This window comes from Gorilla gorilla, chromosome 6, assembly GCF_029281585.2.
Source record: "Gorilla gorilla gorilla isolate KB3781 chromosome 6, NHGRI_mGorGor1-v2.1_pri, whole genome shotgun sequence".
In the NCBI taxonomy this organism is placed as follows: domain Eukaryota; kingdom Metazoa; phylum Chordata; class Mammalia; order Primates; family Hominidae; genus Gorilla; species Gorilla gorilla.
In genome coordinates, this window is record NC_073230.2 from 37,461,366 (window position 1) to 37,573,084 (window position 111,719).

Here is a 111,719-nt window from a genome sequence, read left to right on the forward strand (position 1 = left end):
TTAGAAGACGTGGCACATTTACCACCAACTATTTTCTCAAGGGTCACGAACCTACCTTTAAAGAGTTAAGCCCAAATGCGGGCCTGACTGGCTCTTATAACGCGGCCGCCTGGGAATAGCAGCCTCCCATTGGCTATTGGTGCTGTCCTTCAAGCAGCTCTCAAGCCAATGACGCTGCAACGATGGAATTTGCAGCCCGGTAGAGCCGGGCAGCTGCCAAGCGGTGGATCATCCCTTGTGGTCCTAGAGCCCGGCGGATTTCAGCATTCAACCAGCGTGGATTTTGGGAGAGGGGCGGGGCGCAGAGCCAACCGGAAACTCCTCCGGCTGATTTATCTCTGTGAAGAACCCTGCTGAGAGACGTAGGAAGAGTCCCGGGGCCCTATGAAATCTACGGGGTTCCAGGAAAGACTCGTTTACTCTCGACGTTGGAGAGCGGCCCCCCAAGATGCCACAATCCTAGGATTTTGCTATTGCTCATAAACTGTAAAGACTGACATACTGCTTGAGGGTTCACAAAGCGCGTTCCCGTTGCATGAACCTCACTACACCCAGTAAGGCAGGTTCTTTTTTCCCATTTAAAAGAGAAGTAAATTTACACCAGGAGATATTAACTGTCCTGCTTAAGGTTGTTTGGCCCCGAAGCAAATGAGCTCTGCCTTCAAACCAGGTCTGATTCATTCCACAGCACCACGTCATGTTATGGCTGCTAATAATTTATCCCTTAAGTTACCTTACAGGGTAAATAATGAGTTACGACTTGCAGACTTCCGCTTTAAAGAAGAAATGGTAATCATGGTTACGAATTACACAGCCTCATCGTAGTTTACATTTTCTAGTTTTACATTTTTTGCCTAAGTTCAAAAGCAATGCATGTTCATTGAAGTCAATTTGGAAGAAGTTGGAAAGCACTAAAGTAAGATTTCCAGATAATATTGGGTAGTCGAATTAAGTTGGAATTTCAGATACATAACGAATAATGGTTTTGCATTTTTATTTACTAAATCAGGCAACTTTAAAGAAAAAGAAAGCTCGCCGATACCACCACCAGCCGCAAACAATCCTCTTAATATTTTGGTGCATGCTTCTGTGACATATACCTAAAGCGATTTAAATCGTATTGTACTCTTTTCTCACCTCCTCTTTCCACTTAATCTGTAGTTAACATTTTTTCTGGTCTAATATCCTTAGCACAGTGCATATCCGCACTCTATGTGCATAGGAATCCCCCTGAAGATCTTGTTTAAAATGCAGATTTTGATTCTGGAGGTCTGGGGTGGGTGCAAGATTCTGCATTTCTAACAAGCTCTTAGGTGATGTCAGTGCTCCGGGTCAGTGGAACAACACTTCCATAGCGAGACCTTAGAGTCTGGACAACACCTGTTTACACTGGCCTCATAGTATTCCACCCTGAAATTCCAATAATCTCTTTACGCCCTGTTATTGGTTACCTCAAGTGTGTGAGATCAATTAGGCAGCTTTGGAACAAGAATAGGGACTAGAACTCAGGAGGTATCGTGAGAGGTCACGTAGACCCCCAAACGGCGGGCACCATTTACAGTCAGAACTGCGCCTCCACACTTGTCTCAGGGGCCTCCCTCCTCCCGTCGCCTAGTCCGCAGTCCGCGTCTCAGGACTCAATTTCCCTGCGGGCCGTTCCCACAAACTCCGCCCCGCCGCCGCCGCCGCGAAATCCCGGAGTGGATTTTGGGAAGGGGCGCGCGAGCGGCGCACTGGGCATGCGCGAGCGCGTCCCGGGCCCGGCGAGTCGAGGGTTCAGGTAGTGCGCCGTGGCGCTGCCTGCGACCGGCAGCTCGTTCGCCGCTCTTTGGAGGCTTCGGCTGCCCCTCCGACCCACGTAGGGCCCGGACCCGGGCCTCCTTGTGAATAGCGTGCCGGCTTCGCCCCACGGGTTCACCGGCTGGCTGGGCTTCAAGCGCTGAGGCCGCCGCAGTGACCCCGCCCCCGGGCCGAGGATGTGAGGCGGGCCGGGCGTCCCCACACCGGGCCCGGGCGCCGGGAGTGGGCGTCTGGGCAGGGCCGGGCGATGGCCCTGCTGCTGGTGCTCCTCGCCTCTTGGGGCCTGGGGCAGTGAGGGGGCCGGCGGGCGTGGGCCGAGTGGCCGCGGGCGCCATGGAGGGGGTGCTGTACAAGTGGACCAACTATCTGAGCGGTGAGTGGCCGTGCCGGGCCGGGGGCGCGCCGGGGGTCGGTCCTTTGTCTGCGCGGCTGGAGGGCGGTGTCTGGACCCGTTTTAGGGAGGGGGTCACGGCCCTTTCCTGAGGCCAGCGCGGAGCGGGAGTATTTCCCAAAGCAGTTCTCTCACGGGACCGTGTCGCCGTGCAGGACGACACGGCCCTCTCTTGGGGTTGGGTAAGAGCTGTGGCTGCCCTTTCGCTTCAAGGAAGGCTACAAAGACTGAGATTTTGGGTGACTTGAAAGGCACGGTGCTCTCGATGTCAGCGGGAGGAAGGCGCAGACGCCCCGCCGTGGGGTCCTCTGGGAATCTCTTGAATTTTGGCGAAGGAACCGTACTCCCTTGGCTCGCAGCTAGGTTGGAAGGTTTCAAAAGAATGCCAGCAGTAACCTGGAATTCCACAGCGGAAAGATCCTTTATCAAAGTCCTCATTGCAAACACTTTCCTTTTGTCACCTTCAGAGTCATCTGCGTGCACACCAGGGTGTCAAGAGTCCCAACTCCACAGTTTCAAAGCTCTGCACAAGGTTTTTTATTTTCCCGTTGAGCATTTCCTTTTGTTTTACAGACTCAGAAATTACCGTTAAATGAATGCAAATATTTGCAACTTTCTTGCCGTGCCTTACAGATTGGCTTTAAAATAGTCCCCGCCCTTTTTTTCTAGTTTGTGGAGGTAAAAGCTTCATATCTTGAGAAGGTTGTAACTGTTCTACAGCTGTGAAAATTATTCAGAACGATCATTTTTGTCATGTGTGCAACTAGTATTTAATACAAGCCTACTATATACTGGAAACTGTGCTAGCCACTTTTTTGGAAGTAAACTTTTTATCACAGAAAATGAATTAGGTCTTTAAAATTTTAAAGGTAGTGTGTTTGAAAGCAGAAATGTTGCCAGTATCCCTTAGAGTGGGTGAGAGACGTTTTCTTTCTTTTGTGGGATAGTTTTTAAAAGGTTGTAGTATGGTAATGCGCCGGGTGTTTTAAGAATGGGTGTGTGTGGGAGGATCAGTTGGCATAGTAACTTCGAGGAGGTCACACAGCACAGCCAAAGGTGCCCCTATTGGGCGTACCCAGAATCTCTTCCCTTTGCTTAGTGTAATTAGCAGTGAGTTCGCCTGTTTATTTTTTTCTGTAATCATTAATAGAGACTAAATGAGAAGAGGATTTTCTTGTTTGCGTCAAGGACCTTCAGTGATGTCTGCAATTAGATTAGATGAGAATAACTCAAAGCTAGGCTTTGGTTTGGTGGATGACAGAGGCTGATCAACACTGCTAACCTAAGGGGAGGAGGCTGGACCTGGCAGTTTTCCTTCTGAGGTCTCTCTAAGCTCTCAGATGCATATACTTGAGTAAAATTTAGTTCCTGGTCCTTCACTCCTTTCCATTACACACACTTTTTTTCATTCATCTTCAACACTCTTCTTTTTTTCCCATTCTTCCCCATCCCCAACTTTTCTTGTTGTTTTGTGGGGTTTTTCCGCCTCTTTTCCTTCTCCTTTCTATATAGAAAGTTTAGTCTCTTGATACAGTAACTATTTCCTGGTAGTGAAATGCTTTTGCTGTTGTTGTTGCTGACTGTCCTTGTGTATCCTTCAATAAAGCAGAACTCTCTAGAAGGATCTTTTGGAATCTTTGTCATTTGATTCCTGTCTGTTCTGTTGGAAAAGAGTCTACTTTTTTCTTCCCAAAGTAAGAGAAGTTAATGCTGTGAGTGGTGCTAGGGTGGAAACCCTGAAGAAGAGGGCACTGGAGCCATTGCGAGAGACAGCTGTCTCTACGTGATACTGCTTATTCCCTTAGCCCACATGCCCCGTCCTTGTAGGCATACTGTTCATAGAAGCCCATCACACCACTGGGTATTTTCCAGATATACATAGAATGATGGTTCGGCATATTCTCTCCTTTTAGGAGATAGGTTTACTTGGGAAAGAAATGGTAATAGCCTAGGAGGATCACATGCATTCTTGTTTCCTCCACCCTCCACTTTTCTGCTTGGTCTTCGGAAGTGAGCATGTTGTGTTAGTGACAAGTTACTTTTTCTTTTTCTGAAGCTTGTTTTAAAAAGTAACTTTTTTTCTTGTAGGTTTGCACATAGTAACTTTAAAATACATACAATCCCAATCCAAGTTTTTGTTCATTCTGAATTTTTCTCCAAAGGTAGTACGTAACCCATGCCTCTGTTTGTATGGTTTGTGTATTTGTCATGCTGACAGCTTGATATGGGATGTCTTGTGTCAAATTTGAGTGAAGTTAGGAAATCAGTTTATCACTTGGTCTTTTGAATCCTTAGGGGATGTTGTTAATTTCATTCACCATCTACTGTGCTAGGCACAGGGGAAGCAATGTTGAACAAAGCCCATGCCCTTCTTGAGCCTACAGTCTGGTGGGGGAAGAAAGATATTTATTGGTTAAATGGTTAAAACCATGTTTCATTGTGTGTGATTGATTGGGGAGGAGGGAGGGCAGAGAGGCTAGTACGGGTTGTTAGAGAAAGCTTCTTTGAGGAAAAATTTAAGCAGAGTCTGAAGGATAAATCAAGCTGTTAATAGTTCGGTGGAGAGGCCAAGGCAGAGGTGTAGTTAGAGGAAATAAAGAAGAACTTTTCAGGCACAGGGAATGCCAGTGTCAAGGCCCCAAAGCAGAATGGAGACTTGCGAGTTTGAGGAAAGGAAAGAGGACCCATCTGGCTGAGAGCTGAGGAGAGTGAGGCTCCAACAAAGGTGCAGGGGTGTGCGGGAGGCTAGATATTTCAGGGCCTCATAGGCTGGTTTAAACACTGTGATGTGATTGTGTGTGTGCATGTGGGTACATGCATGCATGCGTCTGTGAGAGAAAGAGAAATGATGAGATTGTTTAAAACCTTACTCTGGCTTTAGCGTAGCATAGAACATTTTCTGGTTACATCTTTATATCTCTCCTGCTGCATTTATTGTACTTCACTAAATACTACGTATTATTATTTTGTGAGCTTCTTTTGCCTCTTGAATTTTAAATCGATAGGTATTAATTACTGAAAGTTAGAATTCATCAAGCCCTGATAATAGCATCTGAGGTTTATGTGAGTGTATTTCTAGAAGAGAAAAGAAGTCTCTTCCCTTAAATGCTAAGCGTATTCAGGTACTCTATCCTCCTTCAATGAAAAATACAAAAAAAAAAAAAAAAGTTTATGTGTATTTTCTTTTACAGTCTGGTTTCATCCTGCCTTTTGGACATTCCGGGATTTAGTGCCAGTACCTTTCTTTAGATGTTAGAAGATTAAACTTGGGATGAAAAGAGAGTAAATTAAAAACATGTTACAGATTCCCACATTGTGTGAGACATACTTCTAAAGACGCACTGTGTTTGTTATTTGTGTCTTTCAAGACCTAAAATTTAGTCAAGGAGTATTATACATGTAGGGCTACACATTAATACTCTAGAACGCTGGTTCAGGAGTCAGAGAGACCTGAAGCCTGGCAGACAGCCCTATTACTGCCAACTGCAGGGTCACTTTAGCATCCTGAGCCTTAGTGTCTTCCTCCATTTAAAATAATGGGATTTACTAGTTTATAATTGTAAGAACAGTTAAAAAGTTATTAGTACTTACAAGGTACCAAGCACTTTTCTAAACATTTTACATGGATTAACTCAGTCTTTGCAGCAATTTCAAAAAACAGTTGCCTTTATTATGCCCATTTTCCAGATGAAGACACTGAGGTATAGAGACGTGGGTTTGCTGAAGGTCACACAGCCACTTATTAAGTGGCTTCAGAGTCAGTGCTCCATTAGACAATACTTTTAAAGGTCCTTCTTGCTTGATCATTATGTAATTCTAGCTGATTCATAATGTACCTATATTTAAAGTATGTTTGACCTAGAATAGCAGACTATTTCGGGGGTGGGAAGTGGGGAGGAATTCAGAAGTGAAGAAAGCTTTGACTGCCCAATGTTGTGCATATGTTTTGCCACGAGGAAATTTTCTAACCTGTGCTTTCTACTTTGTAGTTTTAGGTCCTTTTCCTGCCCACTCAGCTGATAGGAGGGCTGCTGTTGTGAACTCCAGCCAGCCGCAGGCTGCTTGTGCCTCTCCAGCAGGTTAAAGCTCAAGCACATTGCATTACTGCATTCTGAAAATAACAAAAGCCTGCATCATACTGGCCAGATGGTTTTCATTAAGGATGTGCTATAATTTTGTTTCCCCTCAGGTGGAGGAAGGTGACTCTTGCTCTATATACTAGTGCTGTATAAACAGTACCAGGAAGACATCTGGAGTATGAGGATTCTTGGTTTCACAACCACTGGTCAACCCTTTTTGTTGTTGTTAACATTTTAACATCTTTATGGAGATAATTAATAAACCATAAAATTCATCCATTTAAAATGTACAAGTCAGTGATTTTAGTATATATAAAAAGTGTAACTATTACCATGATCATTTTAGAACATTTTCATTATCCCAGAAAGAAACCCAGTACCCATTAGCAGTCACTCCTACACCTGCCCTTCACTGTTGGCAACCACTAATCTGTCTGCACAGATTTGCCTCTTCTAGGCATTTTATATAAATGGAATTATATAATAGGTGGTCTTTTGTGGCTGGCTGCTTTCCCGTAGCATAATGTTTTTTTTTGAATAGCATGTATCAGAACTTCATTCCTTTTTATTACCAAATAATATTTCATTGTATGTGTATACCATGTTTAGTTTATCCATTTTCAGTTGAAGAACATTTGGATTGGGCTGTTCTTTTTGTTTTTGTTTTTCTTGGTTATGAAATAACACTGCTGTGAACACTCATGTACAAGTTTTTATATAGACATGATTTCATTTCTCTTGGATATCTATAATACCTAGGAGTGGAATTGCTGGAGTCTTATGATAACTCTTTATTTAATAATTTGAGAGACTACCAAATAGTTTTCCAAAGTGACTGCACCATTTTACATTCTCATCAGTAATCAAAGAAGTTTCCGTCTTCACATTCTCATCAACCTCATTATTGTCTTAGTATAGCTATCCTAGTAGTGGATGTGAAATGGTATCTCATGGTTTTGATTTATATTTCTCTGACTTAATGATGTTGATTATCTTTTTATATGCTGATTATCCATTTGTATATCTAATTTGGAAAAATGTCTGCATTTTTTGCCCATTTGTTTGGGTTATTTTTTCATTACAGAGTTGTAAGAGGTTTCTTTTTTTTTTTTTTTGAGACAGAGTCTTACTCTGTCACCCAGGCTGGAGTGCAGTGGTGCGATCTCCGCCTCCCGAGTTCAAGCGATTCTCCTGCCTCAACCTCCTGAGTACCTAGGACTACAGGTGTGTGCCACCATGCCTGGCTAATTTTTTGTGTTTTTAGTAGAGACGGGGTTTCACCATGTTGGCCAGGCTGGTCCAAACTCCTGACCTCAGGTGATCCGCCTGCCTCGGCCTCCCAAAGTGCTAGGATTACAGGTGTGAGCCACTGTGCCCGGCCAAGAGTTCTTTATTCTGGATATAAGTTCCTTGTTAGATAGATGATTTGCAAATACAGTTGACCCATGAATAATGCAGGAGCCTGGGGCACCAATCCCCACAGTCAAAAGTCTGCATGTAACTTTCGATTCCCCCAAAATCTTAACCAGTAGCCTGCGAATAACCAAAAGCCTTATGACCAAAAGCCTTATGAATAACTTTAACAATTAACACATGTTATGTCATATGTGTCGTATACTGCATTCCTACAATAAAGTAAGCTAAAGAAAGGGTTATGAAGAAAATTATAAGGAAGAGAAAATACATTTACTGTTCATTAAGTGGAAGTGGATCATTGTAAAGGTCTTCATCCTTGCTGTCTTCACACAGAGGAGGCAGAGGAAGAGGAGGGGTTGGTTTTGCTATCTCAGGGTAGCGGAAGTGGAAGAAAATCTGCATGTGCACTGTTGAAATTCAAACCCATGGTATGCAAGGATCAACTGTATTTTCTGTAGGTTGTCTTTTTCATTTTCTTCCTGGTATCATTTGCAACACAAAAGTTTTAAATTTTGATGTAGTCTAATTTATCAATTTTTTCTTTTATTGTTTGTTTTTGGTGTTACATTATCTTAGGAAACCATTGCCAAACCCAAGGTCATGAAGATTTACTCTTAAGGCTTTAAAAATAGTTTTTAGCGCTTACATTTAATTCTCATCCATTTTGAATTAATTTTTGTGTACTATATGAGGTAAGAGTACAGCTTTTTTTTTTTTTCACATAGATATTCAATACTCAACTCTTTACCATGTAATCTGTGATTTCAGTGATAAAGTCACAAGCCAGCATTGCACCAATTCTTAAGTGTAAAAGGTTGGAGTCAGCCCTGAGTTTGAACTTTTGCCCCACTACTTAGTAGTGCTAATACCTTGAGCAAGTTACTTAATCTTCCTGAGTCTCAGTTTTAAAATGACAGCAATAATAATAGCTGTACCTAGGTTTGTTAAGAATATGTAATGGATATTGAGCTTACTGTTAGCAGTTTCTGGGTCGTGCCCATTAGTGTCAGACACTCTGCAGACATGCTCCACTGTGTACCAGGCAGGTTCATAGTTCACTTTAAGGGTAGGTTAATTAGATCACTGTTTTGATTAATGATGCCCAGAAAATTTAGTCTCTGTGTATTCAGCTTTCTATTTGCAAACTGTGGTTCCTCATGGATTCTTTTTCCTATAATTATTGGCCGTTGCTGTCTCTTCCATTGTGAAGTGTCTGTTCAAATCTTTAACCTATTTTTAAAAGTTAATTGTTCTTTTTATTATTGAGTTATGAGAGCTCTTTATGTATTGTTATTTACTTATTTATTTATTTATTTATTTTGAGATGGAGTGTTGCTCTGTTGCCCAGGCTGGAGTGCAGTGGCGCAATCTCGGCTCACTGCAACCTTCGCCTCCCGGGTTTAAACAATTCTCTACCTCAGCATCCCAAGTAGCTGGGATTACAGGCGACTGCCACCAAGCCCGGCTAATTTTTTTTTGTATTTTTAGTAGAGATGAGGTTTCACCATGTTGGCTAGGCTGGTCTTGAACTCCTGACCTCGTGATCCACCCTTCTTGGCCTCCCAAAGTGCTGGGATTACAGGCATGAGCCACCTCGCCCGGCCATATATTCTTAATTAAAATTCCATTGTACACCAGGCATGGTGGCTCACACCTGTAATGCCAACACTTTGGGAGGCCGACGTGGGCAGATCGCTTGAGGCCAGGAGTTTGATACCAGCCTGGCCAACATGGTGAAGCCCCTTCTCTACTAAAAATACAAAAATTAGCTGGGCGTGATGGCACACGCCTGTAATCCCAGCTACTTGGGAGGCTGAGGCACCAGAATCGTTTGAACCCAGAAGGTGGAGGTTGCAGTGAGCTAAGGGGTTGCAGTGAGCCAAGATCACACCTGTGTTCCAGCCTGGGCAACAGAACGAGACTCTGTTGCAAATAAATAGATAGATAGATAGATAGATAGATAGATAGAGTGAGACTGTGTCTCAGATAGATAGATGGTTAGATGGGTGACAGAGCAAGACTGTCACAGATAGTGTAAGATTCTGTCTCAGGTAGATAGGATAGAATAGATAGATAGATATAGATAGATAGATAGATAGATAGATAGATAGATAGATAGATAGATTAGTTAGAGAAATAATGCCCAGAGGAATTAAGTAGTGTCCTTAAGATGACATACCTGGATGTTACGAGTCTGAACTTAAACCATGGTTTCCTCACTCCGTTGTCTTAAGGTGCTGGTAGGACATATGAGAAGCACTGTGCAGAACAAATAAATATTTAGTTTGGTAGCTCAAAGCGCACAGGAGAGGTGACCTACATCTTCTAGCAGAAGGTTTTAAAGAGAATTTGATATAATCTATTGTAATTATAGTCTTGTTACCATCTACATGGTAGACTCTTCAGTAGTCTGTCACTCCTTGAGGCTGGGATCTTTTCTCTAAATCTCCAAACCTGGCAAATTACAACTGCTCAGAAAATGCTTTGTGAATTAATTAATGGTAAATTAAGAAGCCTATAATTTAGCTAATGCTTGGGTAACTGTTACAATGAGGAGTGTTTCTTCATTCTTCCCTCCTCCCTAGCTACAACAGAACTCTTAACTGACTGACCTGGCAGAGGAACCCAAGGCTTTGCTGTCCGCATCCCTGTCTGGAACTCTCCTAGAGAAGCTGAGTGGGGGAGGGCTCTAATGGGATGAGGTGTGGCTGAGCGCTCAGGTTGGATATTGGAAAACACCAAGGCTATGGAGGTCAGGGGTAGTAAATTAATTGCTCTGCTTTGCTTCAATTTAAAATGGTAGATTATTTCACTATTAACATATCTATATAGCATACATAATATATGATATGATAATATATATGGGTTATGAACGTAGAAACCATAATTTATAATGAATAAATTGTCTTGACTCAACATTTCAGATTGTCAGTCCTATCAAGACATTTAATTTCACTTTTATTTTCTTGGCATTAGTTACTTTCTCTGTTTTTATTTAAAAAAATTTGTTTGGAAACAGGGTCTTGCTATGTTGCCCAAGCTGGTCTTGAACTCCTGGCCTCAACTGATCCTTCTGCCTCATGAGCCACTGTACCTGGCAGTTACTATCTCTTGAATCAGATTCTGGGAAAGATGGGAGTTTTCTGTTATTTTGTATTAGGATAGGTTTTAAAAGCTGAGAGAGACTTCTAGGCGTCATCTAAACTCCAGCTGAAATTTTGTAGAAAAGGAAACTAAAGCTGAAAGAAGTTAAGGGACTTAACCTTTTCTTTCTCCTATTCTGTTCCCCCTTTATTATGGTCACTAATTTTTCCTCTTATTATTAATGAAAAAGCACCTTTCCTTCACTTTTTTTCTTTACTTTTGGCTAACTTTTCTAGAAAGAGTTTAAATAGTCCCTTTTCATTTTTTTTTTCTGCATTTCTACACAGCAGTACTTATTATGGATTTTTTTTTTTTAATCTTCAACTTTAAGTTCAGGGGTACATGTGCAGGTTTGTTACATAGATAAATGTGTGCCATGGTCGTTTGCTGTACAGATCATCCCATTACCTAGGTATTAAGCCCAGCATTCATTAATTTTTCCTGATCCTCTTCCTCCCCCAACCCCCTCTTAAGGATTTTAAAAATTCACAATATGTTACATTTTTAATTGTTTTTCCTGTTAAACAGTAAGATTATGAACTTCTGCTTTCCTAGAACACCTTAATTTTTAAGGCAAAAGTTCTGAAGGAACTGTGGCGGACTTAAAGGCAGAATGATATACTCTAGCATGAGGCTAACTAGTAGGCATTCTACTAGTTGTTTATTTAAGAGTCATTATTGGACCAAGATGTAATAAGCCCATTGTAATGATTACAATAAAAAACTGAACAAAATACAACAGTAGAATATTGCATTTTTTTCAAATGCATATGGAACATTCACCAAGATAGACCATATTCTGAGCTATAATAGAAACCTTGCCAAAACTTGTTAAAAGAATGTTCTGTGTCTTTAATAGAAGTAAACTACAGATTAGTAACAGATGTAGAGAATCCCCTGAAATATTAGGAAATTAAACAGTACACTTCAAAGTAGCTCGTGGGTCAAAGAGAAGGTCTCCAAGAAAATTGGGAAATATTTTGAACTTAAAATGAAAGCACAACAGTGGTTGGCCAAGGGTAAAGGGAGAGGGGAAGGCTTGATCAGAAAGGAGTAATACAAGGGAATTTTGGGGACAATTTTGGTAGAATGGAATTTTCTGTATCTTGATTATTGCGGTGGTTATTAAAGGACTATGCATTTATCAGAACTCAGAATTGTTCGCCAAATAATGAATTTTATTTTATGTAATTTTTAAAACTTTTAAGTGTCTGTTTAATGGAGTACAGTTTTTCATAGTGATGTGTTTGGATGAGCCACTTGTCACAAGGCTGCTGAAAGAAAAATGAAGGGAAGCTACAGTACTTTCTAGTCAGAAGTGGGTATGACTCACAAGTAATTACTTTTGGTTTGGATCTTTAAGGGAACAGGAACATCTCCATTTAGAAATTTTGACTTAAAAATGGTGGTTGCTGTTGGGAAATTAAAAAAAAATAAATTTTAGTGTAAAATTAACATGACGTATGCCAGTTTAGATCCAAATATAAGTGCATTTCTTGAAAATTATGCTCATTGAAAATGTGTTGTTCAACATTAATTGAACTGAAAAGCCTTTTGGCTAAGGTTTTTTAAAAGTAAATTTTACACAGTTGTTTGTCCATTAAGTGTAGAAAGGCGTTTGTACTATGTGAGAAAAGAATAAGCTGGTAGCAGTTTTGGAATAGTGGTTTTTAAATCTTTAATTTCTTTGAACAATGATTTGTAGTTTTCAGTGTTTTACACTTATTTTTAAAAATGTATTCTTGGCCGGGTGCAGTGGCTTAACGCCTGTAATCCTAGCACTTTGGAAGGCCGAGGTGGGTGGATCACCTGAGGTCAGGAGTTCGAGAACAGCCTGGCCTACAAGATGAAAGCCCGTCTCTACTAAAAATACAAAAATTAGCCGAGTGTGCTGGCGGGCGCCTGTAATCCCCACTACTCAGGAGGCTAAGGCAGGAGAATCGCTTGAATTCGGGAGGCGGAGATGGCAGTGAGCTGAGGTCACGCCGTTGCGCTCCAGCCTGGGCAACAAGAGTGAAACTCTGTCTCAAAGTAAACTAAAATGAAATAAAATAAGATTTATTCTTAAGTAGTTTATTCTTTTTGATGTTATCGTAAATGGATTTGTTTTCTAACTTTCATTTTCAGATTGTTCATTGCAACTGTACGGAAATAAATTTTAATTGTATGTTAGTCTTGTATCCTATCACCTTGCTGAACTCATTTATTCTAATAGGTTTTTTTTAGTGGCTTCCTTGCATTTTGTTTTTGTTTAAATATATAAGAGCATGTCTGTGAGTAGAGCTAGATTTGCTTCTTTCTTTCCAATCTAGATGTCTTTTATTTCACTTATTGACTAAGAGCTAGGTTTGCTTCTTTCTTTCCAATCTAGATGTCTTTTATTTCACTTATTGACTAATTGCCTTGGCTAGAACCGTTAGTACAATGTTGACTAGAAGTGGTAAAAGCAAACATCTTGTCTTGTTTCCAATCTTTGAGGGGAAGCATCCTGTTTTTCACCTTATACACATTAACTATGGGTTCTTTGTAGATGCCTTTATCAGGTTGAAGAAGTTCTCTTCTAAGTTTGTTAGGTGTTTTTATTATGAAAGAGTGTTAGATTTTTGTCAAGTGCTTTTTGTACGTTTAGTGAGATGATCATGTGATAGTTTAGAGCTTTTGTGTTTGCAGAAAGACCCAGTTCACACAGGCTTAAAGTAAAAAGGGATATTTATTGGTTCATTTAATGGAAAAATCTAGGGGGTGTCTTACCTTCAGGAATGATGTGGGCTGATCAGGGGGTTCAAACAATGTCATCCAGATTTTCTTCCTTCTCCTTCTGTCCCTCAAATCCTTCCAGTTCCATTTCCCTTTGTGTGTGAATCATGTTTAGGTCCCATGTGATGGCAAACTGCTGCAGGCAGCTGCAGGCTAACATTCTTAAGACCAAAGGAAAAAGAAACAGTCCCCATTTCTTTATGCCTTTCCCCAGTCCCAGCAAAAGTCCCAGAATTGTCTCCGGTTGGGCCACTTGCCCATTCTGGAACTATCATTGAGGATAGGGGATGTGAAGCTTCATTTAGGCCTAAATCACATACCCACCCTGGAGCTGGTCACCCCCACCGAAACCTCATGGTTGGAGTGTGAAGAAGGGAGTTTTCATCAATGGAAAAGTACTAGGTAAATGCTGGATTGCCAAAAATAAATGTCAAGTATGCTTACTGTAGTGAAACAATCCAGGATAATACAAAGCGTATGAAATTGGTATTTAAATACTCTTTTGTTTACCCCCATCCCGTCCCTGGCAATGATAGCTAATACGAGCTAAAACTCTCCCCTGCTCATTGAAGTTTTATGTCTAATCCTTCCCAGCAGGGAATTTGGGTGATACCACATTGCATCTGTAATAGAGGATGGCATAAAAGAGGGTGGAGATTGGATAGGAAGATAGTCTAGTGGTCATCTAAGGGAGCAGGGAGTAGTACAGACCAACAGTTTTCATCTGCCCTTTAGTTACCTTGACTGATCATTTCTGAGATAACTGCAGATTAATTTAAAATAGAAACTGGATTAATGGTCTGTTTTTCATCCATGCCCCTTTTCTCTACAATTCATCATTCCTGAGCTGTATCCCAGTTTCCCAGCACTGGACATTATGAAAGACCAGTGTGTCCTAATACTAATCTGAACTCTCTCCATCACTCTGCATTTAAATTTTGTCTAATAGGAATGAGATTTCTCTGGTCTCTTACTGTGCCTTTTGAAACTGCAAGAATTTTGTGCTTATAAGAAAAGTTTTTCTTGGTCACAGTTTGTGTAGTTACAAAGGACAGAATAAAATTGCCATATATTGAACATCCCTTGTATAATTATAACCTACCCTAGATAAATACAGAACCTGTTATAAGGAAGGTAATATTTCAGTTGCTATTATAATTTACCAGCTGGTTTTTTTTTTTTTTTTTTTTTTTGAGACAAGGTCTCACTCTCACCCAGGCTGGAGTGCAGTGGCGTGATCATAGCTCACTGTAGTCTCGAACTCCTAGGCTCAAGCAGTCCTCCTGCCTCAGGTGCATCACCTTGCCCAGCTAGTTTTTAAAATTTTTTGTTGAGAAAGGGTCTCACTATGTTGACTAGGCTGGTTTTGAACTCCCAGCCTCAAGCAGTGGTCCTGCCTCAGTCTTCTAAAGTGCTGGGATTACAGGAGTGAACCACGGAGCCCAGCCTTCAAACTGCTTTCAAAATTTACTGCAGCTGTGCTTTGGGTGGGGTTGAGAGCTGCTCTTCAACATTTTTCAGATTCTTGTAAGATAAAACTAGTTTAGAACATTTTTTTCAATTTTAGGACACTTTTTTTTCACATTTCAACAACTCTGAAATCAAGAAGCATCTTAGAACCTGTGCTATGTCATTGTTTAATTGGTACAGTTTTTTTCTTTCTTGTGTCATGTAAAATAATGGTGTGTCTTAAAATTGATGATGTGATGGTTTATTCTGGTTGGATCTGTAAGGATGTTTTGGAGGCGATTAACATTTGAATCAATAGACCTTATAAAGTAGATTGCCCTTCCTAATGTGGATGAGCCTTATCCAATCAGTTAAAGACTTGAAGAGAACAAAAAGACTGAGTAACAGAATTCCTCCTGCGACTGCCTTGAGCTGAGACATTGGCCTTTTCTAGCTTTCATTGGTTCTTCTTGGGTCTTGAGCCTGCTAGCATGGAACTTAACCATGAGCTCTTCTGGCTTGCTGATTACAGATCTTGGGACTTCTCAGTCTCTAGTCACATGAGCCAGTTACTTACAATTTCATTACATGCACACATACCCACCCACACACCCTTATAATATCTTTACACACACACCCTGACACTCTACTGGTTCTTTTTCTCTGGATAACACTCACAAATACAGATGGGTCCTAAATTTGATAAAATACAGTAATTGAGGCTGTTCTAAATGCCTTCTACACAAAAGTCATGGTGGATTTGGGGAGTGTTCACACCAACCAGCATCATGGGAGTTGAGCTGTTCACACCAGCCAGCGTCATGGGAGTGAAAAGATGCTGTTGTTCTATACCAGGACAGGTTTCTGGGACTGGGGAGCCAAGGTTTGGGAGCTTTTGTGCCTCAAGGGGCAGTATAGAAAGATAGAGTTTTCTTCCCAGCTCTGTTGTGTACTTCCTTTGTGACCCTAATTAGGTCACTTAATTTACCTGGGATTGGTTTCCTTATCTATAAAATGTGCTGGTTGGACTGTGTGATTTCAAAGGCCTCTTCCTTTTCTCAGGTTCTCAGAAACTGACTCTTCTGTTTCAGTGAGGGGAGGTGGCCTAAGATATAAATAAACACTTTTGCAAAGGGCTGAAACATCACCAATAATGTCTGACTCCTGGAGCACTGATTCTGTGCCCAACAAGATACAGTCTGAGGATTGATTTGGTTTTCCAGGTTGTAATGTTTGTGCAGGAGTGGTGGCCTTCACAGTTGAGTTTTTGTAGAACTTGAAGCCAAGGTCTAGAAGCATCACCTTTTTTGTTTGTTTGTTTGTTTGTTTGTTTGTTTGTGACAAGGTCTCACTCTCACTCAGGTTGAAGTGCAGTGGCACAGTCATGGCTCACTGCAGCCTCGACCTTCCAGGCTCAAGCAGTCCTCCCACCTCAACCTCCTGCTGGGACCACAGGTGTATGCCACCACTGTCGGCTAATTTTTGTATTTTTATTAGAGATGGGTTTCGCCATTGTTGCCCAGGCTGGTCTGGAACTCCTGGCCTCAAGTGATCCACCCACCTTGGCCTCCCAAAGTAGTTAATATTATAGCTGTGAGCCACCGTGCCCTGTCAGCATCACCTTCTGAAATAAAAATTTACAAGTTCATCCCAAGAAGTTTGCCAGCCAGGAACTGATTTGTGCTAGTGTAGAGATAAGGCCTAAGGGTTCCTGACCTGCAATAAAGGGTCTAGGTCTCTGGGAAGGAAGTCCTCCATATAAAATATAATAAGAGCAAAAGCCATAGTTTAAGAAAAGATTACTTATCTTTGGTGAGAAGATAAGTTCAGATATTATGGGAGAGTGGATGCTGGGAATTAGTGTTTATTTAGTTTTATTTAAAGAAGTAAGAGACATGGTACCTGGCAGTCCTGAGTATTGCGCTTTCTGGAAAAGCAGACCCTGATTGAGTAAATGATGAGCAAAATATGTTGCCTACCTACCCAACTCCTTCACATAGATTTAGTGCTGACTATTCAGGCTTCTGATTACGGTGTAGTTCCTTGTTCCATAATCTTGGGCTGCGGGTGCTCCAGGAAGTTCAGTAGCCTCCTATTAAAACGTAATAAAGTGATACCATTGGTGTCCGGCCCACTTGGTTTGTGTGAGTCAAACCCCAAGGGCCCATCAGATGTCTGTAGCTGAGCAGCCCTTGGGGCTCTGCCTTCTGTCTGGCTTCCTTAGCCATGGCAGTCCTATGAGAGAAATGTATCCCTAAAGGGCTGTGGCATTTCAGAGAAAGAAAAGAACTGCATCTGACTGAGGACTGAGAGAACAAGGTTTACACAGAGATAGGGATGTTTTTTTTATTTTTATTTTTGAGACGGAGTCTCAAAAAAGATCTCAGCTCACTGCAACCTTCGCCTCCCGGGTTCAAGCGATTCTCCTGCCTCAGCCTCCTGAATAGCTGGGATTACAGGCACTTGCCGCCACGCCCAGCTAATTTTTGTATTTTTAGTAGAGATGGAGTTTAACCATGTTGGCCAGGTTGGTCTCCATCTCCTGACCTCATGATCCACCCACCTCGACCTCCCAAAGTGCTGGGATTACAGGCGTGAGCCGCCGCGCCTGGCCAGGATGACATTTTATGAAGAGGTCCAGTTGGAGCAAAAGTTCAGAGACAGAAATACAGCAAATGAGTGGTTCGACTAGAATATAGGGTGTATGAGAGGACTAGATAAGATGCGTATTTCTACTACACATGGTTTGTCCCCTGAAATTCTCCAATATTGAAGTGAATGTAGTTAAGCCTTGAATGTTTTAAGATAACTCATTTCAATGGATCAATACTAAAGAATAAGTCAAACAACGTTACCTTTTCCTAAGGGTCATAGGATTCTAGGCAGGCTTCTTAGTTGGCACTCTGTATGACATTTGTTGAAAGGACCTTGTCATCTTTGTTGCCTTATTTCTAAGTTTTGGATAATTTTTCTTAGAAGAGAGGAAGGCAAGCATGTGATAACAGTAATGTTCAGGACATCCTAATTATTCGTCTTAGAAAAAGTAAAAATCACAGACTACTGGTACTGTATTAGGAAAGAAATAGAATACACATCTCATTTATTTCTGTAAATCCTATTACCTAGAGAGTCATTAGTGTACTTGTTGCTTATCCTTCCAGACTTCTGTAATCCTGTGACTAAAAAATATATACTTCTTTGGGCATTTTTAATTTTACAAAAATGGGATAAAACATACAGGTCTTTCTAACTTAATTCTTTCTCTTAGAATATCCCTGGCAATGTAAAGCTCCTTGGAGCTAACCCAGTATCCTATGTTAGGCTCTATTTCTGTGTCTTGGGAGGTAGTTCATACACAGGCAGTAATTGCAATGATGCTCTTGCTTTTGTTTTCAGGTTGGCAGCCTCGATGGTTCCTTCTCTGTGGGGGAATATTGTCCTATTATGATTCTCCTGAAGATGCCTGGAAAGGTTGCAAAGGGAGCATACAAATGGCAGTCTGTGAAATTCAAGGTGAGAAATCAAGCAACTTGCAAGTTTTATTTTTCTTTCTGTTTTCCCTCAAAAACAAAAAAGCCCCTGGCCCCTGCATACCTTTCTCTGCTGCTCCCATAATACAGACCAAGGGACATAGTGTTATGTGTCAAAAGAAAGCCTTGCAAATACAACCCAAAACTGTAGCCAGCTTTTATAAGGAGATTGGCTAAGAGGTGGTCAAAATAAATGAGAGCAACGTGTTTCACTACTCGACTAGCACTCATTCCTTAGTGACCTGCTCACTTGGGACCAGTGGCTGTTAGCAAAACTTAAAGTCTTTACTGCAGCATCAAACACTTTTGTGTTTAAATCAGGATGGACACACACACACACCCTCCACCAAAACAAAACAAGCAAAAACTTAACAGACTTTCAAATAGTCTTTACTTCTTGTTTTTGTCTTGAGACATGCTGAGAAGGTGTGGCTCAGAAGAAAAACAGATTAAATGGGAATTTAGGTCGTGGATGTGGGTGAAAGACTTTGGTTTGCTTGTTTCTTCTCCTAAAGGCCTCTGAGAAAATTCTCACACTTTTGGTCTGACTTTTCAAGGGAAGTAGAAGATGGAAAAGATTGTATTTTTGATGGTTTCCCAATAAATCGAAGGAGATAAAAAACATACCCTTGTTTCTTGGCCTCAGAGCAGCCTACTTAACACACACACCCACTGAAAGAGAGATTCCTTCTCTATTCTGATAAGAGATCAGTTTAACTGAAAAGTTAAATTGGTGATTCTTGTTTGGGCTGAAGTTTTTGTGATGCCTTGGAGGCAGTTGCAAGGTTTTCCCTCTTGATTAACAGAGACGTCTAAGGTGAGATAAGTAAACAGAACTTTGTGTGAATTAGGAGAGGTAATGACTGGCATCCTCTTTGGGAAGAAGCCTTCAATGACTGCCATCAGTTAAGCTCAAGAAGTTGGGTGGGGTGGAGGCTACCCAGACAGGGCTCTTGTGAGTCTCTGATCTCCCTCTGTCTTGCTCCCAGTTCATTCTGTAGATAATACACGCATGGACCTGATAATCCCTGGGGAACAGTATTTCTACCTGAAGGCCAGAAGTGTGGCTGAAAGACAGCGGTGGCTGGTGGCCCTGGGATCAGCCAAGGCTTGCCTGACTGACAGTAGGACACAGAAGGAGAAAGGCAAGTACTGATTGTCCTTTGCTGTGGAAACCTTGGGAATCACCCACCGGCATCTCTGATTTCCCTTATTTGTTATCTTGCTTCTGACCACCTAGCCAGCTTTTTGTGTTATGCAAATGCTATGTATCTTAGTATAATTTAAACCAGGGTCCATGTCTAACTCTTCTTTCTTGGCATAGCATAGTGCAAAGAATGCAGGCTTTGGAGCCAAACACAGCTGGGTACACATGATGGCTTTGCAGTTTATTGACTGTATAACCTTGGCATCGGTCACTTAACCTTTCTTACTCTTAGTTTCTTCATCTTTTAAAAAGAGGTAATAGATCCTACCTTAGGAGGATTACCATGAGAGTTAGTGATGATAAAATGGTGGAGTATCCAGTCTGTGGCCAAACTTGACCTTTGGTGAAGAGTAGTTGAGCCAGATAAGCCTTGGATCAGGGTGTTTTCTGTAGCAACACCCTGCTCCTCCCTTTTTTCCTGGGGTGGGATGGATGCTTAATTGTCAGGTTCCTGTTGCTTAATGCTCATTCACTGGACATTGTTAAGTTCTCCAGAGAACTGTGGCCCAGCTTTCTCTTTGGACTGGGGCAAGAATACCAGGGCTTACTGCCTGGGTCCTAGTTGCTACCTTCCCTGCCCCATGGCCTTAAATGTACCCTGAAGAGATGAGCTAGGGTGGGGTGAAATGGGAAAAAGTGTTCCAGGGAACATCTCTCATGACAGGTGTGGCAGTTGTGCTTAACTCTTCACGTAGATTCATAAATTGGCCTCTTCTTTTAATGCTAAATTGGTAATAAATTCTAGAAGCTATTGGCTTTGACTCAGAGCAGATGGTAATGTGCAGTTTTTTTTTCTTGAAGAAGGAAACAGAAAAGTGATAATAATTGTAGCTGAGCCCTCGATGCCAGGGTGACTGGAGAACATTGCTAATAATAATGGCTGGGTGCCATTAGCCTTGACAAGGCAGCATACCAAACCAGTCCTCAGCTGAAAATTATGAACGGTGTTCTTAGTGGTAATTGGACACTACAGAATGTTTTTCCCAGGTAAGAGTAGAGCACTGCATTAGTAAGTAAACAGCTATGACCCCATTTTATAGATAAGAAAAACTCTCTGGCAGAACTGAGGCCGAAACTCTGAACCCCTTAGCTCTGCTCCCAGTTCTGACAGGAGTGGGTCAGACTATATTGTCTCCTTCTTTGTATACTGTTGATTATTCAGTATATTGGCTTAATAAATAATGTATACTACTTTGAAAGACTGGAGATCTAGTTTTTCTGGTTTTTCTTGTTATTATGTCTTCACCTGTCACATTTGCAACCCATACTTTAAAGATTGGACTTTGGGCATATGTTCTGTGTGGTATCCTAACTAGTAAGGATTCCTCTTCTGCTTAGTATCCTAACTAGTAAATCAGTTGTTTGTTCTGGTTACTGCATTATCATCATTTTGTCATTTAGAGTTTGCTGAAAACACTGAAAACTTGAAAACCAAAATGTCAGAACTAAGACTCTACTGTGACCTCCTTGTTCAGCAAGTAGATAAAACAAAAGAAGTGACCACAACTGGTGTGTCCAATTCTGAGGTAAAATATTATTTATTAATATTATTATTATACATGAATAATATAAAAGAAGTGACTACCAGTATATCCAATTCTGAGGTAAAATATTATTTTATTAACATTACTAATACACCTAAAAAGCACCAGACGCTGCTTACAGGTGGTGTTTACTCTCACCTAATTTTTTGACTATCTTGGAATTTACTATTTTATAGAGGAAAAAAGTAACAAAATTAAAGAGAAGCAATAGTACATTTCATCATATGCGTGTGTATAGCTTTCCTTCCTGGAATAAATTAGGGATTAATTAATTGATAATATTTGGAACCTTTAACTTTAGTACTGTCATACTAAAATATGTTTCTCTCCAGTTTATATTGTTTTGTTAATTACAGTCTTGCAGAGCCATTTCTATAGCTATGGCTATTAAGATGCCAACTTATTGTCTTTCATTGATGTGCATCTATGAGACTAACAGTATTTTGTTTTACCATCGTATCTGTGCTTTGGAATAGACTAGTGCTTTCAAAGATGGAGACACAGCTTTTTTTCTCTTCATTGTCAGCAAGGATTGTGATTTTTAGCATTTATTAATACAGTCATTATTCATTTATTTTAAAACATATATTAAAAGATTTCTCTGGTGTTAAGCTATGTATAGAATGGCTCACATTAACCAGAGTCTCTGCTCTGCTTTCAAAGAAGTTTCGATCTGACAGTGCAACTGCAGATTATAATGAAAGATTTTCATTTATTTTCTTAGGTAGTAGAAAAACACTATGCTACTGGTAGTACATGTGTTTCGAGTTTTTCTAAAAAAGATGATTTAACCCACTTGCATTCACTTCCTTTTGGGTGCTCTTACTCATTCAGCAGCTGCCTAATATGTATGAGATAGACTGTGAGGGGAGGGGGAGGGAAGATGAAGGATACCAAAAAAGCATTTCAATCCTGCTCTTAGGAAGTTTATAGTCTAGAGCAGTGATTCTCAAGGAGAGATACTTTTGGTTGTCATGACTGAGGGAGTTACAACTAATACAATGTAAATTGAACCACTTTACTACCTAAGGCTTTCAGCAGCTCCCTCATTGCTTGTAGGTGAAAGTCAAATAGTGCTGATAGTTACTTGATTAATAGATAAATTGGGCTTTTCTTTTATAACTGATGTACATATTTCAGCAGGTGGATACATTATTATTATTTTGTGGACAACCTCTAAGGACATTCCACAATTGGGCTTTTTCTTTTTTGGCAAGGTAAAGGAGTCTTCCACTCTGGTTGTTTCGTAGGAGGGAATTGATGTGGGAACTTTGCTGAAATCAACCTGTAATACTTTTCTGAAGACCTTGGAAGAATGCATGCAGATCGCAAATGCAGCCTTCACCTCTGAGCTGCTCTACCGCACTCCACCAGGATCACCTCAGCTGGCCATGCTCAAGTCCAGCAAGGTAAAAGTCCAGCTCAGTTTGGCTGCAACAAGGAGTCATGAAAAGTTTCAAAGTTTATAGTGAGTTATGTTCTCTATTACCCTTTAGTGACTTATAAAGACAGTTTTTTAATGGACTTTGCTCTATGTCCTTTTCTTATATCTGTCCTCAGCACCCCATATCCAGTCAGTTATTTGTGGCAATTTTACCACCTAAACATGTTTCTAATGTAGCCTCTTTCCAACCCCTTGTCAGTGAGTCTTGCCTAAAGTTGTGATAGTCTTCTAACTGTTAATAGTTGCTTTCAGCCTGACCCTTCCAGTCAACCATATTTCTATTAATGCAGTATAAATTGAACCACTAAGCGTTTCCAGTGGCTCCCTCATTGCCTGTAGGTTAAAGTCAAAACTTCTTAACCCCTTTCCACATTACCAGCTCTTTCCCTGTCATTACCTAGCTTGAACATATTCATTGCTTGTGTTAATAATTCCTTCCACACCTTTGTGCCGTTTTCCAGTGCCAGGAATGCTCTTCACCTCTCTTTCCTGGATTAGCTCATACACATCCTCAAAGACTTAGTCTCTTCTTCCCTGAATCACTAGATTGGTCTAAAAGCCTCTCTTATACATATTCCTATTTTATTTATATTCCTTGTTTTGTACTGAAATGATTTTTAGGGCAGGAACCCCATAGTGTCTACCTTTATACCTCTAGTATTTGATATAATACTTGTGTCATAGTTTGCTGCTTATTAATGTTTAATGAGCATAACTGAAATTACAAAGAAATCTAATCACTGAGTTTGACTGTGATAATTAGGTCTGTCAAAAGATCATCTTCCTTTTCCTTAGAAATGTATTCGTAAGGAATATATTTGTATAAATAAGAAGGACTAGTTGGAATCCATGACTCTCTTTTGGGAAGACCTAAAATTGTTTTTGTTTAGTGGGGCTAGTGTATTTTATGGTCATATGGTCATATTTACCATTTTGTATGTAATAAGATCATAAATATGCTCTGTTCAAAGTTTAACATGTGAACTTTCCTTTCTTTGCTTCTTTTAAAGATGAAACATCCTATTATACCAATTCATAATTCATTGGAAAGGTACAGTAGCTTTTTTCTTCTTGCTAAAAATTAAAAAAAAATAAGGATATTCTTATTCCTTGTTTAAAAAAAGATACTTTGATCTTGTAATGGTTTTTCTCAGGATTTGAAATAATATGGAAGTAAACAATATCTGACTTTCCTCTTTTGAGTGAGCCTGAATCAACCCAGAGCAGACCTTGTATTTAGCACTAATAGGGAAGATGTTGGCATTTTCCCTAAGATGGATCTCACCCATCACATCTAGTAACTTTTAATCTCTCTAGGGTGTACTGAAGGTAGAAACTTCTCTTGTAGAGGAAGCTTCTCTCTGAGCATTGTTTTAAGTGTGCTTTTATCTAGAAATGATAGTAGTGCTATTTTGTTGTGTTTAAAAATAAAAATCTTAGGTAGCGTTGCAGGTTGAAAAATAACCTATCAAAATCTAAACTATTTATATTCCCTAAATGCTCCTTCAATTTTAAGATGATTTAACCCATGAAAGTGGGCTAAATTACTGTAGCCTCAACATCGTGGGCCCAAGCATTCCTCCTACCTCAGCGTCCCAAGTAGCTGGGACTATAGGTGCATGCCACCATGCCTGGCTAATTTTTGTATTTTTTGTAGAGATAGGGTTTCACCATGTTGCCCAGGCTGGTCTTGAACTCCTGAGCTCAAGCAATTCACCCGCCTTGGTCTCCCCAAGTATTGGTATTACAGGCCTGAGCCACTGTGCCCGGCCTCAAATTATTTAATAGTTCATCTCTTTATATACTATTGCTTACTTCTTTATTACAAGGATTGTTCCCAATTTAGTATTTCCAGTTTTCTCCTGTTCTAAATATTCTTACTAGGAGCATATTTGTAGGTTTTTTGTTGTTGTTGAGGTCTTTGCCTCTATATGCTCCTACATTTTGAATTACTAGGTTGAAATATGGTTTTTTTTTTTTAAGAAAATAGCAAATACTTTTCCTGTAGTTACCATGTAGCTTGGACCCTTCCTTCGTATTTTTATTAGAAGAAAATATTTTTGTTCTAATTAGGCTAGGTGTAATCACCTAATCATAATGATAAGATATTATGATTGTTCCTTTAACCAATAGAATTACCTGTTCTACTTGCATGTTAATTGGCTTTTTCTGTTACCCTAATGTGCTGACATTTCCCTCAGGATGTGATGTGGTCCTCCTGGGTTTTTTCTCTCAGACATACTTTATAAGGAGTACTCTCCCTGGCTGGGCATGGTGGCTCACGCCTATAATCCCAGCACTTTGGGAGGCCGAGACGGGTGGATCACCTGAGGTCAGGCGTTCAAGACCAGCCTGGCCAACCTGGTGAAACCTGTCTCTACTAAAAATGCAAAAATTAACTGGGCGTGGTTGCGGGTGCCTGTAATCCCAGCTACTCAGGAGGCTGAGGCAGGAGGATCACTTGAACCCGGAAGGCAGAGGTTGCAGTGAGCCAAGATCACACCATTGCACTCCAGCCTGGGCGACAGAGCGAGACTCCATCTCAAAATAAATAAATAAATAAATAAATAAATAAATAAATAAATAAATAAATAAATAGACAGTTACTGGTCGGGCAAACACAGAGAAATGGCCAGTGGTGTAGAGAGAGAGAAGAAGCCCCCCAGGGAGAAGTTGAGGAAAGTAAAGTGTGCAAAGTGGCACCCGGAGAAAACTGACTGAAAACCAAAGAGCTGTCAATGACTATTTCCTGATGCTGCTGGGGAGCAGGAAGATTGGGACTGCTGAGGTGCTGGGAAAGCCATTAATGGCTCTTTGATTTCTAAATTGCAGCCTTGAGGCTGGACTGCTCCCATCACAGGCCTTGGAGGCAGAAGACTGGGAAGACTGGGAGGTTTGGCTTGATTTAACAATTCTTTCAGTGGATGTTGAAAGGATAACATTTACCTGGGCAGTCAATTTATGACCAAGCTTGGCGAGGTGGCTCATGCCTGTAATCCCAGCACTTTAGAACGCTGAGGTGGGAGGATTGCCTGAGGCCAGGTGGTCAAGACCAACCTGGGCAACATAGTGACACCCCATCTCTACAAAAAATTAGAAATTAGCCGGGCATGGTGGCAGGCACCTGTAGTCCGAGCTACTCAGGGTGGAGTGCTGGGCTCAAGTAGGAGGATTGATTGAGCCCAGAAGATTTGCAGTGAGCTGCGATTGTGCCACTGTACTGCAGCCTAGGTGACAGAGTGGAGACCCTGTTTCAAAAAAAAAAAAAAAGACCAAATAACGACCTTCTGGCTTTTTTTCCTTTTAAAAAATTTGCAGGCAAATGGAGTTGAGCACTTGTGAAAATGGATCTTTAAATATGGAAATAAATGGTGAGGAAGAAATCCTAATGAAAAATAAGAATTCCTTATATTTGAAATCTGCAGAGATAGACTGCAGCATATCAAGTGAGGAAAATACAGTTGATAATATAACAGGTAAAAACAAAAGTAAAGTCTGAAACAAACCAATTTTAGATGATAGAAAATTTGGGAATTTGATGAATATCCATGATAGGGATTAACCTCAAGACCGTGTAGTAGTGTCTGCTAAGGAGGATATTGGCTGGGTAAGATAAGTCATATGACTGAACAACTTTCTTTCATCCAATCTGACCTGGTGTTGAGAAGGCAGAGTGAAGAGGAAGATTCCTGCTCAGTGTTCTTGGCTGTGTTCATGGGCTGCAGTGAGCAGAGGGCCTTCAACCCTGTATCTTAAAAGTCCTTTGAACTTAGATTATGATGTTATACTTAACAGTGTGTAAAATTACAGCAGTTCAGTTTTTCATCCTCCCGGTTTCTGTTGGGCCTGAGGATGTCAGAATTCACCAGTCACCATGAGGTTTCTACGCAGTCTTTGTTTATCAAGCCAAAGTCTCACATTTCAGGTAATAGGTCTGTAGTTCAAATATGCTAATCCCTTGGCACTAATCACTGAAATCTACTTTAGATCAAAGACAACTATATTAGAGCTTTTAATTGTGTTATAAGTACTTAATAATTTGAAAATGAAATTAAAATTTCCTTCTCATCTACCTTGAAATAAGAGACCTTATTTTTTCTCGATGAATCGGGGAGCAGTGTGGGAGTTGAGGGAAGGAGCTGTGTTTTCTTAGCTGTTAATCTGAGAGAGACAATCCACACATCATTGGAGCCTTATCTCTTGGGTAAATAATAAAGACAGAAGAAAATATCTGTCAAAACAGTGCAGTCATTTATTTGCTCCTATAATTTTGCTTCTAGGAATTGTTCTTCAGTGAATAGTTAGATTTAAGGAGAAAGACCTATTGATAGGGATGTTCTTTGTGGCATTATAGTCAGTTCTCATTATTTGCAGTAGTTAGGTGTTATTGAGTCACCATGAGCACTAAATTAGCAAATGCTAAACCCTTGCTCCTGGGGGAAATACAAGGTTAGGTTCCTGCAAGCCTTTGGTCACAAAATTTTTGTCTACTAATCAATACATAACCTTGTTTTATGTGTGTTTTCATTTAAAGACACTTTAATATGTATTGTTGATTCATTAACATTGAACTCATGGTGAACAGCACTATTACTCATGCTTGAATGAAGCTTATCTAACACACATCTTTTTTCCATAAGGCACATCACAGCCTTTTTGTAGGTAGGAACGCTAGATGGTACTATACTTGGGAGCCCTTTTAAACAGCAAAAACAACAAAATGCACAAACATGCATAAAATGTGGCACTAAGTAAGGACATTTGTCTATACTATGAGAGCTGAAACAAGAAGGCAGAACATCACATTGCTCTACCTCAGCTAGGAATATGTGTGTCCGGCAACAAAGTTTTCACCACTTTGCACATGTCCACAAATGTCTGCAAAAGTGCCGCATGTATTGATTTTGGGGTTACAAAATAAATTTTAGCAAGTAGACAAATTCACAAATACATATAGAATGTGCTAATAATGAGTAGTGATTGTATTTATAATTGTAAAATTTTGGAAGCTACCTAAGTGCCCCTCATGGGTATGATACAATATAACATGGTCATTAAAATCATGTTTTTGAAGGGTTGAATGATAATGAAAATATTCATGATACATTGTTTAGTGAAAGCAAGCAGGATTCAAATCTACACATACTTCAAGTTTTGTGTGTGTAGATGTATGTTTATGTATATGTGAACAGTGTTTCATGAATTTTTATTTCTATGTATTTTTCTGTGTTTTAGAAATTTTCAACAATCAATATGTATTTTTATAATAAATATATAATAGGTTAGTAATAGATATTTTCTACTTTGCAGTCCAAGGTGAAATAAGGAAGGAAGATGGAATGGAAAACCTGAAAAATCATGACAATAACTTGACTCAGTCTGGATCAGACTCAAGTTGCTCTCCGGAATGCCTCTGGGAGGAAGGCAAAGAAGTTATCCCAACTTTCTTTAGTACCATGAACACAAGGTATTCTAGACTCTTTAATATCACTGATGCTTGGATACTAACTTCCATTCTGGAAAATCAGTCATGGTGTTCCTTTCAGGTGATGGCATATTCTAGGAGAATAGAGAATGTGGTATACCAAGTACCTGCTTTACTGTTTACTCTTTCTTACCAATGAATAAGAAGGAATTGATTGTGAAGTGTGCTCTGTGAACAAATGTTAGCTTGCTTTGGTGGATTATCTTTGGAAATTTATTTTATGAGACCATATTAGAAAAACAGTCACTGGGGCATATCAGGTCAAACGATTTGCCCTACAGAGAGGCAGCTGTTTCTGTGACTTACCTCTGAATTGCAGAGTGCTGATACTGTATTTTCAATCTTTTCTCCTCCATATCACCAAATTATGTAGCTTTAGTGACATTGAACTTCTGGAAGACAGTGGCATTCCCACAGAAGCATTCTTGGCATCATGTTATGCTGTGGTTCCAGTATTAGGTAAGATTCTTGCAGTTGTCTTACATTTATTCATGTCTAGAATCTGCCTCACTGTAGTTATTTTGCAGGAGAAATATCCCAAACTGTGTGTACAGTGAGATGACCCTTGGCTATTTGTTCAAATCACCAGACACATACAGTTAAAACTGTGTGACCTTAAGCATTGTTGCATATTCCCATTTCATTTCTAATAATGATTAAATATTGACCTCAAAATAGTGTAATTTAAAAGGGGGATCTTTCTAGAAACCATACATAAAAGTAAAAAAAGTATTTGAGGAATAGACCTTCAAATATATTGGCACTGTGAAAAAATGTGTTTTACCAGTTAAAACTTTTTTTGAGACAGGCTCTTGCTTTGTTGCCCAGGCTGGAGTGCAGTGGCATGATCTCTGTTCACTGCAAACTTCACCTCCCAGGCTCAAGCAATCCTTCCACCTCAGCCTTCTTGGTAGCTGGACTATATGTGCATGCCTGGCTAATTTTTGTATTTTTTGTGGACATGGGTTTCGTCATGTTGCCCATACTGGTCTGGAACACCTGGGCTCGAGTGATCCTTCCCTCCCAAAATGTGAGCCACCATACCCAACCAAAACATATTTTCTTTTTTTTTTTTTTGAGACGGAGTCTTGCTTTGTCACCCAGGCTGCAGTGCAGTGGCGGGATCTCCGCTCACTGCAAGCTCCGCCCCCCAGGTTCATGCCGTTCTCCTGCCTCAGCCTCCCGAGTAGCTGGGACTACAGGTGCCTGCCACCACACCCAGCTAATTTTTTTGTATTTTTAGTAGAGACAGGGTTTCACTGTGTTTGCCAGGATAGTCTCGATCTCCTGACCTCGTGATCCGCCTGCCTTGGCCTCCAAAAGTGCTGGGATTACAGGTGTGAGCCACCACGCCCGGCCTGCAAGACATATTTTCAAAGATTTTTAAAGATATATTCTCTCTCTCTCTCTATATATATAACATATATATAATACATATAACACATATATATAACATACATATATATGTAAATAAAATGTATGTTATGGCTGGGCGCAGTGGCTCACGCCTGTAATCCCAGCACTTTGGGAGGCTGAGGCGGGCGGATCACCTGAGATGAGGAGTTTGAGACCAGCCTGGCCAACATGGTAAAACCCCGTCTCTACTAAAAATACAAAAATTAGCTGAGTGTGGTGGCACGCACCTGTAATCCCAGTTACTCAGGAGGCTGAGGCAGGAGAATCGCTTGAACCTGGGAGATGGAGGTTGCAGTGAGCCGAGATTGCACCACTGCACTCCAGCCTGGATGACAGACAGCCTGTCTCAAAAAAAAAAAAAAAAAGTGTATATATATGTATTATGTGTATATATACGTTATGTATATATGTTATATATATTTTTAATAGATAAATATATCTATGAAAATTTATATGTAACATTTAAATTATATGTAATTTATATCTATAACAAATACATAATTTTATATACTATATATAATATATATTTATATATATAAAAAAGTTTATTTAGGTCAAATTTACTTTTACTTGTATAAAGTCAGTAATACCAAGAATGGCTAATGTGTTGAAATTTGCTTTATGACCCATTTAACTATACATCTTTTGTAAAAATTGAGGTATAACTTGCGTAGGTCTTAACTGCTATGATTCAGTGAATTTTGACAAATGCATCTACCTCTCTAATCCATATCCTTATCAAGAAATAGTATATTTTCATCACCCTGGAATGTTCCCTGTGTCACTCAGCCTGAAATAACCATTTTATTGATTTCTGTCACCATAGGTTAGTTCTGCCTATTCTAAAACTTGATATAACTGGAATATTATACTTTTTTGCCTCTGGCTTTTCTCATACAGTATGTTTTTGAGATCCATCCTTGTTTTCTAGATCAGTAGTTCGTTCCTTTTTATTGCTAAGTAGTATTCCATTAAATGAATATACCACAATTATTTATTCACTCTCTTATGGATGGACTTTGGGCAGTTTGTAGTTTGGGACTCTTTTTTTTTTTTTTCTTGAGACAGAGTCTTGCTCTGTCACCTAAGCTGGTGTGCAGTGGCACAATCTCGGCTCACTGCAACCTCCACCTCCCAGGTTCAAGTGATTCTCCTGCCACAGCCTCCCAAGTAGCTGGGGTTACAGGCCTGTGCCACCATACCTGGCCAGTTTTTTTTGTATTTTTAATAGAGACAAGGTTTCACCATGTTGGCCAGGCTGGTCTCAAACTCCTGACCTCATGTGATCTGCCCACCTCGGTCTCCCAAAGTGCTGGGATTACAGGAGTGAGCCACTGCTCTTGGCCAATTTGGGACTATTATAAATGAAATTGCTCTAAACATTTTTGTGCCTATGGGCCTATGCTTTCATTTCTCTTGAGTAAATACCTAGGACTGGAATTGCTGGTTCATAGTTTAACTTTATAATAAACTGCCAGACAGTTATAATGGTTGCACGGTTGTTCATAGTGTATGAGTATTCTAGTTGTTTGACTTCTTCACCAGCATTTGGTAGTGTCAATATTTTGTTTTTGGCATTCCTGAATGTTTTAGTGGTATTTCATTGTGGCTTTAATTTGCATTTCCATGATGACTAATGATACTGAGCACTTTTTTTTTTTATAATTATTGGCCATCCCTATCTCTTCCATTGTGAAATGTCTGTTCAAATCTTTCACCCATTTTTAAAATTAATTGTTTTTCTTTTTATTACTGAGTTGGGAGAGTTCTTTTTATATTAATTAAAATTCCATTGTAGACATGTGAATATTTTCCCCCAGAGCATGGCTTTCCTCCTCCTTTTCTTAATGATGCCTTTTCAGAAGTTTTAAATTTCCATGAAGTCCAGTTTTTTCTTTTATACTTAGTGCTTTTAGTGTCTTAAGAAATCTTTACCTATCCCAAAGGTCATGAAGATATTCTGTTTTCTTCTAGACTCTTCTAACTTTTACATTTGTGCCTATGAACCACTGGAATTATTTTTTGTGTGTGGTGTGAGGTAGGGAGTTGAGGTTCATTTTTTTTTTTTTTCCTTGTGGTAACTGGTTGCTCAAGAACCATGGGGTCAAAATATGTTTTCCTTTTTACATTGCTTTGGCAGCTCTGTCAAAAACCAATTGAACTTATAATGCTTATAATATGGGACTGTTTCTGGACTCTCTTTTCTGTTCCAATGATCTTATGGTGTCTTAATTATTATAAGGCTTGAAATCAGATAATGTAAGTCTTTCAGTTTTTTCTTTTTCAAGATTGTTATGGAAATTCTAGGCCTTTTGATAAATTTTAGCTGTTCAATTCCTATTTAAAAGCCTTTTAGGATTTTGATTAAGATTACATTATATCTCTAAACCAATTAGGGGAAAGCTGACATCTTAAACAACATCGAAGGCTGGGCTCACTGGCTTATAACTGTAATCCCAGCACTTTGGGAGGCCAAGGCAGGAGGATCGCTTGAAACCGGGAGTTTGATCCTGGCCTAGGCAACAAAGTAAGACCCTGTCTCTATGAAAAAATTAGCCAGGTGTGATGGCGCAAGCCTATAGTCCCAGCTACTTGGGAGGCTGATGCAGGAGAATCACACGAGCCTGGGATATCAAGGCTACAGTGAGCCGTGGCTGCACCACTGCACTCCATCCTAGTTGACAGGGCAAGACCCTGTCTCAAAAACAAAAGCATTGAATCTTCCAATCCATGAGGATGCTGTATCTATTTACTTAAGTCATTTTAATTTTCTCTGAAGAATGTTCTATCTAGTTTTTAGTGTATAGCTATCATATTCTTTTGTTAGGAATAAGTTTTAGAATTTTTTTTATGCTGTTGTAAAAAGTGTTTTATTTCATTTTCCAATTATTAATAGCATGTACATGCAAATTATGTTTATATGCTGAGTTGTTTTTATAATCATGAGTGAGTTAACTTTATAAAAGGCTTTTTCTATATTTGCTGAAGTCATTTTTTTCCTGTAATTTGTTAATGTAATGAATTACATTGTTTGGATGAATTTCATTCATTATCTTGGTATTTGTTTCTATCATCTTGCTACTTATTTTCTGCTTTTCTCTGTATGTTCTTTGTTCCCTTTTTACTCCTTTCCTGATCTCTAGCCAGTTAATCAATTTTTTTTTAGTATTCTGTTTTATTTCCTCTTTTGGCCTCTTAGCTATCTATCTTTGTCCCTGCCTTTCTTTTAGATCAATCAAGTATTTTTTTTTTTTTAAGAATTCCTCTATCTTTTCTCTTTTGGCTTTTTAGCTATACCTCTTTGTTTTATTTTTTAGTCATTGTTCTTGCCCAACAGAAATATTCATACCACATATGTAATTTTAAGTTTTCCAGTAGGCACATTAACATAGTAAACACAAATTAATTTTAATAATGTATTTTAAAACCTAGAATATCTAAAATATCTTAACATGTAATAAATATAAAAGAATCATTGGGCGGGGTGTGGTGGCTCACGCCTGTAATCCCAGCACTTTGGGAGGCCGAGGCAAGTGGGTCACAAAGTCAGGAGATCGAGACCATCTTGGCCAACGTGGTGGCACATGCCTGTAATCCCAGCTACCTGGGAGGCTGAGGCAGGAGAATCACTTGAACCAGGGAGTCGGAGGTTGCAGTGAGCTGAGATCATGCCACTGCACTCTAGCCTGGTGACAGAGCGAGACTCCGTCCCCCCAAAAAAAAGAATCATTAATGAGTCTGAGCATGGTGGCTCACGCCTGTAATCCCAGCACTTTGGGAGGCCGAGGTGGGCAGATGACTTGAGATTAGGAGTTCAAGACCAGCCTGGCCAACATGGTGAAGCCTGTCTCTACTGAAAATACGAAAATTAGCTGGGCATGGTGGTGGGCATCTGTAATCTCAGCTACTCGGGAGGCTGAGGCAGGAGAATCGCTTGAACCTGGGAGGTGGAGGTTGCAGTGAGCCGAGATCATGCTACTTCACTCCAGCCTGGGGACAGAGCGAGAGACTCCATCTCAAAAAAACAAACAAACCAAAAGAATCATTAATGAGATATTTTGCAATCTCTTTTTCATACTCAGTCTTCCTAATCTGGTACGTATTTTACTTCCAGTACATTTTGGTTACTACTAGCCACGCTGCAAGTACTAACTAGCCACATATCTAGTGGCTACTATATTGGACAGTGCAGCCCTAAGGATTACTATATGAATCCTAAACTTATAAGATTATCTTCATCTCACCTGTCACTTAGGGCCTCATTATAACTCACCTTGGAGTAGTGTAATAGAAAAAGATGGTAATAGTATCCTGGAAGCTTTTGAAGATTATGTTTAGATAAATGATTTGGAAGCAAAAATTAAAGTTGTTGGGGATCTTCTAAATTTATTATTACTTTATTATAAAAAATATTGCCACTTAAAAATTGCTTTTTCAGAAATGTTTTTAATCTTTTCTTCTAGACAAACTTGGCCCTACAGTGTTTGCTCCTGTTAAGATGGATCTTGTTGGAAATATTAAGGTGAGCATACTGGTTTGTCTCTGTGGAAACTTTTAAATAAAGGAAAATGTTTTCAACATTTTTGTGCTTGGCCAGAATAAATCAAAAAGTGAAAAATGTGTCACTGTTCTTTAAGAGAGCAAGCATCTTTCTTCTCACATTGTGAATGCTCAGTAAGGGAATTACTAAGCCTTTATTATATGCTAGAGTTAAGCTTTATGGGGAGTAGAAGATTCATTTTTAAAATGAAACCAGGACTGCCTTTTCATGTGCACCGTGTGGATCAGTAGGGTTTCACTCTAATGTCCACACTATTCTGTGCTTTTTTAGGTTTAAATGGTGATAAGTTATATTTTTCTAAAAGATAGGTTATATAGTGAAAATAGCTGTCAGTGGTCTGGGACTCAAAAGGCCCATTTCCAGTGGTAGTTGTGGGACCATCAACAACTCACCAAATCTCTCTGAGCCTCTTTCTTCCAGGTAAAATAAGGGATGGGTCCCCTTTTAAATGCAGATTAAATGTTACCTTCTCGAGGATACAGTGCCCAGTAAAAATCTTTTTTGTCATTGGAGACTAGTCTTTGAGGAAGCACTATTAGGAATTCTTGTAGATATACCTTTCTTTATTGTATTTAGGTGGAACAGTTGCAAGTAGTCTCATTAGAACAAATGATTGTTGAGTTTTATATTCAGAGTGAAAAGTATCTGCCAAAGACAAGCATGAGAGAGGTTCTGAGGCAGAAAAAATAACTTTAAGAACAAAACTTTAAACCCTGAGAGTATTTAATTCCAGTTTAAGCTACATAGAATTCTCCAAAACAAATACTATCATGAAAACATAAGGAAGAAGGTAATAGGAGCTTAATTTATTTTCTTAGAGGCCTGCTTGCCAAACTTACAAGTCTCCAGACTATACTGAGTTGCTTGATAACTTCAGCATTTTAAACTTAGGTTGTTCCCCTGCTTTCCCTCCAGAAAGTAAATCAGAAGTATATAACCAACAAAGAAGAGTTTACCACTCTCCAGAAGATAGTGCTGCATGAAGTGGAGGCGGATGTAGCCCAGGTTAGGAACTCAGCGACTGAAGCCCTCTTGTGGCTGAAGAGGTGAGGCAGCTGGGGTGGGACAGCAGTTAAAATCTAGCTCAAAAAAAATTACCAGCAAAAAAAATTGTTACACAAAGGAGACTACTTCTGAGTGAAGGATCTAGTTGAATTGTGTAGCCTTTTCTAGAAGGCCTAATGAATAATACCACCTTATTTATTTTTTTTTTTTGCCTCTCTTTTGATGGTGATAAATATTGTTAATAAGTATATATAAGATAGGAATCTTAAAGGCATTAAAGTCAACTGGCTTCTCTTTAAATCAGTGGCTCTCCAACTTCAGTGGCATCAGAATCATCTGGAGGACTTGTTAAAAACACTAGACTCGGAACCAGTTTCTGATTCAGTAACTCGGGTGGGGCCCCAGAATTTGCATTTCTAGCAAATTCCCAGGTGATGCTAAAGCCACTAGTCCTGGGACACATTTTGAAAACCACTTCTTTAGGTATATCAGATGAGATGAAAGATGGGCTCCAGAGCAAGCTAAAGGGAAGTGAAGGGAAGAGGTTCAGGAAGGACTGCCATATGATTTGACCTATTCACTGCTGTGCCTAAGATGTTACTGAAATGGAAGCTGATGTCTGCCATTTCTTCATACCCACTCAACATAAGTGAACTTTGAAAATAATATTTCTTCCTTTATTTTGTTTTAGAGGTCTCAAATTTTTGAAGGGATTTTTGACAGAAGTGAAAAATGGGGAAAAGGATATCCAGACAGCCCTAAGTAAGTGTTCTTTATGTTTTGTTGAATGAGTCAATAGACTGTGGAATGGAGACCCCTAGAGGAGGATACAGGGTATAGGGGATATTTCTGCTTTTCAGAATTTGATTTTGTTTCTTTTCTTATTTCATTATTATTCATTGCTTCTTATATGCTTTGTTTAAAAAGTACCTATGAGAAAATGACCTGGTAATCTAGATGTAACTTACTAAAAATCAGTATATTTTAAAGACGTGCTGAATAAGTGGAAAGCCATCTCTTAAACATAATAGGAAGACCTAATATTATCAAGAAGTTAGTTTTCCTAAATCTTCAAATATATTATAGTCTTTGAAAATCAGTATACAAAGAAAAGCTTGAACACCATAACAGCGGGTTGGCGTGGGGGAATCCCAGGGATTTGTTCTGGAGTAAGAGTAAAGGTTTTCGTCATCGTGTAACTCCTCAAATATATAATGCTGTGTGCGTCCCAGTTTCTAGTCATAAAGCCAAAATGGGATGAAGGGCTTGGTCAGAGGAGATCATCTTATATCTCCAGCACCTTAAAGTAGTGACTGCAACATTGTAGGTGCTTAATAAACATTGGACAGGTAGGTAGATGGATGGATGTGTGGAAAGAGCCATTTAGACCAGTTTTGGAAAATGTTGAGATTTGGGAGCATCCTTAGAGTGCTTCTAATGGAGTGGCTGAACTCTCACCATTGATCTATAGGAAATTCTTCTAGCATGGGCCATGAGGCGTGTGTGGAGAAAAAAATGAACTGTGACATAAACTAATTAGATGCTTCTGGTTTGAGAGGGAGCTAGTGTTCTCTGTGGCTTTTTTTCAGTGTCACAGTTCGGTTCTACCTCCTTCTGTTAGTCCTCTCTCTGGGCCATGAGTCCTCAAGAATTCTGCCCCCACATGATTTCCCGAGTCTGCCCCATCTAGCAACTGCTGATCTGCCATAAAAATGAGAGCTGACATTTCTATAGCACTTTGTGAAGAATGTAGACTTCATAAACTTAATCCTCATTTCAATCCATTTTTACAGGTTAGGGAACTGTAAGATTAAAATATTGCTTAAGACCAGCATAAGGTCTGAAGCAGAGTGGCTTTGAGGCCCCTGCTTTGAAGGTCCACATTTCTCCTACAAAGGGTCTTTTCCACCGTTCCTGGGCCACCTGCATTTTTACATTCCCCATACATCCCTGAATTTCAGGATGGTCTCAGTTATATTCTCCCCTCTGTGTCCTGATTTCAAGTACTAAAAGTATATTCAGCATGTCTACTCATGCCCCCTAGCCAGTATCTGTCAAGCTTTGTGGCTTGTGGAGTGTAGGATCAGGAGCTCTGGAGTGGCTCTCTGGATTCTGCCACTTATTAGTGCTCTGCCCTTAGGCAAGTTATTTAACCTCTCTGATCCTCACTTTGTTCATCTATAAAATGGGAATGGTGATATTATTTCCCTAACAAGGTGGTTGTAAATATTAAGTAGGTGCATGTGCATGTGAAAAAATTACAGAAGTATTTGGTACACAAAACACTCAGTGTGGCCGGGTGTGGTGGCTCATGCCTGTAACCCTAGTACTTTGGGAGACTGAGGCAGGAGGATCACTTGAGTTCAGGAGTTTGAGACCAGCCTACGCAACATGGCAAAACTCCATCTCTACAAAAATAATACAAAAATTAGCTGAGTATGGTGTTGCGTGCCTGTAGTCCCAGCTACTTAGGGGGCTGAGGTGGGAAGATTGCTTGAACCCAGGAGGTCAAGGCTGCAGTGAGTTGTGGTCATGGCACTGTACTCCAGTCTGGGCAATCGAGTGAGACCAGACCCTGTCTCAAAAACAAACAAACAAACAAAAAAACAATGCTCAGTTGTCAAGATTAGCATCTATTGTTGTGATAATGATGTTTTGTCATCATTATCATAATCATGATATATGAAGTTAATAACCTGCCAGAAAATAAGACTTATTTGTCCCACATCAGTAATGGAAAGTTTACAAAGCTTAGGTGCCAAGCCAGAAACTTCACTTCAAACTAACTTATTAGTATGGAATTTTCATGCTAGCAGAGAAAGACTTCTCCACCTGTTGGAAATGCAGAAGATACAGGGTTTAGCACTGTGTGCCCAGTGGACTCCGCTTGTCTCATGCTGCTATTACTTTGTTAGGGCTGTCTATGGAAGGGGAGTAGGACAATGCTGATCCCATTTAGCCCACTGGAAGAGCTGGGGTGGAACGGAACTCAGCTGCTTATGGGCTTTGACCCCCCTAGAGATAGAAAGGAAACTGAGGATATACCATTTCTATCCAGTCCCAACCCCAATTCTGCCCACTTTTCTCTCTCCTTTTCTCCTCAAGGTTTCTCATCAAATGTTGTACTTGATTTGGAGACTGGGCCCAGGGGATGTATTGACTTTGTGAAGAAAGAGGAGACTTAGAAGGGCAAATGCTGCTTTGTGACTGCAATAATCACAGCCTGTCTCAGCTTTTTCTTCCCTCTCTTCTCCTTCGGCACAATTTTCAATGGAAAAGAGAAGGGAGGCTGTAAATTTGACATTTTCGTCCTGATGTTCAGGCTTATTTCAAAGAAGGTGTTTATGATTTAAATCCTATCTTTGATTGTGGAAATCCCTAACTTCTTGCTGCTGCTCAGTGTGAGGAGATAAAGTTCCCCGATTAAACATGCCCTCCCTCCAAAGTTCCCCTGTTAAACCCACCCTCCCCTCCCACAGACACAGACGCAACAAGCTCTGCGTAAATGGTTTTTTGAGAAATGTTTACACAATAGTTACTCAGAACCTGTAGGCTCCTTGATGCATATTTCTTCTGGGATAATGGTTTCTTTTTCTCATTTTGAAGTCCCAGCCTTTGTAAGTAGAACTGATACCTTGTTTGAAATGAGGGAGGGTGAGTGAGTCGGTAAGAGAGTGTGTGCAATTTATATGCCATATATAGGCAAGTTTGTTGGCTTTTTTAAATTCTAAAGTTGAATTTAAAAACAGCTATCACTTATAGAGCACCCAGTGTAACTACTACACTAAGTTTTTGATAAATATTTTATTTAATCTTCCAAATACTCTCCAGTGAATAAACTGAGGTTTAAAGAGGATAAATACCTTCCCTAGGGTCTCAAAATCTCCATCGGTGGTTCTCAAGCTGTTCCAAGGTCAGCAGCATCTTTATCACCTGAAAACTCATTAGAAATGCAGACCTTCTGGGGTTCCACCCCAGACCTGCTGAATCAGACACTCTGAGGCTGGGGCCTGGCAGTCCGTGTTTTAACAAGTCATTCGGATGATTCTAATCCATGCTGAAGTTTGAGACCTAGTCATCTAGACTTAGGCCTTTGAGGTTCACCTGTCACTTGTCTACATCTTGATAATTTTGTGATTTTGACTGCATCTAAGAGATTCTTAATAAGCAGGAGTAAAACTGCTGAAATTAGTTATAGCATCAGTTTATTTTGCCTCCTTTTCATCATAATTAGACAGCTTTCCAATAAAAATACTGCTTAAGTAAGGTTTGAGGTGAATCTTCATGAAACTTGTATGGTCTTAATGGCCTTGGAAATAGTACATTTATATGTAGAAGTCCTAAATAATATAGTAGAAGCCTTGTCTCCGTTACCTTTCTGGAAAATGCATCTCTAGTTATTGTATTGCTGCAGTTCTGTGACCTGGAATACTTCCAGCATCTGGAAGGAGGCCTTAGACTTTACACTGCCCCTTTTTGCACTTGAGCCATCACTTGGCTTCCCCATAATGATAATCAGAGTGGAACATTTTGGGTGGTTTCATGCTAAGAGCTCCTGTGTTCCCTTAGTGTCCTAACATTCTTTAGAGGTCATTTTCAGGAGGGAGTTGGGTTCACAAGGCAGATATGTTTAATAATCTGCTTTAGAGCTGAGTCCCCCTCTCCATTGCATATTCCACATCAAAAAGAGGTTTTGGAAAGCATCCTTGCAAGTGGAAGGAAGAAAAGTTGCTCTGGCATTTCATGCACCATTGTATTAAATGTTATATGCTCTGTGCTCAGTGGGATAACATATTGCCACATATCTCATCTCAGAATGATCCCATAAATGTCAGTAAAAGTTAACCCAACCAAGATCCTTTTCTGGCACAGAATAGAAAAAATTTTAAAAGGATGCTCAGTCATGTATTTAATATGAAAGGCTTTCACAGATAAGGAGAGATAAGTGAGAGAGATAAAGTCAGAACTCATAATCAGGTATTTGACATCAAATCATAAGTTGGCCGTTCTGAAAATACTATGGAATGTGAATTGTAATACTCTTTCCAGAACCATTTGCAGCATATGCCTCCACTGGCAGGACTGGCTGGCAGCACAAGCGTTAGTCTTAACAGTGCCTGAAATTAACAAAGGGCATCTCTGGGTGCTTGTTTGACCTCTTTCCACTGGTTATTGTCCATACAAGTCAATTTGCCTTAAGCTTAGTCACTATAAAGAATTCAGAGGTTACTCTCCTAGTAGCTCTGCTTTTAAAAATACATGCCAAAGCGCTTTGGGAGGCCAAGGCAGGCAGATCACTTGAGCTCACAAGTTCAAGACCAGCCTGGGCAACATGGCGAAGCCCCGTCTCTTCAAAACATTCAAAAATTAGCCATGTGTGGTGGTACCAGTACTAGTTCTAGTACTAGCTACTTGGGGGCCTGAGGTGGGAGGATCACTTGCGCCAGGGACGTTGAGGCTGCAGTGAGCCATGTTTGCCCCATTGCACTCCAGCCTGGGTGACAAACCAAGACTCTGTCTCAAAAAAGAAAATTATAAATAATTCAGGCATTTAACAAATATCTACCACTTGACCTAATAGAAAAAAATAGTTCAATACAGTTAAGTGCCCATGTGTCACTCCTTAATCCCGTGACTCCCATCGTTTTCCAGAGATCGTCATCCTGAATTTGCGTAGTTCATTATGTAATACATGTTTTTATACTTTTACTATATATTTATGTGTCCATAAGCAGCATCTAATATTGGACTACATGTTTTAAACTTGCATATGAGGTATCATATTGTGCACATTCTTCCTTCTTCACTCAGTATTTTCAGACTTTAGCCACTGTTGAAGTGGCTTGTAGTCCTCGCTCATTCATTTTCCTTGCTGTTTAGCATTTCATTGTATGAATAGACCATGGTTTAGAAAAACTAATATACTGTTAATGGACACAGTTGATTACAGATTTTCACCATTAAAAGCAGTTCTACAATGTACACGTTCCTTTCACACATGTTCTCTATCATATGGAAAATTATGTCCAGACAGCACACCAGAAAAAGGAGGAGGCTTCTCATAGCTAAGAGGGACTGGTCCAGGGACTCTGGCTGTCTACAGACTGGTAGTTCATGGGGCCTTACTGTTTGAGAAGCTGTGCTGCCAGAACAGTGGTTCTCAAACTCTAGCCTGTATTAGCCTCACCTGGAAGGCTCCTTGAAACACAGATTGCTCTGTAGGCCTGACGTGAGGCTGAGACTTTGCATTTCTAACAAGTTCCCAGGTGATGCTGAGGCTGCTGATTTGGAGACTACACTGGGAACTGCTGCTGTAGTACATAATACAATTGGAATGGCTGAACCACATGACTAGATATTGCCAAATTGCTCTCCAAAGTCTATAATTACCAGCAGAGTAGTGAGAGTTCCCAATACTCCACATTCTTTTTAGCACTTGTCATTGTCAGCCTTTTAAATTTGTGCCTGATGGCTGTAAAATGATAGAATATTGCCAAAGTTTTTGTTCTTAGATTACAAGTAAGGTTGAGTAGCTTTTCCTGTCTTCACTGGCAGTTTGATTTCCTTCTCTGTGAGTTGCCTGTTCATGTATTTGACCACCTTTCTCTTAGGTTTTCTTTATCAACTCCTGGGAGTTCTTTATATTTCCTGGATATTAATCTTTTTCAGTGATGGGTTAAAATGTCTAATCTTTTTCAGTTATGGGTTAAAATGTCTTCTGTCAGTGTGGCTTGCGTTTGTTCTTTATCTATGGTGTCTTTTGGTATACAGAAGTTTCAGTTTTTATGTAATCAGACGTGTCATTCTTTCTTTATGGATTGTACTTCTTAAAGAAATCCCTCTCTCCCTTGAGGTCACAAAGATGTTCTCTGACATTTTCTTCTCAAAGTTTTGTAGGTTTGCTTTCATATTTATGTCTTTAATCTTCCTGGAATTTATTTTTGTGAATGGTGTAAGGTGGGGATATAATTTTATTATTTCCAATCAGAAAGCCAGTTGTCTTAGCAGCATTTATTGGATCACCCATTCTTTTCCCCACTTGTATGTAATACCAGCTTTGAGAGAGAGAGAGAGATCTGTTCTAGACTCCATATTCTGGTCCATTGTTCTTTTGCCCACCTATGCTTTAAAAAGACATGAGTTATAGGATGAAGGTTCTTACTATTCTAAGTGAGTTACTGGACCGTTCTCTCTAGAATTCGTAGGATCTTAGGGCAAGCACACTTCCCGGTGCCTATCTGTTTCCCACCAGCCTCCTGCCAGACTTGACTACCTGCTTTCAAATCTCCTGGTTCCTAATTCTTGCCTCAGAACTGTCTAGTTGAGCACATTTGCAGAACTATGATTGTCATTTCCTCAGCCCAGTGAGTAATTCTGCCCTTTCTGGCTTTGGTTCTCTACTTCCCAGGCTTTCTCTTAAAACTTAGATTGACATTTCTCTCATCTTCTCTATAAGCCAAAATAACTTTACCAATTATAGGTTTACAGTAGAAAAACACTTTCCTGTATACAAAGTTCCTGGACAGAATGGATGTCCACCAATAGTAATGGAAGGGTTGTTCTCTCAGTTACTATAAAAGCTTTAGGCATAATCTCTAAATACCTGATAGCAAGTTTCTGAGTTACTAATAGTAAATGAATGAGAGCTGTGCTGTTTCCATAACCAGGTGCCAATTCTTTCAGAAAAGGATTGGAAAAGGCATATTTTTCATTTTTATTACATTGTTTACAGAGTAAACACCAGTTTTTTGACAGAATGGTGTGATGCAACAAGAGTGTCCCCAGGTCTCATTGCCTTTAACTTTGTGACCTTGGGAAAGTCACTACCTTTCTGGGTCTTCCATGTCTTCATTTCTAAAAGGAAAAGAATTAGGCAAGGTGATTGTCAAGGCTTCCTACTTAGAAATTTTGACTCAGTTTCTGGGGAACTGACACATCTCAAAGAACTGGGAGAAGGGTATCATTTATGTCTTTCAGAGGCCAAAAATACTCCCAGATTATAGAACATGCATGATGATAATGAATGGGTATTACAGTGAAGATTAATGTATTTCATTGTCTAATCTTCTCTAGGTAACCAAAATAGGTCAGGCTTAGACTTCATCTTATTTTAATGCCATCAGTCTCACATGGCAGGGATATTTGCAGCCTAGAAGTCAGCTAAGGACTTTGGGAAGTGGTTTTTTTTTTTTATGACTTTTATTTCATTTGTTGGTTTTAAATTGCAGCAGTGATCTCAGTCAAGACCCAGCCCAAATTCTTTTGACACACCTTCTCCCATTAGGTCATGTGGCCCACATTTTGCCAGGTGGAACTGTCCTCTGGCAAGGTATAAGCATAACAAGGAACAGCTTCTTTGTCTATTAGGGCCAAGTGGGAAGACAGATGTGCTGCTGTACAAACACTCTCCCATCCTTAAGCCAGACTCCCCTTGCTGTTTGGACTCACAGCACCTTTGTCTTCCTTGTCTTTTTGCTGTCTTTTAGAAGAGGGCATGGAAAAGAGTTTCTAGGCTTTTTTGAACGGTTAACTTGAATGGCAATGTATAGGAAAGGTATAAGGTCTCTGAGGTTGGCATAGCAGCGAATCCAGAGCTTTTTTTTTTTTTTGAGACAGAGTTTCTATGTCGCCCTGGCTGCCGGACTGCAGTGGCGCAATCTCGGCTCACTGCAACCTCCACCTCCCGGGTTCAAGCAATTCTCTGCCTCAGTCTCCCGAGTAGCTGGGATTACAGGCACCCACCACCACACCTGGCTAATTTTTATATTTTTAGTAGAGACAGGGTTTCACCATCTTGTCCAGGCTGGTCTTGAGCTCCCAACCTTGTGATCTACCCGCCTCGGCCTCCCAAAGTGCTGGGATTATAGGCGTGAGCCACCACCGTGCCTGGCCCAGAGCTCTTTTAAACAAGCAGTCTGTCTAGCCAGGTGGGCCTTGGAGCTGGAGGCTCAGGCACCAGGATAGCTGTTATTTGCTACAGACTGTAAAGAAGTGTGAATTTCAACTTGTTACTTCCCTACCACAATTCTGAATCAGAATGATCATGACTTTGCTGACAGAAGAAGGTAATGTTCTCTGTACAGGGGGAAAAAACTAAGAGAATATTTTTCCAGAATACCCACTGTGGTTATCTCTGGGAGAAAGGATTATAGGTTTCTTTAGTTCTCTCCTTTTAAAATATTTTCCTTATTTTCAACAACGGACATCAATCGTGAAACCCAAAAAAAGCGATAAATGTTATATTTTTCAAAACTTCCACTGTGCCTTAGGTGGAAGATCAGAATCTTTGACATGATGGATAAAGGTCCTCACAATTTGGCCCAACCCAGTTTGCAAGCCCTGGTGTTCTTCAGATCCAATGAATTTTGCTCACCATCGCCCAGCATGCCATGAGCTCTCACAACGCTGTGATGCTCGCTCTGTCTGCCGCACCATCTACCACTCTGCTCTCTACCCTACCCAGCCTTCGGGATTCCTTCTGAGAATTCTTTGTGTCCACACGCCTCACCCCCAACCCAGGCTGGATTAGTTTCTCCCTTCTTACTGTTCCTGTAGCACTGCATACAGATAGCTACTCTAGCAGTTATTGACTTATACAATAATGATTGTTAAATGACTGGCTCTTCTATAAACCATCAACTTCTTGAGGACAGGGAATTGACTGAATTTAAATCACCTAAAGATACTACTGTGTGGTAGACTTGCCCTGAATTCTTGTTGAATAGAGCAGGTGTTCATGGTAGATATCCACCAGCAGATTTTAATGGTATTTCTTTATTTATAATGGCATTTAATGCCCTGCATGGAATACCGACACAAGAAAGAAAGGATTCACAGTATCTTACCTTGGTAACTTACCTCAGGATGTTTTCCATGGACCTGTACACCCTCTTGCCAGCCCAGATGGCTGCTCAAATGGTTGAAAATTTGGTTGTCTTGCTGGTTTTTATCAGAGGCTGTACCTAGTATTCTCTGCCCATCTGTACTGTATGCTTTGTGAATCAGCAACCCCTTTCTTCACATTTCTCAGGATATCCTCACTAAGGTCTTGTATGCCATCTGAAATTTCCCTGATGCCATGTCTTCTTACAGAGAATCACCTACGTTTTGTTTGGTTTACATTGAAGACATGTATCTTTGATCATGCCCTAGTTTACTCAGACTGTTCTCCTAAGAAAAAAGTTTAATTTTGGGTTCTCCTTTAGGCTCTAAGAGTCTTCTTCATACTTGAATGTATTAATTATCACTTACTGCTTCTGCTTTAGCTTTAACACACTGGATACTGGCATTCCAACATTCCTAAGCTTTAGAGAGCCAAAGGAATCTGTTGTTCTATTTCACATGTACAGTCTTTTATATAAAATATATTGCAATATGTATTGAGTATATATTTTATATAACATATAATTGCATTTTGTGAAAATTTGAATATGTAAAATTGAAATAGTAGGATATACTAAAAGTATTAATAAAGCCTCACTCCAATTTTAAAATAAAGTTGACTAGAATGACACAATTTCAAAGCTGGAAGGCTTGAGTTGATTGTAAACTGGGTTGAAGCTGTAGCCACATGGCAGTGCCATTTTGGCCAGTAAAATGCAAATAAATACCTGACTTCCCTTGGCAATGTCCTGTGAACCACGTTGCTTTTCACTGCATAGGAACTTGTACTTGTGGTTTTAGTGTCTGTTTATCTGTTATTTTAACATCTTCTCTTGTTAGAATTGAAAATATTTTTGTAGCCTTAGAATGTCACACTAAGCATTCATGAAATGGTGGTAGTACTTGTGCTGGTGCTGAAACTAGCACATGAAAATAAATATGCTTGGAATAGAATTTAGATATGGAGAAACATGAAGAAGGTCAAATAGCCCCCATGGTACACTGTGCTGTTAATTTAGAAATGAGTGCTCTGTTGCTACTGGAGATGATGCTTAGGAAATAAAGTGGAACATTGAAATAAAAATGCACCATGGTGATGTAGATCTGTGCCTCCTGAGAATGCATTTAATCCTGTGGAGAAATCAGTTTTGAATTTTGCATATATTGAATTATTCAAATTTCAGGAATGCATCCTTTGCATAAAATGCATCCATCTGGTTCTTGGGATTTTTTTCATAATTAAAATTATGATATGCCAGTTTCAAAATCTCCTTTTAAAATACATTGGGACAAAAATTATAGATTAAAGTATGAAACATGAATGGCTTTTATTAATATAGTTCTCACCAATTACTTTAGCTTAATAACTTCAAGCCATTCTTTCCATAAATATTTTTGAAGGTTTCTAGCTTAAATACTGTATATCCAGGGTCATAGGGTTATTTAGGACAAACATTTGGCATCCCAGAATAGAATGTTAAAATTGGAAAGAATCTTAGAGATCATTTTACAAAGGAGGAAACAGATGAGAGGGCAGCTGAGGGACTGGCTCACGGTCACAAAACATTTCAAAGTATTTCTAATTGTATTGTCTCAATTTTTCAATACCCTTTCTTCCCTCTTTGTTTCTTTATATATATTGACCTTTTCCCACCATGATAATAAGCTGAAGTTCAGATATATTGATTGACCCAGAGTAACAGTGGAAGTATTTGTGTTTCTTTAAAAAAAAAAAAAAAATTCAATGTAAGCTTTTTTACTGCTTTAGATTTTTTGGGTCCAAAATCTTGTAATTAGATTTTTTCATAATTTCCAAATACCAATAGTATCGTGCTACTATGCATTATACAAATATGGCCAAGAACGGTGGTGCACACCTGTAGTCCCAATGCTTTAGGAGGGCAAGGTGGGAGGATCACCTGAACCCAGGAGTTCCAGAACAGCCTGGGCAACATAGCGAGACCTCATCTCTACAAAAAATTAAAAATAATTAGCTGGCCATGGTCATCCACACCTGTAGTCCTAGCTACTCGTGGAGCTGAGGCAGGAGGATCACTTGAGCGCAGGAGTTCAAGGCTGCAACTATTATCACACCACTGTACTCTAGCCTAGGTGACAGAGCAAGATCCTGTCTCTTTAAAAACAACAAAAAAAGTACATTATACAAATAGCACATCAAATTCTGATGAAAGTGTTCCTCATGGAGTTTTTCTTCTTTTCAAGATAACGCATATGGTAAAACGTTGCGGCAACACCATGGCTGGGTAGTTCGAGGGGTTTTTGCGGTAAGTGATCCTTCTTGTCTCCTATTATTAACTATATTGGGTGTGCCAGTGGCTAGGGCTAGAAATCTCTTCTTACCCAGTTATTTATCTAGTCATGATTGTCAGAAACAAAGTTGTGTGTGTGTGTGTGTGTGTGTACGTGTGGTGTTTTTGTTTGCTTTGTTTTTGAGGATAAGAACAAAATTATTTATTTCATTTACGTTTATAGGCCTTTGGTGTGTGGAAATGTCAGCAGTAAAAAGTGTCTAGAATAGCAAAGACTGTTAAAGAAATATGAATAAAAGAGTTGATGCTTTACCCTAGCCAATTCTAATTACTCTAGCCAATTCCAATGACCTTGTGAAGATTTGCCTCATAAGTGGTTGCCTTTTTGATAAGGTAGTAAAAAGCTTAAGTATCCTAGCAGAAGTACGTAGGAAGCAGTGATCCTAAATACTTATCATTGAAGGGAAATGATGCATTCAGGTGATGAAGTCAACCTAATAGCTCCCTCTGCTGCCCATTGTATTCATTCCTTTTAATTCTTAGGTCTTAGTTGATTTTTTTTTCACTAATTGAATTTTGTCCTTGAATATTAACTGTATTGGGTGTGCCAGTGGCTAGGAGGGCTAGAAATCTCTTCTTAGCCAGTTATTTTCATTGTGAAGGTGTTTTGTATTCATGTATTTTGGCTCTGATTACCCACCACCCTCTTCTTCCCAGCATGTTTAACTAGGAAGAACACAAACCTGAGACTCTTAGTCTCCTGGGGAAGTCACTTAGCCTGCTTTATAAAATAGCAGGAGTAGATGGCTCCTTTATGTCAGCAATACACTCAGTGATTCTTCCCATCCAGGAAAAGGTCAGTCTTAGTCAAATCTAGTCATGAAAAGGCAGTCTCATGCAGTTGTATGTCAGGAAACCTCATAGAATGTACTCACATTCTTTGGAAGGTTGGGGAATAAAGTAGCCTTGCAGATGGTATCTTTTACTGATGTAAAGGATGCGTCATTTGCCTAAAGAAAGAACTGTTTGGGTCGTGCTTTATTAGGGAGGCCGGTAAAGTGGGAAGAATGTACACTACAACAAATCAGATTCTAGTGAAAATGAAATATTTTTTGAAAGCATGGAGATTAAAGCTCCATATCCCATTCACTGTTCACTGGGATAGGTGCTGGACCAAATGAAGCTACAGACTGCTCACCCTTACCTTCAATACACCTTGAATAAGCATAATTGCTGCAATGTAGCTATTGGACACTTGTTGTGTACCAGGCATTCTTAACAGGTACTTTCATATTCTTTATCTTAATTCTCAGGATTAACTCCCACTATTTTACAAATTCAGAACAATTAATTCCAGTCCCCAAGTACCAGAGTGAGGCTATGTCAGAGCCCAGGTCTAAACTCAGATCTGTTATCTCCAAGGTGCTAGTGCTTACCTCCATTAGAGCTCTCTGCAGTGAAGACACAATCACTGAGAGGCCTCTACTGAGTTCTTAGGCAATGGATGCTCACTGTGGTCATTGATCTCCCTGAATGAATATTGTGATTATTGTGATTGCTAGCTTGTGCCTGACACTTGAGTTGCCCCAAAACAAGTGTGGGGGGAAGGGTTCAGTATAGAATGCAAAATTTAATCCTGAAATATTGATGATGCCAGAGATATTGTCAATAAGAATGCAGCTATAGTAGAAAACTTATCAGCATAAATCTTTTTTTCCTTTACCCTGTACTTTAATGGATGCAAAGCATAAGTCTTTAAGAGGGCTTTTTAACTTTATTATACTAATTTAGACTCATAAAAAATTTTAGAAATCATGGTAGAAAGGGAAGAAATTAAAACTCCATATTTTCCTTTTTTAACATTTTTGTATTTTACCATCTTAGCTTTTTAATTTACATATTCTTTTAGATATTGATCTATTTTATATACTTAAATATAATATAGATGTTTATACATGCATATAGTATATGTGTATAATTATCTTTATTTTGTATACTTACTCTGTATATGTATATACATTTTTTCTACCTTTAGCTTGTATAATTTTATATCCCCCCAACTGAATAGAATCTATCATTATCATTTTTAAATGCCATAAAATAGTCTTTGAAAAAAACACTATTTTTAGTGACTGTATAATATTTTCCTAGTATGGAGATATCATAATTTATTTGCTCAGTCCTCTGTGTGAGAGACTTAAGCTGCTTCTAAGTTTAGAATAAAACAGGTTAGAAATAAAACAGCATGTTTATATGCATTTTTGAATAAAATTCTTATTTCTTCAAAATAAATTCCTAGTAGAACTGCTATGTCGAATACTAAGAACTACAACCACAGTTTACAGTTTTGAGCACTTAACATGCACTAGATGTTTTAAGTGCTTGACATACATAAATTTCTAAGTCTCATAATCCTGAGATAGATTCCATTATTTTCCCTGCTTATAGACAGAGAAACCTGAGACACAAAGTGATGAGGTAATATACCCAAGGTTGTAGAGTAAAAACATCTTGAAGGCTTTAAATATTATTGCCAATAAAGGTGCTGGTTTTTAAGAAAATAGATTATGTAATGCATTTGGCAACAGCCTTATCAATAGAGGAGTTAATTCTGTAGCTAGATTGGCCTTTTCACCCTATTACTCTCCAAGTCATGCCTACTTTGGAAGGTTTATAAGTTTTCTAACATGCTAACTTGCAGAGCCAAATTCATGTTAACTAATCTCAGTTGCTGAGGGAAACATTGTTTACATCCAAGGAATTTGACTTATTTATCAGCCAAATAGTGACCTTTTAATCTTTCAGCAGTTATACTCTACTGAGCTGATAGCCATTTCAGGCAAGGTGGCTGCCTCCATCTTGGTCACTAACTAGCCTTCATTTGACCTTTTTGGTTTCCTCTTCAATCAGACTAGACAGTTGAACTCTATTACTGGTTCTCCCCTTTTTTTTCTAGAGTGCTGATGGCTGAGTGTAGAATTCTAGGTTAATAAACATTTTCCCTCCAAATTTTGAAGGCATTCCTCTATTGTCCTCCAGCTTCTACTGTTACTATTGTGAAATCCTATTCTATTATATATAATCTGTTCCTTGTCCCTTTCGAGATGTTTTAGATTGTTTTTCCCCACATTCTGAAATTTCATGATGTGCCCTTTTGGTCTTTATCATTCATTATGCTGAGCACTTGATTAGGTCTTTAAATCTGGAGACTCCTATCCTCCAGTTCTGGGAGATTTTCTTTTGTTATGTTTTTGGATAACTGCCTTCTCTTCATTTTCAGTTTTCCCACTCCCTTGTACTTTGACCATTATCTAAGTATTTATCATGTGCCAGGCAGTGGGCTAAACATTTCCTACAGATCCCATTAATCCTTAAAATAAGGAAAGTGGTATTAGTCTTCTTCTATAAATAAGGAAACTGAGATTCTAGGAAGTTAAGCACTTTGCATAAATTCCTCAAACTGGTATGTGAAAGATCTGAGATTCAAGTCCAGGTCTGCTTCATCTAAGTCTGTGCTTTAGCCACTGCATGATAATGCCAGTCACTCTCTTACTGCAAAAATGGGGAGGTCTGATTCTCAAAGACTTTCAAAGTATAAGGAAGATCAGGAAAGCAACTGTGGAATGATAATTCAAGATTCTTCAAAAAGCCTCTGCTGAGATCTAGTGAACGCCAGAAAACAGATTTTAGCAAGCTTAGGGAATATTGGCCCGCAAAGGAAGAGAAGGATAAGATGCCTAGGAAATCTGTTAGGGAAGTGGCATAGTATGGTGGTGTGGTTGAAAAACACAGAGATGATCCAAGTTCAGATCCTGGCCCTGGCACTCATTAGCTGTATGACGTTTATATATAAAATAGAGATATAAACTGTACAGGGTTCTTATAAAGATCAGCTAGAATAAACTATGTTAAAGCATCAGCGCACAAGCAAACAACAAATGTTAGCTCCCTTCCTTTCTAGAAAGCATTCAAGAGTGCAAAGGAAAGATTATTCTTATGGGGGAAAAATAGAAGATACGCAAAGAAATATATAGAGATGCGATACAAATAAGAGAATGAGATGCCCTGGAAGACAGGCCATGTGGGAATAAAGACCATGATGGCAACATGCATATAGATTCTGAGGATTTGAGGGGAATAGTCTGGATCACACTGTGGATCAGAAGGGAGCTTTTCTCAGACTCTCTCTCTCAGCATTCCCTGATGTGATAGCATTATTTATCCTTAAGGTGGCCCAAGTACATGCTTGTTTCTTCTAGCCTTAAAGTTATTTGAATTGGCCCTTGAAACATAATTTTAGAGAAGCCACAAATTAGAAGGGTAGTCATATTTCTTTACTCTTGCTCTTCTCAGCTGTTTGTATGTGTGAAAGTATGTGTGTGTGCATGTGCACATGCATAAAAATAAGTGTGTGAGAGACAGACTTGATGCAGATTCTTATGGGTTATTCTTTTGCAGTTAGCTTTAAGGGCAGCTCCATCCTATGAAGATTTTGTGGCCGCGTTAACCGTAAAGGAAGGTGACCACCAGAAAGAAGCTTTCAGTATTGGGATGCAGAGGGACCTCAGCCTTTACCTCCCTGCCATGGAGAAGCAGCTGGCCATACTGGACACTTTATATGAGGTCCACGGGCTGGAATCTGATGAGGTGGTATGATGGCTGCTGGGCAGCACCTCCTAACTTCAGGGAATAAGTGCTAAAGTGTTTTGTTGCCCTACTTAATTTCCAGCAACAGCCTCAACCCTCTCCAACCCCTTCACTTGGGGGGATGGACAGGAGGAGGCAAAACCCAGTGCTTTTATAATTTTTAAAATGCATATGTGTTTTGTTTAAAGATCAAGGTGCTATATATTTCAGTTCAGCAGGCCTACTGGAAACCAAATGATAAGCTGCTGTAGACTTGAACAGCAAGTTATAAGAGCAGATTTAACAAACAAATTTGCTGTTATTGTGTATTGTATTGTTTTTATATTTTAGTCTAATGGGCCACCCAAACCCAAGCTGAAAATCAGCAAATTCCATATTAAGTACCATAATTCATAGCCAGTGTTTCAGCCAACTTAGACTAGACATTTGGAGGTAGTATAAGCTGCTTTGTTGAAGCTGTGTAGAGTTTGCTGTTCCTAGATGTTCTTCAGTGGACCCTCTTCACTGCAACTCTGTCAGTGATAAGGGCCTGTGTAGTAAAGATGTTCAGGGCATTCACATGACCATGCAGTTGTGGGAGGCGAAGAAGATGTGGACAGGAGTCCCATCCTTGCTGACAGGCATGAAACCGTTGCTCTGAGAAGATTAATGGCGTGCCCTAGCCCCAAGTTGGAGGGGAGAATATGAGAGAGGTGGGACAGGTCATTTGAGATGACACCTCCCAACTGCCTACCATTTACCAGCATGTTCCCCATGCATTATCTCAATTGGACATCACAAGTAATGATATCCAAAGGGATTATTACCCCACTTCAAAAGCAAGGTTTAGAAGTTGAGGGATCTGTTCACAGTCACATAGTTTTTAAGCAGAGGAGCCAGATAATTTCGAAGTGTGACCTGGACTGCCTCTGCATCAAAGTCATATGGAGTGCTTGTTCAAACAGCAGATTCCCAGGCCTTATTTTGGCCTAAAGAACCAGAGTCTAGTTGGTGGGACATAGGAATCTGCATTTCAATAAACTTTACACGTGATTCTTCTGCACACAGTATTGAAGAGCAACTAGATTAAATTCTAGTTTACAAAATTAGCAGTTTTCTTCAAGAACTAAATGATATGTCCTTTTTTTTTTTTTTTCAAAGAGGATGAGGCTGCTATTTAAATAAAATAGCTAAATGGAGAGTGAGAAGTGGAGCAAGTTCACTCAGCAGCATTCTTAATTGAGCCAGCATTGACACCCAGCCAGCAGGCCTTTGCATTGCATTCAGGGACCATGACTCTGAATCTGCTTACCAATCAATCTCGGTTTAATCACCAAAAGTGCAGAGCAGGCAAAATGCAGCTGTTTATCAATCTCAAAAGCTTTGGGACAGTGTCATAGTTGAAAGATGAGACTTAAGAAAACAGTTTCTTTAACTTCTTAAAACTTAAGAAACGTTGTTTCATAAAATAATGCTGAGTGGGCATTCTTCTGCACAGTGTGATGCTCCAACCCTGGCCCTAGTCTCAGTAGACCATGCTGCCTCAAGTGTGCATCGGAGAGAAGCCATGGGTACCTTCCCCATTAGAGGCTACTTCCTTCTAGTAACAGGAAGGGAAGTTCCAGCATGAGGTAGTTATCCAGGGTAGAAGGTCCTTTGAGGGGCTTGGTTGAGTTGAGAGCATCATCTCTAGATGATGCTGTTCCTGCTGCAGATCTCTAGGATGGAGAGAATTCTCTCTTTAGTCAGAGAAGTTTATGTAGGGAGGGGTATTGGTTTTGCCTTTGTGTGTCTTTAAACAAATGAACATTTATTTAGCTCAGATTAATTAGGTATTTTGCCCACATAAAGACTTCTGGAAAATACTTAAACTTGAAAAATCAACATCACATGTTTTAAAGCTAGGGAGAAAGAAGGGGGGTATTAAAATGATGTTGATTATTTTGTATTTTGCCAAGGTGTGTGTGTGTTATTTCCCTCCCACTCTCATGAGCAGTGAGTATAGATCTCCTTCTCTGCTTAGTATGAATATGATGGCAGGACTCGGGGATAGTCCCTGCCCTTGACATAGCCCCCTAAAACGGAAAAAGAAAAAGCCAGTTTTTGCTTGTACTTTGAATGAAGATGTTTTAGGCATTGTACCATTTAGCGGGGATGATACCAGGTGGTTGTTAGAATTGTGCAGTGTGATCATTCTAAACAGCTGCTGGTGCTCCCTGTCACCTCAGGTGAACTCTGTGGTCTCTTGGAGAGGTAGCACTCTGAAAATACCTCAGGTTTGCCACCGCAACTCTGAATACACACAAAAGGAAAGCTGCTCAGCATGGCCATTTTGCATTGTATAGGTAGTGACTAGATGTACACAACTTAATTTGCTGGGAATGAGGGGCTTAATATTATCTGAGATCGTTGAGAACCCAGATCAGACAGAATAGCTTGAATAAGTTACATTTTCCAATTACCCTTTTTCCACATCTGTAGAAAGAGGGTAATATTTTTTAATAGGTATTTTCCCCACTGGAGCATATTACGTTTGCCTAAGATGTATAAAAGTTTGTTTAAGATGTGTAAAAGTTTGCTTAAGGAACTGAGGATCCTTAAATAAAACTATTAGAAATTAGAAATTGAACCTAATACTAAACAGTAAATTCAGCTTAACCTGAACCTTGGCATAGTCAGAGCTTCCTCCTACATCTAAAGTATTTGCTCTCTGTTTTAGTTAAAGTCATAATTTGCGCTGATGTGTAATCACTTTCCAAGAAGAGGGCAATGAGAAAAGATATTTAAAGCTTTCTCTCCATAGCCCTCCAAGACTTCTGGGACAACTAAATTTACTTTCACCATTACTGTGAGAGGAGGTGAGAAAACTCTAGTATTTTGTTGGCAGAGTAATCACTTTGTTCTCATCGCTCTAAGCATTTTTAGGATTATTTTTCTAGCATAACCTTTAGAGAGAACTGGAAGAAAAAGGAAATTGGTCTACTAGGTATTGTAGACACAAATAAGTAACATTAGGCTAACCCCTTATGAGACATTTCCACACAATTTCATCGTGCCTGTACTTTTCTCTATGGTAAAAGCCAGTGTTTACACTTTGTAGGGATCAGGGTGTATTTGTTGAATTAAACAAAATATTTTCAATGATGGCAAGTCTCTTGACTTTTGAAAGCAAGTCAGATTCCTTATAGCTAATGCTGGTGAAAAATGTTAAATTGGAGAGATCCCTTTTGGGAGTGAAACCAAATTGTAACTATGAGGAGAAGATGGTCTTCTCATTGGCTCTTGATGTAGCTCTGAAGGGAGTTCCAGAAGAGGAGCTCTCACAGAATGTTGAGCCTGTGGGCCCAAGACATTGACTTCGAAGGGTAGTTCTCATTAGGATGTATAAGTAGTGGCTTGAGGCACCTTCTTATCATTTTTTGCATGTTATTCTGATTACTAAACTTCCCCCAATGTCATATTCCATGATGAGGGATTTCTGAACTCCATAGTCCAGCATTGTTGCTTTTCTTTCTTCTTTGCTACTGAAAATTGCCAGCAGTACCGCCATCAGCACACCAAATCTACCCCCACTTATGTTTGTTCTGCCCCATTTCTCAGGAGCAGCTTCTAGCACATATGTAGAGTATCTGGCACCAACTTAGCCCAGGGCTGGGTGCCCGATCAGTGGGGATTCTGTTCCCCCACCCCCAGACTGCAAGAGCTTCTTAAGAAGGAGCCCATATTCGCATTTGTAGCTGGAAAGCGGGTGAATGACATGACATGGGGCACCTAGGAAAGATGATTATTAGAGGAGTGCAGCAGGAAAAAATTTGCACTCTTCTCCTTTTGGTTATTACTTTCCAAATATATTAACAAAAAGTTGATGCTTTTAACTTTATATTTTCAGAAAAGTGTTTTTAATTAAAAATATGTGATAGGGACCAAATAAGTAAAGTACATTTTTCTCCACTAAATTTGAAGTGAGGGAAAGAGGAGCTGAAGTAAGAGATTTTTTTTTTAAGGAAACTTAATCTGATTGTGAAAATCATACATATGGAGAAATATCAGATAAGGAAATAGAGTCAGAGGGTCATGAGCAATAGACGATGATGTGAGGCATTTGGGGAACTTCCTGGAGGAAAATTAAGTTTTTTTCCTAGCAAACTACCATGTCCTACAAGAACTTGGTTATATAATGGTGCATCTCTGAATCACTGATTAAAACCAGTTGCTTCTGATTTTAGTCACAGGTTTTACAAGTATTCAGCTCTCCCTCATGTTTCATTTCTTTTTTTAAGATAATCTATCAACCTTTTTTAAATTTTAAAATTTTTAGATGTAGAATTTATAAGTAAAATATATTTTTAGCCATTGTTCTGTTAGCTGAGCTGATGTGTTTGGTCTTAGAGGGCCTGACTTCAGATACTCTTTGTGATCTTGTAAGGTCTCTACATAAACTTCATTATGTATGGTAAATTTGTATTCTTATGGATTGTATATAGAATGCTTTCGTTAGAAGTACGTTCTACTTCTGTATGTCCCTTTGTAATCCGCAGTTGCTTACTCAGGGGTTTCATAGTCATTTCATAAAAAATAATTCACTAGCTGTCTAATGGTATTTTAAGACTGTTTATCTGTATTACAACGTCATTAGGAGTTCTTTCAACAATTACATAAATATACTGTTTACTAGACCTTCCCTGTAAATGTTCCCAATTCCCATCCTGTCTCAGACAGTCAATAGTCCTGTGTACAGTGACCATTTGCATGATTTCTCATTGCACTGCTGCATTCAGGCACTCCAGGGCATGATTAAACAGTCATTAACAGTGCCTCTCTGGTACAGTTGATGCATGCATTGATCTTTCTTCTCTGCTGTTTTTATATAGCCTTTAATTAAAAGGAAAAAAATACCACTACTCTGCAATGCAAAAGTCTTCAAAATTCTTTGTTTCCTGTATTAATCACTTCTGTTCCAGAGTGAACAAATGTTTTCAGCTAAGCTGTGTGAGAATGTAAGAATAATAACCTGCTTGTTCTAAATAGTTCATATATTTAAAGTGTGGTCAGTATTTCCTCCCTGTACCTTACAAACAGAAACCACCCTGGGATGGTTTATACCCCTTACAAAGTTGATCTTACCCACACAGACTCCTGTGTATGCGTGTCTGTTTATAGGTGTATATGGAGTCAGTGTTGATAGGAATGATGCTCTAGAAGTACTTCTGTTGTTTCCTAGAAGGCTATGAGCCAGTTCCATGGCATGTTTAATGTATAATTCCCAAGTATCATGAGAATTTCACTAGAATGTCATTAAACAGCCCAACTACCTCATGTGAAATTGGCTGTGGACAATCTGTGTCAGATGAGAAATGTGTTCAGATAAATTTAATCTGGTTAATAGATTTAACAAATTAATGTCTACATAAAGAAGAAACATGATAGACCAGATGCCAAAGGCTGAATGAAATGTACATAGATTTCCTTGGATTAATTTTTAAGTCACTGTTTAATTCCATGCCTAGTATTCTTATGAATGTTTGTGGTTTCATAGATTTATGCACTTTGAATATCTGTCACGTGCAGTGTTAATGTTACCTGTTCTTGTCTCTCAGCATTTTGAATGAGCATCATAATCAGAGTAGAAGGCAAGTTAAACTATAAAAGTGTCAAGTGGCTTGTTAACCTCTTAATTTAATGGACCTTTACTTAGAATATAATACGTTGGAGCCTCTTGGGACCAACTGATGAGCGACAGTTTCATGTTTAGATTTGTATTGTTTCTCTGTCCAAGTCCTTATTCTCTATCTTGTGGGGAGGGGTGACAGGGGAGGGTTTTACTTGTTTTGCAAAAATGTTTGAAAATATCTGTCAGATTTTATATTCGTTAGTTATAATAAACTTATTTTTAAAGTATTAAGTTCTTAAAGGTTTTTGTGTGGTTTTCTGCCTAATTGAATATGTCGATAAAAAGTCTCATTTATGGAACACACATGACTTGCTGGGCATCAACCTAAACCATTTACAAATATAAGCACATTTCATCCTCCTAATAACTCCATGGGGCAGGTACTGTTGTTATCCTCAGGTTACAGCTGGGAAAACTGAGGCATGTATTGAGGAAGCCCCTTGCCTAAGATCCCACAGCTAGGAGGAATAGAGCCAGGCTACAAACCCAGGCAACCAAACTCCAAAATCTTTTTTTTCTTTTTCTTTTTTTTTTTTTTGAGACAGTCTTGCTCTGTTGCCCAGGCTGGAATGCAGTGGCACAATCTCAGCTCACTGTGACCTCCACTTCCTGGGTTCAAGGGATTCTCATGCCTCAGCCTCCTGAGTAGCTGGGATTACAGGCGTGTGCTACCATGTCTGACTTTTAATTTTAGTAGAGATGGGGTTTCACCATGTTGCCCAGGCTGGTCTCGAACTTCTGGCCTCAAGTGATCCGCCCACCTCAGCCTCTCAAAGTGTTGGGATTACAACTTGAGCCACTGTGCCCAGCCCCAAGCTCCAAAATTTTTATGAAACTGTTTAAAACCTAAACAGAAGATCATTTTGAAGCATCAGACAGCCTCTGGAATGGCCTTGCCCTGGGTGTTTTAAGCATTCGAGAAAGGCTCGCTCCTTTCAGAGGTAGCTATGTTCTTTGGCTTTGTTTAATTCTGTTTTCAGAGACACTAGATGCAGAACAATTAGTAGATTAATTTGCTAAGCCTAATGTTTCAGTGGCTGTATGTTTAATTAGATGACATCTGTAGCAGACGCTTTTTTGCCTAAATCACTTGATGTCAAAGTAGTGTTGAACCTGTCAGGTTTTGCCTCTCACACACTTGTTTGTGCATATTAGGATACCTACGGATATGTATGACTGGCATTGGAGAGCTGTCCTGTCCACCCACTTCTCAGGGAATCTTCCCACTATTGCCCACTTGAGCCCTCTCCAGCCACCTCTTTAAACACAACAGCTAAGTCCATTAGAATTGAGAGTGGGAGGGATTGAAAGAAGAGAGAAACAGGAGTGTTGAGTGGTAGGTGCTTGAGCAAAAGGGTCAAGTAGAGTTGGGACTGGGGTGGCTATGTTGCGCCATGTGCAAGAGAAGGAAGAAGAAGAAGCTGGTGGAGAGGAAGGATGGTGTAGGCACACTGAGAAGCACTGATGCAGAATCATGTAGTAGCCAGGGACACCAGCAAAGTTTCCTTGAAGGCTGGCTTCCCTTTCCTAGTTCCAGCTGTCTGGAGGCCCTTGTTCCTTGCCCTAAAGTTCCTCTTCTTGAGAAACCTGTACCTTTACAATACACTGCCTTGACGTTTTTACTTGCACTAATTTTAATGGGCCACTATCCCTTCAAACAATCACTGTGACCAGCTTATCTGTCATTGTTCCACACTGAATATAGGCAAATCTTAAGCAAAACCCAAATGAGATATGTTGAGGAATCACCACCACCATCTGCCTCACTGGGTAAGAAAGGAAGTGCCTTTCAGACCTGAAGTCAGTCTGTATGGGCTCTCCTTATTCTAAGTTGTGAGCAGTACCCCACTGATCCCCAGGATCTTTCTCATAATGGCTTCTTATAAATCTAAAACATCAATACCGCTGGAGCAGGCTGTGTAAGGACCAGCTATCTACCTCTGGCCTCTCTGTGCCTAGGTGGAGGAGTGTGCTCAGATGGGAGGTATATGAAGGGAGTTCATTTCTGTTCTTCAGCTGTACCCTTTGGGGTGCTTGGACTGCTGTCCAGAGGGTGAACAGAGCTGGTTTCAGAAAAAGAATGTGTTTGGATGTCTGTCCCAACTTCCAGTGGGTAGAGTACAGCTGCCTTGTGGTCATGAGGGTCCAGCAAAGGAGAACAGAGTGTGGCTGTGCATGCCACTTGCTATTACTCCAGAATCTGCAGGTACTGGTGCATTTTCTGTTCTACCATCACTCTATGATAACCTGGACACACCTGGAAGATCTGTGCTCATCTGTGCTGCAGTAGAGAAACTGAAAGAGCAAGAAGGAATAGAATGATCCTAGAGTTGATATTTTTATTTTTGTCTTTCACTCTTGTTGGTAGGTTAGAAGAGCTGCTCTTTTATGATATGAGCACATGTCCTGTGTGTGTCCACATGGATTGACACACACATCCTGCCACTGTCATTATTATTGTCATCCTCTCCAGAGGCACAAAATGGAGATAACCACCTTTGGAGCAGTGTGGTTCGGGTTGATGGAGAATTGATGAACGATGATGGTCTGACATCAGCACTGAGGACACAGATCACGTTTGGGATGATTTGCTGTGTGAATGCATTGTCCTCAGAGAACAAAGTTGTCGCATCTTTGCTGACACTTTTGTATGGCCAGTTTTAGGACCTTTTGCTTTGGCTTGAGAGTCCAGCTTGTTGGAAAGGTTTTTAGATATTGTGAAGTCAAATTCTGCTTCAGAGTCTTTTATGAGATCACCTTAGACAGTGAATTCCCTCATCCTCCCCTTCCCTTGATAATTGTGCTTCAGTGACCAACCCTCTTCCCCAGAGTTCTGTGGTTACTGGGGGAGATGTGATGATTCTCCACCTTGTTCTTAATTTAGACCTGGCTCTCTGCTCTCCTCCCTGCAGATAACCCTTCAATTATACTTCAGGCACAGGTCACTCATCTAGGCTGTGGTCTCAGAGCTCCAATCCAGACCCACCTGCCTCCTGACCGTCCCTTAGAGACCCTACCTTCACCTGAAACCCCAAAGCCAAACTTGGTTGCACCTACAGCTTTTCCATCCAAGTCAGTTGAGTCACCATTGTTCTAGTCTCTCAGGCGAGAAATTCAGACACTCTGAACTCTTTTCTCACTTCCTCTCTATACCTGCTGTGTCAGCAAGGCCTGCCTCAGCCTCCATACTCCCAGTGCTGTGCACAGCTATGCTTGATCTCTGGATTCTCTGCTCTTCAACCTGTCATGGCCTTCCAAACCTGAAAATGCTCCCTGTGACTCTATGCCAGGCTTTAAGTCCCTTCACAAACTTGGTATGCCCTTTTCTCATCCTTATTCCGGGAAGCCCCTCAAAATCTTCCCAGACTCAATACATCTCTGCTATGGATTTTACCTCTAAACATTCCCTGCATTTCTAAATGATACTTTATGAATTACAACTTAGGGATGGGAAGTGTGACTCCAAGGTAACTGGACTAATTCTTTGGTGTTAGGTTCTGGTTATTGGTGTAGCCACCTCTCTCATTAAATCATGAACTTTACTTTCCTGTCAATGTGCCCCGCACCTGACAGTGCCTGCCTTGTCCGTGGTAGAATTCCAAAACTGTCTTAGGAGTTGGGCGTCACCACCAATGTGCTTTGTGATTCTTCCAGATGTGTTAGTTCTGTTAGCCAGCTAGATAAAAATATTTTTGAAGCAAAATCATACACTTCTATTCCCTCCTGCTCCCTTGGCTGCTCAGGAAATACTTTTTGAGTGCCTGACCACTCAGAGTATAAATAATTTATGTGTTTTTTTATATTTTGTCTTTGTTAATGCACATGCAAAATGTTTGTATTTTATAGGTGCTTATATATATCAAATTATGAATGATTAGAATGCAAGGTCCAGCTCATGGTTCTCACCCTGTTTGTGCATTAGAATCACGGGAAGGACTCAAAAAAAAAGCAAATAAGAAAAAATATATGTATCACTTATATCTGGGCATCTCCCAGACCACTAAAATCAGGCTTAGGAATGTGGCCTGTCACTGATGTTAAAATCTCCCCAGTGATTCTAATTTGCAGCCCAGAGTGAGAACCCCCAGAGCTGCTGGTTTAGTCCTTTAAAATTGTAATGTGGGATCTTTTAGGATGAATATGGCCAGATCACAGCCCCTTCATCCCCTAAAGCTGAACATAAAGAACAACCAGAATAAATAAAAATTCAAAAAGTAAAACTCAGTTTAAAAAAATTCACTAGCACCCAGGCAATGGAAGGAGCCCAACCTTGTTTTTGTGTCTTAAACTTCAAAAGATGATAGTCAAACAAAAAGACCAGATTTTTCTGGTAAGAAAGAAGAGCTCCTAATCCCACCCACTAGAGGGGATTGGCAAGATGCAGAACACTCATTGAAATTTAGGGTTTTGGAAAGAAGTTAATTGGTGATTAGGGGCAGGATGAGTATCTTTATCTCTTCCTTATTTTGAGTGGGGGTGTTGTAGGGTGGGGTGGGGGTGGGTTGTGGGATGGAGTTTGCTGGGGAGAGATGGGTGAAACAGAGGACTGGAACTAGCTCATCCCTGAATTAAGAGACAAACCCACATTCCAAAGGCTGTGTCCCCCATACACACAGTAGATATGTCTCCTCTCCATTCAGAATTCACTGTGGTGCAGGACTTAACGCAAGTATCAGAAGACAGAGCAGAGTCCAGTCCTCTAGTAAAAGCCTCTATACACAGCTCCTTCCTCCTCCATACAGACACAAAGACACGGACAGGCTGGGCTCATATTTGGCTGGTACACACTAATGTGGCTGTGCTGGTTATTAAAATATCAAAATACTTCCACACCACGATGGAAAGAATCACTTATCCAAGTGTGTCATGCTGTTCTGGCCACCCCAGCCCCTCTCACAGGAAGCGCCCCCCCAACTCCAGACCACCCCCACAGACCAGCAACTACAGGAGTAACATGTGGCCCAGAGCTATGACCAACCTCTGTTCTGTCTGCTCAATGTCTGTGACATGTTGATGCTTAAATATTTTCAGTGTTATCCATTGGGAAAGTACATAGAACACAACCCTATAGGGGAAGCGAAATAGATGCCAAACAAGATGGGAAATATGTCAAGGAGAATACACTGACACTGTATGAAAGCAAATACCTGGTCTGAACAGAGCTGCTCACCTTAAACATGAGCAAATGTAAGGAAGATGGCCTGGCAACTGTGTGAGTATGCTACAGCCAGAAAGGGGATGGGGGTGAAGTGGGAAACAGGTGAAACCAATATGGAAAAAAAAAGCTAGTCCAAGAAACAAAAGTTCCCACAGGTGTGTTGTGCTCTCAGAGAACTTAGAAAACATGAACTCAATAAAACAAGCACTCAGGAGCCAGTGAAACAACAGAATGAGATAAAAAGGCAGATGGCAGAGATAAGAAAACTTCCCTAAAATAATATAGAACAAATAAATATATTCGAAATAGCAAAAAACATGGTTGAAAATGGAATTGATAACAGAAGAAAAGGCTTGAAATGATGCACTGGATGAAGAATTTTAAAAACAGGGATTCGAGTAATTCCTGAAAGGATAAATGTAGGAGTATCGAGATATTCTGATGTAAGAATAATTGGTGACCAAAAATAAAAAGGAACTAAAAAAGTATCTGGAGATAAAATACAGAAGATTTTTCCTGAAATGAAGGAAGGAATCTCTAGATTAAAAGAGTGCACTATGTTGTAGGAAATCCAACAGAAAACACTTGACACCAAAACATACCCTGATGAAGATCCTCAACTTCAAGGATGAAGAAAGAATTCCTCACCATTCAGGCAGAGAAAGCAAGTCACCAAGGAACCTCAAACTTCCTTTCCACAAGATTCTGTGACGGGAAACAATGGGGGAGTATTTCCGAAGTTGTGAGTAGGAAAAAAGAATGACTCAAATGTATTATTGCCAACCAAGTCGTCAAATCTAATGTCAAGTTCTCTTAAGCAGGTAAGAACTCAGAACATAATACCCGAGTGCCCTTCTTAAGGAAACCATTTGATAGGAAAGATGAACCAAATAACTCAATGATGGATGAGCTGGTAGAAAAAAAGCTGGTGGTGAACCAAGGTCAAACTGGAAATTATAGTCACAGTATAGATATAGATTATAAATATTACAAACCCTAAGATAGCTAATAAATTGGGAATGGGAGAAGGGAGGATATAAGAGCACTAATGCCCTCTTATTTTCATAGCAGAGACTTGATACTGTCTCAACTTTTTTCAAAAACACAATTTCTTAAATTTTTTGGTAATCTTTTAAATAAACAGATTTCTAAAAAGAAATACGTATTGTTTCAGTTCACTTTAGTTTCTTGTCTTAAATACGAGCCAATTAGCTGAATGCTATTTATTTAAAAATAAATGTGATAAGAAATAAATTAAAAATAAATATGATTTTACGTTTATAAAAATTCCTCAGCCAGGCATGGTGGCTCACACCTGTAGTCCCAGTGCTTTGGGAGGCCGAGGCAGGAGGATCGCTTGAGCCAAGGAGTTTGAGACCAGCCTGGGCAACAGAGCAAGACCCCTTCTCTACAAAAAAATCTTTAAAAATTAGCCAGGCGTGATGGTGCATGCCTGTAGTTCCAGCTACTCAGGAGAGTGAGGTGGGAAGATCGCTTGAGCCCAGGAGTTCAAGGCTGCAGGCCACTGCCCTCCAGCCCGGGCAATACAGCAAGACCCTATCTCTAAATATATATTTCCTCTATCTCTCTATCTCTGTAGAGACAAATCAAGAATTATATTCACCTAAAGTGGATTACGATTATTTTTAGGTGGGTATTGATTTTGTTTTACTCTTTTTTTTTTTTTTTGTACTTTACTATATTGCTTGACTTTTGTTTGATGCCTGTGATATCTTTTTATTTTTTAATGGAGGATGGGAGGTGTTTTTCTAAAAACAAGGTTAAAAATCATTGTAGAGTGTGGTGGACCCCTGGCAGCTGCTGCTCCTTATAATGGCATTTGCTTCATAACTCCTATCAAGGTTCTTTAAAATTTCTAGCTTTATCTCACTATATTTTTTTTCGCTGCTAATTTTTCTCATAAGCTGCTATTCCTTTACCCACACGAAGCTATTGCTCATCCAAATATTCCATTTTATACAACTCATTAAGGATTGGGACATTCTTTTGGGGCTAAAGGGAAAGACTGAATGCCAGTATGATACCTAGGGACTTGCCCAGTACTCTGAAATAAATGGAAAATTAGGGAAAAAAAGCCATTTGGAGTGGTTGACAGTCATCTTACAAGAAGCCAGAAAGACTCTTAGCAACATGGGGATTTTGCACATGAATTGGCTGCAGTTCACCGAAGGAGCTGAAAGATTTCTTTCTTTGTGCTTCTGTGAGTTTGGAAATGAAATGTCAGTCCTTTCTCTGCCCAAGTGAAATTGCTGGGCCATAGAGCATTAGTTCAGCATTAGCTTATGCTGATCAAACCCAGCCATCCAGAGATGGCAGATGAGAGAATGGAGCAGTAAACTTTATTCCACACACGTTTGTTTTAAGGACCATTCAGCCTTATGTTCATAGAAGCTCGTGGAAGCCCTATATTCTCTTGTGGCATGTATGTGAGCAACTAAGGACCCTGTCTCTGTGTGTTACACAAGACTTTTATAAAATCCCAAATCCTCAACTTGATTTGTATGAAAAGATGATCACAGGATTGTGGAGCTGGAAGACTCCTTCGTTCATAGTGGGAGTCATAGTAACTATTGCAAAAGATTGTTATAAGGATCAAGTCGGGAATTGTGCACAGTGTCTAGCACCAGGCAAGATCTACAAAAACGGTGGTGGTAATAATAGTCGTTGTTATTGTTTGAAAGGGAAGTATGGCTCCATAATGCCTGGAGTTTACCTGGTGGAAGAAGCCTTTTCTTATTTGTTCCACTTGTCCCTGCCCTCACAGAAGATTCACTGCTGCCCCTAGTCTCCCCACTTAGCACTGTGTGTTACGGCACCTTCAAGTAGAAGACCCTCATCTAATCATGTCTGTATGTGAATGTGGCACTACCATTTCCTTGCCTGAGCCCCGGAGCCAGCTGCAGTGCTCCACAGCTGTATCCCAGTTGGAGGATTCCAGAAGAATGGCTAACTGAGCATTAGGATGCACCTGACACTCTCCATAGGACCCCATTCTCCATACTCCAGAGGACATCTGTTTTTCTGCCTTCATCTCCTCCCCTTATTCAGAGCACACTCTTATTCCTTTGAATGAACTGCCTTCTCCACTCTGAGCTCTGGTTGGGCTGCCAGTCACAGTCCCCAGGCCTCTGGCCACAGCGTGGGCATATGATCCAGAATAGGCCCATCATGGGACTTCCCTGGGACTATGTATTTAGAGACTGGGAGAGAGGATCCCTTTCCCCTAGGGTTAAAGTGAGATTGAGAGAAAGAGAGGATAGAGATATGACATTTAGTCCTGAATCAAATCATGCCTGGGGCCACCTCCATGCTTGCTTTTTCTGGTTATGTAAGTCAGTAAGTCCCACTTTATTTAAAGTTCATTGGAATTAGGATTCTATCACTTGAAACCAAAAGAAGCCTGATAAGTTTTCAAATAAGTCCAAGATATGCCTTTAATGAGGTTACCAGATTTTCTCTCAATGCTTTCCTCCTCTGCATAACATATGGGCACGTTATTTTACAGTGGGGTTAACAGAAGAAAATTGAGAAACATGCCTAAACTGGGGCCAACTGGGGTCCAATTTCAGTTATAACTATTTGGTCTGCTGCAGCATCAGGACACTGGGCTGTTAGCTTTTACTTCTTTCCTAAATAACAATAATAATTATGAATACTTATGAACTACCAACCACTGTGTGAAAAACTTCATATAGGTTCTCACTTAACCCTGAGAGTAGCTGTGAAGTGGACACTATTATTAACCCCATTTATAGGTGAGAAGAGGAAATGTTGCTTGTCTTGCTCAAGGTGGGTGAGAAAGCACATGAGTGGTAGGACTGTGAGCCCAGACAGGCTGCCTCTAAGCCCACAGCCTTACCACTGTGTGGCTATGTCCTGTGATGTACGACAGAGCGGAGGCTGGAATCAGACCACGGGTCAAATCCCAGCACTGCCATACCCTCACCATGGGATTTTGAGCATGTTAGTTAACATCTCTGGATTCACGTTCTCCTCTGTAAACTGAGATAAAGAGATTGCACAACCCTGCTCATAAGATTCTTGCAAGGACTAAATGAGGCAGGGGATGTAAATCACCTGGCATGTTGCCTTACTCTCCTGGACAGGCAAAAGCTTGGTGTTTTCATCATGACCCACTTCTGAGTCTCCTAAGCTCAGCTGCGTGCCGCATGCATGGGTACTCAGCTCCAAGCAGCTCCTCTGCTTCCTTCTCATCTTCCTGGGTGTGAGCATGGAAACCATGTTGGACTTGGAATGGTCAGATTGGACTCTGGTCTGCCTTTCAGTTTACAAACTGGGTCACCTTGGACAAATCCTTTAACCCCTTGATCTTTTGTTTCCTAGTCAGTGAGACTGAGATGGTGTTGTTATGAGGATTAGCTGAGATGACACATTGCTAGCATATAGCACTGTGCCTGGCACATGGCTAGTACTAGTTAAGTTATGATGGAATGGTTAGGGGACATATGTACCTGTTTCTGACAGATAGCTAATTCCTTTTCAGCTCACTCTAACTGTACCTAGACACAAAGGAAATTACATTATCCGAAGGGACATCTTTAGACTGTTCATAAATGTCATCACTCATACTTAATGTCTTTTTCTTTTAAGTTCCATTTAGTTCTTTGATTTAATCTGCTAAATATTAGGGATTGGTAGGAGAGCAAGTTTCTACTTTTATTTTTTTTTTTCCAGACGGAGTCTTGCTCTTGTTGCCCAGGCTGGAGTGCAGTGGCGCAATCTCGGCTCACTGCAACCTCCACCTCCTGGGTTCAAGCAATTCTTCTGCCTCAGCCTCCTGAGTAGCTGGGATTATAGGCGCCTGCCACCACGCCCAGCTAATTTTTTGTATTTTTAATACAGCCAGGGTTTCATTACATTGGCCAGGCTGGTCTCGAACTCCTTTTTTTTTTTTTAAATTTTATTATTATTATACTTCAAGTTTTAGGGTACATGGGCACAACGTGCAGGTTTGTTACATATGTATACATGTGCCATGTTGGTGTGCTGCACCCATTAACTCATTTAGCATTAGGTCATTTAGCATTAGCTATATCTCCTAATGCTATACCTCCCCCCTCCCCCCACCCCACAACAGTCCCCAGTGTGTGATGTTCTCCTTCCTGTGTCCATGTGTTCTCATTGTTCAATTCCCACCTATAAATGAGAACATGCGGTGTTTGGTTTTTTGTCCTTGTGATAATTTGCTGAGAATGGTGGTTTCCAGCTTCATCCATGTCCCTACAAAGTACATGAATTCATCATTTTTTATGGCTGCATAGTATTCCATGGTGTATATGTGCCACATTTTCTTAATCCAGTCTATCATTGTTGGACATTTGGGTTGGTTCCAAGTCTTTGCTATTGTGAATAGCGCTACAATAAACATACGTGTGCATGTGTCTTTATAGCAGCATGATTTATAATCCTTTGGGTATATACCCAGTAATGGGATGGCTGGGTCAAATGGTATTTCTAGTTCTAGATCCCTGAGGAATCACCACACTGACTTCCACAATGGTTGAACTAGTTTACAGTCCCACCAACAGTGTAAAAGTGTTCCATTTCTCCACATCCTCTCCAGCACCTGTTGTTTCCTGACTTTTTAAAGATCGCCATGCTAACTGGTGTGAGATGGTATCTCATTGTGGTTTTGATTTGCATTTCTCTGATGGCCAGTGATGATGAGCATTTTTTCATGTGTTTTTTGGCTGCATAAATGTCTTCTTTTGGGAAGTGTCTGTTCATATCCTTCACCCACTTTTTAATGGGGTTGTTTTTTTTTTCTTGTAAATTTGAGTTCATTGTAGATTCTGGATATTAGCCCTTTGTCAGATGAGTAGGTTGCAAAAATTTTCTCCCATTTTGTGGGTTGCCTGTTCACTCTGATGGTAGTTTCTTTGCTGCGCAGAAGCTCTTTAGTTTAATTATATCCCATTTGTCAATTTTGGCTTTTGTTGCCATTGATTTTGGTGTTTTAGACATGAAGTCATGGCCCATGCCTATGTCCTGAATGGTATTGCCTAGGTTTTCTTCTAGGGTTTTTATGGTTTTAGGTCTAACATGTAAATCTTTAATCCATCTTGAATTAATTTTTGTATAAGGTGTAAGGAAGGGATCCAGTTTCAGCTTTCTCCATATGGCTAGCCAGTTTTCCCAGCACCATTTATTAAATAGGGAATCATTTCCCCATTTCTTGTTTTTGTCAGGTTTGTCAAAGATCAGATAGTTGGAGATAAGCAGCATTATTTCTGAGGGCTCTGTTCTGTTCCATTGATCTATATCTCTGTTTTGGTACCAGTACCATGCTGTTTTGGTTACTGTAGCCTTGTAGTATAGTTTGAAGTCAGGTAGCGTGATGCCTCCAGCTTTGTTTTTTTGGCTTAGGATTGACTTGGCAATGTGGGCTCTTTTTTGGTTCCATATGAAGTTTTTTTTTTTTTTTTTTTTTTTTTTAATTAAAGAACTCTTTTTTTTTTTTTTATTATACTTTAAGTTTTAGGGTACATGTGCACATTGTGCAGGTTAGTTACATATGTATACATGTGCCATGCTGGTGGTATATCTCCCAATGCTATCCCTCCCCCCTCCCCCCACCCCACAACAGTCCCCAGAGTGTGATATTCCCCTTCCTGTGTCCATGTGATCTCATTGTTCAATTCCCACCTATGAGTGAGAATATGCGGTGTTTGGTTTTTTGTTCTTGCGATAGTTTACTGAGAATGATGGTTTCCAATTTCATCCATGTCCCTACAAAGGACATGAACTCATCATTTTTTATGGCTGCATAGTATTCCATGGTGTATATGTGCCACATTTTCTTAATCCAGTCTATCATTGTTGGACATTTGGGTTGGTTCCAAGTCTTTGCTATTGTGAATAATGCCGCAATAAACATACGTGTGCATGTGTCTTTATAGCAGCATGATTTATAATCCTTTGGGTATATACCCAGTAATGGGATGGCTGGGTCAAATGGTATTTCTAGTTCTAGATCCCTGAGGAATCGCCACACTGACTTCCACAATGGTTGAACTAGTTTACAGTCCCACCAACAGTGTAAAAGTGTTCCTATTTCTCCACATCCTCTCCAGCACCTGTTGTTTCCTGACTTTTTAATGATTGCCATTCTAACTGGTGTGAGATGATATCTCATAGTGGTTTTGATTTGCATTTCTCTGATGGCCAGTGATGATGAGCATTTTTTCATGTGTTTTTTGGCTGCATAAATGTCTTCTTTTGAGAAGTGTCTGTTCATGTCCTTCGCCCACTTTTTGATGGGGTTGTTTGTTTTTTTCTTGTAAATTTGTTTGAGTTCATTGTAGATTCTGGATATTAGCCCTTTGTCAGATGAGTAGGTTGCGAAAATTTTCTCCCATGTTGTAGGTTGCCTGTTCACTCTGATGGTAGTTTCTTTTGCTGTGCAGAAGCTCTTTAGTTTGATTAGATCCCATTTGTCAATTTTGGCTTTTGTTGCCATTGCTTTTGGTGTTTTGGACATGAAGTCCTTGCCCACGCCTATGTCCTGAATGGTAATGCCTAGGTTTTCTTCTAGGGTTTTTATGGTTTTAGGTCTAAGGTTTAAATCTTTAATCCATCTTGAATTGATTTTTGTATAAGGTGTAAGGAAGGGATCCAGTTTCAGCTTTCTACATATGGCTAGCCAGTTTTCCCAGCACCATTTATTAAATAGGGAATCCTTTCCCCATTGCTTGTTTTTCTCAGGTTTGTCAAAGATCAGATAGTTGTAGGTATGCGGCGTTATTTCTGAGGGCTCTGTTCTGTTCCATTGATCTATATCTCTGTTTTGGTACCAGTACCATGCTGTTTTTGTTACTGTAGCCTTGTAGTATAGTTTGAAGTCAGGTAGTGTGATGCCTCCAGCTTTGTTCTTTTGGCTTAGGATTGACTTGGCAATGCGGGCTCTTTTTTGGTTCCATATGAACTTTAAAGTAGTTTTTTCCAATTCTGTGAAGAAAGTCATTGGTAGCTTGATGGGGATGGCATTGAATCTGTAAATTACCTTGGGCAGTATGGCCATTTTCATGATATTGATTCTTCCTACCCATGAGCATGGAATGTTCTTCCATTTGTTTGTATCCTCTTTTATTTCCTTGAGCAGTGGTTTGTAGTTCTCCTTGAAGAGGTCCTTCACATCCCTTGTAAGTTGGATTCCTAGGTATTTTATTCTCTTTGAAGCAATTGTGAATGGGAGTTCACTCACGATTTGGCTCTCTGTTTGTCTGTTGTTGGTGTATAAGAATGCTTGTGATTTTTGTACATTGATTTTGTATCCTGAGACTTTGCTGAAGTTGCTTATCAGCTTAAGGAGATTTTGGGCTGAGACAATGGGGTTTTCTAGATAAACAATCATGTCGTCTGCAAACAGGGACAATTTGACTTCCTCTTTTCCTAATTGAATACCCTTTATTTCCTTCTCCTGCCTGATTGCCCTGGCCAGAACTTCCAACACTATGTTGAATAGGAGCGGTGAGAGAGGGCATCCCTGTCTTGTGCCAGTTTTCAAAGGGAATGCTTCCAGTTTTTGCCCATTCAGTATGATATTGGCTGTGGGTTTGTCATAGATAGCTCTTATTATTTTGAAATACGTCCCATCAATACCTAATTTATTGAGAGTTTTTAGCATGAAGGGTTGTTGAATTTTGTCAAAGGCTTTTTCTGCATCTATTGAGATAATCATGTGGTTTTTGTCTTTGGCTCTGTTTATATGCTGGATTACATTTATTGATTTGCGTATATTGAACCAGCCTTGCATCCCGGGGATGAAGCCCACTTGATCATGGTGGATAAGCTTTTTGATGTGCTGCTGGATTCGGTTTGCCAGTATTTTATTGAGGATTTTTGCATCAATGTTCATCAAGGATATTGGTCTAAAATTCTCTTTTTTGGTTGTGTCTCTGCCCGGCTTTGGTATCAGAATGATGCTGGCCTCATAAAATGAGTTAGGGAGGATTCCCTCTTTTTCTATTGATTGGAATAGTTTCAGAAGGAATGGTACCAGTTCCTCCTTGTACCTCTGGTAGAATTCGGCTGTGAATCCATCTGGTCCTGGACTCTTTTTGGTTGGTAAACTATTGATTATTGCCACAATTTCAGCTCCTGTTATTGGTCTATTCAGAGATTCAACTTCTTCCTGGTTTAGTCTTGGGAGAGTGTATGTGTCAAGGAATGTATCCATTTCTTCTAGATTTTCTAGTTTATTTGCGTAGAGGTGTTTGTAGTATTCTCTGATGGTAGTTTGTATTTCTGTGGGATCGGTGGTGATATCCCCATTATCATTTTTTATTGTGTCTATTTGATTCTTCTCTCTTTTTTTCTTTATTAGTCTTGCTAGCGGTCTATCAATTTTGTTGATCCTTTCAAAAAACCAGCTCCTGGATTCATTGATTTTTTGAAGGGTTTTTTGTGTCTCTATTTCCTTCAGTTCTGCTCTGATTTTAGTTATTTCTTGCCTTCTGCTAGCTTTTGAATGTGTTTGCTCTTGCTTTTCTAGTTCTTTTAATTGTGATGTTAGGGTGTCAATTTTGGATCTTTCCTGCTTTCTCTTGTGGGCATTTAGTGCTATAAATTTCCCTCTACACACTGCTTTGAATGCATCCCAGAGATTCTGGTATGTTGTGTCTTTGTTCTCGTTGGTTTCAAAGAACATCTTTATTTCTGCCTTCATTTCGTTATGTACCCAGTAGTCATTCAGGAGCAGGTTGTTCAGTTTCCATGTAGTTGAGCGGCTTTGAGTGAGATTTTTAATCCTGAGTTCTAGTTTGATTGCACTGTGGTCTGAGAGATAGTTTGTTATAATTTCTGTTCTTTTACATTTGCTGAGGAGAGCTTTACTTCCAACTATGTGGTCAATTTTGGAATAGGTGTGGTGTGGTGCTGAAAAAAATGTATATTCTGTTGATTTGGGGTGGAGAGTTCTGTAGATGTCTATTAGGTCCACTTGGTGCAGAGCTGAGTTCAATTCCTGGGTATCCTTGTTGACTTTCTGTCTCGTTGATCTGTCTAATGTTGACAGTGGGGTGTTAAAGTCTCCCATTATTAATGTGTGGGAGTCTAAGTCTCTTTGTAGGTCACTCAGGACTTGCTTTATGAATCTGGGTGCTCCTGTATTGGGTGCATATATATTTAGGATAGTTAACTCCTCTTGTTGAATTGATCCCTTTACCATTATGTAATGGCCTTCTTTGTCTCTTTTGATCTTTGTTGGTTTAAAGTCTGTTTTGTCAGAGACTAGGATTGCAACCCCTGCCTTTTTTTGTTTTCCATTTGCTTGGTAGATCTTCCTCCATCCTTTTATTTTGAGCCTATGTGTGTCTCTGCACGTGAGATGGGTTTCCTGAATACAGCATACTGATGGGTCTTGACTCTTTATCCAACTTGCCAGTCTGTGTCTTTTAATTGGAGAATTTAGTCCATTTACATTTAAAGTTAATATTGTTATGTGTGAATTTGATCCTGTCATTATGATGTTAGCTGGTGATTTTGCTCATTGGTTGATGCAGTTTCTTCCTAGTCTCAATGGTCTTTACATTTTGGCATGATTTTGCAGCGGCTGGTACCGGTTGTTCCTTTCCATGTTTAGCGCTTCCTTCAGGAGCTCTTTTAGGGCAGGCCTGGTGGTGACAAAATCTCTCAGCATTTGCTTGTCTGTAAAGTATTTTATTCCTCCTTCACTTATGAAGCTTAGTTTGGCTGGATATGAAATTCTGGGTTGAAAATTCTTTTCTTTAAGAATGTTGAATATTGGCCCCCACTCTCTTCTGGCTTGTAGGGTTTCTGCCGAGAAATCCGCTGTTAGTCTGATGGGCTTCCCTTTGAGGGTAACCCGACCTTTCTCTCTGGCTGCCCTTAACATTTTTTCCTTCATTTCAACTTTGGTGAATCTGACAATTATGTGTCTTGGAGTTGCTCTTCTCGAGGAGTATCTTTGTGGTGTTCTCTGTATTTCCTGAATCTGAATGTTGGCCTGCCTTGCTAGATTGGGGAAGTTCTCCTGGATAATATCCTGCAGAGTGTTTTCCAACTTGGTTCCATTCTCCGCATCACTTTCAGGTACACCAATCAGACGTAGATTTGGTCTTTTCACATAGTCCCATATTTCTTGGAGGCTTTGCTCATTTCTTTTTATTCTTTTTTCTCTAGACTTCCCTTCTCGCTTCATTTCATTCATTTCATCTTCCATTGCTGATACCCTTTCTTCCAGTTGATCGCATCGGCTCCTGAGGCTTCTGCATTCTTCACGTAGTTCTCGAGCCTTGGTTTTCAGCTCCATCAGCTCCTTTAAGCACTTCTCTGTATTGGTTATTCTAGTTATACATTCTTCTAAATTTTTTTCAAAGTTTTCAACTTCTTTGCCTTTGGTTTGAATGTCCTCCCGTAGCTCAGAGTAATTTGATCGTCTGAAGCCTTCTTCTCTCAGCTCGTCAAACTCATTCTCCATCCAGCTTTGTTCCGTTGCTGGTGAGGGACTGCGTTCCTTTGGAGGAGGAGAGGTGCTCTGCGTTTTAGAGTTTCCAGTTTTTCTGTTCTGTTTTTTCCCCATCTTTGTGGTTTTATCTACTTTTGGTCTTTGATGATGGTGATGTACAGATGGGTTTTCAGTGTGGATGTCCTTTCTGTTTGTTAGTTTTCCTTCTAACAGACAGGACCCTCAGCTGCAGGTCTGTTGGAATACCCTGCCGTGTGAGGTGTCAGTGTGCCCCTGCTGGGGGGTGCCTCCCAGTTAGGCTGCTCGGGGGTCAGGGGTCAGGGACCCACTTGAGGAGGCAGTCTGCCCGTTCTCAGATCTCCAGCTGCGTGCTGGGAGAACCACTGCTCTCTTCAAAGCTGTCAGACAGGGACATTTAAGTCTGCAGAGGTTACTGCTGTCTTATTGTTTGTCTGTGCCCTGCCCCCAGAGGTGGAGCCTACAGAGGCAGGCAAGCCTCCTTGAGCTGTGGTGGGCTCCACCCACTTCGAGCTTCCCGGCTGCTTTGTTTACCTAATCAAGCCTGGGCAATGGCGGGCGCCCCTCCCCCAGCCTCGCTGCCGCCTTGCAGTTTGATCTGAGACTGCTGTGCTAGCAATCAGCGAGATTCCGTGGGCGTAGGACCCTCCGAGTCAGGTGTGGGATATAGTCTCGTGGTGCGCCGTTTTTTAAGCCGGTCTGAAAAGCGCAATATTCGGGTGGGAGTGACCCGATTTTCCAGGTGCGTCCGTCACCCCTTTCTTTGACTCAGAAAGGGAACTCCCTGACCCCTTGCGCTTCCCAGGTGAGGCAATGCCTCGCCCTGCTTCGGCTCGTGCACGGTGCGCGCACCCACTGGGCTGCGCCCACTGTCTGGCACTCCCTAGTGAGATGAACCCAGTACCTCAGATGGAAATGCAGAAATCACCCGTCTTCTGCGTCGCTCACGCTGGGAGCTGTAGACCGGAGCTGTTCCTATTCGGCCATCTTGGCTCTCGAGTTGCCATATGAAGTTTAAAGTAGTTTTTTCCAATTCTGTGAAGAAAGTCATTGGTAGCTTGATGAGGATGGCATTGAATCTATAAATTACCTTGGGCAGTATGGCCATTTTCACGATATTGATTCTTCCTACCCATGAGCATGGAATGTTCTTCCATTTGTTTGTATCCTCTTTTATTTCCTTGAGCAGTGGTTTGCAGTTCTCCTTGAAGAGGTCCTTCACATCCCTTGTAAGTTGGATTCCTAGGTATTTTATTCTCTTTGAAGCAATTGTGAATGGGAGTTCACCATGATTTGGCTCTCTGTTTGTCTGTTATTGGTGTATAAGAATGCTTGTGATTTTTGCACATTGATTTTGTATCCTGAGACTTTGCTGAAGTTGCTTATCAGCTTAAGGAGATTTTGGGCTGAGGCAATGGGGTTTTCTAGATATACAATCATGTCATCTGCAAACAGGGACAATTTGACTTCCTCTTTTCCTAATTGAATGCCCTTTATTTCCTTCTCCTGCCTGATTGCCCTGGCCAGAACTTCCAACACTACGTTGAATAGGAGTGGTGAGAGAGGGCATCTTTGTCTCTTTTGATCTTTGTTGGTTTAAAGTCTGTTTTATCCGAGACTAGGATCGCAACCCCTGCCTTTTTTTGTTTTCCATTTGCTTGGTAGATCTTCCTCCATCCCTTTATTTTGAGCCTGTGTGTCTCTGCATGTGAGATGGGTTTCCTGAATACAGCACACTGATGGGTCTTGACTCTTTATCCAATTTGCCAGTCTGTGTCTTTTAATTGGAGCATTTAGCCCATTTACATGTAAGGTCAATATTGTTATGTGTGAATTTGATCCTGTCATTACGATGTTAGCTGGTTATTTTGCTCGTTAGTTGATGCAGTTTCTTCCTAGCCTTGATGGTCTTTACAGTTTGGCATGTTGGTACCGGTGGCTGGTACCAGTTGTTCCTTTCCATGTTTAGTGCTTCCTTCAGGAGCTCTTTTAGGGCAGGCCTGGTGGTGACAAAATCTCTCAGCATTTGCTTGTCTGTAAAGTATTTTATTTCTCCTTCACTTATGAATCTTAGTTTGGCTGGATATGAAATTCTGGGTTGAAAATTCTTTTCTTTAAGAATGTTGAATATTGGCCCCCACTCTCTTCTGGCTTGTAGAGTTTCTGCCAAGAGATCAGCTGTTAGTCTGATGAACTTCCCTTTGTGGGTATCCCGATCTTTCTCTCTGGCTGCCCTTAATATTTTTTCCTTCATTTCAGCTTTGGTGAATCTGATAATTATGTGTCTTGGAGTTGCTCTTCTCGAGGAGTCTCTTTGTGGCGTTCTCTGTATTTCCTGAATTTGAGAGTTGGCCTGCCTTGCTAGATTGGGGAAGTTCTCCTAGATAATATCCTGCAGAGTGCTTTCCAACTTGGTTCCATTCTCCCCGTCACTTTCAGGTACACCAATCAGACGTAGATTTGGTCTTTTTACATAGTCCCATATTTCTTGGAGGCTTTGTTTGTTTCTTTTTATTCTTTTTTCTCTAACCTTCTCTTCTCGCTTCATTTCATTCATTTCGTCTTCCATCACTGATACCCTTTCTTCCAGTTGATCACATCGGCTACTGAGGCTTGTGCATTCGTCACATAGTTCTCGTGCCGTGGTTTTCAGCTCCATCAGGTCCTTTAAGGACTTCTCTGCATTGGTTGTTCTAGTTAGCCGTTCGTCTAATTTTTTTGCAAGGTTTTTAACTTCTTTGCCATTGGTTCAAACTTCTTCCTTTAGCTTGGAGTAGTTTGATCTTCTGAAGCATTCTTCTCTCAACTCGTCAAAGTCTTTCTCTGTCCAGCTTTGTTCTGTTGCTGGTGAGGAGCTGCGTTCCTTTGGAGGGGAGATGCGCTCTGATTTTTAGAGTTTCCGGTTTTTCTGCTCTGTTTTTTCCCCATCTTTATGGTTTTATCTACCTTTGGTCTTTGATGATGGTGACGTACAGATGGATTTTTGGTGTGGATGTCCTTTCTGTTTGTTAGTTTTCCTTCTAACAGTCAGGACCCTCAGCTGCAGGTCTGTTGGAGTTTGCTGGAGGTCCACTCCAGACCCTGTTTTCCTGGGTATCAGCAGCGGTGGCTGCAGAACTGCAGATATTGGTGAACCGCAAACGCTGCTGCCTGATCGTTCCTCTGGAAGTTTTGTCTCAGAGGAGTACCCGGCCGTGTGAGGTGTCAGTCTGCCCCTACTGGGGAGTGCCTCCCAGTTAGGCTACTCGGGGGTCAGGGACCCACTTGAGGAGGCAGTCTGCCTGTTCTCAGATCTCCAGCTGCGTGCTGGGAGAACCACTACTCTCTTCAAAGCTGTCAGACAGGGACATTTAAGTCTGCAGAGGTTACTGCTGCCTTTTGTTTGTCTGTGCCCTGCCCCCAGAGGTGGAGCCTACAGAGGCAGGCAGGCCTCCTTGAGCTGTGGTGGGCTCCACCCAGTTCGAGCTTCCCGGCTGCTTTGTTTACCTAATCAAACAACTAACTCGGCAATGGCAGGTGCCCGTCCCCCAGCCTCGCTGCCGCCTTGCAGTTTGATCTCAGACTGCTGTGCTAGCAATGAGCGAGGCTCCGTGGGCGTAGGACCCTCCGAGCCATGTGCGGGATATAATCTCCTGGTGTGCCGTTTGTTAAACCCGTTGGAAAAGCGCAGTATTAGGGTGGGAGTGACCCGATTTTCCAGGTGCCATCTGTCACCCCTTTCTTTGACTAGGAAAGGGAATTCCCTGACCCTTGAGCTTCCTGGGTGAGGCGATGTCACGCCCTGCTTCAGCTCACGCACGGTGCGCGCACCCACTGTCCTGCACCCACTGTCTGGCACTCCCCAGTGAGATAAACCCGGTACCTCAGTTGGAAATGCAGAAATCACCTGTCTTCTGCGTCGCTCACGCTGGGAGCTGTAGACTGGAGCTGTTCCTATTCGGCCATCTTGGCTCCACCTCGACCTGGTCTCGAACTCCTGACCTCTCAGGTGATCCACCTGCCTCAGCCTCCCAAAGTTCTGGGATTACAGGTGTGAGCCACCATGCCCAGCCTTTTCTTTCTTTCTTTTTACAATTTCTTACAAGTTTTTATTTTTATAAAGTACTTAAATATCTCAAATTTCAGAAAACAAGATATTTAATCACACATCCAAACAGAGAATTCTCTAATATAGCCCCTTATCAATTCCCTGCATTGTAAGACAGTTCTTTTAGTAGAAGTATCTCCACACCAAGCAAGAAACAAAACACCACAAACAATGAATACCTGCAGTATCCAAGTCACCAATTAGATGCCTTGCAGACCCAGAAATACATCAGAAACACTCTGCTCTCCAGGAATGTGCAGTGTATTAATGGACATAAGACATATTCTTGAAAAACTATGCTGTGAAACAGAATGTAATGCAGGTTCTCTAAGAAGTATAAACAAATGCATTAGGAACCCAGAGTGCGGAGTATGTCCTTGTAGGTGAAGGCGAGGCACAAAGTCTCCCTTGAGGTGGCAGTGAAGTTCATGTATAATGAATGTTGTGTTCCTTGGCACTCTTTTGGCTGCAAATGACCAAAGACCTAAGTAATGCTATTAACCAGCTCAGCCTCATCGACTTTTGTAGAGCACTACATCCAGGGAGAATACACATTCTTTTCAAGTACACGTGGAATATACACCAAGTTATACCATATGCTGGACCATAAAACAAATTTATAATCATTGATCCAAAGAAGAATTCTGGGAAGTGGAGAGTGGCAGCAGGATAATTCTTCACTCTCTGTGAATTCCCACATGAAATAGAACAAGTAGATAACATAACAAAAAATTCATGAACAGCTTGTGTAACAAAGCTAGTTATTCATTTCCTAAGGGAATAGCAAATCACCACCAACCAGGTCGCTTAAAACAACAGAAATGTATCCTCTCATAGTTCTGGAGATTGGAAGTCCAAAACTAAGGTGTTGGCAAGTCCATCTCCCTCTGAAGGCTTTAGAGAGGGATCCTTCCTTACCTCTTCCTAGCTGCCGGTGGTTGTCGGCAATCCTAGCATTCTTTGGCTGTAGCAGCATAACTCCAATCTCTGCCTCTATCTTTATGTGTCTGTTGTCTTCATGTGTCTCCAAATCTCTCTCTCCTCATAAAGAGACCTGTCATTGGATTTAGAGCCCACTCTAATTCAGTATGACCCCATCTTGACTATATCTGTAAAGATCCTATTTCCAAATAAGGTCACATTCACAGGTACCAGAGATTAGGATTTAAATATATCTTTTGGGACTAGGCACGGTGGCTCACACCTGTAATCCCAGTACTTTGGGAGGCCAAGGAGGGTGGATCACTTGAGGCCAGGAGTTCAAGACCAGCCTGGCCAACATGGTGAAACCCTGTCTCTACTAAAATTACAAAAAATTAGCCAGGTATGGTGGTGTACACCTGTGGTCCCAGCTACTCAGGAAGCCGAGGCAAGAGAATCGCTTGAACCTAGGAGGTGGAGGTTGCAGTGAGCAGAGATCACACCACTGCACTCCAACCTGGGCAACAGAGCGAGACTGTGTCTCAAAAAAATTAATTAATTAATTAATTAAATAAATCTTATAGAGCAACAAAATTCAAATAATAACACTAGATATCATTACACCTAAGAATATGATAATATTGTCTCCCCAAGATTAAGGAACAAGGTAAGGATATCTGTTGTCACCATAACCACTTCTATTCATTATTGAAGTTGAGGTCATAGCCAGAGCAGTAACTCAAGAAAAGACAATAAAAGGTATACAGATTGAAAAGGAAGAAATAAAAACTACTTGCAAATGATGTATACAAATAAACCTAAGGATTCTGCAAAGACTATTTAAGCTAATAGCTAAATGTAGGATGTTTGCAAGATGGATCAATGTAGAAAAGTAAATTGCAGCCGGGCATGGTGGCTCATGCCTGTAATCCAAGCACTTTAGGAGGCCAGGGTGGGCAGATCACCTGAGGTCAGGAGTTCAACACCAGCCTGGCCAACATGGTGAAACCCCGTCTCTACTAAAAATACAAAAATTAGCTGGGTGTGGTGGTACACACCTGTAGTCACAGCTACTCGGGAGGCTAAGGCAGGAGAACGGCTTGAACCCGGGAGGCAGAGATTGCAGTGAGCTGAGATTGCACTCCAACCTGGGCAACAGAGTGAGACTTGGAAAAAAAAAAAAAAAAAAGAAAGAAAGAAAAGAAAAGTAAATGCATTTCTACATACCAACAAAAACAATTAGAAAATGAAATTTGAAAGACAATGCCGTTTAAGACAGAATAAAAGTCTGTTTTAGTCTGTTGAGGCTGCTGTAATAAAATACCATAGACTGGGTAGCTTATGAACAATGGGAGTTTATTTCTCACAGTTGTGGTGGCTGGGAAGTCTGAGATCGTGGTGCCAGCATGGTCGGGTTCTGGTGAGGGCTCTCTTCCAGGTTGCAGACAGCCACCTTCTTGCTGTGTCCTCACATGGAGGAAGGAGCAAACAAGCTCTCAGGGGCCTCTTTTATAAGCACAGCAGTCCCATTCATGAGAGTCCTGCCTTCATGATCTAAGCACCTCCCAAAGGCCCCACCTCCTGATACCATCACCTTAGGCACTAGGATTTCAACATATGAATTTGGGGAGAGCACAGAGATTCAGACCATAGCAAAATTTGTAATCGGGGAAAATTTAATAAAATATGTGCAAAATCTTTACACACTGAAAACTATAAAAACATTCTGCGACAAGTTAGAGAAGACCTAAAGAAAAGAGCTATACCACATTCATGGGTTAAAAGATCTGATATTGATAAGATGTCAGTTCTCAAATAGATCTCAAGGTTCAGTGCAATCCCAATCTAAATACCAGCAGGTAGATATGACACTAAAAGCATGAACAACAAAAGAAAATAAATAAATAAATTGTACTTTATCAAATTAAAAAACTTTTGTGCATCAAAGGACATTGTCAAAGAAATAAGATAACCTACAGAATGAGAGAAAGTATTTGCAAATCATACATCTGATAAGGGACTGGTATCTAGAATCTACAAAGAATTCTTATAACTCAACAACAGGAAAACAAACAACCCAATTTAAAAATAGGCAAAGGACTTGAATAGACATTTCTCTAAAGAAGACATACAGATGGCCAATAAGCACATGAAAAGATGCTCAACATAGTAGGGAAATACAAATTAGAACAACAAGGAGATACCATTTCATACCTACCAGCATGGCTATAATAGTAATTTTTAAAATGCAGAAAATGAATATTGGTGAGGATGTGGAGAAATTGAATGTCTTGTCCATTGCTGGTAGGAATGGAAAATGGTGCAACTGCTGTGGAAGCACTTTAACAGTTCCTGAAAAAGGTAAACATAGAATTACGTTATGATCCAGCAATTCCACTCCTAGGTATAGACTCGAGGAAATTAAAAGCAGAGACTTGAGGAGATACTTGTTTGCCAATATCCATTGCAGCATTATTCACAGTAGCCAGAAATGGGAAACAACCCAAGGGCCTATCAGCAGATGAGTGGGTAAACAAAATGTGGTATATACAAACAACGGGATATTATTTGGCCATAGGAAAGGAATCAGGATCTGAGACATGCTGATATGGATGAATCTTGGAAATATTATGTGAAGGGAAATAGGCCAGACACAAAAGGACAAGTATTGTATGACTCCACTTATATGAAATATCTAGAATAGGCAAATTCATACAGATAGGAAGCAAATTAGAGATTACCAGAGGGCACCCAGGTGTGGTGGCTCACACCTTAATCCCAGCACTTTGGGAGGCATAGGTGCAAGGATTGCTTGAGGCCAAGGCCTGGAGTTCCAGACCAGTCAGGGCAAACACAGGGCAAATGCAAAACAAAAGCCCTTCCCTACAAAAAGTATTTTTTAAGTTAGCTGGATGTGGCGGCTCATGCCTGTAGTCCCAGCTATTCAGGAGGCTGAGGCAGAGGATTGCCTGAGCCCAGGAGGTGGAGGCTACAGTGAGATTTGATTGGCCCTCTGCACTTCAGCCTGGGTGATAGTGCAAGACCTTGTCTTTAAAAAAAAGAGAGAGAGAGAGAGATTACCAGGTGCTGGAGGGAGGAAGAATGGGGAATTATTGCATAATGTTTACAGAATTTCTGTTTCGAATAACAAAAATGTTCCAGAACAAAAATGTTCCAGATATGGTGCATAACAAATGATGCAGAACAATGTGAATATTTTATGTTATGTATGTTTTACCATAATTAAAAAAAATTAATAATGTAATATACCAAAAGTTATTGCATGAATTGTGCACTTTGAATTGTATACTTGAATTGTACACTTTAAATGTATGAATTGTGTGGTATGTGAATTATATCTCAATAAAGTTGTTCTAAAAAATGCCAGCAATGTTTTTGTAGAAATTGGTGTGCTAATCCTAAAATTTATGTAGAAATGCAAAGGACCTAGAATAACCAGAATAATCTTGAAAATTAGCGAAGTTGGGAGACATATATTAGTGAATTGCAAGACTTTCTCTAAGGCTGTAGTAATGAAGATGGTATGTATTGGTGTAAAGGTCCATGGGATGAGAAAGAGTTCAGAAATCAGGCCCCACTTATATAGTCAGTTGATTTTTGATCAAGATGCCAAAGCAATTCAATGGTGAAAAGAAGATCACTTCAACAAATAGTGCTAGAACAACTGCTTATCTCTATGGAAAAGATAAACCTCAACCCCTACCTCACATCACACAGGTGAAATTTTTTGAGATAAATTATATAACTGAATGTAAAAGTGAAAATTTCGGATAAAGCTCCTACAAGGAAACATAGAGCATTATTTTTTAGGATACAAAAAGCACTATAAAGAAAAAAATGACAAAATGGACTTCATCAAAACTGAAAACTTTACAAAAAATACAAGCCATAGATGAGAGACAGTATTCACAATACCTGCACATATGGCTGAGAAAAGCTTGTATCCAGACTCCTACAACTCAATAATAAAAAGACCAAAACAAATTATTAAAAAATGCACAATGACTTGAACAGCTGTTTTATAAAAGACCACATACAAATGCCAGTAAAATATGAAAAAGGGTTCAATATCATTAGTCACCAGGGTAATGCAAAATAAAACTAAACTGAGATAGCACTATACATCCACTAGTTTGGTGAACATTAAAAGAACAAAAACAACAAACATTGGCAACTGGAATTACCATATGTTGCTAGTTGGAGTCTTAAATGGTATAACCACTTTGGAAATTGATCTGGTAATTTCTTTTAAACTCCATGACCCAGCAATAACGCTGCTAGGTATTTTTGCAAGATAAGGACTTTTTCCATAATAGCCCCAATGACCCATCTTCTCCTAGAAGATACATTCTGCCTATCTGTTGATAGGCAAACTGTGGTTTGTCTCTTCACTTTGCTAAGTGAACAGATAAACAAATTTTGGTGTGTGGAAACAATGGAATACCACTCAGCAATAACAAGGAGAAAACTACTGATAGACAATATCCAGCAGCTTAGATGAACCCCAGAAACATTATGATGAGCAAAAGAAGCCAGATACAAAATAGTGCATAGTGTCTTATTCCATTTATATGAAATTCCAAAACAGGCAAAAACTAATTTATGGGACAAGAAATCATAACATTTGTTGCCTGGGTTATTAGGATGGGTGTTGAGTGGTAAGGGTCACAACAGCTTTTTTTTTTTTTTTTTTTTTTCTGAGGCAGAGTCTCATTTTGTTGCCCAGGCTGGAGTGCAGTGGCATGATCTTGGCTCACTGCAATCTCCACCTCCAGGGTTCAAGTGATTCTCGTGCCTCAGCCTTCCGAGTGGTTGGGACTACAGGTACATGCCACCACACCCAGCTAATTTTTGCATTTTTAGTAGAGATGGGGTTTCACCATATTGGCAAGGCTGGTCTTGAACTCCTGAACTCAGGTGATGATCCTCCTGTCTTGGCCTCCCAGAGTGCTGGGATTACAGGCATGAGCCACCGCGCCCAGCCTCACAACAGCTCTTTCTAGGGTGATGAGAATGGTCTATATCTTGCTAGTGGTATGGGTTATATGGGTGGGCATTTGTCATAACTCATCAGACTGCCCACTTATAATCTGCTCATTTCCCAGTATGTAAATTATTTTAAAAGTTAAGAAAAACATGTTCTCAGGGGCTGGGTGTGGTGGCTCACTCCTGTAATTCTGGCACTTTGGGAAGCCTAGGTAAGTTCATCCCTTCAACCCAGTAGTTCAAGGCCAGCCTGGGCAACATGGTGAAACCCTATCTCTATTAAAAAAAAAAAAAAAAATCCATTCATGGTGGTATATGCCTATAGTTCCAGGTACTCAGGAGGCTGAAGTGGGAGGATCACTTGAGCCCAGGAGGTTGAGATTGCAGTGAGCTGTGATTGCACTACTGCATTCCTTTCTGGGAGACAGAGCGAAATCTTGTCTCAAAAAAAAAAAAAAAGTTATCAGGAATGACAGGGTTAAAACAGCAAGTTGGCATTCCAATCCAGTTCAAATAGCCAGATCAGAACAGCAAGTTCAAGACTTGGAGAATGCCCACAAATCAGAAAATTCACAAAGAAATGATAGAAAACATACAAAGGATATGACTAGGTAACTCACAAATGAGGAAATACAAATGGCTAAAAGGGTAGGCAGGGGCTGGTGAGCAGCATTTCATAAGTTTACCGGCCACTCAGAGTTTTCCTCCAGGTATTGCTTGTTCATAGTTTATATCATTTTTCTCTTGGGTTGGTTATCTTTTTCTTTTCAACTATAGATATATTGGTTATATGAGTAGCAAATAGCTTTTCTTAGATGGTGGTTTGTATTTTCACTTTGTATGTCATTCTTTTGTTGTGTTTTAAATTTTAATTTAATCAAATGGAATCCACCTTTTGGTGATTAGTGCTTGTGTTTAGTTTAGAAACAGAATTCTCTATTCAAATATCACTAAACATTATGTGATATTTTTCCTAATAATTTTATAGTTTTTTTCGCCTTTAAGTCTTTAACATCTTTTTTTTTTTTTTTCTTTTTGAGGTGGAGTCTCGCTCTGTTGCTCAGGCTGGAGTGCAGTGGCACGATCTTGGTTCACTGCAACCACTGCCTCCCAGGTTTAAGAGATTCTCCTGCCTCAGCCTCCCCAGTAGCTGGGATTACAGGTGCATGCCACCACGGCCAGCTAATTTTTTTTTGTATTTTTAGTAGAGACGGGGTTTCACCATGTTGGCCAGACTGGTCTCGAACTCCTGATCTGAAATGATCTGCCTGCCTTGGCTTTCCAAAAGTGCTGGAATTATAGACATGAGCCACCATGCCTGGCCATCTTTAAGTCTTTAAACCATCTGGAAGTTGTGTATGGGATGTAATTTGGGTTAATTTTATCTTTTTCCTTATGAATAGCCACTTGTCTTGGAATCATTCAGGCTATTCTTTTCCTGTAATTTAATAGCAGCAGCACCATCATATATAAATGATTTTAACTCTAGGTCCTCTCTTCTATTCATTTGCCTAATTGTCTCTCTGGACCAATATCACACTATTAGGAGGTCTCAGGGTCTGCTGAGATTTGCCCCCTCCCCTGCACCTACAAATAAATACAGTTGGCCCTCCATATCTGTGGGTTCCACTTAAATGGAGTCAGCCAACCCGGGATAAAAAGAATGTGGGCAAAAAAATTTCACAAAGTTCCAAAATGCAAAACTTGAATTTTTTCTGAGCCAAGTACTACGTTGAATGCACGCAAATGAAGTGATGTGTAGGTATTGTATTAGGCATTATAAGTAATTTATAAATGATTTAAAATGTACGGGAGGATGTGCATAGGTTACATGCAAATACTGGTCCATTTTATGTAAGGGACTTCTGAGCATCTTCAGATTTTGATATCTGCCAGGGTCCTGGAACTAATCCCCCACAGATACCAGGGTTTGACTATACAGTGTTTTCCTTTAAAATTGTGTTCGCTATTCTTGTTCCTTTAATCTTCTGTATGAATTTAAGGATCATCTTTTCTATTTTGAGAAATACCTTATTAGAATATTTATTGAAATTATACTGAATTTATAGACTGACTTTGGGAGAAATCGCTGTCACTACAAAATTTCATCTTCCTACCAATGAATATAGTTTATCTTTCTGCCTACTCCTATGTTCTTCAATAAAGTTTTACAATTTTATTATAAAATACAAGGTACCTAGGAATAAATTTACAATTTTATTGTAAAACTTTTGTTTTACAGTATTACTTCCACCTATTACTATGTTCTTCCATAAAGTTTTACAATAAAATTGTAAACTTATTCTTAGGTACCTTGTATTTTATTGCTGCCATTAAAGAATGTATCTTTTGGAAAATTACATTTTCTAATTTTTGTTGCTATTGAATTTGTTAATATACTTGTTTTGGATTCAACAACCTTGACAAACTCTTATTTGTAGTAGTTAATAGGTTCCTTTGTATTTCGTATTTTTTCCTTTCTAATCTTTATAAATTTTATTTCTTTTTCTTGTCTTATATAAGCAAAAAGGTTTTATACAATGCTGAATAGAAGTGGCCATAGAAGATAATCTTATTGTGTTCCTAATCTGAAATGGGAATGCTTTCAACATTTCATAATTACATACAATTTTTGCTATAGGTTCTTTGGTAGCTGCCATTTACCAGGCTAAATAAATTGCTTTCTCCATCTAGTTTACTAGTGATATTAATTATGAAGCAATGTTTAATATTACAAAAAAATTTTCTGGCTGGGTGTGGTGGCTCATGCCTGTAATCCCAGTACTTTGGGAGGCCAAGGTGGGCGGATCACTTGAGGTCAGGAGTTCAAGACCAGCCTGACCAACATGGAGAAATCCCATCTCTCCTAAAGATACAAAAATTAGCTGGGTGTGGTGATGCATGCCTGTAATCCCAGCTACTCTGTAGGCTGAGGCAGGAGAATCACTTGAACCCAGGAGGCAGAGGTTGCAGTGAGCAGAGATCGCGCTATTGCACTCCAGCCTGGGCGAAAAGCAAAACTCCATCTCAAAAAAAACAAAAAAAAACAAAAAAAACACCTACATTCATTGACATGATCATAAGGTTTCTTCCTTAAACCAACTAATATGGTAAATCTCATTAAGAGATTTTCTAACTTTAACCATCCTTGCATTCCTAGGATGAATCCAATTTGGTAATGGTGTATTTTTAATAGACATTTATGGAATCAGTTGCCTACTGTTTTATTTAGGATTTTTGCATCTATATTTAGAAATGAGATTGGGCTTTAATTTTTTCCTTCATATACCATCCTTATCTGATTTGCCATCAGAATTGTTATACTTTGTAAAATGAGGTGGACAGTGTTCCCTCATTTTATATTCACTGGAACAGTTTGTTTTAGATAATGATTATCTGTTCTTCAAAGTCTGGGTATAACTGGTAAACCTTCTGGGTTTAATGGGTTTTATTTTTATCTTAATTTAATTTTATTTTTTTAGCATGGAGGGTAGATTTTAAAACTCCCAATTCAAGTTATAAATCTAACCCAAAAAATGTATTTCTTCTTGAGTAGTTCTGTTAGGTTGTATATTTCTAAGAAACTGCAGTTTGTCTATGTTTTCAGTTTATTGATTATGGGTTTTAAGTAGAATTGTGCATAAATGACCCTGAGAACTTACTCTGTGCAGTCTGGACAAGATGCCTGCTAGGACTTGTTGCGCCTTCTCCTAGAGAGAGAGACTTCACCCAAGTTCAGCTTCCCACAGAACCAGTAGCTCCCTTCCTTTGTTCCTTTGGCAGGAGGGTCTGTGGCTTTCCACAGCACCCCAGGTGTGGGGCTTTCACAGCAACTCCAGTAAACAACAAGCAGTTAAATAGAAATAATTCATACTAAGCAGTCTGTATGCCTCCCACAAACAAAGTTAATTCTCATGCTGGCACTAGAAGAGCCTGGGGCTAGTGATACCCATGAAATGCAAACCGACTGAGGGTCTGGCTCATCACCCTGGTCCTGCCATGATCCTCTGTTCAACAGTGGGAGGACAGCGATTACATATCAAATGGTAGTTTATATACCATTAGTCATCTCTAATGGTTCACTCTCTCTCTTTCTCTCTCTCTATAAAGTGCACTAAAGGTATGTCATGGTTGTTTTCACTTTTATTTTGGAATAATTTTAGATGTATAAAAAAGTTGCAAAGTTAACACAGAATTCCCATATAACCTTCACCCAGTTTCGATAATGTTGACATTTCATATGACTATGTGCATTTGTTAAAGGAGATTAACATGGCTGGGCACGGTGGCTCACACCTGTAATCCCAGCACTTTGTGAGGCCTAGGCAGGTGGATGAGGTCAGGAGTTCGCAACTAGCCTGGCCAACATGGTGAAACCCTCTTTCTACAAAAAATACAAAAAATTAGCTGGGCGTGGTGGTGGATACCTGTAATCCCAGCTACTCGGGAGGCTTAGGCAGGAGAAATGCTTGAACCCGGGAGGTGGAGGTTGCAGTCAGCCAAGATCGGGCCATTGCACTCCAGCCTGGGCAACAAGAGTGAAACTCTGTCTCAAAAAAAAAAAAAGAGAGAGCGAGATTAACATTGTGTAACTACAGACATTATTCAGATTTTCCTTTTTCTTTTTCTTTTTCTTTTTTTTTAAAGACAGATTCTCACTTTGTCACCCAGGCTGGAGTGCAATGGTACAATCACGCCTCACTGCAACCTTCGCCTCCCAGGCTCAAGCAATCCTTTCATCTTAGCCTTCCAAGTAGCTGGGACCACAGGCATGCACCACCATGCCTGGCTAATTTTTAAATTTTATATAGAGATGGGTCTCAATCACCCAGGTTGGTCTCAAACTCCTGGGCTCAAGCAATTATTCACATTTCACCAGTTTTTTCACTAATAACTTTTTCCTGTTTTAGGATCCAATACAAGATACCACATTGCTTTTAATGTCATCCTATTTAATTTTTTAAAACTCAATTGTATTGAGAAAAATTAACATATAAAATTTACCCACTTAGCATACATAATTCAGTGCTTTTCATTATATTTACAAAATTGTGTAGTCCTTACCATAATCTAAGTTTAGAATATTTGCATTACCCCCAAGAACAACCCTGTACTTATTAAGCAGTCACCCCCCATTCCTCCCTCCTATAGCCCTAGGCAACTAATCTTTCTGTTTCTATTGATTTTCCTGTTCTGGACTTTTCATATAAATGGAATCATACAATGTGTGTGGTGTTTTATGTCTGGCTACTTTCACTTAGCACATTTTGCAGATTCATCCATAGTGTAGTATTTATTAGTACTTTGTTCCTTTATATTGCTGAATAGTATTCCATTGTATAGGTATATGGTGTTGTGTTGATCCATTCACCAGTTAATGAGCATTTGGATTGTTTCCATTTGGGGGTTATTATTAATAATGCTGCTAGAATATTTGTGTACCAGTCATCATGTGGATATATGTTTTCATTTCTCTTGGTATGTACCTAGGAGCACAATTGCTTATTGCTTGGTCATATGGTAACTGTGTTTAACATTTTGAGGAACTTCCGAAGTGTTTTCCAAAGTGGTTGCACTGTTTTACAGTCCAGCAGCAATATATAAGGGATTCAATTTCTTTACATCCCCATCAACGCTTGTTATCATCTGCTTTTGTTTTTCCTTTTGTTTTTAATATAGCCATCCTAGTGAGTGCAAGTGTGAAGCAGATATCTCATCATGGTTTTGATTTGAGTTTTTCTTTTGGTTAATGATGTTGAACATCTTTTCATGTGCTTATTAGCAATTTGTATATCTTCTTTAAAGAAATATCTATTCAAATTCTTTGCCCAACTTTAATTGTGGTGTTTTCTTATTTTGAGGTTTTTTTTTTTTTTTTTTTTTCATGGAGTCTCACTCTGTTGCCCAGACTGGAGTGCAGTGGCGCGATCTTGGCGCACTGCAACCTCTGCATCCTGGGCTCAAGCAATTCTCCTGCCTCAGCCCCCCGAGTAGCTGGGACTACAGGCACGCACCACCATGCGTGGCTAATTTTTGTATTTTTAGTAGAGACGGAGTTTCATCACATTGGCCAGGCTGGTCTCAAATTCCTAACCTCAGGTGATCCACCCACCTCAGCCTCCCAAAGCACTGGATTACACGCATGAGCCACCACACCTGGACCTTATTTTGAGTTTTAAGAGTTCTTTATATATTCTGGATGCAAGTCCCTCTTCATGTGTATGATTTTCAAATATTTTCAAATATTTGAAAATGTTTGTCAAAAATCAATTGACTATTAATATTAGCAGTTTATTATTGACACACTATCTTGATTTCTGTAACTTTGTAACAAGTTTTGAAATAAGAAAATGTAATTCTTCCAACTGTGATCTTTTTCTAGATTGTTTTGGCTATTCTGTGTCATCTTATTTTAAATTTTTTTCGTTTAATCACTTTCGGTTTTGGGATTTTATTTGTTGTTTCTTAGTTTTCTATATCATTCATTTCTGTTTTATTTTTATAATTTTCTAGCTTCTACATTCTTGGGTTTGCATATTTGTTTTATAACTGTAAAAATGAACATTTATTTTATTACCATTAGGACTTTTTTTTTTTTTTGAGACAGGGTCTCGTTCTGTCATCTAGGCTGGAATAGTGTGGCACAGTCATCACTCACTGTAACCTCCGCCTCTCAGGCTCAAGCAATCCTCCCACCTCAGCCTACCAAGTAACTGGGACTACCAGTGCATGCCACCACACCCAGCTAATTTTGTATGGAATGATACATTTCTCAGAAATACCCTTGTAGTTAAGCAACACATGACTGTGTATAAGTATATATATTTTTTAAATCCATGAGTTTAAAAATAGACTCTCAGATATAAGACATAAAAAGCCAACCATATGCTGTTCACAATAGGCGTGCTTAAAATCTAATGATCTAGAAAGACTAAAAACAATGGAATGGCAAAATAATTACCAGGCAAATATTAATTTTTAAAATTGATGGCACAGAATTTTATAGCCACAACAGAGGCCAGAACACAGTGTAATTATGTTGATATCAGACAAAAAAGACTTAAAAAGTATTTAGGGATAAAGAAAGTCACTGCAAAATGAAAACATGAACAATTCACTAGGAATATTCAACAGTTCTGATTTTCTGTGCAACAACTAACAGCATAATTGACAGAAAGAGATGGAAAAAATGAACAAATTCACAGTCAGTATGGGGTAGACAAAAATAAAATATGAAAAGTTTGAACAAGATGATTTTCACGACTCAGCATATACCAAAAAAGTCAAGATTTTCTGACCACGATGTACTACAATTTGAAATTAGTTAACAAAAAGATAACTCCTTAAAAAAAAAACCTTAAAAATACTTCTAAATGATTCACATGTCAAAAAAATCATAAATGAAATGAGTACATACTTAGCACTAAAAGAGCGTGACTACAATACATAATAAAATCTGAGGGATGTAGCTAAAGCAGAACTTGAGTCATTTGTGGGTTTAACTGCACACATTCAAAAAGAAAAAAGTGGCCAGGCACGGTGGCTCATGCCTGTAGTCCCAGCTACTTGGGAAGTTGAGGTGGGAGGATAGCTTGAGGCTGGGAGGCGGAGGTTGCAGTGAGCGATGATTGTGCCACTGCACTCCAGCCTGGGTGACAGACCCAGACCCAGTCTGAAAAAAAAAAAAAAAAAGCCCATCTCTATAAAAAATACAAAATTAGCCAGGTGTGGTGGCATGTACCTGTAGTCCCAGCTATTTGGGAGGCTGAGGAGGGAGGATCACTTGAGCCCAGGAGTTCAAGGCTACAGTGAGCAGTGATATACCACTGCACTCCAGTTGGGGCAACAGAATGAAACTGTCTCTTTAAAAAAAAAAAAAATTAACATATATGTTTGACTTAACAAGCCTAAAGTTTATCAGTATCTCTACCTTTCTCCTAAAGTATACAAATAACCTTAGAACATTTTAACACCAGTCACTTGCCTCTTGTCTGACATGTTTTTGTCTTCTGATAGTTTTGTGCCTCCTTATGTCCCTCAAATTCATCATCATCATCATTACTATTAGCAGTAGGAGTGGTGTTTTCTACAGTCAGTGGTTGCTCTGGTTTACCCACATTTGCTATTTCTTTGGAGATCATTAGTTCTTGCTTTCTGCATCTTTCTTCTGGTTTTGATTTGCTCCTTCTGGAAGTAAAATGTTCCCATAGTAACATTTTCTGGAAGGGCCTATGAATGGTAAACTCAGTCTTTGCCTAAAAATGTCTTTTTTCTGCCTGACTTTTGAATTATAGTTTAGCTAGTTATAAAATTCTAGCTTATCAGTTATTTTCCCTCTATATTTTGAAGATATTTTTCTGTTGTCTTCTGGCCTCTCACTATTGAGTACTGTGCTGTCAACTTACTTTTTGCTTCTTTATAGGTAGTCTGTCCTTTACCTCTGGTGGCATTTAGGATCTTCACTTTGTTTTGTGGTCTGCAGTTTCCCTATTATGTGTAGTGTAGATTTATTTTCATTTCTTATCTTTGGTCTCAGTGCATGCTTTTATTCTGCAGATTCTTTCCTTACAATTCTAGTAGAGTCTATGTTATTATCTCTTTGAATACTACCACCTCACTATTCTCCCTATTACTGTTTCTGGAGTTTCTATTAAATACATATTGGACTATCTCATTCCTTATGCCTCATAACCTCCTTTTAACATTTTCCATCACTTCATCATATTGCTGCACTTAGCACAATTTCCTCAGATGGGACTTCTAATTTACTAATTCTCCCTTCAACTTCTTTTCAGCTTACAAACTTTTAGTAGCTAGTTCTCATTTCTACACATTCTAATTTGTTTCTGTTCAAAATATTACTTTTTTTGTTTTGTTTTGTTTTGAGACAGAGTCTCACCGATGCCCAGGCTGGAATGCAGGGGCACAATCTCAGCTCACTGCAACCTCTGCCTCCCAGGTTCAAGTGATTCTCCTGCCTCAGCCTCCCCAGTAGCTGAGATTACAGGTGCACACCACCATGACTGGCTAATTTTTGTATTTTTAATAGAGACAGGGTTTTGCCATGTTGGCCAGGCTGGTCTTGAACTCCTGACCTCATGTTATCTGCCCACCTCAGTCCCCCAAAGTGCTGGGATTACAGGAGTGAGACACACCTGCCCTACTTTTCTATTTTTTGTTACAATAGTAGCTAAAACTTACTCTGTGCTAAGCATATGTGTACTCTTCTAAGCACTTTACATATATTAACACACTTAATCCTTACAATAACCCATTGATATAGATACCATTAGTATACCTACTTTACAGATGAGGGACTTGAGGCACAGAAATATTAAGTGACACACCCAAGGTCACCCAGGTGGTGGTAGGTGATAGTGACGAGATTTGAACCCAGCACTTTAGCTTCAGTTTCTGTGCTCTTAGCTACCGTGCAACAGTGCCTCTCATGAGGTTTGTTCCTTTCTTGGTGTTTTAATTACATCTTTTAGGGCTTTAATAATTTTAAACATGTTTATTTTACATTCCCTTTCCAATTGTTATTCTATTATATGAAGTTTTAGGGTATCTTTTAGTGCTATTTATTGTGTCTGCTGACTCTTAAGTCAGCAGGATTTTGTCCTCCTGCATTTCATTATTTGTGTTTGTGAGCTTATCTTTAAAGAAGGCTGTTTTTCTGTGAGAATCCCCGTGGCCTGGGTTGTACATGTGTCCCTCAAGAGCAGTTTTGCATTTGCCACAGAAAGATCACCAGATGTGGAACTCTTTTTTGGCTGTTTATCATTTTGGGAGTCATTTATCATCATGGTTCCTGGACCATCTGCAAATTTGAACCTCCAAATTTGAGGTAGAAAAAGACCCTGAGAATTCATTTCTCAGAGGACATTTTTCCCCATCCAGACAGAGGCATATAAATTCTTTTTTGTCTCTCCGTGCCAGTGCATCGATGGTTTTCCTAATCTACTCTTTTCAGTGTGGGTGTAGCCTTTTAAAAACTGCTGCAGTTTTTTAACTAAGCCCAGCTGTGGCAGCATCCCACATCCTTACCACTCACTTCTCTCTTTGTTACTGACACACCTGGAGACTTCCTTTCTCTCTTGCCAGTTCATTCATGCATTTAAAATAATTTTTGCTGTATTTTGTCAAGCATTTTAAGGCAGTATGGCAGGAGAGTTTTCGGACTGTTTCCTCACATCTTCTTTTAAGAAAGTTAGGAGTCTCATTCCACCCTTTAAAAAGAAGTATGATGTTAATTATTTTCTCTTGGTAAGCCTGATTTAAAAATTGGGGACATCCATAGAAGTGTTAGGAGGAAAATGCAAACTACTCATTGTACCACTACCTAAAAATGGCCATGTTTTAAATGTTTTCTCCTTTTTGTATTATATGTGTTTAGATATACATATATACATATATGTATACATGTATATATACATGCATGTATACATATATGTATACACGTATATACACGCATATATACATATATGTATACATGTATATACACGCATCTATACATATATGTATACATGTATATACACGCATCTATACATATATGTATACATGTGTATACATGCATATATACATGTGTATGCGTGCATATAGGTATGCATACATGTGTATGCGTGCATATAGGTATGCATACATGTGTATGCGTGCATATAGGTATGCATACATGTGTATGCGTGCATATAGGTATGCATACATGTGTATGCGTGCATATAGGTATGCATACATGTGTATGCGTGCATATAGGTATGCATACATGTGTATGCGTGCATATAGGTATGCATACATGTGTATGCGTGCATATAGGTATGCATACATGTGTATGCGTGCATATAGGTATGCATACATGTGTATGCGTGCATATAGGTATGCATGCATATATACGTGTATGCGTGTATGTACGTATGCATGCATATATACGTGTATGCGTGTATGTACGTATGCATGCATATATACGTGTATGCGTGTATGTACGTATGCATGCATATATACGTGTATGCGTGTATGTACGTATGCATGCATATATACGTGTATGCGTGTATGTACGTATGCATGCATATATACGTGTATGCGTGTATGTACGTATGCATGCATATATACATATACACGTATACATGTATGTATACATACATATATACATATATACATACACATATATGTGTGTATGTATATATGTACTATATAACTTGATTCATGTGTGAATATCTGTTTACGTGTGCGATTTTTCACCTAATAGTGTATTGTATTTTTCTTACATCATTAAAATTCATTAAAGAACAAACAACTGAAGAAAAACTTCTGCCTTAGAAGCTTAAGGATAAATGAGGGGCATCTTCCTGCATATATTTGATTAGCTGTTCTGCAAATCTACTCTTCTGCACCTAGCAACCTAGAAATAAAAAAAGGAATAGCTGCACTAAGAGCCCTAGAATCCTAATTAACATTGTGCCGCTGATAGATGCCTTACATGTAAAGCAAGATCATGTTGTTTCTCTCCCATATAAATGATTTTCATTGACTGTTCTGAATAACTTTATATTTCCGGTCTCCAATTTGCTGCAACTAAATCTTAGCTACTCCCCCATTCTGGCTTTCTTGTTGAAAATTGCTCTCTGAGCAAAACCTGGAATGTCTGAAGTCATTCCCCAACACAGTTGCTAGAGATGGGCTGTGAAATAACAGAATTTAGCAGCAAGTCTCTCCACAGGCCAGTGTATAAAAAGGATCTGAAACCTAGGCTGGGAATGACAAGTATGCTAGAGGGAATGGCACTCCCCTGCCCGCCTTCCAAAAGCAGTTTGGCTTCAGGAGAGTGGGTGTGTGTTTCACTTGGTCTTGCAAATGTAGGTCTAACTTTGTCACCGCCTTTCCGTCTGCCTTCCAGCATCTGTGCCCAGTTGACGTAATGACTGTGGAAGGCAGATTGAATGTTATTAAGGAGACGGTCTGGAAATTGTGAGAGGCAGGCAGGGTCAAGGATAGAAAGCATTCTTGGGAGACTGGGGTTCTCAGCTCACAGTAATTGAGAAATCGATTCAAACTCATGGCATACAATGAAATTACATGTGTGTGTGCATTTCCTAGAAGTTACCCCATGGCCCTTGCCACTTAAGTTAGCACTATACAATGTTTTGGCCAAATGAATTTGAGTTCCAAGTTAGGTTCTTGAGACTTAAATTAGTTCCAAGTTAGTTTCTTAAAATTTGTAGTAGAAATAATAGCCTTAAAATGTAATTTATTAAAAATTAAATTTACGGCCAGGCATGATGGTTCCTGCCTGTAAGCCTAGCACTTGGGGAGGCTGAGGTGGGAGGATTGTTTTAGCTCAGGAATTTGAGACCAGCCTGGGCAACATAGTGAGACCTCATCTCCACTAAAATAAAAAAATTAGCCAGGCATGTTGGCACACACCTGTAGTCCCAGGTACTCAGGAGGCTGAGGCAAGAGGGTCACTTGAGCCCAGGAGTTCAAGGCTGCAGTGAGCCATGATCATGCCACTGCACTCCAGCCTGTGTGACAGAGCAAGATCCCCCTCCAGAAAAAAATTAAAATCTTTAAAAAACAACAGTTTTGATTTACAACTGCCAGAATTTATGAGAAAAAGAATTTTAAGTTTCAAAAGTTTAGTGTGCACACTAAAAAAATGAAGGCACAAACCTTATGTTGCCAACAAGATATTAGAAACAGATTAGAAGTATAACTACACAACTCTACTTCCTGTAGATTAAAGATTGCCAAGACTTTATTCATATTTTTATTTTTTAAAAAATTTAAAAACTGAGATGTGGATTCATTTCTAACAGGGACACGCAAATGTCTGATGGTGGCCCAGGAGGGATGTCACTCAGAATCAGGCGGGTGCAGAGTGGCCTGCAGGACATGATGACCCAGCATGAGACAGGATGCATCACATCTGGGTGACGCCTCTCTCCAGGGGATCAGCCTGGACTAAATGCCTCTCCTGGGCCAGGATGCCCAGCAAGCCCCGAGATGCCTCCTGGAGAGAAGGAAGTATGTGAGAGTATCCTGAGTTAAGTGAGACCTAAAATGCCTGAGAAAACCCTGAAATGACTGAGTCTATCTGGAACTTATTTGATTGTTTTTCTGCCATCAGATAGAATGAGGTCTCAAAATAGAAATTAAACTATATTACAAGAAAATAAAGCTCAATTGCTTGCCTATTTGAGTTTGTGGCCTGTGAAAATCTTGCCCACCAAACTACGAGAAGCAACATGAGGGGCTTTATAATAACTCTGCGGGTAGGTGGACAGCTCATAGAATCCAAGGGGAAAGGCATGGGCTGGGCTGAGAAAGGACTAGAACCAGGAGCTGAAAGCCATTGGGATCTTTTCTCAGCTGCCATGGCTGCTTCTTACTGCATATCTTTCTGTCTTCTCTCTCTGAGGCCCATCTTTCTTTTTTTTTTTTTTTTTTTTGAGACGGAGTCTTGCTCTGTCGCCCAGGCTGGAGTGCAGTGGCGCGATCTCGGCTCACTGCAAGCTCCGCCTGCCGGGTTCATGCCATTCTCCTGCCTCAGCCTCCCCAGCAGCTGGGACTACAGGCGCCCGCCGCCACGCCTGGCTAATTTTTTAATTTTTAGTAGAGACGGGGTTTCACCGTGTTAGCCAGGATGATCTCGATCTCCAGACCTTGTGATCTGCCCGTCTGAGGCCCATCTTTCTCCACGTCTCCCATTCATCTGACAGAATATAGTGGCATCAGTGCCTAAGTTATGTGACACAGTTTTAGCCACATGCAGATTCTACCTTTCTGTATCTTGGCCTCATTCCCAAATTCTTGTACAAGAATCTGATTGGCCCACTTAAGTCCCATGTCTGTCTTCCTCCATTCAATCAATGGTGGCCTGAGGGGCATTGGCCCGTGGTACAGACATGACTGCTGTGGGTTCATCACCTCGGGTCAGGGGACAGTTCCCAGGGAATTGGAAATCGCTGTGAGCTGGGAGGGCACCCCAAAAGATGATGACTTCTGAGTCACTACGGGACCTATCCCTCACTTTTCCCATCTAGAAAATAGAAGGAATAATATCTATAATATTCCTAATTTTAAGTGAAGGCAAAGGGAATTAACATGTATTGACTTCTTTCCATGTAGGAATCTGCATCCTGAAAACAACCCTAAGAGGTGGGCATTTTAATTTCCTCCTTTTTAGATGAGAAAATTGATGCATGCGGAGGTTAAATCTCATAGCTAGTACATGAAAGCTCAGATCTAAACCCAGACAGAACCTGTGCTGCAGCCTGGGAGGCAGCTGTTATTAAGATTGAGATAATGTCTCAAAGCCGTGCATTACATTCTCAGCTATTAAGAAACTGCCGAGGACAGTATCTTATATGCAGTAAATGCTCCGAATTGGAAGTCTCATTAATAAGAGCACTCTCCCTTCAATTGCAGCAGAAGTCTTATCATCACAGTGTTTTGCTCACATTAATCCACCAAACACCTCTGGGAAGTGGGCACCCATCTCCTTTGGAGAGGTTTCTGCCAAGACACATTTTATTACAATGAAAAGGGAGATGAAAACAGCCGCTTATACCTGTTTTAACTGTAATTGACCTTCAGCCACCATTTTGCTGCATCAGATTCGAGAGCTTCTAAAGCTTCCACCCTGCTTCATGTTGAGGTGTGAATTTGTCACCTTAGGACCCTGCTGTCACAGTCTTTAGGATGTATTTATGTGCTCTGATCTTCTGGCCTCCTGACACTAAATATAACTCTTATTGGCACTCAGCTGATATACAAAACTCAGGCTCTTTTTGTGAATGTTTGCTGAATGAGAGATTTGTTAACACCTACTGTATTCTCAGCTCTGAGAATATTAAACCTCTAAGATACAATGCAAGCCTCTGAGAGCAAACAGTCTTCTCTGTGCTATCAAAAAGCTAAGAACTTGGTCATTAGGGAAATGCAAATCAAAGCCACAATGAGATACCTCTTCATACTCAGTAGGATGGCTATAATACAAATAATTAAAAAAAAAACAAACAGAAAATAACATGTTGGCAGGTGTTAAAAGAAAAAACTTTAGACAAATTAAATTTAACAGAGTTTAACCGAGTAAATAACAATTTGAGAATGGGGCAGCCTCTAGAATCAGGGCTGCTACATGGTGGGCTAACATTTATGGACAGAAAAGGGAAAGTAACGTACAAAAAGGCGGAAGTGAGGTACAGAAACAGCTGGATTGGTTACAGCTCAGCGTTTGCTTTATTTGAATACAATTTAAACAGTTGGCTGCCTGTGATTGGCCAAACTAACACCTGTAAAGGAAAGCAATATGCCTATGATTGGCCAGAACTCTGCGATTGGTGCAAGTGTAGGTTACAACAGTCTGTTTACATATCCAATTAGGTTTCAGTTAAACATTTAGGTCGGACCTAAATATGCAAGGAGGCAGCTTCAGGCTAAACTTAATTTAACACAGTGATGTGGAGAAATTGGAAAAAACACAACTAAGAACCAATTTTAAAGTCACCAGTCAGGTCTAGTTTGGGTGAAATTAATGCATGTTCACTTGAGAGCATTAGTTGAAACTTCCTGTAATTCAGTTGGCTTGACTGGTGGCCAACTTGCTTTGGTTAAAGATACAAATAAGGGACTTCAAACACCGTAAGTAGGTTTCTGATCTGCTTCTCTGAGCATTAGTACCACAGGTAGAATGATCGTGTAATTGATCATCCAAACTGTGACAATTATTTCCAAGACAAATGCTAAAACAAAAAGGACACTGGGACAGAAGGCCAACCCATGGTTGCCTTTGCTGGAGGAATACCAGTAACATATTGACAACCAGAGAACTGACTTTTTCTTTACCAAATCAATCATGGTAGATTTTACGATTAATCTATTTAATCTGTGGGAAAAATGTAACAATGGCCCAACGATAGAACCAAAGGATACATACTGTGATTTACCAGGAAGCAGCAGTGGCAGGGTTCCACGTGAAAAAATAGGTATCTTTTCCTCTTTTTCAGGTTTGCCTCTTTTTTGACCCACGCATGCTTCCGTTTTCTTCCATGGGAGGTTGGTCAGAAAGTGGCAGCTCAGGGTAGATGTCAGGAAGACAGTGGTCAGAAACAGACCCGGAGAGGGATTTGGGCCACCATGATAAGAGAGGAGTGGCCAAAGGGATGAAGAACTTACAGTTTATTGGCTGGGCACAGTTGCTCCCACCTGTAATTCCAGCACTTTGGGTCGCTGAGGCGGGCAGATCACTTGAGATTAGGAGTTCGAGACCAGCCTGTCCAACATGGTGAAACCCCCTCTCTACTAAAAATACAAAAATTATCCGGGTGTGGTGGCAGGAGCCTGTAATCCCAGCTACTTGGGGAGCTGAGGCAGGAGAATCGCTTGAACCCAGAAGGCGGAGGTTGCAGTGAGCAGAGATTGCGCCACTGCACTCCAGCCTGGGCGACAGAGCGAGACCGTGTCTAAAAAAAAAACCCTACAGTTTATTGATTTCCTTTCCTTTACAAGGAAAAAGAGTTGGCTGCCTTCATGTGTGACTTTTAATCTTTGTATCTCTGCCCAGAGGCACATTTTGGAGACGATGCTGTTTAAATTTCCAAATCAATAAATAAGCAGGGTCAAAGATCCAAAACTAGCAAATTGCTATTTCCAGGAAAAGATGCTGGCCTTGTCAATGTGGTTCTGTCCTGCACATACCAGGGAGTTCACACTTTTCCTGCCCAGGCCTAGAGTTGCTTGGAGCTATTCATTCTACAGAAGTGCCATCCAACTATCTTGGTATGATTGCCACAAAGAACTTTTGAAGAGGGCTGAACTAGGTGGGCCTTAGAGACCTATAAAGGAAAGTAATATGCCTAGATTTTTATATGTGTATATAAAGCACTGTAAGAGCTATGACTAAAGAAATGAGAATGTCAGTGTGAAACTTTTTGTGATTCTGCCTGGGCGTCCATCAGATGGCCTTTCTTCCAAGAGGTAGAATCAGAACACATTGGCTTAGAAGCTGCTGTAGAAAACTGGCCCATCTGGCTATTCTAATTGTTTCAGAAAAGAAATACCACTGTATCTATATATGGATCTCTTGGTGTCCTCACTGCCAAATATACATAGATCATACAAGACCCTAAAACCGTTATCTGTTATGCTTTTGGCTTACTTTCCACTGGGCTTTTTTCCCCCACTTTCTTAAATAAGGTTATTATGACTCACATTCAGCTTCCTATATTCTATGAATTCACCCCCTTGCAAGAAGTTGTTTTTTAAAAAATCATGGTTGTCTAAAAGCCTTATAGTTGTAAATTTCTCCTTTCCTTATGGGAGTACCTTGCACTTGTATGTATAGAAAAACGACCACAATGTAACTGTTGAAATAAATACCTTTTGCAATGTCTTCCCAGCTCAGTACCCCCTTCCATTGAGAATATCTCCATCTCCATAAGACATAATGTTTGTGATGGCTCACTCTGCTCTCCTGTCCATGAAGGGACTCCTGAGTTTGAGGTGAGCCAATCAAATTGGAGCTGGGGTTCAGTAATAGACAACCTGTTAACTGGAATGAAGGTAATGGAAACTGATGAGCAGAAGCTGCCATCATAGAAAAGCATTCTCATCCACATGCCAGGAGAAGCAGGAAAGTGGATATTTTAAGAGAAGAACAGAACAGATGTGCAAAGTAAAGGATGGAAAATGATCTGGCTAGAGACAAAGAAGAGGAGGGGTGAGAGAGAGAGAGAGGAAGGGACTGGAAATAGTAGTTCCTGGTAGTTTTCTAGTTCCTGGTTCTCAGCTGTCATGAAACCCACTCCTGTCCTTGGGTTCTGTGAGATATTCTGGACTTTTATACAAAGGTCTCCTGACTTTTCCCCCCTAAGCTAGCTTGAATGAGTTCCTGTTACTGACAACCAGAAGACCATTGACTAAGACAACTAGAACCCACTTCTCCATTTTCTCATCTGTCTTGAGTCCCAGAACAGAAGAATGAACCCGGATTCTTCCTGAATTAGTGAAATACAATTATAGACATTTAGATCTGAAATAATCTAATCCAACATATTTATTTTATGGATGAAACAGTAATGTCCAAGGAAGTTAAATGGCTTACCCAAGGTCAAGGTCACACAGTTAGGGGATAGTAGGATTAAAACTAAACCTTAGGTCATTTGAATGCCAGTCTGGCTTTCTTTCCACTAAACAAATCTGCCTTTTAATGAAAACATTTCAGCATCACACTTGGTGCAGAGAACAGCTGCTCCCTCTTCTGAATGATGTGGTAGATCCTGCAATCAAGGGATCCCCGTGCTTAAACACAGTGGTGGGCTGAGGATCCAGGCTGAGCTTTTAGAGTATCACAGACCTCTAGCATCAGTGATTGGCTCAGAGGTGGGCTTCAGCTCCAAGTTAGAACTACTTAAGGACTTTTTAGGGAGAATAATCAGGCACTTAGACAGAAGGAGAGAATGTGGATCTCTCGTTTTTGAGCTCTGAGAAATTAAGGATCACATGAGCTTAGAGCTGCTAGGGGTTGTCTTTTCAGCATGAGAAGACAGCCTGCTGAAGAACAGAGCCAGCACAGAGGAAAACAGAACCAAGAGATGGAGAGAGATAGATATCCGATAACTTTACCTGGGCACCTAGATTTAGCCATGCCTGAAGTTATCCAATTCCTGAACTTATCAGTTACCTGACCCAGTGCATTTCCTTTTCTACTTAAGTTAGTTTGACTTGACTTTCTAGCATATGCAACCAAGTGAGGTATAATACCAAAACATTGATGGCTAATCCTAGTTTAACTTTATATACTTTTGCTGATTTTTATATGCTACAGAGAGGCTATATCTTTGGGTCGTTGTAAACAGATGTCAGCTATTTTGGTTAAAATGTATTTAATATGACTTATTAAGACTAAACTAGGAGTAGTAGTGACAAAGAAATACAACTGTGTGTGTGCTTTTGTTTTCCGAGGAAGAAGAGTAATTTTTCCTAAAGCAGTAGATGGGATTTTTTCGTTTGTTTCTGACCCCTTTTACACTTTTAGGACTTATTGAGGACCCCAAAGAACTTTTGTTATGTGGGTTCTGACTATCAATATTTACTGTATTAAAAATAGAAACTGAAAATCTTCAAAATATTTAGTGATTCATTTGAAGATAGCAATGATGAAAGCATGTGAACATAAATAATATCTTAGTATTATAATAAAATTAGTTTTGACCTTGCAGGCCCCCTGAGATCTGTTCTAAAGAAAAATGTCAGTTTGTCTGGGATAAAAAAGAGCAAAATGTAGGACAAACTTGGAAAGTGAGTTTTATTTGCCTTCGTTTATAACACTTGAGTCGGAAAAGGAGCTCCATAATCTGTTGAAATCTTAGCAAAGTTTGCCTAATTTTGGTAAGCCTTTCTCGTTGTTTTACTGATTAATGCTTTCACCGACAATGTAAAAGGTTATTCATTACTTGCTGTGTAATCTGCCTGGATAGCAAAGATTCTAGGTCTTACCAGAATAATTTCCTGTGCTTTCTGTTGACCTTACTAGATCCTCGACTATTTAAAAAGAAAAAGTACAAAAGGTTTTCACTTATGAAAGAGCAAAGGTTCTTTTTAATCATGTTGCCTTCTATGTTTATTTCAAAATGCTTTTTTGTGACTCAAATAAGTAATAAAGTATTGTTTCTAAGGCACCCACGATCCTATCTTAATCAAGCATTCAAATATGTTCTGATAAGTTTTTTTTTTTAATTTTTGTTCTCCCAAAAAAATTAGATCTTAAATTTAGGAAAAAATAAAAAAAGATCAGATTTTTTTTTTTTTTTTGCCATTCTTTCGTCATAATTTTTTAACCTTTTTTATGATAATAAAATACATGGAACATAAAATTTAACATTTTACCTATTTTTAAATGTACAGAAAATTAGGATATCTTTTACACCTAAAATATCTTTGGGATTTTGCAGTGTATCCCTTGAAAATCACAAACTTGTTTCTTTCATCACATAAAAAGATAAGGGCTAGGTTTCTTTGGTGTGTTACTATTGTAGGCTTTGTATGAGAAGAGTTATCTAACCAGAGAAGGTACTTAGTCTTCCTTAGGTTAGATTTGTGTAAATAAAATATTGTTAGTGTAACTATTTCAGAAATGGTATACAGATGGTCCCCAACTTACAGTGGTTTGACTTATGATTTTTCAACTGCGTTTATTGGGGTAGTAAATGCATTTTTGACTTCTGACATTTTTTATTTACAATGAGTTTATTGGGATTTAACCTCATTGGAAGCCAAGGAGCATCTGGACTTTAGAGGAAATCCCTGGAGATTTATCAATACCCTGGCTGTCCATGATTTATTTTTACCCTCAAGGAAAACACTGATCAAACTCTTATGAAATTGGTTTGTTGTGTTTTCTTTATTTATCAGAGTCCTGACAATGCTTTGCCTGATGATATTAGACAACAGTGTAGTGTTCTCAATCCTAATTTCAGTTATTACTTAAAATGTTTCCTTAGCCTGGCCACAGTCTTATGTTTTTAATTTGAATTTACTATCTCCTAAGCTAGTTGTTTTCAACTATGGAGTTTTATAAAAAATAAAATGCCTAGGCCCTACTGCTGAATCTCTTTACTTCATATATTTGGTATATTATGTCTCATAATTGTTATATCTCAATTTATTTTTCTATATAAAAATTGTTTTCCTCCATTTTTATAAATCAGATTTTTTTAATGCAAACTTAATTATTATCCTTAGAGACAACTTGCCTATGTTTTTATTTTATTTTTTGGAATGCCTTTATTATCTTTGGCATGCTACAGAAGCAACCACATTTCTTTACTGGTTGCATTATAATTATGCACCACTCATCTGACCTGTCACATTTGAGGGTTACCAGTTATAAATTAAAAACAGCCACTCTAAGTCTCTGTCATCTACAGATTTTTTTTTTTTTTTTTCACTCTGAGGCTTGTGTGAACGCCCTGCTATAAGCTACAGGCCAGATTTTGTGTCTTCAGCCAAGGACAGTCTCAGGCTTGTGTGAAGGCCCTGAAGGCTTGTGTGAAGGCCCTGCTATAAGCTACAGGCCAGATTTTGTGTCTTCAACCAAGAAAGACAGTCTCAGAGCTTCATAGAGAAGGACTGTATTGGATATTTCAAACTGTTGACACTTTAAAACATAGACTCTTGGGTATAGCTTTCTGAGCTGATATCTCTTAGATAACTTTCAGCTCAGATGAGTAAACTCAGTCAAGATCTCTAGGACTCCTTTTAGTCTGGAGAACTGCTGACCCAAGATCCTCAGGACAAGAGTTACTTACATAAGGCTAAATGAACTGATGAGGGAAATTTTATTGTGTTTTTTAAAATAATATTGTTGATTTTGTTTCACTGTTCTATAGTCTGGTTGTATACATAAACCAATTTCTTTTTTTCTAAGCTATCTACAACCTATAAAATTTAGTAGACTACTTTTGTAAATTGTATTAGTTTGTTTTCACACTGCTGATAAAGACATACCCAAGACTGGGCAATTTGCAAAAGAAAGAGGTTTGATGGACTCACAGTTCCACATGGCTGGGGAGGCCTCACAATCATGGTGGAAGGTGAAAGGCACGTCTCACATGGCAGCAGGCTAGAGAAAAGAACTTATGCAGGGAAACTCCTCTTTATAAAACTGTCAGATCTCGTGAGAGTTATTCACTATCATGAGAATAGCACGGGAAAGACTCGCCCCCATGTTTCAGTTATCTTCTACTAGGTCCCTCCAACAACATGTGGGAATTATGGGAGCTACAATTCAAGATGAGATTCGGGTGGGGACACAGCCAAATCATATCATAAACTGAAATGAAACATCTTAAATTGTATTTGATTCTCACTGATCCTATAGAATCCAGAAACTTACTGAGTCTCTTTGCTTTTCATGGCAATGTAGTTTTATGTAAAAGCTCAATAAGAATATCTTCTCCTTCTTACTAGGATATAATTGGATGAATCAGTTGTACAACCAGGGCCTTACCTGGAGTGTCCTTTTTGAGAATGATGCTTATTTTATCAGAAGTAACCAGCCACTTTTCAGAAGCTAAAGTTGACGTTACTTATGGAGCCAATGCATACAAAGCCCTCCTAGGAAAACTGGCTGGTGTCTGGCTTATAGGATCCCAGCCTTACAGGAGGTGAGGAATATTATTCCCGTCAGGCCAGAAACTCAAGAAATTTGGAGGAATTTAAGAAGAAAGAAATTCACCCAAACATATAGATACTATGGGTGATATTTTTTGGTAAGAGTTTCTAAAAGATCATTTGGGATTCCTTATTAAAACTTCTAGACAGAAGTTAACTTTGTAAGTGATTAATACTATATGGACCTGGATTTTGCAAGCCAAACTTAAGAATAATCTTCCTTTGAAATTGTTATGATCACCAAAGGAAAGCGGACGCTAGGGAAAAATTGTGAAAGACTGAAATAGACCGAAAGGTGGACTGGTGTCTTCAATGGAAAACTATGCCTTGTTTTAGGGCACCCCCTTCCTGATTCTATAAATGATGTGCCTTTCATTATCTTTGAGCTCCTATATAGAACACTTATAGGAATGTAAAAAGTTCTTGTCTATAGAAATAAAAATTGTGTTCAGTGAATAGCAACTGATTATTGTCCCATGGATATTAACCAATTTTACCTCCATTTTTACATTCATTTCAGCATTCCTGATTCAATGATAAAAGTGTAGTACATTGAATTCTCCTATATAGCATCTTACTGGTTCCCTTATGAGTTAATTAAGAAGTTAAATAAAATCTTTGATGTTTCATCTTATATTTTTGTGTCATGATTTTACCTTTTTTTAAACAAGTATCCTTTAAAGTTATTTGCCTATTGTATATTTTCCCATTTCTTTGCTTTCATACTTTCTCTATTAGAAATTGTGTCTCTTGTAAACAGCATATAGATGAGTTTTACTGTTTTTTTTTTTTTTTTTTTTTTTTTTACTTATTTATTTATTTTGAGACAAAGTGTTGCTCTGTCACCCAGGCTGGAGTGCAGTGGCATGATCACGGCTCACTGCAGACTCAACCTCCTGGGCTCAAACGATCCTCCCACCTCAGCCTCCTAAGTAGCTGGGATTACAGGCATAGGCCACCATGCCCAGCTAATTTTTTATTTTTCTGTAGAGACAAGGTCTCACTATGTTGTCCAGCCTGGTCTCAAACACCTGAGCTCAAGCAGTCCTCCTGCTTTGGCCTCCCAGCATGCTGGGATTATAGGTGTGAGCCACTATGCCCGGCTGTTTGGTTTATTCTGTCTGGCACTCTTATGTTTTCATCTGTGGGTTAAGTCACACATTAATTCCTATATTCACATTGATTATGATTACACTTAATTGGAATTATTTATTCCATCTTGGTTTCTTTTTATTTCTTTCTCGCTGTCTGCTGGATTGATGGAGTTTTTTTTATTTCCCATTTTTCTTTCTACTCATTTGGAATTTTTCATTCTTTTTCTAATACTTAGTGGTTACCTTTGTGGCAGACACTGTTAGATGCCCTGTGTCTTAGTCCATTTATGTTGCTATAAAAGAATACCTGAGGCTGGGGAGTTTATAAAGAGAAGAGGTTTATTTGGCTCATTGTTCTGCAGGCTGTACAAGAAGCATGGCACCAACATCTGCACCTGGTGCAGGCCTCAGGCTGCTTCCACTCAAGGTGGAAGACAGAAGGGGAGCCTGTGTGGAGAGATCACATGGCAAGAGAGGAAGGAAGGTAGGGGAGGGGGCAGGCTCTTTCTAACAACCAGCTCTCGGGAGTGAACAGAGTGAGAATTCACTCATTACTGCAAGGATGGCCCCAAGCCATTCATGTGTGATCCACCCCCATGACCCAAACACCTCCCAATAGGCCCTGCCTCCACCACTGGGGATGAAGTTTCAACACGAGGCTTGGAGGGTCAAATATTCAAACTATAGCACCCTGCAATAGTCATTCTCCTTTTCTTCCTTAGCAATAAGATTCTGGAAAATATACCTTGCTGAAAAACTACTGATACAAAGGAAACAATAATATGTAACAGGAAGTTGCTGGTTGGGACTAAAAGAGTAATGACAGTTGGCCTGTGTTCCTCTGTCCTTCCCTCTTTTATCCTGGTGTAGGTGTAGGAATGTGGGTGTAGACGGAACTCCAGAAACCATCATGGACCATGAGGCAACTCTGAGGATGGAAGCCACACACTAAGGACGGTAAAGCAGAAAGAAGAGCTGAAACCCTGATGATAAAGAAGCAGCCAATTCCGTCCTGCACTGCCCACCTCCAGATCTCATTCATGTGAAACAAAGAGAAACTTTATCTTGTTCAAGTCACTTTAGTCAAGATTTTTATTATCAGATGAATGCAATTTCTAATTGATACACCTTAAAATTTTCAACATGTACACCTGATTTAACAAAATCTAGAATTAAGTCAATACTTCTACATGCGTTATAGACCAAAGGTCACTGCTATAAGAACTTTGGGTATATAGTCAAATTCCTCACATTTTTAGAAACTTGTTTATTCATTGCATCCCTCCCCCATCTCACTCTCTCACACACTCACATATTTATTTTCTCAGATCCTTATAAGTTCATAAGGCATATGTCCTTATTCCATTTTTACAGATGAGAAAACTGGGGTTTGCAGGGGTTAAGTAACTTATCCAAGATCACACAATTAATTAGTGGCGAAGTCATAATTTGAAGTCTTTCTAATGCCCAAATGTTTCCATTGTGTCACATATCGGAGCTGTGCTCTTTCCATCAGCCAGTTTCCCATTATCATAGCTGATGACATGCACACCCACCATCTGGGGCAGGCTTTAGTACAGCACTCTGTGCCATCATCCAGATCACCAAATCTTAGTAAATGGACGTGTCATAAGAGATAAGGCTGCCATAGAATCACAGCAGCTTCTGGCTTAGTAAATTACCTGGATACGCACCTTTTCCTAGAGGAAATCCCACATCTTCGTAGGAGATCTGGTGTAATGCTCTTGGGACCTCTCTCTAGAGGATGAGCTAGTATCACTGGGTCCTAGTAAGTTTCAACAAATTATTGTATAATAGAGACAGAACTGTCATCATTATCAGAAAAGAAACAGAGAAAAGTGTTAAAACAATGGTTTTGTGACCTTAAAGTCTGTGTTAGTCCCTCAGCACCACCGCTGAGATTTTGCTGAAAGGGACGTTTTGTGTGTTGGGCTTCACTGAAGGAAGCCCCTGAAAGTGTTCAGAAATAGGGAAAATGAGAAACTGTTCCAGCTGAGAATACGGGCAAGGGGGAATCATTGAAGAAGACAGAATATTGAAGTGTTCAAATGAATAAAGAAGCTAAAAACTAAAAATCATAAGTATTTCTGTTTCTTTGATATATATAAAAGGAAAATGTTTACCAGGTGAATGTGATCAGCTAGGCATGTTTTGAAGGCAATTGTAGCCAAAATGTAACCCCAACTCACTCAAATTCTACATCCAAACCTTTCAGAGGAATGTCCAAAAAAGAAATAATTTTGTAAAAACTAAGGTTGGAAGATTCAGAAACAAAATTCAGAATGAATTTTGTAGGAAGGCTGAATGAAGGAAATCCTTTTCCAGAGCTTTACTGGGCATTTGGGGTAAATCACAATGACTCATTTATATAGATCTTCAACTTTTCGCTGATCTTCCAACTTGATTTTCTTTCAGACTCTAGTTGCAGTGACACATAAACTATGGCGCAGGCTTAACTCATGTCTGCCCTCTACTTATCCTCCCCGCCCCACTGCTGGGCTCACTGTTCTGGAGCACAGTGCAGGGAGAAGACAGCTCTCATCCTTCCTGTGTTGCTCTCCTGGGAGTTACTTCTCCAGATCCTATGGTCTTTTCACCTCTCCCATCACCACTGTGACAAATCAAACACCTCTCTCCTGACCACCGTCTCCTGGAACCTGGGGTCTACAGTCCCTCTTGATACAATGAGACGACCTTGTGTTCAGGTGAAGGGTGAATGTGGAACCAGCTACGCTTCCCTCTCTACCTACCTCCTCCTACTGCATAACCACAAGGCTATGTGGATGGAGCAGATTTATCAAAAACTAGGGCTAATTTAACGGACTTACAATATAGGAGTGAATCAAAGGTCAAATTATATGTTAACATCAAACTTACACTAGAATAAAAGCCATGGAGAACTTCAGAACAGAGATGGGCAGAAGAGTCAGCATTAGCAGGACAGTCTAGGGTGGCCTTTGCATTCCATACTGAGCTCCTGATGTCCTAGCCAGTGGGGTTTGAATATGTCTCCTCTTCTTGCCAACACACATCTCCCAAAGGCAAATGGTGATTTTCAGAGACAGCAAAGTCCAGATTTCTATAAATGAACAGAAACGTTCCTTAAATACAATGAAGACTGTACAACTCTGCCTACTGGTGGGGATAAGTTTTTTTGTCTGTTTTGTTTTTTGAGATAGGGTTTCCCTCTGTCACCTAGGCTGGAGGGCAGTGGTGTGATCATGGCTCACTGCAGCCTCGACTTCCAGGGCTCAAGGGATTCTCCCACCTCAGCCTCCCAAGTAGCTGGGACTACAGGCACATGCCACCATGCCCAGCTAATTTTTGTATTTTTAGTAGAGACAGGTTTTCACCATGTTGCCCAGGCTGGTCTCAAACTCCTGGGCTCAGTGATCCACCCACCTTGGCCTCCCAAAGTGGTGGGATTACAGGTGTGAGCCACCACGCCTGGCTGGGGAGAAGTTTTAATTTTCCTTCTACTTCCAAACCATGGCCAAAGGCTATGGGAACACAAGAAAGGGGGTATGGGTAGCCCTGGTGTTTCCTCACCTACTGGCTGCACAAAACACCTGGCTAGAGTTCTGAAATGACCACTGCCCTGCGCATGAGGCCTAAATACACCCCTACAACCTGGGATGCCTCACAGGACTCTCCCCAAACAGGAGGGAGGCAGGGCAAAGGTTTATGATCTTCTTAGCTAAGCAACTGGTGGCTTTACCAGTTGTTCTAAGGAAACAAAATTTCAAGCAACTTCTGCAGATGAACTTTCCAGGATGAATTTCAGCCGCTTTATGTGCACACCCTTTCCATTAGTTAGTAAAAATAACCAAAACACGACTATTGCAAGACTTTTCTCTCTAAATCTGTGGTTCTCAAGTAGGGGCAATTTTGCACTCAGGGGACATTTGGCAATGTCTGGAGAAATTTTTGCTTGTCACAGTGGAGGGAGGGGAGGGTAGAGGGAGATGCTACAGGCATCTAGTGGGTGGAGGCCAGGGAATGTGGCTAAAAATCCTGCAATGTGCAGGACAGCCTCCAACAACAAAGAATTTTTGGCTTCAAATATCAATAGTGCTGCTGCTGAGAAACCCTGCTCTAA

At 39.9% G+C, this 111,719-nt stretch overlaps 2 protein-coding genes across 4 annotated transcripts in view; one reads left to right on the forward strand and one right to left on the reverse strand.

The window, feature by feature from the left end:
• FKBP14 (FKBP prolyl isomerase 14) overlaps positions 1-115 on the reverse strand; it is a 14,489-nt gene extending 14,374 nt beyond the window's left edge. Inside the window, exon 1 of the mRNA XM_004045244.5 lies at positions 1-115. This exon is cut by the window's left edge and continues 319 nt beyond it. The gene's annotated coding sequence lies outside the window, so the exon portion shown is untranslated.
• Positions 116-1,754: 1,639 nt separating this feature from the next.
• PLEKHA8 (pleckstrin homology domain containing A8) lies at positions 1,755-109,851 on the forward strand. Of its 3 annotated transcripts, none has more exons than XM_031013537.3 (14): positions 1,755-2,173; positions 18,433-18,549; positions 19,556-19,711; positions 21,175-21,299; positions 22,568-22,726; positions 23,772-23,812; positions 26,080-26,237; positions 28,072-28,228; positions 28,620-28,705; positions 34,126-34,184; positions 35,139-35,269; positions 35,920-35,990; positions 47,334-47,395; positions 108,470-109,851. In XM_031013537.3, the coding sequence occupies exons 1-14, from the start codon at positions 2,134-2,136 to the stop codon at positions 108,473-108,475; spliced, it is 1,368 nt and encodes a 455-aa protein (XP_030869397.2). In that variant the 5' UTR covers positions 1,755-2,133; the 3' UTR covers positions 108,476-109,851. The 3 variants fall into 3 exon arrangements, with proteins under 3 accessions (XP_030869397.2, XP_004045294.2, XP_004045293.2); XM_004045246.5 differs by lacking the exon at positions 108,470-109,851 and adding an exon at positions 97,148-97,693; XM_004045245.5 differs by lacking the exon at positions 108,470-109,851 and adding an exon at positions 51,839-57,904.
• The last annotated feature ends 1,868 nt before the right edge of the window (positions 109,852-111,719 follow it).

Coding starts and splice junctions, on each gene's coding strand:
- PLEKHA8 (XM_004045245.5), top strand. CDS start 2,134: ATGGAGGGGGTGCTGTACAAGTGGACCAACTATCTGAGCG. Junction 22,727..23,771: donor CCATGCTCAAGTCCAGCAAG/GTAAAAGTCCAG, acceptor CTTCTTTTAAAG/ATGAAACATCCTATTATACC. Junction 35,991..47,333: donor GGATATCCAGACAGCCCTAA/GTAAGTGTTCTT, acceptor CTTCTTTTCAAG/ATAACGCATATGGTAAAACG.